Source organism: Lates calcarifer, linkage group LG1 (assembly GCF_001640805.2).
Source record: "Lates calcarifer isolate ASB-BC8 linkage group LG1, TLL_Latcal_v3, whole genome shotgun sequence".
Taxonomy (NCBI): domain Eukaryota; kingdom Metazoa; phylum Chordata; class Actinopteri; family Centropomidae; genus Lates; species Lates calcarifer.
This window is the reverse complement of record NC_066833.1, coordinates 3,630,297-3,774,475: the sequence shown is the minus strand read 5'-3', so window position 1 is coordinate 3,774,475 and position 144,179 is coordinate 3,630,297. Positions and strand designations below refer to the sequence as shown.

The 144,179-nt window shown below is 40.8% G+C and overlaps 3 protein-coding genes across 5 annotated transcripts in view; 2 read left to right on the top strand and 1 right to left on the bottom strand.

The window, feature by feature from the left end:
• Positions 1-8,891, top strand: part of LOC108902508 (MOB-like protein phocein) — a 10,768-nt gene extending 1,877 nt beyond the window's left edge. Inside the window, exons 2-9 of one of the 3 annotated variants that reach the window (XM_018704392.2) lie at positions 1,126-1,281; positions 4,635-4,697; positions 4,944-5,044; positions 5,392-5,434; positions 5,637-5,723; positions 5,879-5,958; positions 7,253-7,364; positions 7,622-8,891. In XM_018704392.2, the coding sequence (XP_018559908.1) occupies positions 1,126-1,281; positions 4,635-4,697; positions 4,944-5,044; positions 5,392-5,434; positions 5,637-5,723; positions 5,879-5,958; positions 7,253-7,364; positions 7,622-7,756 (777 nt within the window). In that variant the 3' untranslated portion in view covers positions 7,757-8,891. Of the gene's footprint in view, positions 1-1,125; positions 1,282-1,829; positions 1,920-2,016; positions 2,214-3,485; positions 3,653-4,634; positions 4,698-4,943; positions 5,045-5,391; positions 5,435-5,636; positions 5,724-5,878; positions 5,959-7,252; positions 7,365-7,621 lie in introns of those variants that run through there. The other 2 variants (XM_018704389.2, XM_018704390.2) reach the window with 2 other exon arrangements.
• Positions 8,892-9,102: 211 nt separating this feature from the next.
• On the bottom strand, positions 9,103-27,930 carry rftn2 (raftlin family member 2). Its single transcript, XM_018704388.2, has 9 exons — positions 27,477-27,930; positions 15,452-15,632; positions 14,547-14,655; positions 13,990-14,164; positions 13,648-13,866; positions 12,427-12,533; positions 12,012-12,115; positions 11,836-11,917; positions 9,103-11,389 (listed from the first exon to the last, which is right to left on the bottom strand). Exons 1-9 carry the CDS (start codon positions 27,613-27,615, stop codon positions 11,186-11,188), a joined length of 1,320 nt encoding a protein of 439 aa, XP_018559904.1. The 5' UTR covers positions 27,616-27,930; the 3' UTR covers positions 9,103-11,185.
• Positions 27,931-39,392: 11,462 nt separating this feature from the next.
• plcl1 (phospholipase C like 1) lies at positions 39,393-128,315 on the top strand. Its single transcript, XM_018704401.2, is given in 13 exon segments — positions 39,393-40,359; positions 99,606-99,680; positions 99,772-100,059; positions 100,218-100,502; positions 102,286-102,677; positions 104,150-104,462; positions 104,464-105,267; positions 105,443-105,619; positions 115,003-115,365; positions 118,022-118,225; positions 121,277-121,352; positions 122,152-122,261; positions 122,896-128,315. Coding segments are annotated over 13 exon segments (3,474 nt in total). The 5' UTR covers positions 39,393-40,179; the 3' UTR covers positions 123,103-128,315.
• The last annotated feature ends 15,864 nt before the right edge of the window (positions 128,316-144,179 follow it).

Sequence of the window (144,179 nt, the reverse complement as noted above, 5' to 3'; positions counted from 1 at the left end):
GAGATGCCTCCTCTGCATTTATCATCAAAGTGTGTTATCAGTGAAGGGAGCAGGCCTCGTCCTCCACCCTGTTTCAGGGGTAGAAGGTCACCTCATCTCCCCAGTCAACAAACTGGGATACCACTCCCATAAACCCTTCCCCTCCACCCCCACCTTCTCTTCCCCAGACAACCTTCACCCAAGGTCACTGCTACATCTGCTGTTATTAAACTGTTGTCAGCTGCTGTTTTAAATCTTGTCCTGCTTCAAACTTTACACTGAAAAATTTGACATAATGAAGAAATGGTGACTTCACAAACACAGCTTCTCGTTTATTCTTTAGACGGTCTTTATATAATCTGTCTGTAGCCTTATCCCTGTCGTCCTCCTTTCCTTTCTTCCCCTTTCCCAACAGAACAACCACAATTGCTGATTAATCATTCCTCTGTTTTAACCAGATTTGTGTACTTAATTACATTTTAACTAAACACTAAGCCTGTGTACTTTTTTTTTTTTTACTATAGTTGAGTAACTTTTGTCAGTGGTGGAAAAAGTATTCAGAAGTAGCAACACTATGGTGTAAATATGTTTTACAAGTAAAAGCACTGTATTCAAATATTACTCAAGTAAAAGTGCATATATATTGGCCGAAAAATGTATATAAAAGTAGGTAGTAATCTGTAACAACCTACAGCATACCTCCACACAACTTTCAACAGTTTCATCTGCAAAGTAGTAGTTATATTTATGAAATAGATGTGGTGGAGTAGAATGTTCCTTCTGAAATTTAGTAAAGTTACTTAACACAGATGTACAAGCACCTAAAAATTGTACTTTAGTACTGTATGTGTAAATATACTTATTTTCCTGCAGCAACAGTTGTTACACTATACACAGAGATTCATCTTAATCAGTTTGTGCTTGAAGATATTGCAAAACCTGCTACAGAGGCTGTGGGGTTGGGGATCCACTGTCCTTGGGTTTCATGTAACACAAAGCCAGTACTCAGCTCAAGACAACCCCTAGTGGTACTCTTGAGTTATTACAGCAAATCTCAGGGCTTTATTCTGTGGTGTTACACAAGTAAAATCTCACTTAATTCTGATATTCTTGGCCCATTCTTTCTCTTTGTTTGGTCATTTACAGGCCTTCAGAAGATTCCTGCCCTTGTTTGACCGGGTGCTGGTGGAGCGCCTCACAGCAGAGACGGTAACAAAGGGGGGCATCATGCTGCCGGAGAAGTCTCAAGGCAAAGTGCTGCAAGCCACTGTGATGGCAGTAGGACCTGGCTCTGTCAACCAGGTGATTCCCAGCCTGCTACTTGTGTATATTTCTGTGAAAAAAACATGAGTGATACTTAGTGCTTTACAGTTTCTATTTGGCTCTGAGCAGTGGTGGCGGTCAGGCCAGTGCCAAAACTCATGACCTGTGCAACCACTGTGTATGTCAGACGTGTCGGACAGAAAGCTCTATCACCAACTATTTTGATTGAAATTTTTTGAGTTATTTATGAAGGTAAAATGCTTTAAAAATAGTTTGTTCCTGTTCCTCTAATGTAAAGTATTTCAGATTTTCCTCGTTTTGTGTCATTACAAATGGCATATTTTGGAGTTTTGGACTTTTTATCAGAAAAAAACCCACATTTAAAGTGAAGGCTTCATCTTGGGGAAACCATGATTGTTTTTTCTTTCCTGACATTTTATAATCCAGTGGTTCCATCAAGTAATCAAGAAAATCTTTGGCAGATTAATTGATAATGAAAATCATCATAAATTGCAGCCCAAAACCATCAATAATTATAATCAAATAATATTTTGGAATCTTTCTTTTTTTTTTCTTTTTCTCCATAGAAAGGGAACTTGCAGCCGGTCAGCGTGAAGGTTGGAGAGAAAGTACTCCTACCAGAGTATGGTGGAACTAAAGTTGTACTGGATGACAAGGTGCAGTAAAGCTGGCTTTTCAGCTAAATCACTTCAGATTTGTTTCCTTTTGTGCCTTCCTTGGTTTAACTTCTTTGTTTCTTATTCCGTCCTTTAGGACTACTACCTGTTCCGTGACGCAGACATTCTCGGTAAATACACCGAATGAGTCTTCGTTGTTTGATGTAAAGTCCCCGTCATCCCTAGAGAGAAGAAATTAAGTTGCCTCATTCGTGTCTGTTTTTTTCTATGTTATTCCAATTGTAAATAATTCTAATCACATTTTGTTACAATAATAAAGGTGAACTGAAATTATTGTATTTTTTGTCATGATTCCACACTGCTCCTGAAAACGGCTAATATGCATCACAGATGTAATAAAATATTCCTTTTATAAGCTTTCTTTGTAGCTTTTGACTGCATCTCATGACCTTTCTCAGTGGGTGGAACATACTTAATTCTTCTATACTACTAAACAGAAATGGTCATGACTTTCCATGAACAAGTTAAATCTCATTTTAAACTCCAAGCTAAATGTGTCAGTACCACTTTCTGGTAAGGAACCATTTAAAGTGTTCATAATCTACAATTAATGCATCTATTCATTTATAGATTAGTTCAAAGAACAACTTTTGGGTTGTGGAAAATCTTCCTCCAGGATAACACATAACACACATAACACATTATCCTCACATCTCTCTCAGTCATAAAGGAGACCTTTCCAATGGACTGACCACTTCAGGAAAAGAGCTGTGGGATATCTGGACCAAAACCCATCTATAACCTGCTTAATAATAACTGCAGACTTGATGCATTGTAGAACCTTTTATTAATGAATATTTAACATTCAGAATTACAGTGAACTCACCAACCTTTGGTTCATTATGGTTCATTACAAACTAAGAAACCAAACACCCTTTAATACTGTCATACTAACATGTATAACTGAAACCCTGATTCCTTAGGAGCGTGAAGTTCTTCTTAATGGTCTACCAACATTTATTACTGAATAGATAAACACAGTACGTGTCCCTATGTAGCCTATTTGCGTCTCATATGAATCGTTTTGCATCTCTGGTTGCCTTGTATCCCCATTGTTTTCTGTCTGTTTGGAGTTGTTAGTCATTTTGTGTCTGTGGCCAGTTAATCTGTCTTTTTTCTGTCTTCTGACTTTGGGATTGTTCTGTCTCTCTTTGCAGTCGATATCTCTTTGTAGCCTATTTGTGATCCTTTGTGACTGTTCTGTGCCTCTTTGTAGTCAATTTCACTGTTTGTAGCCACAAGCAGGGTCTTACTAGTTGTTTTGCGTCTATTTGTGGTTGATTGGAGTCGTTTTGTGTGTTTATTTGCACCCCTATATGATCAGTTCAAATCTTTGTAGTTATTTCGAGATTTTTCAATTGAATTTGGGTATTTGTAGTCCTTGTGCCTGCCTCCGTAGTTAGGTTACTTACTCCAAACCGAGGCTCTGGCCCTGACCCTGGGCCCTTTTGTGCTGCTCCATACCACAAGTTCAAATGATCTTAAATGGAAACACTCCGGTAAAGTAAAAGTACCTCAGATTAAGTACACTACAGAAGTATGAGAGGGTGCGGACTGAGGTCAACATGAAGTGAATCTGTGTCGCCGCTCCGTGTTCACTGACTCCGCTGCTACAACGCCGCCGCTGACGAACATCCGGGTATTCTGTCGAGATGGTCATGGCGGAGGGTACTGCAGTTCTCAGGAGGAATCGGCCTGGAACCAAGGCAAAGGTTTGTTTTCACCCCTCAGGACTATATCAGCATTATTGCTAACAAGCACTCACGACTGCGGGAAGCTGGCTCATTTGAGCCGCGTCGTTTTATTACCCGTCTTTTGTCGACAACTTGGTCACAGACAACATATAGGAAGGGCCTGACCTGGAAACGGCTAGCTAAGTTAGCTGCGGTTAGCTGTTCTCCGTCTAGTTCTTGGAGTAACGTTAAACGACACTGGGTGTTGCTTCTTCTGTCGGAGATCTGCGCTATTGTCATCATTGTTTAAATTAGTATAAACTCAAATTGCTGAATATAAATGATCCTCATACACAGAAACGTGAGTTAGTGCTTAGCTCTTAGCTGTGCAGGAAGAAGTCGCATCCCGGTTATCAAATCGACTAGCATTAAGTTAGCTTCACAGCAGTGAGTAATGGAGAATAATTAGGGCTGTTAACTTTTGCGACGTCGTATTTTGTCCGCTATACTTTCCCTGTAAACAAACTTCAAATTGGCCGTCAGTTAGTCCGTTTGTATTACTGTCCTTACTTCATATATGTCGTGTGTCAGATTGTGAAGTAACGCCAGGCTCGACTAATGGTTGAAGTTCCAATTCACAGGTTTCTCAAATCTGAAGTTTGCGTTTTAAACGGTCTTTAAACCTTCCATGTTGATCTAGTCCAGATTAAACCAGTCTAGTTACAATAGGTTTTCATCTGGATCTGATCAAATATGGTCTAGATGGGAAAACAGACTGTACAATCACCGTTTTGTGTTGTTTGTTTTCTTAAATGGGATAAAAGTCTCACAAATCTGAACCTGTGTTTCAAACAGTTTCTCTGAGTTCATCTAGTTCAGATTTTTACAAGTCTAGGTATTGTGAGTTTTCATCTCGACCTGTTTGATGTAGTCTGGGAAACAATCTCAAACACAGTTATGCTACAATGCCAGCTTTGTCCACTCTGAGTGGAGACTAAATTTGTCCTCCCCCCATGTATAGGATTTCTACAACTGGCCGGATGAGTCATTTGAGGAGATGGACAGCACCCTGGCTGTCCAACAGGTGTGTTGTCATTTTGAGTGTTTGTGTGTGTGTCAGTGCAGAAGGGCATGGTGGTACAATCTTGCCCAATAACTCTTTAGTTTTCATGTGGTTTGGTGAGATTTGCATTAAGATAGACTTGAAAAAAATATGAACTACACACCTTACCACTTGCATTATGAATCACCAGTATATTATGGCCATATCACATTGTTGTGGCTGAATGAGGGTGTTTTGTAATGTGTGTGTTTGATGGCTCTGTTTCAGTATATTCAGCAGAACATTAGATCAGATTGCTCCAATATCGACAAAATCCTGGAACCTCCGGAGGGTCAGGATGAGGGGGTGTGGAAGTATGAACACCTCAGGTGAGTTTAAAAAAGTGTGATCCAAAATGCTTTGGGCATATTTTTTGATCGTGGTCTTGGAATATTGAGGGCTTATGGTCATTATTTATTAATTTTTCACAACAAAGCACTTACAAGAAGATAGAAACAATACAATAGAAGTAGACAGTTGCAGATTCTTTATGTGTGTGTGTGTGGGTTCTGTACAGCACGCCCTCAACTTAAGCATAACCCCTTACTAACAATTGTTGAAATCTTATTATAAAAATGATCATAATGTTTGACCAACACCTGGTTGCTGAAGCAGATATCATAGTTGAATCTGACAAAATAACCTAATAATGCTGATGTTTTGTTGCTGTTTGCAGGCAGTTCTGTCTGGAGCTCAATGGACTAGCTGTAAAACTGCAGGTAAGCTCTGCTGTTAGATTCTCCACTGTTAGATTGGCAGCAGAATTTAATTTTATTGGTGATGTTGTCTTTTGAGCTTGTCTTGCCAAGTTATCATGTCTGAGTCCTGCCTACCTGTGGTGGTGGTGGTTTAGAAGTATGTTGATTTTGATAGTGTATCAGTGTAAGGTCAGCTGTAACGATGCCCTCTTTGCTCCTGCAGAGCGAGTGCCATCCAGACACCTGCACCCAGATGACAGCCACGGAGCAGTGGATCTTTTTATGTGCTGCCCACAAGACACCCAAAGAGGTGAGTCAAGACCGTGGTTTAGTCTGAGCCCACTATGAGGCAGCGTACTTTGTATCACCTCTATGATGGTATCTTGTATGAATTCCTAAGCATAATTTATTTGGTTGTGTAATTTAAAATAGTTACTGACAGTTTCATGCGTGTTGCTTCCACAGTGCCCTGCCATTGATTACACCAGGCACACGCTGGACGGAGCTGCCTGTCTTCTCAATAGCAACAAATACTTCCCCAGCAGGTGAGTCATCTTCCATAAAGCAGCTTTAATCATCATAGTATTAAACATGATACTATGATCAAACATGATACTATGAAAGGAGTTGCTCATAGCGATGAACCTACTGACTGTCCAGTCCATATGTGAACATGGCAATAGAGAGGGCGAGCCACTACAAATCATACAAATGAAAATAGTGTTGCACTCTTACAGTCGTTCCTAAAGGGCATTCGTAGTGTTTCACTTGGTTGCACATACTTTCTCACATTCCCACACCTGGTCAGTTGCAGTGGATTATAATTTTTTTAAAAATTGTCAGTCACAGCCCTCCAATGTTCCCTCTGAGCTGCGCGCCTGCGCAATCATGCACTGCTACCGTTTTCTCTGTGCACAGCAAAACTATGTAGCGCATAAAATTACCGTGTGCGACAGTGTGCACGTCTGATGTTGCTCACAGTGGTCCAAGGAATTCTCAGGGAGTTTGTGTGTATGCTCAGACACATGACACATTGCAGCCCTCCCCATTCTGATTTAGGAAATGTGTGTTTTGAGGGTAGTTTCAGAAGCTGTTCAGAGACTGCAGATTATTCAGATTGAATACTGTTAACCCAGTGACCAATCAACTCGGTGGTTTGTGTGTTAAAACCGACGAGCAAAGGCTACAGCCTTCCAAATATAATTCCTTATCACAAACAAATTGATAATCCAACAAAGATTGTTAAACTTCAGATATAGTTATTCTCCATAACTTCTAATATAACAATAATTTAACCATGACTGGATGGAGCTGACTGTACGCAGCTGATGGCATTAATTTATTAGCAGCCTCTGTGGTCTCTGTGCTGTTTACACTTAAACTGAGCCCTATTTCTTTCCATTCTTACTGTTAAGAAGTTCGGACTATCAGCTGGTTCAGGATGCAGATCATCTGTCTGATTTTAATAAAAAGAATTTCTTCTTCCATAGTTTTACAGCATTTTATTTCTACTTCCAGCTATGGCAATGTATCATTTGTCTTTTAGCTTTGTTTATGCTCTCAGCTTCTTCAGGTAATGCACCTCATTTCCCAGCTACAGTTTTCAGTCATTTTGTCTCTCAGCTCTCATTGTCTCAGCAATGTCCTTTAGCTCTCAGCTGGCAGTTTCCTTTGGCTCTCAGCTTCCAAGTTTTGCTTCTATATTTCAGCTTTTTTCCAGCCATTTTCAGCATTGCATCAGCAATTTCCTTCAGCTCTCTGCATTCACACTGCATTTTCTTCAGGGAATGCAATTTCTAGTTTTAAACAGCTACCATTTTGTCCGATTTGTCTTTCCAGGGTGAGCATCAAGGAGTCGTCAGTGGCCAAACTGGGCTCTGTCTGTCGTCGCATCTATAGGATATTCTCTCATGCCTACTTCCATCACCGCCAGATATTTGACAAGTATGAGGTGGGTTCATCAGAAAAGACCTTTATGTTGCAAATATAAATGCGCGGACATGAGTTTGGCAACTATAATTTATATGTGAGTAAATAATAGCCCTATGTACAGTATACAGGCAGTACCATATATGTATTTAACTCGGTTTTCAAACTTGCATGAACTCATTAGCAAAGTTGCTGTTAAAGTGACAATTAAACAGTTGCGCAGAATGGTGAAGAATCAGGACGCAGCGCTTTATAGCTATGATGTGCGTTTGTGTACAGAATGAAACATTCCTGTGTCACCGGTTCACGCGCTTCGTAATGAAGTACAACCTGATGTCCAAGGACAACCTGATCGTGCCCATCCTGGAGGAGGAAGTGCAGAACACCTCGTCAGCCGGGGAGAGCGAGGCCTAAGATGCAGCTGCTGCCATAAGGGAGACATATGTAAACACACAATATTTACACATCAAAGAGGAGACACATTCACACACCTGCATATACAGCACACATACACACATATACACATATACTATATATATACACACTACAGTGTATTAAGGCTCCTGTCTAGTAACACTGTCCATGTCCCTCCTCCCTTGTCACCTGTGTCTATCTCAAAGGAAGTAAGGGTAAAGAAAACTGGGAGCAGAGTTCAGCCATGCCTGCAGGACAAGATGATATTTTCTATTTACACTCTCTGTCCATTCAGATTCACACTGTCTCTGATACAGCCCTGCTCTCACACTACTCCTTTAGGGAAACCTCTTTCTTTAATCTTCTTTAAGCAGCTGGATTTGCAAAAAATATACCTATGTAATCATGGTGACCTGTATTGTTGACAAAGGCACACACTGACAGCCTCCCTTCTGTATATAGCCCCAGCCCCCCGCCCCCTCTCTCTCTTTAATTCACTATCATGTTTTCTGATGGTGCTTCACTTTTTTGTGTCTGCTTCTGTTCTCTGTTTGCTTGTGTTGCCTACCAGCCTGTTTTTTTGGGGGTGTCCCATGAAATGGATCACTAAAGTAGCCTGCTGACTTAATAATGCTATTAAACACAATGTAGGTGTGTGGCTTGTGTGGTAGTGAACAAAGAAAAACGTAATCTCTAGCTTTGTAAGTGTACTAGCAGTCAGATGTTCTTTCTCCTCTGGCCTCTGAAATGACGTTATGGAGTATTCAGAAGGCTTTTCGGCTAACTCTGATCCTGCTTTGTGACATGCCCCCATTTTAATACTGTGTAAAATGTGCCTGATATTCCACTTTCCTTGACATAATAGTAACTGAAACAAGAGACTGTGCTGCTGTAAGCCAGTTTTTACCCACTTAAAACATTTGACAAGTAAATACCACAAGGAAGGATTGAATATCAGCTACATTGAAGTATTGGAGCACAACCTCCCTTCTTTTACCCTCTCCCTCATTAAGTTATTTTGTGGGAGGAGACTTGTCAATCCAACCCACTTTTTTTTTTTTTTAAATGGACTAAAAAAATTTTGTTACTGTTGACATTTTCATGATGTCTGTTAATAAAAAAGACCTATTATTCAGATGGTTGGGATATTTTAGTATTTATGAGCGAAGCAGCAGCATTTCTGTGGTGTCAATCTTAAAGGATAAATGTGGTATTTTTGAACCTGGGCCTTAAGTTCCTCTGTTTTTGGGTGTAATGAAGTTCTCCTTCAAGATGAATTAGGACTAGAATAAATCGATGATAATGAATGCTGTAGAAGATACTATTAATAGGATATGACTCACAAACCATGGGAAGTAAGTGTTTAATACAATAAAAAAAAAAAAACAACAACAATAAAGAAAGCAAAATGTACAACTCTCCCAAAAGGAAAGGCTGGACTATTAATACTGACATTTAGTCAATCCTGATGGGGATGTGGAGCTAAATACATCCATTTAAAACACGTGACTCAAACCTGGGCACTGTACAACTGAACACCTAAACTATTCTTATGGTGCATTTGATTGGAGCTGCAATGGTTACAACAGAAAATAAATAGGCAATTATTCCGATTATCAAATATATTTTTTAATTAAGGGGAAAAAAAGCCAAATTTTTGCTGTTTTCTAGCTTCTCAAATATGAGAAATTGATGGCTTTTTTGGTCACAACAGTAAAGTTAACATCTTTTGGAATTCAGATGAAAATAAGACATTCTAAGATGTCTACTTTCATGGACAAAATTATTCATCAAAAAATAATCTGCAGATTAATCAGAAATGAAAAGAATCATTAGTTGCAGCTCTACATTTGATCCCTTTCCTCACCTCAACAACAAAATAACATGCATCACAATCAGATTTGCAGTTATGAAAGCTAACATCTAAGATATTTACAACAGCACTGTTTCCCTTTCATAGCATTTACTCCACTGTCTTAGCATTTGCATGGACTCATGATGGACAGTTTAAAACATTTTTTACAGGTCCATTATTTCCAAATCATTTCTTTGGATTTTCCTGGAAAGAACCGTGTAATTTGGTTTAAAGAAAATAGAGATGAATTTCAGAGACTGTTAGTTTAGTGAGTTGAAATTTCCAATAAAAAAGCTGCTCCATTTAAACCCCATTAAGCATTTATTACTCCTTTATTTATTATTAGAAACTTTATTCTTCTGAATGAGTTGTGTTTGTCTGAGGACACACTCTGAAGAAAATTCTCATCATTGCACTAGTTTAGAAACAGCTTTAGAAATAACTGGAAGTATACCAACTGATCACTCTATTTTACCTTTAATTGGTACTACATTACATGGTTATTTCCAGGAAACTTCTTAGGAGATTATTTGGAAATACATTTTTTATGAACCTTCCTACTGGACCTTCAGAACAGGGCTAGTCAGTACCATAATATGCTGTAAAGCAATAAGCAGCGATTTGCAGGTTAAGCAGAGGAAAATAACACGTACACCAATACCCACTGCTGACCAGATATTAAATACTTTCAAACCTATGTATGATGAGCAATAACCATTTCCAGAATGATTATGAAATGGCACTAGTCAGACTAAACATTATGATGGTGTGTTAAGGATCCTTTGATTGACATGAAATGTTGCAAATTATTATGTGTCTCCAATAACTCGGCACTTTGCTGCTACTTCACAAACCTCTAAAATCCCAGCACCTTCACTGAGGCCGTACTCTTATCAGATGTCCGCCTGTGTATCGTCAGTACCGGTGTGCACAGGAAAACTGTGACCGTCCGCACAGATAAATATTCACATCCTGCCTCAGTCTTACAAGGAAAGTGAGGATCCAGGTCTGACCTGTGTCACCTTCACACACGAGAGGGTGAGATGATGAAAACGTGTTAAAAACCCCTTGAAGTGTCAAAAAAGCCTCAAGGACAAATGAGGGGGAAAACAACTGTGTTAAGATGTGAAGGAGTTTTTTAAAACTAAGATTGGTGATTGAGGTAAAAAAACATAAAGAAGAGCCAATTTCCCTCATTTTACCACCAGTGGCGTTTCCATAATGTGCAGAAATCTGTGCAGGTGTTTGTGCTTTATACTGTAATGATTCCCCATGGGCACCTGAACTGATTAGAGAATGGATTTAAATATATGTTAAGTGTCTCCCATGGTCTCTCCCCAACAAATAAAAGTTTGGACATTGATCCACTTCTAAATAATACCTCATTATGGCTTCAGTAAAAACGTTTTAAAAAGTGCAGAGTTCTTCTACGTTAAAGTCCTTGTTAAAAAGAAACACGACTATCAATGCAGAGTCTGTGGACTTTGAGAGTTCATGTCTTTCTCCTTGGGTTTCATCTTCAGTATTCCAACACTTAACTCATGGGGAAAGGTTACATCCGACTGTTGCCCCACTCACATGCATGTGACCTCAGCCTTCCCCTCCTCCTGTTCAAAGCCACCTTCCTCCAGGTGGGACATGGCGCTGGGATACCCGCCTCCGAACACCGGGAAGCCCCCGATGCCTCCTGCAGTGGGAGAGAGCTCCTCTGGAGGGACGGGGCTGCTGACGGCACGGCTCACAGAGCGACTGGACACGTCGCTGTGCACAGACAGAGCCTGGAGACAGGGAGGGAAACCCCAAACAGGCATTAAGATCTAGGTCAGATTGTGACTGCGAAGATTCATTTAGGGAAGCTGTGTGTATTCACATTTCATCCATATTTTTTATACTATGAGAATTACATTTTGCTTCTAACAGAAGACTGAGAAAATCATCAGTGCTGCAAACAGATTTTTTCCAGAGTCACAGCAGCGAATATGTGAATATTGTGCAAATCACTAACTCCTCAGATATTGTGTTGTTCTTACTTGGTGAGCCAATCACATCCTCATTTACAACAGCCTATTAGGGCCATCATGTAATAAGATGCACTTCAGCCCCAACAGCTACAGATAGCTGCCCGTGAGGTGCAGTTTTGATTTTGTTCACCAGGGTGCAGTGTGGCCACATAAATATCTTCTTCCTGCAGTCACACCAGTCTGTCACCCAGCTCTCCTCTCACCTGGTTCCTCAGTTGCCCTGCTGTTTGACCTCTGACTGGCCTCTGAAGAAACACAACCTGCTTTGTGGCCAGGTTCCCGTCACTGCAGACATAAACACAGAGGGATGGTGTTGGTATCAATGCAAAGCAGACTGAATCCTGACATTATTATGGATACACAGAGTGTTGTTACCTACCTGTCATGTCGGATGATGGGTGTGGGCAGCACACACGTGAGCAGCCAACCAAACTCAGCCAGAGTGTGAAGGAGGGGGCCATAGTCTGTTTTCACATTGGTCCCCTAGGTATAAACACAATATACGCATATACACTGATTAGCCACAACATTAAAACCCCTTGTACCACCAAAACAGCTCTGGCCCATCAAGACTTGCCCAGTTTCCCGCTTCCAATACACAGACAGTCTGGCTAAGAAAAATGAACTTTCCTGGCTTGTTTTCATTTTTTGATTTTAGTTTTTTGAGAGGCAGTATTTTAAGGTCAAAACACAAACAAGAGGTTGAGATAATGTTTTTAGTAATGTGGGTGAACTGATTCTCTAATCCCCTCTGCTCATTTCTGCAGCTCATTTTTCATCAGTCTGTTACTGACCTCGATAACCGTCCACTGCTCTACGACGATGGTGTCGTTGGCGGGAGGAGAGGTGCTTCTCTCTTCATACACAAACAACCCCTCCAGTGATCTGGGTACCGGTTCGCCTGAAACACACACACACACACGTTGTTATAATTAAAATGTACAGAATCATTATCCAATGTTCACTGTCAGGCAGCAAATAGATAATACACAGCACATCTTTACAGCTCTCAAACTGTATGCTAAGGAAACGCATCAATGAGAGAATGTCATTGGGTTGATAATGACCCAGTTATTAGAAATAGGTTAAACTCTGTGTCTGAGTTCCCATGTGTTCATGTGAGAAAACAGTGTAGTGTGGAGAGCTCCTGTTCCTGCCAGTGTCTGAATTAGGGAAGATTTTTATCAGCTGATTTAAGAGACCTGCAGATAAATCTGTGATGTGAGCTGTAGTCTGTTGACAAACTTGATTTTACATTTATTTGTTCCTGCAACTAAATGAACAATGGCCCTATCATTGTCCCACAGCCGCTATAAAACAGTTTATCTGTGGCTTAATTAGTTAGCCATGAAGCTGGTGTCAGTGAAAGACTACTGAGCCGTCTCACGTGTAGCATTATATTCATTTAATGTCAAAATGACTGACTGACTGGCTGACTGACTGACTGACTGGCTGACTGACTGACTGACTGACTGGCTGACTGACTGACTGACTGACTGAATACCTGCTGATTTAAATCGATAGCAGATTTGTTAAACCCTCAAACACTGAAATCAGCACCTGCCTTAAAATTCCTGTCAGGCTCCAGTATGAATGTCAGAGTGAGTGTATATCATGTATATATGTAAAATTTCCAGGCCTTCAGAGGTTTACACGTGATGTGGATGTCTGCTACTCTACAGAGGAACAGGAAGTGAGGTCGCCAAGGTCGGGAAGACAGCTCCAAATATAGATGCAGTGGGAAAGAGGAGCCAAAACAGGAAGGGACTGATTTTTTGTGTGAATCAGTTTTTAATGAGAAAAGATAATAATTTAGAGTATAGAGGGAAAAAGAGGATGATAAAGGAGGAGAACGTCGCCCTTAACCTTTTCAGCCTAAGGCTGCTTGTTCTTCACTGCCTTTACTTCCAGGCTTATGGCTGTGAAAGATTTAAAATGTAAATAAACACAAATCAAACAAAGAAAAAGAGTGACGGACAAACAGAAGCTTTTTTGCCGTCAAACATCAAACCAACCTTTAGGTGTGTCCCAGTAGACGAAGGAATCCACAAGCGACCAGCCTTTGCGGTAGTAGGCGGCAGTCAGCTCCAGCCAGTCGGCCTCCAGAGCGCTGACAACCTGACCCTTCCTGGAGACGCGCATGGACAGCGCCCCCTGGTGGTACTGACAGGCCAGCGAGTCCAGAGGAGCACAGCCTGGAGCCCAGGAGTGGAAGAAGACCAACAACCTCAAGTCTGGAGGGAGGGAGGAGGAAAAAAGACATGACATGACACAGAATCTGCTCAGCTGGAGACACCGACAGAGGGAGATAAAACAAACGAGTGTGATGAAGAGTGAAGGAGCAGCGAATATCTTACCAGGACTGTAAGTGTTCTCCTCCAGCTCTCTGTCTCCAGGTGGGGTTCGAGGAGGGGTACGTGGAGGGGAGCGACAGCCCCTCTTTGGACTATGCACCCTGCCATTCGTGATCCCGCTCACCTGCTGGAGGACCGAGCCGACGAATCGAACACCCCCTCGGGCACTGCTGTTCACCTGCCAGGAAAACAAACAAACCCAGAGTCAGCTGCACTGAAGCTGTCCAGACATTTTAAGAAGGGAAAACACTGTCCAGCCACAGTAAATGTGCCAGTTTGTGTATTCTACAATAGTCAACCACAAAGATGTGATATATAAATAATTAATTAAATAACAAAACATCATGGATACCAGTTTGCAACTATATCATGGTTCAAATCATCAGGTCTGGGATGCCTGCGTGGCTTAGGGGTTAAAAAATGTACAAAATGAGGATTACCAGGATTATTTAGCCCGCCTCAGTTAAGTCACATCTGAAGAACAAGGCCCAAGTAATATATCCAAGTTTCTGAAATCACCTCAGTTTGTGTGGTACTAAGCTGCAGTAAATATCACTGACCCTGTCGATGAGCGCTCTGACAGTGTCACCCGTCAGTGAGTCTCCAGGTAACGGCCACTCCTCCACCCTCAACACTGGCACGCTGTGACACATGGACGCCGTCTGCTTACTGAAAACACACACGTGTAAAATATTAGACAGCCTGCGTGACAAGTTCAACAGTAACAGTTAGTGGCACCAAAATCTATTGACCCTATCCAGCTGGAGGGATCAGAGTTCACCTGATAATGCCACAGAGCTGCAGACACCAACACATAAATCATTAATAGACTCAGCAGGAGATGACTACCAGCTACTGTCTAAACAATTACACAAAGGGTAAACAACAATTTAAGCAATTTAACCTGCCTTTTTTAGATGGAAGTGAGTTTTTTGTTAAATTTAAATATACAGCCATGTGGAGTATTGGCCGTCTTTAACCACCATTAAGATCACTAATTCACCTCTGCTATCATAATCATCATGTAAAATAAAAAATATCATAGCTACAATATCTCAACCTATTAAAACTACAATGATCAGAGATACTTTGACTCCATTGGCTGCTGTGGGGCCCCTGTTGTTGGGTGGATTTCTAGCCAATAGAAATCATGGTAGACACAAGTCAAACCAAAACATATCCCCCACCCAGTCCCCCAATCCAGGCACAGCCAGTCTGACCTCCTACCAGAGAATACTGCATTAAATATGCAGCTGATTCATCTATCATTCATCTATTTACTCGACAGTGTGATGGAGAAAGTGGAAAGTCTCACACACAGTCACACACAGCTCATGTACAATAATCTTTATTTTACCTCTCTCCCACCTAACATTAACAGGCTGAAAAGAAGAATTAAACAAGTTCCAAAATTAGAGTTTCATTCTAGGTTTCAGATTTTAAAAGAAGATAGGGATTCTTGTACCTGGGTCTGGGACGGGCCAGGATGGCACGGTAGAGCAGGCTGAAGGGCAGCGAGCGTGTCCGACCCACAGACAGGATGATGGGGTGCAGGGCAGCCAGGACGTAGCCTTGCGTGTAGTAGGGTTGCAGGGCCTGAGGCAGCTCGGAGAGGGAAGCCACATACTGGACTGTCGGACGGCTGCCTGCGAGGACAGAGAGAGGATTGATAGGAAAGACTGAAGAATGGAGTGCAAGACTGAAAGTCAATAAAATACATTCAAAGTCATCATGCTTGTTTTTGACACTAACAGGCTCAGATTGTTATTATAAGTGTCTGACAACATTATGGATAGGATTCCTACGGAGATAGACCTTTTTTATTCAAGAGTCAGGTTGTTTTTGTTCAACCAGAAACACTATACATCACTATCAGACTTCTTTGACAAAAACAGGAATTTTACTGAGCAGAACATGGGTTGTTGGTCTACCATTGCCTCAATCTGTTTGTTTGCTGTGTTTGATCTGAATACTTCCTGCACCACTGAAAGTCAAACAACACCACAAACAAACTGACGGAGCAAGGCAGCAGTATTCCAGCAGTTTCTGTGTTCTGCTCGGTAAAATTACCATTGTTGTCAATGGACTCTGGTAGCAATACCTTTTTTGATTTGTGGAAAACACTAGACAGAGATCGTGCCGGTGTAGCGTAGGTGAAAGTCCAGAATTGTGTGGAAAAGATTTCTGTATTAGTGTAAACACGGCTGCAGACATTTCACAAAGGACCCAAAGAAAATTAAACCGTAACAATTATTTTGCAGGCTGTCTGGGAAAGTTTTCCTTTTCCTTCCTGTTTAATGACTTTAACATCACTATTCCCCTGCTACTGGAGAGTGGAACACACACACACACACACACACACACACACACACACACACACAAGGAATGCAGATGATGACGACAGAGCATACCATTTATTTTAATTTCAGTTATGTGTTGTATTTAAGTAGGAGGCTGTCTTTAATGTGTCACATATGTAGTCATTCATTAAAAACCCATCTACATACTTAGGGTATATGGTCATAAGAATTCCTACAGTGTGTTAATCTGAAATGTCACCACCTCCTCCTTCACACCGAGCCTCTTACAACATGAATATGAAGATATTGTTAATCTAGAGGCTAAAAATGTCTCAGTTTGAGTGTTTTAATATCCTGAGTCCGACTGTGTCTGACTGCTTCAAAGACTGATGTCAGGTCTGTCTGCTCAAAAAAAAAAAAAAAACCCAAGTAAAACACACACAACCACCAACCCAGGCATGTTGAGGGAAACACCACATCACCAACTGTTACGTAAAGGTTATATATATAGACACAAACTATATGCATATTTTTAGTGCTAGTGCTCCAGCTGTGGTGTGGCTCTGAGAGTGGTGCTCACACATCCAGTACATACAGTCCAGATGTTAGTGTTTAGACAGTTACACATTTTTTAGACTGGAAATAAAAGAAACAGATTCTACATAGAGTGCCAAGCTTTAATCTGAGCAGGTTTACATCAATATAAAAAGATCTCTGTGTGAGATAAAGCTCTTTAAACACACAATGACCAAATTTCAAGGGTTTATCATATTTAATATTCTGTGGAAAATCCTTTGCAGTCAATAAATAGCCCCTTTTATGCAGCCTTTCAAGATGGAAATTTTGCACCATTCTTCCATTTTGCTTTTCTATATAAACAGTGCAAAGGGCCTTATCGCCCCAACTTTAAGTCAGCAGTGGAGGAAGTCACAGAGGACCTGTTGGACCTTTCTCATTGGCCATCACTCTGTCAAAATGATTTTACGCAAACTGTTTTTATTTCGTCATCAGGGAGTGTAACTCGTTTCTGTTTGCCCTCTCCACTCCAGCTGCATCCCCATCACGGGAATACTCACAACCAAAGTGTACACTACAGGCGAGTTAACACCAGCTGACAACGCTGTCAGCCACCCAGCAGGAGAGACACTCCACAGTCTTGTTACACTGGCTTTTAACTGACTTGTGTGCTTTTATATCTCCTGCATCTCATGTCCTTTGTTAAAATACTTAACTATGTTAAGAGAAGTTCCATACATATAAAAGTTATTATAATTAGCATTATTATTATCTGTTATTTTTATTGCCCTTCCCTCATCAGTTAGAAGTGTACGAAGTAACAGTTGTTAACGAGTTGTTCGTGTGCTGAACGAGTCTTGTGCTGTTTTTCTTGAAACCCTGGCTGGAAATCCCTGTGACCATCACCATACTTCCTGTGTCCACAAAGAGTGGCTGTTCACAGAGAGGCTTGGCTGTGTGCCCCATGCACACAGACACACACATACACGCACACACAAAAAGTCAATTTAAAGTGTTTCAAATACACTAAATTGTGCATTTTGGAGGCAGCAAGATTATGAGAAAGGAAAATCAGGAGGGAGACCTGGAGTGTGTGTGTGTGTGTGTGACAGCATTCCTCACTACAACCCCCCACATTCTCACGAACAAACACCCCAGAGATTGTGGGGGGACTAGCTCACAGCTGAGATCACTGCCCCCTCTGAATGGGCTGTCTGGCTGGCTCCATTATAAGACTAAAGACCACCAGAACCTCAATGAAACCAGTAAACCAGGGGCCGGGCAAACACAGCTACAGTTTACTGGCATTCCTGTGGGTTTAAACCCCACTCCAAATAGCTTGAGGTGAATTTAAAATTAACATGGGCTCACACGTTGCAGCTGGTCAACAAAGCTGATGCTTCACCATGGACGACTCAGGGGTGTAAAAATGAAGGGAATAGTGCAACTAGGCACCCAGGGTGAGAAAGGGGACCTTAGCAGACCTGAAACCATTATTTTCAGGCTTTAAAGGGGAAGGGGACCCCACTCTGTATATAGAGCCAAATCCCCTCCCACACACACACACATATTGAAGGAGATGCTGTAATTGGTATTCATCTTTCTGGTCATTTTCCATCTCCTTTTGATCATTTTGTAGTCTTTTCTTGTCTCTTAATGGTTACTTTGCATCTTTTTGCATCTCTTTATTGTCACTTTGCTTCTTTCTGTAGTCATTGTGCATCTTTCTCTGGTCATTTTGCATCTTTGTGTGTCTCTTAAGTAGTCATTTTGATTTTTTTCTGGAATCATGCATCTCTTTGTACTCGCTTTGTGTCTTGTGGTCAGTTAGTTGTCATTTTTTCCTCTTTATGGTGGTTTTATGTCTTTTTGCGTCTCATTGTTGTTGTTTTGAGTCTCTGGTCATTTTGCATTTCTTTGTAGCCATTTTGCTTCTCTATAGTTTTTATGCATCTTTATGCACTGGTCATTTTTACATCTGTTTATGGTCATCTTGAGCCATTTTGCATCAGTAGTCTTTTTTCCCCTCTGGAATCATACATCTATTTGTAGTCATTTTGTGTCCCTTTGAGGTTGTTCTGTATCTGTTTCTGATCATTTTACATCTCTTCTGAATGGCTGAATCACTTCATACAGAGATTCTGATATCAACAAGCCATCTACCTCCTTCTTACTATGGTAGGGTGGGACACCAGAATTAGCCAATCAGATTCCAGAGAGGAGGGGACCTATTGTAATTCATTTTCATTATAGCTTGCTAAAATGTTGTATGTATTAGTTTCAGTATCTTTATCCTCTGCTCTCGACTGTCAGGGGTTACCTCTGCAGGACAAAACAGAGTCAGCGGAGTTAAACATGGATCATTAGCAGTGTCTGGAGGGTCGGGCAACCACGCCACACTTAATGGCTCCCAGGAGGACCATGATGTCATGCACACCTCTAACCAAAGCTTTTGTTTCAGCCTTTTGCTCTTCTCCTCCCCTGCTTTCAGTCCTCACCCCCTCCCTCCCATCCTGCTGCCACTCGCCCCGTCAGCCGGCACACTGAGGCCTCTGTTCAGAGCTGTGTGGGAGAAAAAAAGAGGAGGAGGAGGAAGAGAGGACCAGCACAGAGGGTAGAAAACAGGGGGGAAAGAAGGAGAGGAATATCTAGAGGTGGGAACTGGCAGGGTGATTGGGGGTGGGGCTTGGGGGGTTCAAGAGGAGTTGAGCAACAACTGAGGGCACAGAGAGGGGTGAAAGAGCTGAGAAAAATGAGGAGGAGGAAGGAGGGTTTAGAGCCAAACAGGGGTTACGAGATGGATTTTATGAGCCTGTGTGTGAATGGGGATCAGAAAGGTGTGAAAAGGAGAAAGCTGCCTGGCAACAAGGAGGAAAAAGAAGCAAGAGTAACAGCATGAGGAAAAACGAGTGGCTCTGTGAGGCCAAGCGTAGACACAGCACCACTCACAATGACAACATGCTGAAGTTCATCACCTATAGAGCCATGTTCACATCATATCTCAGACCTTTACTAGCAAATGAATCAGAAAAGCCATTCACATAAGCCTCTGAGTTATAATTCCAGGTCTGAGAGACTGGGAATATCTGACTTCCACTCGGTGACAATGTATTTATTTGTCTATCGAACAAACTGGAATGAAGGTTGATAGAAGGCAAAACTCACAAAATGCCCGAGGAGAAAGAGAAACAGAAGAAAAGCTAAGCTACTGCTAATATGATTAGAGATGGCATTTAACTCACTAATGTGTCCATCTCAGATCATTAGCTCATCATATATCAGGCACAGACTGGAATCAGTTTGTACTGCGTCTGCACTGCCCTTCAAATCCCCTCTACAATTCAATAAATAAAATACTGACTTTAATCCGGAATAATCCACTGTGGGTCGGTGGATTTCCAGATTAGACAGAGATTACAGAAAACTGCACTCATCTCTGGAAATGATAAAGAGCACAGGCAGGCAGATAGATACCCTTTTACAATCGGGACAGTGGAGCGAGGCCTCTGTAGGTCAAACCACAGCACCACAACAGTCATCTCTCAGCGGTTCGGAAGAAGGTTACAATTCATCCCACATTTTCCTCAGCCATCATTTCATCCATCCCTCCTTCAGTTCATCCAACCAGCGATGAATACACGTCACTTCAGGTTAAGCCATTTATTCATCTAGTCCTGACCTGCAGTAACTGCACACCCTTCACATTATCCTCCACATCATTCCTTGACTTCAAGTCTTTGCATGACATTGCTCCACGTGCAGGGAAATACAGGCTGCGGCTATTTTTCTCTCAAGTTGGTTTCTACCCTTCGGCTATAAAACATGAAGTAAAGAAACTCAGGATTTTGTTGTCTTCACAGGAGCATGCCATTTCTCTACAGCTACGTAATGTGTAAACTGATGGTGACACACTGAGTCAGCTTTTTAAAAGGTATTTATGTTTGGAAATGACATGACGTGTATTTTTCTGGATGTTGTTCTGACCTTTCTTTACCTTATTATTGATTAATGTGCTGATTATTTTCTTGATTAACAAATTAACTGAAAATAATGACATGGAACATTTTACTGCAGAACGAGTACTTTTACTTTGATGCTTAAAGTACATTTTGCTGATAATACCTCTCTTAGGAGAATTTTCAGGTGGGAAAACTTGTTCATGTGGAGAGAAGACTAAAACAAAGACAAAAAAATGATTTGATAAAAAGATGTGATCGAGAGGTTCAAAGTGGCAAATACAAGGAACACGATGGCTGCTTACCAGAGGGAAGCTTAGAAGTAAAATGCAATGAGCAGTTTGTGAAGAAAAGATCAAGTAACAATAAAGATCCTTTCAAAGTCCACATGCTCTCACAGTAACAGACACTCACAGGATATGCACAGCACACAGTATATACTATATATACCTCAGTGGGCTGCAGTAATCAGCACGGGAAAGCATAAAGCCATTAGGTACTTTGATGTGTTGCCTCTGGCTCTAGACCCCACCAGTTCAGTCCAGTCTCCTCTCAGTCGGAGGAAAACGAGGCCAAGCTGACTGGGAGCACTGCTACTGGGCACAGCACCGGGAGATACATGGGCGGGCGGGTGGGTTGGGAGGGAGTGTGGTGTGAGTGAGAGGAAGAGAGGCAGATGAAAGTGAGAGCTGAGTGTGTGACAGTCGCCGTTTGTGTCCCAGAAATGTTTCAAGGAGAGAAGGAAGGCCACAGCAGGGTGGAGTGTGGTGGTGGTGGTGGTGGTGGTGGTGTCTTATGATGGCATTAGAGCTCATTATTTCTATGTCTGATACCGTAGACAAGGGTGGTCAGCACCGTCTTGTGTGGGCACATAAAATTTGTGCAACAGTTTAAAACAATCACCTCCCTTAAAGGATAAGTCTTGTATTTTTGAACCGGGGCCTTATTTTTCCATGTATTTAGGTGTAAATGATTGATAAGGCCAAAAATCATTGGAATCTGTGCAGTATTGAGCAAGAACAGTGTATGTAATGTAACTCAATAGGCAATTGTCCAAAGAAAAGTATGTCCACTAAAGTGCTTGTTTTTGCCACTGATTGTTATTGTGTCTGACAACATTATAGATAGGATTCCTACACAGATAGACCTTTTTATTAAGGATTCACTACTCCATTGATAAAAACAGTAATTTTACTGAGCTGCTGGGATACCGTTGCCTTGACTGGTGCATTTGTTTGTGTTACTGTGTGACTTTCAGTGGTGGTAGAAGTATTCAGACCCTTTAAGTAAAAGTACCACACAACAAAAGAAACAAACACATAGATCGGGGCACCTCGGTAAAATTACTGTTTTCGTCAGTGGAGTCTGGAATGTTTCTGGTTAAATAAAAAGGATCTTACTCTTAAATAAAAAGCTCTGTCTCTGTAGAAATCCTATCCATAATGTTTATAATAACAATCTGAGTCTGTGGACGTACTCTCCATTGGATTACACTGCAGCAGCTGTTCACAAAGGCCAGGTATTTTTTAATGAAAACCTGAACAAATGTATTTGCTGTGTCAGTTTAGCTATGTAGAAACTTAATTTCTAGGAGACAGGGTTGAGCATCGTCGTATGTTTCATGATGAACAAACAACACGAGGACTCATAAAGAGTGCTAATAGGAGTATCCAGTGAATCTGAAAAAGACAGACTGCAGGTGGAGGAACTTGCCTGAACAAAAACTATTACCGAAAAGCAGTTCAACAAGATATGCAACCAGGAGATACACAGACCTCTGCTCACTGTAAGGCATCTGCAGTCCAGGTGCTCGTCAGGAATGTCCTGACAGATGTTATTAATGCTCCAAAAAATACATAAACCTCTGAGCTGCAAACTACAGACTCTCCCTCACACATCCTCCCATTACAAACTCAATCAGCAAATTAAAGCTGGGCAGACAGTGCACAAGTTTACTGACACTGTGTTACCTCACAACAGTTTAATCTGTCTTTCTGAACAGCCAGAAGCTCATAGACATGAAACCTTATCTATCGACATTTCCAATAAAGTTTACGCAGACGGGACAACCGCATTCTCAGCAGAGGAGAGAAAGGCAGCATTAGTTTGTGTAATTCTACAGTGAACAGAAAGTATGAAGAAAAAAACTGTCTGTTCAGTTTTATATCAAAGCAGTCTCAGTCAAGACGACAGTTTGAGCCTCACTATGTAGAATATTACTACAGTGATATTAAAACAAGTTCACTACAGTTTATAATTCATCTTTTGACAGCAGCCATGTTGGAAATGAGACCACAGAATTGCTCACACTGCAGACAAATGATCACACTTCCTGATCTGCCAGAAATCTATCCAACTGCGATGAACATTTCTCATGGTTTTTGAATTTGAATCAGTAGATTAATCCATAATAGAAATGCTCATTAGTATTTTCAGTATTAATGCGGTGTTTGTATAGTCCTGTCTCATCATACTTGAGGCAACTGTTTAACTAATCTTGTAAGGAAGACTGCTTTTTTTAATAGTGTTAATTAAATAATTTCAGGAAGCCTTCTGTATGTGTTAGACTGGTGTTCAGTCGCTGAGAATCTTTCATTTCCCCTGGCTTTGCTCTGTCTGTCTGAGAGGTGAGAACACTTGGAGTTAATCTGGGAGCACTTCAAATATCCTATCATGGAGGAGGTTTCAAACAGTGAAGCCAAACCCTGGCAGAGAGACTCATCTAAAGTGAGAACACAGTCTGGCTTAAATCTGGTTTACAGCCAGGAAAACGCAGTGGCACAGATTGGCTTTTTGTGGACGTCTTCATCTTTCATTTGGCAAGAAGACACTTGCCTGACTTAAAACATTCAGTTGATTACAACTGCTTTCTTTTTTACAAAATCATAAAATGAGATGATTAACGCAGGTCCTCCTGAAGTAATCAATTTATAGTCTTGTAAAAGAAAGAAAGAAATACCCCTGAGGATGCCAGACATCACCAGACTGCACATGACTACTAGAGATTGGAATCACTGCAGTTTATCTTTATTTGTGCCAATTATGGAGCCTTCACACTTGGAGAGAGATGTGTGTAATTCGCACATTTCAGTTTTGTGAAATCACACAAAACCAAGACGACAGAAAACCTGCTCATTAAACTCACATCTCTGCCATTTACTCACATGTTAAAAATGCATTCAGTGTGTGTGGGGGTTTTCTTTTATCCTCTTCATTTGGTCACAAACCTGCAGCTGCACACTGAGGATGTACCAGAGTTCAGTGGCTCCAGACACAGTTTGAGATGGTCAGGGATGGAAATGACCAAATTTAGGGTCGGTTGTAATAATTTTTTCTGTTGAGGAAGTCTCAGATTTATGGTGCATGTTTGGAGCATAACGAATCTCCCAAACACAGCTGGATGTTTATACCCAAGATGAGTTAACCAGCAGCCACCACACTCTTCTTGTGAAGCTGTGTGACTGAGCACATATGTATTTTTTTCCATTAAGCAGCAGTATCACTTTCCCACAGATACAAATCTAACACAAGTGTGGACACAAAATATAACTGCATGTAGAAGCCTTTGAGTTGTATTGTGATTACTGGTGTAAACCGCAGTTTGTTTATAGTGGATCTAGACACAATCTATGACTCACACACACACACACACACACCCTGTCTTGAGTACTGTATTTATAAGTCTGTCTGAGAGCAGAACTTATGACTCCCTGCTGATGACAGGCTCAAAGAAATGAGAGCACTTCAGAGAGACTTTCCAGAACTAAACAAGCATGTTGCACGGGAGCATTCACTGCTGTCATGGGTCATGAACCGTTTGCTGGTGGGCTACAGAGAAAATTATCATTCAACAAGAAAGAAATGTGGTGACACCAAACATGTCATTTGTCAATGGCCTATAGATGCTTCTTTTTCAGGTCAAGGGACCATTCATATACTGAACCACGCACAATTTGGGACAGGTGCCTGGAGTCTCTCCACATCTCCAGCATGCATGGCCCTCTCTTAACCCCAATTTTGAACTGTTTTTTTTCTAGTCCTGATCTTCTGAGAGGTTCTTTTTGGGTTTCGCAAAACTATTCCAAGCGTTTTACACGACGTGCTGGGCTTTTCAAACATCACCAGTCACTTATTCTTTAAAGAAGGCAATGATTACTGTGCCCCTCTAACTTGAATGAATGCTAATACATGGGAAACACAGACTGAGGCTGGGTCAATTGGTTTTGACCGTCAGCTGATAAAATCATAATGTGTGATATGTAAAGACTCAAGAACTTTAGTGATTACTGAGCAGTGGGTCAGTGTTATTTAGTGTATTTACTCAGCTGCAAGGTTTGTGCCACTTCCTGACTGTCAAAGATTTTTTTAAATGTCTGGTAAAGATGGTGAGAACTAAATGTATGTGTGGTTTGTCCACACATAACATTAGGTTTCACCCAGTCTTCAGATTTGTCCCAAGTCTCAGTCTCCTGTTACAGTAAATCAAATATTTTATATATATTTGCACCAATGGGAAAAGTCCAACAGCCACCTGACCAATGATGTAACTTCATCACCTGGGTCACTCCCTCAGTCTCTAGAGCTGGACCCACTGTTGCCCTATGGCAAAAAACAAGAAATCTGAAGGCATCACCCTGGCCTCTAGAGAGAGGCAAAACGTTTAATCATGAAAATAATCGGTGGCGCCTCACTTTGAAGTGAGTCTTTGATGGGACCACATGTGGACACGGCTGGATCTGGAGTGAATGTAATAAAAGTCATTAGAAGGCGGGAAACACACTTAACTTCCCTGACCCACCACCCCACCCCTGCCCTCCAACTTTCCCTCCATGATTCATTATTGTGTCAGCCTGCTGTTTACATGCTAGGCTCCCATTCAGACCTTAATCACCATTTCCTTCCAAATAGGTCACAATCAAAACAGCCAGTAGGAGTGTCATTTGAAAGGATTATCCTTGAAAAATGGCAGCAACCCCTCGGCCATCTGAGATTATCACACACACACTTCAAATTAGATTCCATATCGCAGCAGGTGTTTCTTTTTTCTTTCTCTGGTGGGGTATTATATTTTTGCAGCATGCCCATCACATGAGAAGGGGTGTAGATGTGTGTGTCCATGTGTGTGCAGAGGAAAGAAGGGCTACGAGCGGAGGCAGGAAAAAACCATGTGTGACCTATTTCTAGATAGGCTGAATGAGGAGCCCTGTTGCTAGGAAAAGTCCAGAGTTAGATGCTGTAATGTTATGCACATGCAGAGAGTAACAATTTGAAAGGGCTCTGAAGTAAAACTAGGTGAAATTTAGAAGCATTTACAGTTCAGCCCATATTTCAAACACTGATGTAGATGCTAACTGCACCCTGTCTGGCTATACAATCAATTTTATTGCACCTTTCAAGCAGCATAGGAAAATACAGCTCCTGTGGGAATAATAAAGTGATACTAGGCCATAAATATGTTTTCTGTCTGCTATGTAGGAGCATTTTAAAGCCAAGTAAACAAAGAGGAATGTTTTAGTCAAAAGAAGAAACAAGTAGGGGCACTTTCAGGCCTTTTTAAAATGGTAAATGGAAAATGGAAAATACTATACATAGTATTTGTTGAGAGAAGCCAGCTGAAGCACTGACTCTAGTGTGATTAACTGCATTAAGATTACATTAGTGACAAGAGTTTCCATTTGGACAAACAGAGAGGTAAGTGGGCAATATGTTAAAATTTTCCAACTGGCCGCTGTCAGTCCAAAAACCAGTGATTATTGATATATGATACATGGCAAAAAGCAGCAAATTCACGCATTAGACGAGCTGGAACCAGAGAATGAGCAACACTTTATGTTTGCTTGAAAAATGACAGACAGTTATTCCATTTTCACAAACAGCAGCTGATTATTATTCTGTCAGTCTACTATTCAATCAGCCATTTCAGTGGTGCACCCAAATATATTCCATTTACAACAACAATTATTACTGGATAATGTGTGGGTTTGAATGACCTGATTAATCAAAACAGTTACTAATTAGGGCTGGAACTAAAGGTTATTTTCATTATAGATTAACCATGTGATTATTTTCTTGATTCATTAATTCATTGCTTGTCCAAGCAATGTCACAAGTAATGTTAAAGTAGTAATGTTCACTTTACTCTCATGTAGGATGAAGAGCAGCATCAAATTCTCACTTTTCAGAAGCTGGATCCAGTAAATGTTTATTTGTGGCTACAACAGTTAATCAATTTTTTTTAATAGTTGATTTTTTTCTGTCAATCAACTAATTGATTAATCAACTAGTTGTTGCATTTCTATTGCTGTCAAATTAACTATCAATTAAACAGTAGGGGTTTAGAGCTGGGGCAATTAATCAATCAACAGAAAAGTAATCAGCAACTATTTTGTTGATCAAATGTTCCCTTTATCATTCTTCAAACAAATATGTTAAATGTTTGCTGGTTTCTGTTCCACAAATCTCAGAATTTGTTTTTCCTCAACATATATGAGAATAAACTTAATAACTAGAGGCTGTGGATTGTTGGATAGATAAAACAAGCAATCTGAATACATCATCTTGGGCTGTGAATACTATCACTGCTATTTTTCACATTTTTTAACCGATTAATCAAGAAAATGATCAACAGATTAATTAAAAAAAAAAAAAAAAAGTAATCTTTGGCTGCAGCCATGTGTAATTATGAATAAGATTACTGAGTTGATTATAGCAGCCATACCTTCCAAACTAAAGTCGAGCAGCACGTACTCGTACACAGTATCCGTTTTGGTCTCCACTTGTGGTCTCTTCAAGGTGGAGTAAATCTTCCCGGGGCTGCTGTCCTCCGGGTCTTCCAGTTTCCTCAAGCCGCAGCCCATGGCCTCCGAGGCGGGGACAGTCGCTCGCTCAGCGCGGTGGGAGCACCGGAGGAGCCGCTCTCTCTGCCCGCCTGCTGCCGACAGACAGACTCTGCCACTGATGAGCTTTCAACTTTAACGGGACCGCTCCATCCCTCCTCTGTTCCCGCTGTTAATCCCACCAACAGTCACGGATAATCGGTTCAAAGGTGAAGCAACGGAAACCCACGACTTTATGAAAAGTGGAGCAGCGTGGAGGATTATTTCAATAGGCGGCTGTGTCTTAGAAAAGTGTCCCGCTGGAGCGGCTGCAGGTCTGAAGCGTGGAGAGGAGGAGCGCTCTCCCTGGAGAAAAGTTTCCCCCACAATCAAGGTAACGAGGAAAACACAACTTCCTGTAGAAATTCCAAAATAAAATACTGAAACAAGCTTTACATTGTTAGTGTTTAGTGCACTTTTTCTTATCATTGTGTGTCTCATTGTGGCAGTTTTACAACACTTTGTGGTGATTTACCATAATTGTGCATCTCTGTTAGGTCATTTTGCATTTCTCTTTGGTCATTTAGCATCTCTATGAGGTCATTTTGTATCTTCCTGTAGATGTTGTATGTCTCTTTTTTGGTCATGTTACCTATTTTCAGCATCTCTTTGGGGTCATTTTGTGTCTCTTTTTGTGATATTTTCAGGCTCTCCTGGATCTGGGCCCCTGGGCCTGTGCCCAATAGTTTTTTTTTCAGTGATCCATCCATGATGATGGGTATCAGCACTGGATCTATTTGCGATTTGGTTTAAATGCCTGGGTTTACATTAATGACACAAGTTTCTTTAAGAGCTTAAATGATCAGACAGTTAATCAGTGACTCAACTGATTAATTAATCGCCAACGAGTTTGATATGAAAAGTGATCAGTTTTAGAAGTCTTTTTATTCTTAACAAAAATATCCACTGGGTTTTGGTTTCTATAACTGTATTTCTCCACTAATGTCCTGTTTTTCTTTGTTGTGTCTAGCGACTGCTGATCTGACAATTTCATCACTACTGGACATTACGGTTACGTTACAGAAGATCAATTAAAAAAAGACCAATCAAACTTTTAATCTAAAAATTTACAGATACATGATACAGACAAAAAGACTAATTCTAAGAGGCCAGAGACCAATCACTTAAGAAAGTTATTATTCACTGAAGAGTACATCAATCTAACCACCCTTTAATGATTTTAGACTTTTATTTTGAAGTCTACTTGTTTAACGTCTTGTCTCGTAGTGAGTAATGGCCGTTAAATTGATGTCGCGAAGTTTTTAGTGGAGAAAAAGTTCTTGAGATAAGATTGTATTTCGATAGCAAACTTCCTCATTTAACATGTGTTAATATTATTAATGACAAATTTAACGAACAGAGACCAGTGATGAAAATGAAGCCTGAAAATTTGAATTCAAATTTTGGCAGAGTGACAGAGACGGGAGGAGCACAATGCTGGATAATTTGGAAGCACGTTGCTGCAGCCATGACTCTCTTATCCGTTAATGATTGAGTGTTTCCATCAGTTTGTAGCCATGGCTGGATGGCAATATTGCCCAGTCCACCACTAAATATCCCAACAACTGTGGAATTGATTCACATGAAGTTTTGTACAGACATTCATGGTTTCCAGGCGAATCTTGGTCTAGATGTTGGCTTCATTTAATTAGCAATGAGCAAGGCACATGAACTGAATCGTAACTCAATAGGTGACAACAGAAGTAGCCTGCTAATGAGTATTAAACTGCTGCATCTCACTTATCAATGGAGAAATTATATCATTCAAGGACAATCCTAAAGCAAACTTACTACAAGGCAAGTCGATTTAAATCTAAATTTAAGACAATCTCTATTACAAAGATACTACCAAACTTAGTAGCTCTAACCATGCAGCTGATAAAATACAGATATATTTTGTCAGTTTAACCACATTAGCTCACAGATAAACATTTCAGCGAGTAGTTTTGTTCCAAATCAGACATGGAAATCCTCAATCCACATCATCAGCTTTTCAAACATGTCTATAGCACTATATATTACTCATGCACCCCCACCCCTCTGTTTTACTGTCAGCCATCTGCCCTTTTTATCTTCTCTGACATAATTACCAGTGAGTAATTTAATCAGTGGCCATTTATCAGTGTGGTCATGAACCCTGACTGCTGCCTCTTAATGTTCTTATGTCGACATTCGGAGCAGTGAAGTCGAGCCTGTAACCCCCGCCTGCACACACACCTTAAAACTCCTGACCTCTGACCTCTGTCTCTCACTGATTTCCACTTCAGACCATTAGGAGCATAGAGTTTAAGACTGATGCACATCAGTCTGCCTAGTACTGCATCTGAAGTCCCTCATTAGAGATGGAAGGACGGATATAAAATTGTTCAAGTGTTGCTCCCAACTGATGTGTTTGAAGGAGATTACAGGTTCCTCACACCAGAATTTCTCTCTGGTTTCCTGCCAACTTCTTACCGTTTTCATCAACACATGAACCTGCTGGATTAAAAACTAAATACCTTAACCCTAACTCCAATCTTTACATGCAAACCATGTCCTTGCAAATCAGAAATGTCCTCACTACAGTTGTATAAACATGAAATGAGTCCTTACAAAGATAGCAATGCAAACCCACACACACACACACAGTGATAAGGAAACTGAGGCAAGAGTGGCAGCTGAGGCTTTGAGCCAGTAACGCCAGCTGCATATCTTCATTCAAAAACCACTACTGCCTGTCAAGCACACACTTGGATCCATTTCAGTTCTTCAGTAATTACTCATCAGGCCTCATTGTGGAGGCCTTTAGGAGGATAATTGTTCTTTAACTGTTGCTTTCACCATTCCAGAGAACACAACACTAACCACGTGATACTATTTTATGTAGAAGATGTCAAATAATGTAGATATGCTTTGTGATAAAATGAAAGAAAGCTTTGGTTAGTGACAAACCATTCTGCTGTGGTTCATATAGGTCTCATAATTAAACAGAGCCCTGTGTGTTTTCCTGTGTCATGTTTTCAGCCATGTTAACCATTCTTTTGTCTGAATGAATGAATGAAAGGAAGGAAGGAAGCAGCTGGGTGGATGAGAGGTTTTACTAGAGGAAAGGAAGAAAGCAGTGGAAATCCCTAAAAACTATTTACTATGTACAAACTGTGGGTATATATATCTCTTTGTTACATACAGTATGTCCACCTGGCCAGTTGATCACTGCAAACACCTGCAGTAAGAATTTGTGTTTATTTATGTATGTGTTCAAAACTATAACTCTTCTTGTCAAGTACCCATAAGTGGAGGCACGTGTATTAACAGACCACAAATGACAACATAGTAAAATAAAATAAAACATTTTCATAGGAGCTGAGTGGAAACTCATATGGCATCAGTCATCAGTGCCCCTGTGAGGTTGTGGAAAGACATAAACACCGTCACCAGACACCAGAACCTTCCAGAATCTCATACTGGAGAGACACTCCCAGAGGACCAGTGGAACATCCTGAGTGTCCACTATAATTTCCTAACATCCATCTAAACCCTCTAATGGACCTCTAGAACTTTGCCATTGACCACTAAAACTTCAAAACCCACATCTAAAACTTTCTCAATAACCTCTGGAATCTCCAAAAGACCTCTAGAAACCCCTAGAGGACCGGTAGAACCTCCTCACTGACCACCTCTTAAGGACATCCATAACCTCCTAAAGGACCATTAGAACCTTGTTACCTTGTTAATGACAACTAAAACTCCCTAAAAACCATCTAAACACCTCTTCAGTGACCACTTAAACTTGATAAACAAACCCTCAAACAACCTAAAGAACCTCTAGAACTTTCCCATCGACAACTAAAACATCCTAAATGATCCTGAGAACCTCATTTGTAACCATTAGAGCTTTGTAAAGGACTCCTACTACCTCTATAGATGGTAACTGAAATGAAAGTAAAGCCCAATGTAAAGTGGGTTAACAAGCCTCGAGCCAGGTTTTTCCTTTAATTTGTCACCTGTATGTAGGTGTACCTAATAAACTGCCAACTGAGTGTGTGTTCACTACAACACATCCATCTGAGTCTGGAAGCTAAAACGAGTCGCAAATCTAATAAGTAAAAAAGTACAATTCACCCACCACAGCACAATATTTGATTCAGACAGACCAACAATATTGTCATCAATAGCTCAATCAGCAACAATGCATTGACAGTAAACAGTACATGGCTGTACTTCTAACACTCTCAATGGCCTCTCTGGTTCTGCAATAATTATAGTTGGAGGCTTCACCACTATCATAGATGTTGCACCTGTCTCATTCAAGCTCAACAGATCCTTTCCTGAGAAGCCCTTTGCCAGATGGTGATTCGACACATCTGTGCTTAAAGGCTTTCATAGTTACATCAAAAGAGAGTGGACATCCGTCATGGAAATAAATGACTCTCTGAATACTTCTCCATCACCTCTTAATTTCCATCACTTAATATGTAAAACAGGGGACTAAAGCAAAGTGCTACCCGATCCTGACTTATTCTATACAAAATCAAAATAACTAATAACTTACAGACGACTAACAGATTAATCTATGTGGACAATAATAAACATGAACACACACACACACACACGCATGCTGGCCATGCACCCAGTGTGCTGGGACAAAAAGAATGCTTCAAAAATAACTCCAAATGGTTTAAAATTGACTGAGCCTCCAGCAGGAAGCCATGATCATTCAGGAGCTCCACCCGGCCAAGATGCACTGGGAAGGAAACCCGCTTCCCTCCTTCACTAAACACATACCAGACTACTGAAAGGAACTGGACAGTTTATTCAGCAGTACATTAAACACTTATGATGTCTTCTGATCTAACACTGTCTTCCCCTAAGTTTTTATTTGTAACATCATGATTACATCAGAGAAGAATCTCAGGTAACTTTTATTGTATTGATATTTTTTCATAGTATTACACACACACACACACACACACACACACACACACACACACACATATATATATATATATATATATATATATATATATCAGATCAGAATTTCTTAATGGGCTTATAAGATGGTTTGCTTTAAAAGTTTTGCATCAGTTGCTCTGATATAGTCTCTTCACTCAGGCTGGTTAGATTATTAAATGAATTATGGATATATACAGCATCATGAATGAACAGATAATGATCCACTCTGTGGGTTTGATGGAGGTGTCTGTGTTGATTTGTTTGGTGATGACGCCATCTAGCGTTGACTAGTGTCACTGCTGCGGAAAATCCACTGAAGCTGAAAATACTTAGTATGAAGTCTATGTTTTTATTTGATACAAAGACATTTGATACATTGATACTGATGTCCTCACTGAATTTGTCACGTATCATGCTGAACAATGTATGTTGAACCTGTTTTATTACTGTGACATTTGATAGAAGCAATAAGCACATAATTGAATTAGTGACACCCCATTTCTGCATTATTTGTGGTGTGATTGTTTGACGTCATTCTGATTTTTGGATAGTTTTAGTGTAGTATACAGAAGGGATAGACTGATTATCGGCCGGGCCAATTTTAGCGCCAATATTTGGCATTTTGATGCATATCGGCATCTGCCTTTTTTTTCTTTTCTTTTCTTTTCTTTCTTTCTTTTTTTTTTTTTTTTTTAAATCTGACGGCCTATAAGAGATCAATTTAAAACTGGGTTATTTTGGCTCTGATGCAGCCGCGTCTCTCTGTCTGTAGTCACTACTGTCTCAAGCATTGTCCCGCCCACACAAGCATTGTTACACAGTGCTCACACACACTGAACAACTCTGCTTTTTGCACCACAATCTGGTGCTGCTCAGCTGGGACTACTAATTGATTTGAGACTCACATTTCTGTGCAAATTTTATTGAACTTTGTTTTATTTACTTTATAAAAGAAGGTGTTTATTTATTTAAAATTTCAGTTAACATTATAAGAAATGCTGCTGACCCTGGGAACTCCCTGCACTTATTGTTTTTGTTTGAACTTAAAACAAAGATAAATGAAAGATAAAATAACATTTCAGTTATATTGAAGTTTTGGAAAACTTTATTTACTGTAGAAAACTTCAGGGAGCTATTTCTTTGTTTAAGTTTTCATCTAACTTTATAAGACATGCTGCTGAGCTTGGGAGCTCCCTGCACTTTCTGTTAGAATTGTCTAAGATAAAAAAAAAAACTCTAACATGTTGCAAATCTGAAAAGCTGTTTAATAAACATATGCTTAAAGGCATTTAAATAAAGTTAAGTGTTGGAGTTTGTATTACTCAAAATTTTGACGCCAATATTTTCACTTTTATTGCAAATGAATATCGGCTGAAAATATCAGTTATTGGCCTCCTTGACTACTAAAAATCTGTATCGGCCCTGAAAAAAACCTTATCTGTCTATCTCTAGTATACAGTAGATGTACAAAATGGTACCAGTATGAATGTGTCTGTAAGTCCTTGGTGTTATCCTGACCTTAAAATCAATGTCTATAATAAGCCCTGGACAAAACAATGAAGGATTTGTACATCGTGCTGTTGAAAGATCAGTTTGGTGAACAAGGAGTGTTTTAAAGTGCAGGTGTGAGATGCTGTTATCACTCTGACCTGGGAAAGAGAGAAAGAAATGTACAAAACATAGCAAATATTCCCCGTGGAGCATCCTAAACACTTCAAGACACACACACACACACAGACACACACACACACACACACAGGAACAGCGCATGTGTGCTGATGTGTGGTGGATCTGCATGGAGACGACTGCAAACACTGAGAAAAATATCTCCATTTGGAGAGGCGTTTGCTACAAATGTAAGGGGAAACTGACACAAGAATTTACTCTGAAGAAACAAAAAGTGTGGGGATTGTTGATAATCACTAGAGTGCTGATTTCTAACTATAACAATGTGATGATTGCTTGGCTTAATATTCACTCAGCTGGTGTAAATGTATGAGAAACAAAAGGATAAGAGTTGATTAGCCACCCAGGTAGTGGATTACTGTGGCCTGTTTTACAGCTAAATGTTTTTATAGCTGTCTACATGAGTAATGTTAGAGTAAACAAGGGCAAAGTAGCTACTCCTAATACATTTAATATGGTCCAATAAAGGTACAAAAGTAAACTGAGGGACAAAGGGAGGATGAATGTATCTAAAGACAACGTTTACATGACACAGAAGGAGTTTGTACAATAGGATGACTTGTTCCTCTGCTCCATCGCAGTTTTTTTTCCAAGGTCCTGCAGAGACTAGCAGACCAGCCCAACAGCGAACAGCATGCACCTGTCTACTGACCGCACTGAACATTTTACACATGTGCACACACCCGTGCATGACCACACACACACCAACAGACCTCCAAAAGGATTTTGCTCTGACTTTTTCACACCACAGTGGCAGCGTAGCATGAACGCACGAGTTTCAGCAGAGAGACACTTGAAAATTGAGTCACATTCCTTTTTCATCCCAGGATCAAAACACCATTTGTTTTTTCTCCATGTTTTTTAGGATTTTTTTTTTATCCAACTGTCACCTCATCTCAAAAACTTTTATTACTTTGCAGCAAGGCCGAGTGAACTGGCATTTAAATGTCAATGATAAGTGCAGAATAAAACTCACATTCCCCGTATCTGAATTGAATAGCAACTTTGATTTTGTTATCCTGAGGGACTTGGTTTGCAGACAGGCATTTTATCATATAGTCAAGTACTTAAAAGCAACAAAGAATATATATCCATTTTATTTCTAGCCCAAGGATACCTTGTGTGAATTACAGGTGCAATTTCTGGTTAATTCCTTTCACTGAACATGGGTCTGTGAGATTTAGTGGTATGCTATAGGTGTCTTCCCTTTTCTTAGAGATTACTGGGAAATAAATGATGTGGAAGCACAGGCTATCACATGTTACAGGAAAAGTTTGGGGAAATACGCTAATTAGTTTTTTTGCTGACTGTATGGATTATATGACACTGCCATTCAGCCTAACTTAGCACAGATTGGAAGGGCTAAAGGTAGCAAAATCCTCCTACTGGCACCTCTAAAGCTTTTTAAAAAATGTGTGCCCATAATTCAAGCGATGAATCATGAAAGTTGGAATAAGATGGATGTAAAAAAAATAAATAAAAAATTATATACCCATAAACAGTAAAAGCTACATGCAACAAGTGGTAAAAACTGAGTCTTCACATCCTATTCTTGGCTTGATCTTTGTGAGAAATGACAAATGTGGCAGATTCTTTCTTTCCACGAATGAACACTGGTTTCACGAATACTGACAGTGAGGTGTGACTGGTGAGCCCCACATGTTAATAGGCCTCACAAGCTGACCACATTCCACAGCTGTGTGGCTCAAGGTCCAAACACACACACACACACACACACACACACACACACACACACACACACACACACACACACACACACACACACACACACTCATATCTGCTCAGTCGGGAACACCTCCAGAAAATAATTCAGGGGATTCAGGGGAGTCGGTGAGTTTAAGCCAAGTCTCAACTACCTTCAAAGTGTTTCCACTAAATGAAAATGAGGCTCAAAGTTCATGTGGGATTTAGGACATATGGATGCTTTTCTGCACATGTGCTAACTTCATCCTGGCTTTGAGGGCCAAAAGTATTTTCTTTCAAATGGGGATAAAAATGTAAAGCTAAGCATTCTTTCTAAAGGACTTTGATTTTACACTTCAGTATGTTTTGCATGATACAGTATTTTTTTGTCTGACACACTCTCACAGCTTAATCAGTTGAGCTCAAGCTCTACTTCGTCAGCCACACTCATTATGCTCAGTATGTGTTCATATGAATGGATATTAATGTTATTCATTACATGAAACTGAGTATTATTAGAATGAATTTTAGCCATGCTAGAAGCATTGCTCTGTGGACACCATCGTCAATTTGTTGTTGTTGTTCTGACTTTTCATCTAGAGCCACAAGGTTGACAATTGTGTTTTTTAGTGGAATGTGTCAACAACTGTTGGATGGATTGCTATGAAATTTGGCACATGTAGCCTATTCATGCTCTTCTGAGGATGGATTGTAATAACTTTGGTGAACGCTTAACCTTTCAGTCATCACCAGGACAGTACTGTGTTTATGATCAAATAAAGGCAGAAAATGACCCCAAATGACAGAGCTTATGATGAGATTAACATGAAAAGTTGTTTTTGTGTCCAAAATTGCACAAATCATATCTCAAGAAGAAAATCCTGCTTGGTAACTCAGGGTGCAGAATTGGACCGACAGTCCAGGACTAAATTCTAGTTTTAAGGTCAGACTGCTCACATTGTTTCTGTGTGTTTAAGACTGTTCAATGAATGTTGGTAAGACTGCGTTTAGAGTTAGCCGATAAAGTAAGGGCAGTTCCTCACTGATATATATTCTGGATAAAAAGTGAACAAGGTACATAGTCAGTAACTAGAAATCTTTGAACTGAACTGAATGAAATGATTTGAATCTGAAAAATGAATAATGATTTGTGTTTATTTTCCCTTTAAACACATCCAAACAGGTGACAACAACCTCGCACAACACTTCATATTGGGGTTTACTTATACCTTTTTCACTACATCAGTACATTACTTGCAGAATCTAAAGAAGGCTCTAGGGGTCCTGTATGAGGTTCTGTGGTTATTGAAAAGACTCTGGATCATTTAGGATGTTTTAGTGGTTGATGGGAAGATTCTATTGGTTCTTTAGGTTGTTCAAAGGGTTGTTTAGAGGATTGAAGTGGTCAGTGAAGAGGTTTTTCAGGTGGTTTCAGGAGGTTTTAGTATTCATTAACAAGGTAACAAGGTTCTAGCGGTCCTTTAAGAGGTTGTAGTGGTCAGTTAAGAAGTTCTAGAGGTCCTCTAGGGGTTTCCAGAGGTCTTTTGGAGGTTCTAATGGCCCTTGAGAAGGTGCTACATGTGATTTTGGAAGGTTTAGTGGTCAATGACAAGGTTTTAGAGGTCCATTAGAGAGTTCAGGGGAATTTTAGGAGGTTGTAGTGGACAGTGATGATGTTCCACAGGTCCTCTAGAAGTTTCTAGGCATCTGTTGGAGATTATAATTTTCTTTTATGGTCTTTAAGGAATTTTAGAGGCCCTGTACTTGGCTAAACACCTATGGGAGATCTTGTTGTGATGTGTTAGGCATTCCCAACCACCATTAGCAGAACATCAGATGAGGGAATGTCCTTTGATAGAATACTGTTCATCCCACCAGTAAAGTTCACATCACATTACACACATAACACACTTTGGTTTCCTTTTCTTCAATTTGTCCCCCATCCATGTATATAGATGTGTTCACCAAACACTTTATTAGGAGTGGTATAACCTCCCTCCCACTCTCAAGCAGCTTCAATTCTTTGTTGTATGCATTCCACCTGATGTTGGAAAAAGTCCTTGGAGATTCTGGTCCATGTTAGCATGATTGAATCACATAATTTCTACAGATTTGTCAGCTGCACACTCACGCTGCCAGTCTCCTGTTCTACCACATCCCAAAGGTGTTCTGTTGGATTCAGATTTGGTGAGTTGAGGGGACGCAAAGTGAAAATCAATTCATAATTTCTGTTCTTTTGATGGCCAAGCTTCTCCACTCTCTATCCATTTACCCCCTTGCATGTATCTAGAAGTAGGAATACTAACTGATTGCAAACTCTATAAGTGAGTCTGTCTTGTACATTATCAAGGCAAGCAGGGTTCAAGTGTCTGTGCATACAACAGTCCACCCTGTAGATGTGTCCTTGAGCAAGACACTAAATCCCTGCCAGCCCCAGGGGTGCTGCTGTCTCCCTGACCCTGATCTCTGACCTCTCTGGAAGAGGCCCAGGAGAGAAAAGGCAATTCTACCACAGCTATGAATAATGTATCACACTTTTATTATATACGTCCACACTGCCTACCAATCTTTACTGGTGGGCCTGTCGCTCTGAACCAACTCCAACTGGACAATAATAAAAGGTCAGCTGTGCACCTCAGAAGTCAGCATTCACATGCACCCTGGGGGTATGAAGACAAAACTAAATGGTTTAAAAGCTGATGCTTTGTGTAACTCTCAAAACCAGGGCATTTTGAATGAATGGAGCAGTTTATGTGCTGAATCTGCCAGTAAGTCCAAAGTGCAACACTAAAACCTTTGGTGAGGCAGACATTAGCTCTTACATTCTTGTACAGTCTGAGAGCAGCTGGAAGTGTTGAAATCTTTAATCTTAAGCCCAAAATCTAACCTGGCTTTTGAAATATTGTTTATAGATGTTACTTACTTTATTTTATTTACTCATTTTATTGTACCTACGTTTGCCTTTATTTCTTAATTTTTAATTTATCTCACCAGTTTTTTGTCATGTTGGCATGTTTTTGTTTTGCTTGTTTTTTGGCTTGAAAACACGCCAAAATGATTAACTGATCATCAGAATAGTTCTTCTTTGATTTTCTGTCCACCAACTTATCGATTAATCAACCAATTCAGAATGAAAACGGAAGAACATAACTTAGATTCGTTTATACAAAAAAATCAAACCACGTCTATTCAGTGCCCACCGTCCATGAGGTTTATACTGTACACCCCCACCCGAACTCCCACTGTCTGGTGGATGGTGCTCAAAAGTAATTGGGAGGTTCTCTCGGTACCTGGGAGTGACACTCCACCTATCAGAGGCTTTGACTGACTCCAAATCTCCAATCGGCGGAGAGCATTGGCTGTTTCTCGCGTCAATCATGATTTCGGGCGGAATGTAGGAGGAGCTGGGTGGAGGGTATGAAGGGAGGGGTGGCGGGTTAGAGGCGGTGCGACTGTCAATTGTGTTCCCTCTCCTCGTTAAAACTCGGCTGTTGTTGCTCTGAGTAAAACCAAGACGACCGTAGTGTCTGTGTTTAGTCCGAGCCTGTGCGCTCCGCGGTGACAGGAGAGCAGATCTTCTGTCTACTTGACGGTGACCGCGGCGCAAGTTCGCTCCTCTCTGCACTTTGACATCGATTTGTTTTGGGGAGAGGAGGGAGGGAGTAGGGTTTCGAGTCGTCTTGTAGCCGACGCTGGATTGTTTTAAAACAAAATTCCCACCAACACCACCTCGTTTTCATCATTTCTCGTCACGCACTTTTTGGCTACAGGCGGTGGTTGTTGTCTCGACCGCCTCGAAGATAAGACCAACACGGGGAACGGTGAGGACTTGTTGCGCGTCTCCGGGGAGCGCACCAGTCCGGTTTTCATCCAAGTCGATACTGTACCTGCGTGCGATGCTTTGATTTCAACAGTGATACGTTTCAGTGGAGCGGGAATGGACTGTGGAGATCAGCTCAGACTAAAAGCCTGAAGTCAGCGCGGCTTATTGGTGCTCAGTGACTATGAGAATCTGATCATAATTAACGAAATTGGGCTGATTAGTTTCCCTCAGTGTGACGGAGCTGCTGCTGCTGCTGCTGCACGGCCGATGCTTTAGGAACCAGTTTCTCCTTTAAATGGCACCCACGCACAGACAAGTCAAACTTTATTCGGGTCAGATCCGACGACTTGATTAATTTTCCCTTTTCCACATCCGAATCGAGCCCCTCCCCTCTCATCGACATGTCTGAGCGTGATGGATATGGAGACGGGCTGTGTAGCGACGGAGCGCCGGACTGCATCCCGCCGAGAGCGTCCCGCGGCCGGCGGAGCGGTGTCATCCTCCCCGGTGGCGGCCAGGACACCGACACCATCCTCCTGGAGTCGGTGAAGGCAGCACCTCGCCGGAGCAGTATCATAAAGGTAAGGGAATGTCAACCTGACATGGCTGTTTTTTTTTACTGGCAGTTTTAGCTTCATTTTGCCTGTGAACCCCCCACACACCTCATGGGAATATAAGCCTGTAGAGAGAATACCAAAAGCATACTGGAACTGGAACCATTTTGTTCAAGATGGCCAAATAATGGTGTAAAATAGCTCCTTGGGAGACATACTGCCACAATATTCATTGTGATGTTGTTGGCAAATGTTTCAACAAGTGAAATATCTCCTTAGAAAAAATCACACATAAGTGAAGCGGGGGGAAAATAGAGAAATAATCAGAAATGTTCGCTTTCTCCTGCGCTGACAAGCAACGAGTCTGCTTTTACTTTGCTGTTGCCTGGTCCCTGCGTCTTCCAAGGCCACGCGGGGCTTGTGCGTTTTGCGCACATGTTGACAGCAGCGCATCTTCGCTGATAACCCCTCGTCGCGCGTCCTTTCCAGGCGCATCACATGTGCGTAATTTCAAATGCCACAGCCTCCGGGTTTGTCCTTTGTCAGGGTTTCGAAGTAGCCACTCCACATTGCTCAGATGATAGGATAGATGTGCAAGGTGCCAGGAACTTTTGACGTGTGAGGCTTTAGTTGTGTGTGACAGTAGACTCTGCTACATGGGAGATTCAAACAGCAACACGAGGAAAAACCCAACAAGAATGAGCTTTAATACATTTTATAGGATTTAACAAAACCGTGACTCTCCTGCAGACAAATACCCAACACATACTCGACTCTTTACAATACAACTAGTTTGGGTTTTAGGCAGGAAAGACCCCTCACCTATTGACCGCCCAACCGACGTCATAGTGACATCATGCTTTTCCACCCTCACCTGTGCTCAGGTTGCAGGTCACCGAATCCCATAAAGGAGCAGGAGGGTGGTGAAGCGAGGAGGATCATGTTTTGAGATCATTACCTTTCATGTATAAGATATCCACCTCAGGTTATGTGTCACCTTTCTGACCAGCAGTGGTGGAATGTAGCTGAGTAGATTTACCCAAGTACTCCACTTCAGTGCAGAAAGTGCTCCGACTTTACCTGAGTACTTTTATTTGATGCTACTTGATACTTCCACTCCACAGTAGTTCAGAGCAAAACTCACTGTATGATATTTCACAGCTTCAGTTACTTTTCAGATTGAAGATTTATGTTAAAAACATATGACAAACTCATGAAATACAACACATTGTTTAAGATGAAACCAGACTTGTTGGCTCCTGATCATCATTATTCATAATAAAGCAGTGTGTAGTTGTATCTCCTTGTCATGTTTCAGACGACTTTTGCCATTTCTCCTCTGAACCTCTCACCTTGTCATCTCAATAACTGTTCAAATTATGTAAATATTTCTAAAAAAAAAAAAAAAATCAAAGATTAGAGAAAAGTTTCTCTCTCCCCACCCATTAATCATCTCATGACCCTTTAGATTTATCCTGAGACCATTTGGAGGGTCAGACTCCTAGGTTATGAAACACTGGACTAAATAACCTAACTGCTGCAACAAACAATGATTTTAAATATCAGTTAATTTGCTGGTTATTTTCTCAATTAATTTATTGTTTTTGTCTATAAAATGTCAAAAAACTGTGAAAAATACATTTTCAGAGCACAAGCTGATGCCTACAAATGTTTTATATTGTCTAATCAACAGTCCAAAATTTACTATCATATATAACAAAGAAAAAAAGCTTTAAAATCTCAAATTTGAGAAGCTGCAACCATCCACTGTTTGGCATTTTGGCTTAAAAATGACAAAAAAGATTGATTTATTATAAAAATAGTTGCAGATTAATTTCCTGTTGATTGACAGTTGATAAATCAATTAATTGATGCAGTGCTAAACTGTATGTAAAGTAGTTAAAAATAGCTCTACTCCGAGCAGCTACAACATCAGTCAGTACATCAGTATTAATGATATATTTTTTATATCAGTTTCAGGGGCTGATCTTCTGCAATACAAGTACTTTTAACACTTAAAGTTAATTGTGCTGATAAAACCTCTGTATTTACTCTCTAGGAAGAATTTTAACTTGAACTTAACTTTCACTTGAAGTATTTCTACACTGTGTAGATTAGTATTTATAGTAGTACTTTTACTGAAGGATCTGAGTATTTCTTTCACCAGTGTGCGAGGTCATTTATGTGACATTAAAGACAGCTAGAGGAGAAATAGGCTTTAGTCGCCGCTCAGGGTTATTACCTTCTCAGCCCTGTTTCACATCTGATGCTAATATCAAGCTCCATATTTCATGTCAGCGGTCGCGTCACGGAGGAGGTGATGATTTTTGCCAGGGTGTCGTCCGCACTGTATGTATGGGGCCGTGAGTCAGCCCAGCGAGCCCCATCTGGAAGACCCAGCTGAACAGAGAGTCCTTTGACTGCTGCCGGGGAGGAAGTGGATGAAAGGATGGGCAGATGAGAGGAGTGATGTCGGTGACAGGCACGGTTAGCCGTGACAGCCAGGGCTCGGTATCGAACCTCCACTGCTTCCAGAATCTGCTTAAATGTGCCAGAATATCAGTAACTGTCAAGGATTGAATATCTGGGTCACATTCTCAGTTGGAATTTGCCACAATTTTTATAATCCAAACTTTCTCTGGCTCCAGCTTCCAAAATCTGAGGATATACTGCTTCCTGTTGGTTTATATAATTGCACACAGAATATCTTTGGGTTTTGGGCGGCTGGCTCAATAAAACTAGTCAAAAAGTCTAAAATTTCTGTTTAATCGACAGGAAAAGTAGTCATCAGGAAAATGCGTCATATACCTGATGATAACCTCTGCTGTCTACCTCCACACTGTGCAGTCCTCTCTGTCCTGCTGTTGTTACAGACATGTCAGAGCTAGCTGATGTTTAGCTGACAAATGTCTAGGGCTTATGGGAAATGGTATTTATTATAGGCCGTTATTAAAACAGGTAATTTTCAAAAAGCTACCACCTTTATCTAAACACATGAAACAAGCCACACAACATATCATTAAGAAATTCTCTGATCAGAGGCTGGATTTTTAGTTATTGAGAGTTGTTAAAAATGTCAGTGAGATTTTGAATGAGGTGGTCTTACTGCTGAAACAGAACCAGGACTTTCTGGTTTCTCTCTGTAACACTGGCCTCCAGGCTGGAGAACTGCTTGTGTGTACACTGAAACTGAAGTGATTCAACAGTCTATTTTTTGAGCACACACACACAGAGATATTGCACCAGTCAAATTAAAAACATTGTCAGGTAGAGGCAAAAATTCACCCTCACAGGAGAACACTAGTGTAGGAGGGTGCCATCACTGCAGGAAAATAAACTCAAACTTACATTTCTTCTTTTTAGTAATTAAAAAAATTTGACCTAGTAAATACACAAGTCACAATTAACACCAAATATACACAGTAAACATACTGGTGTTATAGAAATAATACATTCTGGTTTCAGTTTCACTTTATAAATACCAAGCCTACGTGATAACGTGGAAGCAGAGCTGAGGGAGAGATGGTTCAGAGCTTGAGGAGGAAGAGTAAAAAGACACACCGACTCATTTTAGGAGGTATTATTTGAGGTTTCCAGTTAAAATGAAGGGAAAGGGCGAGGTTTGCTCCCGCACAGCTTATGTTACTACGACAACATGCTCACACGTGTCTGAGACGACTACACTTTCTGCACACAAATGCACACACACACACCCCTCTTTCTTCAGTTACCCCGACAAAACACACACACGCAGGCAATTGAGGCAGTCCTTGTTCAGTCTGCAAGCTCTGAACTGTTTCATGGATGCGATAAGAGCCTGTATGTACAGTAGGTACTTGTTAAGATCATATCACCCTCATCTTCAGTGTTTTATGTTTCCTCAGTAGTATCATATCTATTCTGGGGCTTTTCACACATCTATGGGCCTCCACTGACCCCACACCTACTGCCCTCTAAATATGCACCCTGTTTCCATTAAATCCTGGACCTCCTGTGCTCAAATAACACTTAAAATGTCCCAATTACCTCTGCCAAGGAGGCTGTGTTCTCACCCGTGAATGTTTGTTTCTTTGTTTCTTTGTCAGGATTACACAAGAAACACAGAACTGATTTGCACTAAACCTGGTAGAGGGATGGGGCATTGTCCAGAGAAGAACCCAGTAAATTTGGGGGCTGATCCAGCTAAAGGGGAAGATGTGACAAATAAATCATTTATGTTATCAGACTACTTCCCTTTTCCTTTCATTTTTTTGTTACAAGAGCCAGACAGAATGTGTAAGATTGTTTGACCTTGATGGAGGTATGCACTCTACTGAGTACCATTCTAGTTTTTAGTGTTGTGATTAAACACAACTTTATCTGGGAAAATACTCCACAGGAGGACAACATAAACTAAAATGGTAAAGGCACAGGGACCATCCACAAGATAAGTAGCTAGTATGCAAAACAACCACTAAGTTAATATTGTGTTGATGGATGAACCTGTGGCCTTTGGGGCCCAGGGGCAGTTCCCCACTTTGCCTGGTTGGTGTTCCAGCCTCAGGTAAATGGTGGTAAATACAAGAGTATGACCATGGGTCACAGTGGCGATGCAGATGAAGCCAGACAGCGGCAAACTATAAAATGCGTAGTTGTTGTAATGTGGGACATAAGAACGGACCTAGGATCTGATTGGGTTTAAACCACTGAGTGCATTAAATGGGGCTTTCATGCCTTCTAGTTCCATCCTTCTTACCACAGTATCAAAAACTTTTTTTTAATGAAAGAACCAAACTTTTCCAGTGAAGTTGATCATTCTTTTGTAGTGATGATTCGTCTGGGAGAGTTTCATGTCCATCCAAGCCTTGAAAATGCTCCAGCAGCCAGTTGACCTCATGACCCATTATGCCAGAAATAACTCTTCCTTCTTCTCTAGTTTAATAAGAAAACAATTACATGTGCTTTGGCTTCAGAGAAAGGCCTTCTGGTAATCTTTAAGGAGAAGTTGAACCACAGCAGAGTAAAGCAAAGCAGAGTGGTGTGCATTGAAATGCAAAGACTGGCTTATCAGAACATCAGACTTTTTTTTTCTCTAGCTAATACAGATTAAGTTGTGAAACTGGATGACACCTAGAGTATCCTCCTGATAGAATATTGTATATGCTGTTGTATTATATATGCAGAAAGATTTTCTCCCGATAACCCCCAGAAATTCCACCAAAACTAAATAAAAAATCTGTAACTCCCCCATCAATCAGGACCATTTTGCTCACTGAGTATTGTTATTCAGGCCACTTCTGTATGGATGAACTGGAGCGGCTGCCAGAGTGCTGCTTCATCACGTATTAAGAGTGAGTTAAAGGGACATTAATCTCAATCAAGTTAAACACATTAAGCTCAGGCTGTTATATTAATTTTCCCCAGTAAACCATCAGCAATTAGCTTACAGCATTACTGAGTAACAGGCCAGAAGGCATACACTCCACTTCGTGGTAGACACGCCAGTCAGGCCCCGGAGGGTGGGTGGGGGTGATGGTGTGGGATTAACAGTCGCAAGCCTGCACATAAGTGAATGAAAACACACACACGGACAGACACACAGGTTTTCCAGGATGAGGCTCAGGGGAAGGCATGGTTGGACGTCTCTCTGACAGGCCTGCGTGTTGCCTGACTGCTCGCTGTTCCAATGCTGAAGGACACTGTCTCTCTCCATCTCTCCTGCTGTTGTATTTGGAGCGTGGAGCCTTGACGTGTCAGAGTTTGACCGCCTGATGTGCTTAGTACCACTGCAGGGGTTTCCACCGGTCATTCTGGTCGTTTAATATTATAGATTTTTTGTCAGGTGAAATGGGAATCAGTGCATTATCTGAGGTTATTTGAATCCTTTTCATGAGTTACTTGCAGCACTGTGATAAGGATGCACAGGGCTGTGTTGGTGGTGGCATGTTGTTGCAGGTACTGGTGGGACAATGAAACATATTCCAGTCCAGTTAGACTCACAGATTAATGCTTAACAGACACAAAACAGGTATCACAGCAGCAACTGCTTTATCTTTGATCACAGTGATCGCAGAAATACAGCGCTCATGTCACAAGTTCATCAGGAATGTGTGCTTGTGAGAAATGCAGCGCTGTGCTGAGTGGTGATGTGTTGCAGTAGAGGTTGAGTCAACCTTTTTGCTGGACAACCCTGTGTTGGCACTCCTGGACTGGTTCCATTCAAATCAACACAGCAGGGCTGAATGCAGCCTCACAACGTATCTTCAGAGAAAATGTCTGTCTCATATACGCCAGGTGGATGAGTGAAAACCTTCACATGCTAATGGTGCTAAATGGAAAAAATTGGCGGATCACCAAAATCATCAGGATTCATCCTCTGGGGACCAAGAATGTGTGTACAAAACCTCATGGCAATTAATGCAGTATTTGTTGAGATATTTCCCTCTTGACCAAAGTGCTGGACCAACCTACTGTTGTGCTGGTAATTTGGCTAAAAAGTATTTTGCAGCTGCTGGTGGTTTTCAGGTGTATTGTAAAACAGGCTAGTTATCCCTTTCTAAATCATAATGAGCAGAGAAGCAGCTTAACAAACCATAAAAGTTTTAAGATTGAAAGTGCACAGATGTGCCTCCATTCTATTATTGAAAGTCATGGAAAAGTCATGGAATTTCGTATGAAGGCCACAGTGGGAGCCCTGTTTATGTTTGATATGAGTGGCTGAGTTTATTTTTGTTCCTTCTCAGACAGTGCCATGTGGGTTTCTTATCCCTCTCTGCCTCCTTCTCCTCTCCCATCTGCACTCCTTGCTCTGCGTCTGAAACTCTGGATTGTGTTTTCTTCTTGTCAATCCCTGATTTTCCCATTTTCTTTCATTCAACACCACTTTGATGTTTTCCGTCGTGTTCCTTGGCGTCATTGTTCTCACTTTGTTCCATTTGCTCTAATTCTCTGCCCCCCTCCCGCTGTGCCAAGAAGTGAACAATGATTTGTTCACAACGTACTCCTGGAAACTGGTCAAAAGTAATGACAATGTATCCCCCTGTGATTGTGTGCATGTGTTTGTGGTTGTGTGTGTGTGTGTGTGTGTGCATGCAAAGCAATTAGGGTCACTGAGGGCCCTCTGTCTCCCAGTATCATTCGGCTACTGGTGCCACATCTCTCCGGGAACACACACCACCTCATCACAGCTGCTGGTCAGGAGTTTATGTATGTGACTTCAAGAGAGACGAAGCACATGTTCATTTGTTATTCTTTATCATTTTTCAACATGTTAGTCTCTTGGCCTGGAAGAGCTTCACAAATAGACAATAGTATAGAAACACCTTGAGATATAATCCAGCCCTAGAAATGACTAAAACATTGACACACTGACGCTTTCCAGACAACACTTCAACACAGGAAGCTTTACAAGGGCAGCATTCACTGGGCTACGTAGTGCATTGCATCAGTGTCAACAGTGCACAAAGTAAGCCCCTTTCAGACATGTGCCTCATTACGTAAATGTGCTGGAAGTTTTACATGTTGTTCTCATGTTTGAGTCATTTTTCCATAAAAGTTGAACTCTCCAGATCCAGTTTAATATAAACTGGGTAAAGAGTGTAAATGTTCCTGAACCTTATTTCCCCATGTGTTTAGGTGTGAGGGACAAATTGTTGCAGTGTCAAGCAATGGTGCACCTGGCTGCTGCAGTGTAATCCAGTGGGCAGTTGTTCACTGTAAAGTGCTTGTTTTTCCTCTGACAGGCTCAGATTGTTATTTTAAGTGTCTGACAACATTATAGAAAGAGTTAGATCCTTTTTGTTTAAGCAGAAACATCACTATATATTACTACCAGACCCCATTGACAAAAACAGGGGTTTTACAGAGCAGAAGTTGCCAGTCATCTACTTTGATCAGTTACCTTGTTTGTGTATTGCGTTTTTTAATCTGTATATTCTAAAAGTCCATGACAGGATCTGAAAACTGTGCTGCTCCACCTGGCACTTGCCAGAAACTAATTACCTTGAAATGCTTGTTAAGCGTCATAAATTTGTAAACGTATTTTTGACTGAACTACCATCGTTTTTTGTTATTATTTTGTTTTAACCTGCAGGAGTTTCTGAAGGCCTGTGCGACGAGTGAAAACGAGCGTCTCCTGACGCCTTTACTGCAGAATTGAATCAGGGAGAAAATCTGTCAAACAGCTAAGAGTTACAGCTGTCACAGATGATGAGCTTGAAAAGACTGAAGTTTGAGAAATACTAACTGTCAGAGAAAAATGATTCTGACAAGTGTGAGGCTGTGACTGATACACAGACAGATACGCAAATGTGGGTTTCACATATTATGTAATTCATGTTTCACTCTTTCTCTTCATGAGACAAAAGGCTTCACTTTCAACTTTCCCAACAAGAGTGTTTCCGATCCTCAAACTGTTATATTTGGACCAGTGTGCTAATTGACAAAGCAGAAAAAAGACATGCACTGTAATCTTAGTTGGCCTTTGACAGTTTTACTGGATGAGTAGCGTGCCATTTGTGTAAAACCTTTAAGTATTTCTAGGAGGTACAAAATAAGTAGAAGAGCTAGAAAGAGAGAGACTCATTTAACACGTGTGAGAGAGTGTTCATGTCTGTTATTAGAGTTAATGCGAATGATGTGGGATTTAGACTGTGACCTTCACTCTGGAGGCAGCAAGGTCTCCAGTGCTGGAATTAAAACACCAGAGCATAAAGAGGATTTTAGATTTGAATAACTGAAAACACAAACTAGTTTAAAGTTGAACGGCTGCCAGGGCGACTGTGGCAAGGACGGAGGAGAGAATGAGAGAGGAGGAGCGCAAGCCGTTTATATCTACAAATCACTTCCTGTTTAAACCCCTCTCCCCTCCCCTATCACCCTGCACGCACACATATAAACATGTCTCTCAGTTGCACAGCTGTCATTCCTTTCTATCACTGTTGGTCCTTTTGAGTTTTCTCTGTGAAAAAGAGAAAGAAAGGGAAAAAAGTGAGAAACAAGGAAGCTGAAAGCGGGGAGGGAGCATCTCCAGAGCAGAGGGGAACGCAGACAGATAAGGAGAAACGTAGAATGTATTTCGACAGGTTGAGGGAAGTGAAGTGCAGAGGACTAAATGTGAGGGGAAATACTGAAAAAGGAGGAGGGAGAAAGAGGAGGGGAAAAGTGAGAGTCATGCAGGCAGATGCAGTTTGCGATTGTTTGTGTGTGAGCTCAGCAGTGCGTGACGTTAACCACAGGGTGGATAGATCGGAGAAAACTCTAGAGACTGCATGTTGGGATGTTTTGCTGTTTTGGGCCTCAGCCTAGAGGGCAACACACACACACACACACACACATAGATCCTGAATGATTTAACAGAAGATGTTTTCACACAGGTTTTGCTTGTTTGAATCCCCCTCCTCCGCACCCTCATGGTCTGCTCTCACACCTCCTTGGTATGTTTTTGTATAGAGAGTTGAAATGAAACCATAACTTCCAAGAGGTAATGGTGCCTTCATGTGGAGTTGGAATAATCATAAAAAGTAGTTCCTAACTGGGAAAATTCATATGTATGCCCTCTACTGTTGAAACAATAACTTGGAAAAGTTGCCAAAAAGTTTGGTGTACGACTTGCCGAGTTGACGTCAGCAGAAACACTGAACGTGGATTTGAATTTGTCCAATACCTCAGACTACACCTCTTCCCCAAGATGAACATGGAGCTCAGTGGTTGCCATTTTGACAGTGATGATGACATCGTTGCTGCTGTGGAACAATTTCTCAAACAGTGCTGACTGGTAGTTTTTAATTACCTAAAACAGACCCCCCCCAGAGTTGAACCGTTTAACTCCTCTCCTTCTTCCTTAGGCCGCCAACTTGTCAGTCCTCCCTTATAGCGTTGAGTGACAGCCATTCTGCTGCCTGTTCAGCATAACTTTGTATTTGTTACATTCCAGCCTTTGCTCAGTTTAAGGTGGCTTGCTGTTGTTCAATCATGTGAACTTGACACAGAAAATTCTTACACCCATGAATGAGTCCACTGAGCACAGCTGTTTCAATTATTATTGTCATTATACATTTATGTGCCAATTATTTTCTTGATTGATTGATTGGTTAGTTGTTTAGTCTATAAAACCAAGTCTTAAACCCCAAATATATCCAGTTTACTTTAATGTAAAATTAACTGCTTTTATTGTGAAATTTTGCCAGTTTAAATACTGCTGTGACTGGGTTAGTGTTATGTCTTCCTCGATCCCACTAGAGAGAGAAATGTTGTGCGTTGTGTGGGCAGTGAGGCATTTTATCTCTCCTGTTTTATTTTGCCAGCAGAGCAGGAATGTCACTAATGATGTTATCATGACGTGCAGACATGAATTTTCTTCTTATGGCTGATCTCAGACCTGAACCTTTAGGTTGACTCATATGAGGTAATTTAAATTCAGAATGAACTACTAGTTTCAACAAGTTTTTCTTAAAGCTTTTTCTTGCTCTTATCTTTGTTTTCTGCAGCAGTGCTACATCATTACACAATTATGAGTGTGTCCACTCCAGCTGACATGTTGGTTTATGAAGCCACTGGGTGTGTCCTGATTTACCAGAAAGTTGAGCCTGGTTATGTGTGTGTCTCTGTGCGTGTGTGTCTGCACTTTCACTGTTCACATCTAAATGCTTGTTGCTACGGTCTACTAGAGTAAACAGGTTAAAGGTAGTTACAAGCTTGTGTGTGTGTGTCTGTCACTGTGTGTACATGAGTTTGAGTGGGTTTCCTCTTGTTGTTGAGTCACTACACATGTGCATGAGTGTATGTTTGTTAGACAGTTGTGTGTGTGTGTGCGCGCACAAAGGGCATGTTTCAGCTCTTTCAGGCAGCAGGAATGCTGTGTGGCTGCCAGAGTCCACTGCTGTGACTTCACTGGGACCAGCGGAGATCCCTGGCACTGGCACACACCCGTTGCCATGGCAACCACGTACAGGACACTCCATGACAGAATTTTTCATATTTTTTTCAAACCCTAAGCCCAACCCAACCCAAATCCTCCACCCACCCACCTCGATCCAGTATGGGTGACTGCAGAGAAGTGGTGGAAGAAGTTCTCAGATCCTTCACTGAAGCTAGAGTAGCAGATTAATTACCATATGAAAAATACTCTCATATCGCCAGGACACAAGCAGCAACGCAGCTCTGTTTTAACCCCTTTTCATTGTTTGTTGATGAAGCCTCTCACTCTTGTGCTGACGCTCACGTGTGTTTCCATGGTTACCAAATGATCATGCATCATTATACAGTAGATTGTGTGGGAGATTGCCTCCTTGACAGCTGCTGCAATCAACACATGGGTTGTAGAAAATTATAGAATTGGTTCAGCATTTTGGGAAATATGCTGATTTGCTTTGTTGCTGAAGAGTTTGATGTGAGGACCAAAAACCCTCTCCCGTGCTACATATGGAGCTGAAGCCTTCAGCAGATTAGCTTATTTTAGCAGAACGACTTGGGGGATTGGACACTGCAAGTAACACCCCCATAAAAACACAGCTTTGTGTTTTTTAAAGGTCCTCAGCTCTAACATTTAACTCTTCAAAAAAAAAAAAAAAATTGAACTATTCCTTTAACAGCCGTGGTAGTTTTAGTGCTTTTAGTAATTATAAGAACTGCTGAAGTGATGCTGAAATCTACCATCACAAAATACTAATACACCATTTGTTCTCCAAACACTCAGTAAAGACAGATGATGTAAAGGTTTGAATATTAAGGTGTTAATCAATCATCAGTTAATCTGCTGGTTATTTTACCCCATAAAATGTTTGAAAATAGTGAAAAACACTCATCATAACTTTCCAAAGCCTGAGCTGGGGTAGGCAGTAATCTTCTGGCGAAACTGGGCAATCACCTTCCAACATATTGTAATCCAAGTGGTCTGAGAGCAAACTAGACTTCACCACCACCACCTCTTCGCTCTGAGCATTCTTATTGGCTGTTCTTCAAATACAGATGCATGTACACGTCCATTCAGATGGACATGTCAGTATCTCCTGGAGGGGCACCAGGCTGCTACCTTCATCATGTGTTGTAGTGGTTGGTTGATTTGGTTATGAAGGTAGATTTACCATGAAACCAGACAATGAGTAACAACGTTGAATGTTGCTAATCTGCTAACCGTAACCAAAGGCTCACGGCTGTGGCTGTGTTGTTTGTGTTGCTTGTGTTGAGTGCATTTGCCCGTGCTTGTCTGCTCGTCACTCATTGCCTTTACTAAATCTCTGCAGCTTTGTTTTGTCTGACCAACAGTTCAAAACCCAAATATACTCATTTGACAGGAGACTAAGACAGCCTTCCAAAAATCACTTTTTGAGAGGCTCCATCAAGAGAATTTGGGGCTTTTTCTGCTTAAAAAAGGAGCAAAATCTCACCGGTGTAAAAAGAAAATCACAACTTCACAAATTTATATGTAAAATCATGAGTATCAGTACAGGGCTAATAGCACTTTTATATGTTTTTGGCAACAGTCTCAAACATAGTCCACCTACGCAACTGATCTGTTCCTCTGCCTGTCACTCACTCACACACACACACACACACACACACACACACACGGCCAGGTGAGGGACGTGTTGAGTGTTTGGTTGTGATTCTCGGAAGCAGCCATCAGTGGTCGCTAACAGGATTACTGCACTAATCATCTTTCTCTATGTCCTTTAGGGACAAACCACTTTTACCTCCGTCCAGCATCTGCCCCTCCTCTGTGTGCTTCTGTCTCTCAGAGAGTGGAATCATACTGTAGAGCTTCTTTAAGTCAGGTCAGCTCAAAGGCCCTTTAGTGGCAGGTTTACAGCAGATTCCCTAAATATTTTAGGGTCTCAGCCTTTTCATTTCTCTTTATTTCTAGTTAGCTAACCTAACCTAACCCTTTCCTCATAAAACAGCTGCATTGTTTACATCCATTTGAGGACAAGCAATGGCTTATAAATAAAGTCATTGCTATGCAACTTAGAAACAAAACATGAAGGCAGTGGCATATTTTATCAAATACACAGCACTGTGCAAAACCTTTATGCACTTTAGATGTTATCTTCTCCATGATTGCCAGATTAATTCTGCAGCAGGTGCCATAAATGATCTCACACAGTCCTTTTTTTTTGCCATTTTTCGGGAATCAAATATACAGTAAATGTGCTGTGGAGAGTTATTTTAAGATTACATTTAATTATTAATCCAACAGTGTCACAATGTCTTAAAGAGGCCACACAGCAGGAATTTTGCTTTTGGTATTCTTCATGATCACTTATAGTCTGTTAAAACACATAATTTATTTCAAAAAATACTAATAAAATACTATAAAATGCTATAAATAACAGCAGTTACGCAAATATTATACCTGTGGATAAAGACGCACTCAAAACCACAGAGCCTCCTTAAATACATAAGTCAATATATTTTGACAGATAATGTCCTTGTGGAGGTTTCCATATCTTCCTGTTGGTGTCAGTTGATTGACAGTAAGCAGAACTGAAATGAAAACATTCAGCTCCAGATGGTGAAATAACAGAACAAGAGGAATGTTTATCAAAACAAATGAAGGCTTCATATCTGCAGTGTATGTGGACTGTTTTACTGTGTGGAGGTTTTATAATGAGCAATGGCAGTAAATGTCTCCTTGTGAGTGAAAACAAGTTCTGATATCTTCATGTGTGCAGAGCATGTAGAGACACTATTGAGAGGCAATATAAAGCAAAAAAAAAAAAAAAAAAAAGATTTTTCAACCACATTTTCTGCAAGTTTCCAACATTTTATCCCTGGCTGGACTGCAACAGTGGGGTCAGTCCTATAAACACAGATGTCTTTTGTGACTGACTGAGTAAGTGACTGTTGGAGTTTCTCCATTGGTCCTTGCTCTTTCAAAATGATGTGGTGTTTTGGGGGGTGTTCACACGCAGCATTGCCAACATAGCACCCTTGTCTCTAGATTTACTGACTTTTCAGACTTTTAGCACCTAGTGACAAATCTAGCAACTTTTTGGACGAACCTTTGCTGCTTTTCATAGAAAAGAGTCACCAGCGTTGGCTGCAAGTGTGAAATCGGGTTTCCCCTCAGCCGGCACACCTCTGTAAATGTCACCTCTGTAAGCATCTCATTTAATTGACCACACCACATCTGACAGAGACATGTATGAGCTTCTAACTCCCTCTCTGAGTGATCATTTTACAAGAGAGTATATTTGGAATCACAGAGCAGCAGCTTGGAATTGACTGCTGGTCAACATGTAGTCTTAATGGGCTGTTTTTCAGTCACCAGAATGCAAATACGACTGGTTCAAGTTCTATACAAGGTTTTCACCTAGTCTTGTTTCTTGGTTGTGGTCTTAGTTTTCAGTTCCTGACACATTTGGATAGAGGAATTGTTTCAGACCACTGTTGTCTCTCTCTCTTGCTCTCTCTCTTTTTTCACCCTCAGTCTCTCTGTCACCAGCTTTATTCAGTCTTGCAGAACGAATTGTTGGAGGGCGAGCGAAGAGAGGAAGAATGATAATGAAATGGAGGGTGGCGGATTGTGCGAGACACAAGTGGAGAAGGACAGTCAGGTGCTTCTGAAGGCACGAATCGCTGTGAATCATCATGTGAAGAAAGCAAATCTAAAAAGGCAAGAGCGGAAGAAATGGAGCAAAATAAGCAAAGCAGCGCTTGTGCATCCTCCCACAACAATATATTGGCACTATATTGCTATTTTGCAATATAAAATGATATTGTGCTCTTTGTTAGGAGCTGTTTTTACCCAAAATAATAACATTTTATCTTCCCTGTCTTTCTTTTTTCTGGAGTTGATGTTTCTCAGAGTTGATCCACCTTGTTTTTCCCTCTCTACAGTCCATTATACAGCTTATTAACTCCTCATCTCTCTGTGTTGTTCTACTTTTTAGCTGTGGTTGAAATCATTTCCCTGTTTGCCAACTGCTATACTGTACTTACTTTCACTGTTTCATTTGAAAGTCTGAATAATACACTATACTGTATATTGCACTCAAAAGTGACCACAGCAACAGGTCTGTTTCCAGCCCAGCCCTTCAAGTCTTGTTTGTAGTGTCAGGAGCTAATCAGAGATCAGGAGTGAGATCGACTTGAGAAGCGGGGTCTTGGTCTAGTTCATTGTAAGTGAACCAAATAGGTTTGGGGTGAAAGCACCCTGAAACTCTAATTGGACCTCTCAAAGAGTTAGACAACATTCCCCCAGCACACTAGTTTTTATCACTTGTACTGACCTCCCTGAAGGCTACGTAACTGAACTGAACCCTTACCTTCACATTGACCTAAGCCTGATTAACAATTATATTGTTTTAAAATGTTTACATCTTCAGTAGGAGCCTCTAGACTTAGGGTGGAGTGCCACAGACAAGGTAAGGAAGTTGGAAAGTATTAAGAGACAGCTGGTTTTGATCTTTGCTGACAATCTGAAAAATACAGAACCACACTGACCTCATCCTTTAAGCCTTAAAGTAAAGCTTAAGCCTGTGGGGACCAGCTTTTTGTCCCTAGATGGAAGGTATTTATTTTTTTGATACAGTGGGTTGTGTTCGATAGATAACATGTGATAAGAGTAATGAGCTGGAGGTCAGCGCTCAGCCTGAGGAGGCTGTGGGATGTTCTGCTGTTCTCTGTCTTCCTTAATCCACCTCTTATGACATTGCGTACAAGAATTCATCATTTCCGCCCAAGCTTATGTTGCATGATTTATCATTTCTATATAAAACCTCTGACCAAAACCTCAGCTGAAGTCCTTATAAAACCATTCCACATGGTATGCAGCTGGGTGACATCATGTACAGTATGTGGAAAATCCACACACAGCTGAGACACTGCTTTTTTTTTGTAACATATGGAGTGGGCTGCAACAGAGAGGTAACAGTGAGTTTGAGGATTTTAGCTTCTGTATCACAAACAAGTCAAATGCTCATTTTACATGTAAATTTTACCCACAATGCTCCTGTGTTGTGGGCCATGTGAACAGATGTAATACTTGTTATTGTGTCAGAGTTCCTCCTCTAATGAAATTCCTGAGATTTTTCCTTTGTGAAAGTTTAAACAAGATCAACAAGAGTAGCTGCTCAGACACTCTGAGGAGGTCTTATTCATTTATCAGCTATTCATACATTTGAGTGAGAGAGATTTAAGTTGGAAAAGATGCAAGGTAATAGATGGTTGCCTTTTTCTTATTGCCTGAATTCATCAAGACAAGAACAAAAAGGGAGCAAATATCCATCCCACTGGAGGACGAGATGAATGAACATGTTAAAAATAGTGGAGAAAACAAGAGTCCCCACCTGCTTCTACTCTTCAATCGTGCCAAAATTTCAGGGTGAGTTTGAAGTCAGAGGCCAGTTACACAAACCACAAAAGGCAAGGCACAATTCATACACAAGGCGGTTTCATAGTGTTTTACATTCACTTGAACTTGTAATAACTGATTTTTTTTGGCCACTTCGGGGGAGCAGAAACAGGTAGAGTACACCACATTGACATTAAAGATGATAAAAGTTGCTTATTTCTACATCCAGCAGTGACAGAGCAACATTATCATTCATGTGGAGTGATGTTTGTGTCCACCTGATGACAAAGTCCAGTATTCCCTCTCTTTTAGCTCTGTTTTTGGTCTCTACCAAACAGCTGATAAATGCTTCACTATGTTCACCAGCTAGCATCTAATTGATTACCCAGTTTGCTTATCGCAGTTTCCCACAATTTATTTTCTTCCTTATGTTTTGAATTATCTGTGAAATCAGCCACCACCTTAAGAAATCTCATCAGCAACATCTCTTTTTAAAAACACTGCCTCAGTTGTCCAGGACAATCCACTGATGTATCATGAAGACTTCATTAGAACTGTTTCTCTGGTGGAAACTGGTTTTAATGAGGCTGGTGCACACTGAGGTAACTTTGGGATACTGCTTGTGAAGGCGGACTTTGGTGTTGGTGGAATTTTTCAAATGATGCTCTGGCATCAAAAACCCACACATTTCCAATTATCTTTGTAAAGCTGAAACTAACGATCACCTGTTCACTCATTATTTATTAGTCAGTTATTTTTGTGATTAATAGATTAGTCCATGAAAGGCCAACAAAATTGTGTAAAGAAGGCCATTGCAGTTTCCCAGAGTCTGAGTTGATATCTTTACGTCTTATTTTGCTCAAAAGTCCAAAGACCAAAGATTTTCAGTTTATAAAGATATAAAAGCAGGAAATCCTCACACTGTAGAAGCTGGAACAGTTAAACTCAAGGACAGATTATGACATGTGGTCATTTTGTATCTTACCTGAGCTCTGTGACTTTGAAACAAGAAACATTAACTGTTCCTTCTTAACTTCCTGATGAAGGGACAGTCAATGAGTCTGTGCCCTGCAGGCTTGTTCAATGATCCATACATGAGTGAGTGTATGGAGTGATTTTTGCTTGATAAATGACTCGATTAACAGTTAATAAATGATCAGAATAATTACAGATTAACTTTCTGGGCACTGATTCTTTCAACTCTAGACCTCCATTGAATTCATAATATATAAAATGAAAACTATGACTCAATAACAGAGGGAGTTCATTTTATTTTTTATCTGTGTGATTTGGGTAAATTGACCTTTTACAGCTGAGTCTGATCTGGATCCAAAGCTTGGATTAAAGAGACATATTAGGGCAGTTTGTCTGAGCAGTGTGACCAGTTCAGTCCAGCTGCAGTGAGCAGACCACTGTCTTCACTGCTGCAAATATCGTTCTGTGGATTTAGATGGTGAGGTCATTTTGCTCCCAGGCATGCTGTGTGGAGTGGACACATCTCACATAAGCCATAAAAACCTCCTCATTAAGACCGTTCAGTCACTCCTCTTTGTCTCTGTCACACTCTTGTATTACTTGTGCTTAAATAGTAAAGTCAAACCTCTCTCTCCATCAGCTTCTTTCTCCTCCAGCAGCCATTTCCCGAACGTCACCCGTGACCTGTAACCTTGAATGAGGACATCTTTGGTTGGTTTCCTTGGCTACCGAGAAGGAAAAAAAAATCCTGGCTTCTCTGACTTCTCCATCTGGCTCTCTTTTTCATGCACACACCCATTTTAAACTCTTGGCAGATTTTGGAGGGTCTCAGCTGAGTATACAGCTCTCTGGGTGTAAGCTGTTGGATGTAGGAAGCTGAGGCTTGCACTGGAAATCACACTAAGTGCGTTGCCATCCACCTGTTTTCATGCGCATTTTATTTTTTGTGGATTAAAAAAAAAAACTTGACTGGAAACACTGGAAATTTTTATGCTTGGCTGAGGTGGAAAAATTGGTGTATAGATAAAAGCAAAAGTGATGGAAACAAAGTCAGGAATACATGTTAGTTTATTGCTAAATAGAAAAGATAGACATCCACTGAAAAGATATTTCCATTTCCATTTCATGTTTTCCACATCCTTTTCCACTGTTTTAGGTTTGACTGGAGCTTTTTTAATTACGTTATTTGGTACTTTCTGCAACTATTTTGATAAAAGTTTAATTTTTGAAAAAGAAATTCTCTGCTTTTCTCTGTTTTATATAATTATAACCTGAATATCTTTGGATTCAGGTCTGTTTTTTGGACTCTGAGAAACAGAGATGGATATTTTTCCTCTAAATGATAAATCAGTAAATCAAGAAAATGATTGATAATGAAAATAAATTAGTTGCAGCCATGATTTAAAAACAAAATTTACAATAACACACACAGTTTTAAAATGATTATAATTGTGATACAACACATATGGCACACTTGCACACACAGCCATCATAACAGCCATACTGTATACAGGTAAGCTGAAACACATGACGAAAAGGAAAAATACACAAAAACAAGCAAACAAGACCAACGACAATAATAAAGGAAAACCCTCCCTCCCCCTCAAAGAGGCAGTGGTATTAGCCCAATCCTACATTCAGAGCTCCTGCTGTCCTCCTTTCTTACCTTATTTTTTTTTTATCACCTGTGACATTTTTGCAGTGATGGACAGAGCCGCGCCCGATAAGCAGGCGTGTTTGTTAACGAGCAGGCAGGGAGCCCGGCTGGTGCACACACAGCCAGGCGTAACCAAATTTTTGCAAAGCAGTGATTCCACTTGAGGATAGTAAGACACATGGGATACATCCATAGCTGACACACACACACACACAAATGTGAGGATCCCATGTTTGTGCTGCAAACTCCAGCTTTGGGCCTCTATTCAGATTTAAACAAGGGCTAATTAAAATAATTACCACTTTTCCAGCATGAAAAGATGTTCTCTCCCCCGTTTTCCCCCTCTGCTGTTTTTCGTTAACTGCTGCAGGAATGGAGGCATCATTAGGAGTCTGTTCGCTCCCGAAATAGTACGAACATCTCTTCCTTTCTTTTTCTCTCTCCTTCATCTGTCAGCTTTTCATTTCTCCCATTGAGTCATTATTGCTTAACATCGCCTTTATGGTCACTTCTTGTCAGACAAATTGACTGTCATTATTTTTTTCAAGGTGTCAAAATTGGATTTTTCTTGAGACCCTGAGGAAAAGCTTCATTCAAATAAATATTTTGTTTTGTAACATCTCTGACAACCAGAGTCTTGATACAAGTCAGAGATACACTTGAAGGATAATCTACACACAAATCTTATCTACATGAATTAATGTAGGTGTAGTTTCAGTTAAGTCTGGATGGATGTAACTCATCTTATGACTTCATGTGCAGAGATATCATCGTTTGAATGTTTAATGAATGAAAGAGATAACATACATATTTAAAGACGGCTCTTGGACTCCACTCTAGTAAAATGTTATTAGATTTTGTATGTTTTTGTAAATAATGTAATGCACTGTCAGGATAATGTAATCATTTTGTTCATGTCACACTCCTCTAGATTCAATATTTAAAGAGCTGAAGTTATAAATCCCCAAGTATCCTTCTGGTAACATTTTACTCTAAATTCACTCAGTGCTTCAAAAAAATATTAAGCAAAAATACTAAACATTTTCAAGCTCCTGCCTCTCAAATGTGAGTGAAATGTGAGATTTAAGTCTTTTCTCTTTTTATGATAAATGGTACAAAGATGATTGTATTGTATCTTTGGGGTTTGGACAAATGAAGTCACCTTACAGCTCTTTTTACAGCTCTTTTATCTTTTTTGGCAAAAACATTTTCAGGCATTTTAAAGACCAAATGATTAACTGAAAAAAAGTGTACAGTCATGCTAGCATGTGTCATCTTGTTGTACCCTCTTCTTCTGCAGTGGTTTAATGGCACCTCAGTGGAGAATTAGTGCCATCAGCTCTTCAAGAATCAACAGTGATGGATTGAATGTTCTTTTGCAGATTATCTCAAATTCCAAAATCCAAATTTTGCACTAGATTTGGAGGGAAGCTAATGTTTTCATAAATAGTAAATCCATTTGATAGTTGTTGAGACATTTCACCTAAAGTCACACTTGTTAACCTCGTGGTGCCATTGGGATTCTTTGTCGGGGGACTGTGAATGACTCAAAACAATCTATGCAATGGTTGTGGACCAACCAGAACCACATCGCTAGGGTGAACCTTCAGACTAATCTATAAGGGAATGATTATAGGCCAGTAGCTATTTAATAAGAGAAGGGCTCTAGATCACATGTGACTTGATGAAGTGCATTTCCAGGTTCATTTTGCAGTGTCTTGTATGTGACAGGGGCAGCATGGTGATGCAGTGGTTAGCACTGTCGCCTCAGAGCAAGAAGGTTCCGGGTTCAAGCCCTGGTTTGAGGCTTTTCCATGTGGAATTTGCATATTCTCCCTTGTGCCTGCGTGGGCTCTCTCTGGGTACTCCAGCTTGCTCTCACTGCACGTTGGGTTAATTGAAAACTCTAAATTGGCTGTAGGTGTGAATGTGAGTGTGAATAGTTGTTTGTCTATATGTGTTGGCCCTGCGATGGACTGGCTGATCTGTACAGGGTGTACCCTGCCTCTCACAGCTGGGATAGGCTCCAGCCCCCCCGCAAACGGATAAGCAGTATAGATAATGGATGGATGAATGTGACAGGATGGCCACATTACAGCGTGATCCAGCTCCCAGGCTTCGTAGCAGGCAGCAGATCCATGTTGTTTGACGGTGTGTAGACTGTATTTCCAGTCTCCTCATCACTCCATGGTGTGTGTTGTTCAGGTCAGCTGGTAATTGATGACCGTGGGAGATGGCACCTAAACCAACAAAAAGATGGAACATTGTTATTGTTGCTGACTGTACCTTATATATATATATATGTGTGTGCGCGCGCCTGTGTGACAGATTGATAGACGTATGGATTCATCCATCAGTGAAATCCACCTGACGTCAGATCAGACAGAACAGGAAATATGGCTGTGGGAATGTGGAATGATTTCAGATACAAACTGGTCTTGCTACACACCACCTCATTGTAATGGGCTCTGTCATTAAGAGCTTCTGTATTAGTGAGCCTTCATGCTATGTTGGTCTTTCGCTGTGACAGTGGGCTAAACAAGGTAGCAGTCCATGACTTTTCAATCCTATTAACGCTCCTTCCCCCTCTGACACCTGAGGAATAGTGAGCTCTTCATTGATGATTTGTCATGGCCATGCAGAGATAATCTGCTGCAGCTAACTCTGACAGGATTAAGACTAAGAGACCGGGTCAGGTCGACCGTCCATTTGTTTGTATACCTGCTGATCCCTTCAGGGAATCACTTCTATTTGAGGAATGCAAACGTGGTGAGAGGTCTCCACTTTCTCCCACTGTACAAAATGAAGCCAAAATAGTGTTGCCATTTTGTGCTGGTGACATCATTCATCATCATCATGAGCCAGCCATAATATTGAATAGAGTGGTGCAGGGATGACGTATTTTTGTAGGCCAGCCCGGAAGTTAGTATTAACCTGTTTTCCTTGACAAAAGCCATTGGGATTTCTTCATTGGTTTTTGGATTATTACAGAAAATAAGTTCCATGACCAACAAAAGTTTGTGATAGTTTCTTCTTACCCAGTTAGTGATAGTGTGAAAGAGTGTGAGTATAAACACAATGAGGCTGTAAAGGTGGACTGGTGAGTAGATCGGTTTTCGTTTGCTGTGTTATGACGTCGACAACCTCTGTAGTTTTGTTTAGCCACTTGTTAGCAACTGTCACTTTTAAGACACGTAAAACCTTGAAAAATCACAAGTGGGGTATTTTCTGAAGTATTTTATGTTGTAGAATAAAACGTGACAATCTCTTGAGTTTGTGTTAAAACCACAGAGCTTATTTTGGGCATTTAACAAAAAATCCATTCAAAAATCCATTGAATTTGGGACAAGGGAATCAGGAGTGCCAAAATGCTAACTTACTTCTGGGTTTTAGGACTCATTCCACTGCAATATTCCTGTCTGTACATTTGCCCCTTGAAACACGAATCAATCACAGCTGTTAATCATAATATCACACTGTTTTTATGGCATCAAATAAACATGAACACACACACACACACACACACACACACACATATATATATATATATATATACATGTATTGCCTAAAAACAGAAACCATCTTTGGGGAAAATGTATGTTTTAGTTTGGCTCATTCACTAACATGGAGTGGGCGGGGTTTATGACACTAGGGGGCTTTTGGGGAGCTGTCATGTCGTCCATCTTTTCAGTCATTGGTTTCTACACATTAATGAGATCCTCTTGTTGTAGGCTCAGCAAATGCGTTTTCTTTTTCTGTGCAGAATAAACACACATATACATATAAAATGGATTTAATAGCTCAGCACAAACAGAAACAAACACCTAACAAAGTTTTTGCAGAGAGAGAGAGATGTCAATGTTAAAAAATACCTGGAAGAAAGTTAGTTCAATTTTGGCCTGTTGATTTAGCCCACTCACCAACACAGTCAGCAGCAGCAGCACACAATACATATTTTTAGGGTCATTACAATGTCTCTGTCTGTTGTGAATAAACGTCCATAAATCTGCTCAGAAAAAAAATGTTCCTTATAACACCAGAACTTGCCTGAGCCATTAATTTTTTTTTTTACATACAGTAATTTAAGTAATTTTTAAAGGCAAAGATTCACTGACTCCAGCTTCACAAATGGGAATTTTTGATGCTTTCTTTTGTCTTTTACAATAGTAAACTGAATATCTTTTGTTGGTCAAAATAATACATTTATTTCCGGATGTTATCTTGGACTTCTTGGAGATGTTTCACGATTTTCTGGGTGAATATCTGAGAGACAAATAACCAGATTAATTGATATTTTAAAAAGTGGTTAGTTGCAGACTGTTTATAATGTCACCAGTGTTTTCTAATCTTGCACTACAGTGGATGTGGCCTGAGACAAGCTCGTTCAACTCTGTTTGAAACTTGGCAAACAGTCATGTTGAAAATAGCAGAGTCTATATACAGGCACTAAAAGCCTCATGAACTCAGAGACATGAATTTAAGCAGATCATGTGTGTAAATCCAAGCCAATTTTGAGCTTCTGCCTTTGAGCTCTTCCCTGTACGATCCTGATATACTTTGTTTCTTTGACTGATTGGGGACATGAGATGCTAATTAGGATTCATTTTAAACTGTTGATGACATACAGAGTTAAGGTCAAAATTCATTGATTAAACTGAATAGTTAGTGACATGTCCCCAATTAGTAGTAATTACCGTCTCGTGTGTGACTGTTACATCTTCATGCTTATGGGAATGCTGCATCACATCTTGTCATTTGCCATGGATGTTTGGATGTTGAGAAATAGTGCAAACTGACCGTTAGCTAAGCCACCCCCTCAGCTGATGTTACTAAACCTGTCAAGTTCTTGCACAACACATATGCAGCCCACAGTCACAACAGTGGCAGTTATACCACTCAAAATCCAGACAGAGGTAGCCAAGGTAGGCTTCTTATTTCAGCTGGCAACCATTGATGTCTCTGATATTTTTATTAGATGTTTTTTTTTGCATGTACTGGGCTGTAGAGCTGGACCTGAATGTTTGACTGTTCAGATATTCATTCGTTGGGTAGTTCTTTAAGTAGCAGGCATCATTTGACAGTGTAAACTTAGCAAACTTAGCTTGAGATCAGGGTTCTGTGGGGGCCAGACCATCTGTCGCAGAACTCCTCGTTCTTCTTGTGTCTTAGGATAGTTCTTTATGGCTCTGGCTGTGTGCTTGGGCTTGTTGCTGCTGCAGAATGAATTTGGCACAGATCAGGTGCCTCCCTGATGGGACTGTGTGATGGATAAGAATCTAAACATCTAAAGTGCCTAAAACTTTTGTACAGTGTTGTGTATATACAGACAGGGCTGCTTCTATGGCTACTGGGATGGGGGTGGGGTTCCACACAGTTTGATTGTGTTGCTTTTTGCTGGTCAAATCTGGCAACACCAATTCACAGAGCTGCAAGACTCTGAAGGTCTGTGCGCCTGCTCATGTCAGAGCTGCCCAAAATTTGAGACTGTTCAATATCTACATACATGTAAGTGAGTTTTTCTGGGGTCACAGGTCTGTGGCATATCACTGTTGATGTCTCTACAGCCTTGTTGTATGGGCTTATATAGAAAATGATAAGCGTGGGCTTTTAAATGAGCACCTTTTAGACTCACAGGCACTTAACTCAGCTTGTTCTTTTGTCTGCCTTACCCATTAAAGATCCACCTACACTCTCTTCTTTCTTTCTTTAATTCTTTTTCTCTCTCTCTGGGATGACAGGCAGGCGGACTTCCCCTCTCTTGCCCTCTCTCTCCCTCTATCTCCCTCCCTTGCCCCTTCTGTCTCTCCATTATGCTGGCGTATCAGCAAACATTTCAGTCACACTTAGTCGCAGGCGCTGGCTGATTTATTTAGCGCTGCTCCATGTCTGCCAGCACACAAAGCTGTCCTCTCCATCTCTGTCTCTGCCTGTCAGTCCTGCTCGCTTAGAGCGCCGTCCAGCCCGAATGTACACACACACACACACACACACACACACACACACACACATACACACACACTTGGCTGTCTCTTCTCTTCCATCTTCACTCCATCTTTCTTCCTGTCCCGTTACCATTGTGTCCCATCTCTCTCTTTCAGCCTCTGTGCTTTATCTTATCAGGAGCTTCTGTTTAATTCCACCTCTCCCTGTTCTTCCTCCTGTTTCCCTCTGTCTATCATACTTTCCACTCAGCTCTTCAGACTCAGAGTGTTGAATGGTTTGCTTTTTAGTTTTAAATGATGTATTAATCAGTGATGCTTACAATCAAGTTGCAAAGTTGGAGGAAGTACTCGAGGCATCCAGGGTTCTAGAGGTGAAAGTTCAAAAGAAAATTACACAATTTTCCATCTTTCCTGTTTGTATGTGCTGTCAGTTTGGGTTTCTGTGCAGAGGAAGTCCAGTTTCACCATGTTGTCTTTGACCCCTGCTGCTTTCATGTCTGCTAATTCTCTCGGAAAGATGCTCGTGGTTATCTATTTTTTCCTGGAGAACCACTCCACATTAAATCTAAATCTTATTTTTCCCAGTGGTTTGGTCTATAACAATATCCCGCTGCTAGTGGGCAGCGAGGCGTTTAATCCACCTTGTCCATGGTGACCACAGCTTCTCTCTTCGTTTAAAGAAATACTAACTTCTGCAAACAATGAGCAAATGGCCCAAAACAGTACTTAACAAACATAATCAATGCAGCGTGGTAACAGACAGTCCAGCTTCACCTTGCATCAGATTTGGTGAGACCAGGGTTGGGTCTGATAGCTGGTTCCACTTTGGATCTGGTTCCTTGTTGGCAAAATCCCTGGACTCATTAAGCTCTGATGCTAACTGATCTGCTATCTCTCATCATTAAGACCAAACACGCAGGTGACGTCAGCAGCTTCTATTTCCAGTTGGTGCTGACCATTTCTCTGTGGTTCAGATGAGTGACATCAGCAGTGGTGGATTATTATCTGTTGGCTAATGTGCTCTCTCCAGGCAGCTGACTGGACTCTGCCAAAGACCGTTTGTGAGTGAAAAATTCAACAGAGCAGAGACTCTCCTCAAGAGAAATGATCAAGTGATCACAGCACATTAAAAACAGGGGAGTCCCACTTCAGTTTCTCTATGCAGATCAAATCAACATCTTGAGCTCATTAAGCTCAGAGCTGTGATCAGGATTCATTATTTGGATCAAGTAGTTAGTGAAGAATGAGGTGGAAAGGTCACTGTGTACAGCTGTTATTTCAGGGGTCACAGCAATCAATATCAATCAGTAATCAACATCTTCTGCTGCTCATTTCATTTTCAGGTTGGAGCTACAGGTTGTGAACGTTAATTAAGTTTGGTTGCTTGCACATGATAAAAGGTAACCTTAATGAGATTTCATAAGGGATTTAAAAGGATTTAGAGTTAATAAATGGATTTGACTAAAAGTTAGTGAACTCCAACCCCAGGCGAGGGGTTTTGGGGTTATTGATGTTGGTATTTATGGCTGTTTGCCATCCTATACTGATCAAATAACTACAAAAAACTGATGGTAGGGGGTGATATGGCCAGAAATGTCATCACAATAAAGAATTTCACATCAGTAGAAAAGGATAATTATCCTGATAAATATCAAATCATTATTTTTTCCAAGTTTAAAAACTGATTTTTGCTCCAAATGACTTTTTTAATTGTCAGAACATTTCACAAATCTGAGGTAGAAAAACAATTACAATGATCAAATATAAAACTATAAAGTTATCACCATAATTCTTATTATCGTTTTATTGCCCAGCCATAACTGATGGTATCAGTAAATTGTGGAAGTTTACACTTTAATGTCCTAATAATCACCAGACATGCAGTCTGCTCTCTGTAATAGTAATATTAATGGTGCAATATTTTGTTTATTTTCATGCGTGCAATATCTTGTGTCATATTCTGTAATTTTCTGTATATTTTGTTTTTCTTTCTTCTTGATTTCACTTTTCCCTTTTGAATTTCATTTTAATTTATGTTTGCTGTTGGTTGGTGTGTAGTAAGTAAGTAATTTCCTGTCGAGGATCAATAAAGTACTATTCTATTCTATTCTTCTTCTACTTATTACACTTTGAGACCAGCAGCTCCTCTATGTGGCGAAAAGTATGGAAATTCACAAAAACTTCTTTCATACAGCAGAAATTATATTTAAAAGTTGTTGCTTCCCTTGCTTGCTTGAAGTTGGTTACTAATGCTCGTGACAAATTAAGCTTTAAATCTTTACAGTGGCTGTGAAGCAGAGTGGATGAGAAAACAGTGAGTCAGAAGAATGACTGTTTCCATGTCCTTTGCCTTGTCTCTCTGACATCTCATTCTTTTCTATCCTGTCTCCCTGTCACCATATTTTCCCTCTTTTCCTTGCTTGAGGATGTCTCGTCTAGACGTCTTATTAAAGTCAATAACACGGAGCAACCAGGAGAGACTGTGTAACAGAGATGGCTCCAGGCAACTGTTCCCTCTGAGAGCCCATTTCCTTTGTGTCTGTGCTCATGGAAATGTGTGAATTTGTGGGTTTTCATTCATGCATGTGTTAATTTATGAAGAAGTGTGCGTGTGTGTGTGTGTGTGTGTGTGTGTGTGTGTGTGTTTTAAAATTTGTTTTGAGCAATTATCTTTCCTGACGGAGAGAAGTCAGGTCTTATCTGAGTTCTGTATTAAAGAGCTACTTTGGTCTTCAGCATGTCACTGAGGTGTGAAGCTGGGGTGAATGCAAATACTCTTATTGCACACCTGAGAGCCACATGAGGCTGATGGTGTGTGTGTGTGTTAGTGCTCAAATGTGTTCTCACCTGATGTAATTGAAATTCGTAACGGCATGACCCATAGTGTCGCCGTGCTAAAACATTAGCTGTGCAGCGGTGCACATCAGCCTCATACCCTCTTCACCGACTGCACTTTTCCTCTGCCAAATAGAAACTCCAACTTTCAATAAACTGCAAGAACAGGTCTTCAATTTCCCCTTCTTCCTTTCACCTCAAAATGAGCTCCAACTGACTTTGCAGTCCAAACTTCAAGCTTCAGCACCTAGGAAATGGGGAAACAGGAAATGGTGAGAGAATGTGAAAAGGGATCATGTGTGATTTAGTGAAGTGGGGACTTCATCCTGTTTAAGGAATGCATGAGAGTTGAGAGGGGAGAACTTTGTAACTCTATGGACACATTATGGTGAAATCAAGAACAATATGTAACAACTTCACTCTTACACCACAGGTAGGCCATATGGAGTAGATGATCTGATTAGATTTTATTGTGCCTTGTGGCATAGATTTGCATATAAATAAGGTGAAACTCATTTTTTAAAACTTCTGTTAGCATTCTTGATGATAAACTACTAGCACCATGAGCATACGTGTTCTTTTTGTTGTGGAGATGATGGCAGGACTGAAGGCAATCCAGGAGCCTCTTGTTTTGGATCTCTGACAATTGAGGGATGGTTGAAAGTGGGGAAGATAGAGAGAGCAGGAAAGACATGCAACAAAGGTCTTTTACCAGATGCAAATAATCAATGTTATGGTTGTCAGTCACCCTGTGAAATGACGTCTGTGTCTCCATAGACATGAACGTGTTCTTGGGGGACCAAGCTGCTCCTGTGGAGTCGTGTGGTGACAAACCGTTCAGAGTAAAGATTTCTCTGAATGAATGCATTTGGTGTCTTGAGGAGTCAAGAGCACCATATCTCTCTGTGTGTGTGTGTGTGTATGTGTGTCACCACAGTACTACTTATTTCCATGGTTACGGTGATCCAGGATGGCCTATGAAAGTGTGCCTCCTGCAGACATCGTGGTGTGCTCTCATTACTGCCCTGTGTGTGTCCTATCCAGCTGGGGGTGGGGGGTGGGGGGAGACACAGACCACAGAGAGCGAGATGACAGTGCAGCGCTTGTGGGAGGAAAGATGCACGTATGAGAGTAAAGAAAATACAGTGAAAAGTAGAGCACAAGAGATTGAAGAAAGCAGGAGAGAGACTGCTGGAGGGCCTCTCATGAGAGACACTCAACACGACAATGGAGACACTCTGATGAAACGACAGCAGAGACACAGTTTGATGCTGGGAAATGAAGAGAGACAAAATGTAACAGCTTAGCTATGATACTCAGAGTAGTGATGGGAACAGGCTCAGAACTCTTGACACTTTATTGATTTTTAATGCATCAGTTTGAAATTATTTAAGTGATTTCTCAGCACTTTTTTCACAGCCACATTATCCAGAGCTACTGATTGACATTATCAGAGATATTCGAGTATATCAGAGGTGGAAATCTTTCAAATCTTTTTTAGGATTTTATCTTTTATATTATATAGATATTGAGGGGTCTTTTAATTTATAGTTTTTCACAGCCAAATAGAAAACAGATACTTCCGCACACTTTCCTCTGCCTTATCTGTTACTGTGTCAGACTGTGTTTGGTCAACAGCTTAACTGACATTTGTTTGATGTTGTGGTGGGATAAAAACATCTAAATCCTTCCTGTCATTAGTGTTCATCATGCTGAAGTAAGAGCCTGAGAATAATGCCACTAAAAGCTGCATGTTGTATGAGTCATGTCAACCTCCCAGCAGGTTATTAAATCCTACATTCACCCAAACCTCCACTGAAGATCTGGTCTGGTTGAATTTATCCTCTTCAGTGACGGTGAAATTAGCAGCTTCACATGACTGCACTGCTTGCTCATGGCTAAGACTTATGTCTTTTCTGTTTGATTTTCATGGTGTATCTAGGGAAGACTAGCACATTATTACTGCTTATATTTTCAGGTTTGTATGTGATAAGCAGGCTAATAATGTCCCAGACATCAGGAGCTTGCAGGACAGTGTTTTTGGTAGGTAAGGCAACAGGTCTTGGTTGAAGGTTTTCCTGTGATTTCAGATCGAATTAAATAATCACCTCATTCTCAACTATGGACATGAGCTCCGAGTAGAGACGGAAAGAATGAGATTGTGGATACAAGCGGCTGAAATGAGTTTGTGTGTTTGGGCTTAGCCTTGGAGATGGGGTTAGAACAGTAGTCCAACAAATAAATACAAAGAAAGGGGACGCCATTATGGAATCAAAAAACATTTGGCGACACAGTTGCGTCATGAAACTGCTGTAGGTGAAAAGTTGATCCAGTTGTATTGCTGTGATGATGGCAGTTTGAAGAAGACATCTTTGTTTCCTGCAGATATTTATCATGGGAAACAACAAATTTGCTGATAGAGCTTAAGTCCAGGTGTTCAAACAGGTCGCCTCCATTCTTCTTTGCCTTTCAAACTTGCATCCAAGATATGTTAAGAACTTTGTAACCAGAATTAGGAGATGATCGATCGGCCATTTTTATTCTTGCTTTCCATTTCATCTGTGCACCTTCAAATACAAATTAAATCAGTCGTCCAGGCTCTGTGCTTTCAGACCCTACAAACAATTACATTCAAATATAAAGACTAAAGATATCGACTATTAAGTCATTAAAAGCAGTGACATAAAAGATGTCAAATAGGGACTCATGTTGTCTCCATGGAGATAGTTATGTGAACACTTCTAACCCCTTGACACACACACACACACACACACAGATGCATGCTGTTCGATAATGACACCTGGCAGTGATGCTGGGCTATGTTCCTGACATTAAGTCAGCTTCTTATGGAGGCTGTTTCTCTAAATATTCATGCATGTGTGTCTATATCTATTCAACACATTCTGAGTGTGTGGAGGAGGCAGCGAGATGGAGAAGGCCATATAGGATTTCCTGTGAGACCAGGCTGTGTTAAAGGAGAGGGAACATTATGGTCTATATATAGCATTATCTGTAGCTGTGTATGAGAGAGCAGAGATGAATGTCAGTACATAAAAAATGAAAGTATGTGTTGCATATGGATGGAAGTGTGTGTGTTGAGACAAATTATGCGATACATGCTGCTAATGAGTTTGAGGCTGATAGCAGGTCATTGCAGTGACAAATAGCTGGCTTATATGTAGGACACCATGAAAAGTAGTCTGTTCCTTTAGACTAGTGCTGCCTTCAAGTGCCTCTGTGTGTGTTTGTCCTTACATGTTTGTGTTATTAGCTGTAATAGCACCCTAGATTGTGAGAACAGGAAGCTTTGGTAATTTGTCTCAGAGTATAAATTGTTTGGCCTCTATGTGTGTGTGTGTGTGTAATAGTGGATGTTGTGGTGTTTTTCTGTGGAAGTAACCCAACCCCTGTACCCCAAACTTTAACTCTACCAGTGACCAGGTGGGTGCTAAGAGGCACAGACAGGTAAAAGACCCCTGCACCCTCTATATTGGACTGTGTTGTTTGTAGTTTGTAGTTGTGTTGCATCTTTGTGCTCAGTTTGTCTGTGGTCATTTTATGTCTCTTGGTGTTTGTTTTGTTTGTGGTTCTGTGTATGTCTTTGTCTTTTTTATAGACATTTTACATTTCTCTGTGTTCATTTTCCACCTCTGTTTTGCATCTCTGTGGTTGTTTTTCATTAATTTGTGTTTGTTTTGTGTCTGTTTGTTTTTGTTTGTTTTGCACCTCTTTGTGTTTGTTTAGCATCTCTTTCTGGTCGTTTTGCGTCTCTGTGTTTGTTGTACATCTCTTTGTGGTCTTTGCATGGCTCTCTGTAGTCATTTTACATTCCCGTGGTCATTTTATGTCTTTTAATGAAACTTTTTGACTTTCAAAGAAAAAATACAGTCACTTCATACAAAGGCCTCGATCCTGTACCCCAGTAGGCCCGTTCAGTGATCCATCCATCCATGCTGCAATCTGCAAGTCAAAATTTGAGAATGTTACTAGAGGAAGCTGTGAGTTAAATTGACTTTTTTTGAGTCTGAAAGGGATTGTGTCACCAGATTCTTCCTTTGTTTCTGTTTCCAGAATTCCCTTGCATGCAAACTACAACTAAAAGCAGAGTGGACTCCATTGGATTTTACACATAGAATAGAATAGAATAGAATAGAATAGATCTTTATTGTCACTGTTTTTTCAAAACAATGAAACACCGTTTAGCAACACTTAGGATGACAGCATGGATAAATATGAAATGTCAAAAAGAATAAAATTAAGTTAAATAAGAACAATGAATATAAAAATAGAGATGAGATAAAAGTAAAGTACAACAGACCTTAACACAACACAATGAGGCAGTGTGTATACAGTGGTTGTAGCATGATCCTGTTACCCCCTGGTGAAGTCCACCGGCTCTCTCCTTACTTATTTGACTGAAACATGGAGTTAGACTCCTCTCGTCTCTGTACGAATCAAAGTTTTTTTTCATTTGTGTTTCTCAACAGCAGAAACATGTTTTTTGACCAAGTTTGTTAGTTTTTGATTTGAGCATTCAACAGTTTTTGTGTCGAGTGTGAATGAAGTTCCCAGAAGACATGTTTCATATATCCGTGTATCCAAAATACTTAAATCCAGTCTGACAAAAAACTGAAGATACAGATATATTAGCATCAACATGTTTAGTATAGTTTATTTGTAAACTGCTGTTAAATCACAGTTAGGAAAAGGCTGGAGTGGGCTCATTGTTGCCCTTTGAAAAAACACTGCAGCTGTGGTTCTCAGCATTTTTCCACAGCGAATGAGCCTATTCCGAATTTGTACATCAGGATTAGGTGAAGAAGATGCTGAATGCAAAAACATGGGATGGAAGAAACGCCATGAAAAATGAACTTGTTATGTATGAAGCTGATCAGATTTCTTTACTTATTAATTTAAGGTGAGATTTAGGCTTCTCTTGTATTTTCAAACATGTTTTACCTTTACAACAGAAAATGCTGTAAGGATGAGGACAAACTGACATACGCATCGCTTTAACCTCTCAGCTTCTAATAAAGAGCAGCACTCAGCTGCTTCTCTAAGCTCCCCTAAGCCATTGTCTTCCACAGAAATGATAAGACAGTCCCAAAGGGAGCCAGTGGAACAGAGGTAAGCGAGGAGAAGGGGCAGAGTTTCGACTGTAAACATAAACATAACCCTTTTTGATGTGTCCTCGTGAGGAATTTTAACCAGAAATTGTTTGCAAATGATGTCTTATCTTGATGACTCAGAAACTCTGTTTTTTACTGAACATGCTCAAAATCAAGATTTAATTTAGTTTTGCAGTTATGAGTCTGTCCCTCAATGAGCAGACTGCATTTTTATTTAGGTTCATGCTTACTAAATACTTTGTCATTAATCAACCTCCATAGTCTGTGTGTGGGAATTAGACTAACCAAACAATGTTCCCATGTTGCTCTCCAAAGCACACACACACACATCCGGTGGGCTGATGCTGAACTGATGGGGTCATAGCACTGCATGTATGTGTCTGTACAGCGTGTGTGCGTGTGTGTGTGTGCATAGGCCTGTTGCTTGCTGTATTGTGTAAATTACATAAATGACTGAATACGGGTAAAGTCAATGTTTAGAGAGGCTGTTTGCAGAGCAACTGTTTATTTTTAATGCTCCTGCATTTTGCTCCCTGTTTTTATGCATTAGTGCATGTTTGTGTGTTTACATCTGCTTTACACAGGTCTGACCTTGTATCCTGCATTTGTCTCTCATGTGTATTTGTTTCAACAAGTGTGTGTGTGTGTGTGTGTGTGTGCATGGATAATATGTGTAGTGACTTCACTTTGTTACATAAGAAGATTATATTATGTAACGTTTTTGTTTTTTTCTTTTTTTCAAGGAGAAGAATCAAGCAGTAATGTTTCATATTGTGAGTGTGTGTGTGTGTGTGTGTGTGTGTGTGTGTTCGTTCATATGGCATTGACTCTGTAGTTAGCAAACCCCCGGCATCCACCTACAACCCCTGGGTGTTTTTTTCCATTGCTACACGCACACACACACACACACACACACACACACACACACACACGTTAGAATTTCTATAGTTGTCAGGACCCTCTATAAAGCCTTACCCTAACCTTAAACCATCATTACCAAATCCCTAATACCAGTCATTACCAGTAACCTTACTTCTATTCATGATCCTGAAACTCTCAGCCAACAGACAAAATGTCCTCACCAACTAAAATTTGTTCACACAATCATATGAAGACATGCACACACACACACACTGCAGCAGCACATGCTGCGAGCAGGGTGAGACACTCACAGCTGGACATTACTTCTGTCTTCCTCTGCTCTTCTCACTCTTATTTTCACTCCTCTCTGTCTATTTTTATCACACACAGACACACACACCCCTGTGTGAATAAGCATACATACTTGTTCCTCTTTTCATTCATATTTGCATCTCTGCTCACTGAACTGAAGGATACATTAAGGTCGTCTGCAAAAACAGATACCTATATATATATATATATATATATATATATATATATATATATATATATATATATATATATATATAAATTTATGTCAACGAGTCCTTCAACCTAAACAACCATACAGGTCACCTGTTCCTGTCCCTGAGTTTGCCAGTCATAGGAACATGCCAGCAGCAGGCTTCGTTGTCGTGCTAACAATAATGAACATGTGGTTGACATTATGGAACGATCTCTGTTTGGTTGGGTTTAGGCCTAAAAACTACCTGGATAGGTTTGGGAAACTGTTATGGTTTTGGCTAAAATTGTTTATGAAAGAAAAACAATGGAGTTTAAGCTGGAACTCAAGTCTCTTGTGTGAAAGTCTCGTGTTTGACTAACCTGCCAACCATCCCAGCCTCCTTGTGTCATGGACTTTTTGCTCTTTATATTACATCTACTTAATAGATGTCATAATTACTATAACCACTAGATGTCACTTAACAAGAAGATGTAACTGGGGGGCGTATGTGGCCTTTTTTTAACAGGTGGACAGTCAGAGTTATGTAAGATGACTTGTTAACTTCTTAAACCCAAATTTATGGTGGAAGGTGTCTGTTGTTTGCAGCAGCATCGTGTCAGGCTGAATGTAGTATAGTATGTTATTATGATTTGCTGATCCAGACAGCAGAGCAGTAATGAATCCATTTTATGTGACCTGCTGAGATGACACAACATGCTGTGTCCACTGCTGACCGACCTGTCTGCATCACGCAAGGACAACAGCCTCTCTGGCCGAGTGTGTGTCTGTGTGTCGCTGTGTGTGCTTCAGTATTTCATTGACACACTTCTTCACGTACCGTTCTACTAACCTCCAGCCCTCCTCTTGCCTAAGCCACTCTGTGTTTCTCTCAGACCCCCCCCCCCCGTCCTATATTCTATTCAGGCAATAATAGACTTGACATTTATCATAATCTGTTTCTTGCTGGCTGCATTGCTCCCTCCTGCTCTCTTGTCTTGGTTTTTACCTCCCATCTATTCTCTGCCGTCACTTTGTCCATCACCACCTCCTCACCTGCTTCCCCACTGCTCTCTGTCCCTTTTCTCATCCCTTCATCTATCCATCTGTCCCTCCGTGCATCACTGCAACTCTTCACTTGTCAGACACTGTGGTGGTTTGAGGTACAGATCCCTGCAGCATCTATCTGGGGAGATTAACTGAAAAGATGATTAACTCAAATCTGCTTGATTAGCATTGCCTCTCTTTAATGAAATCCAGTTTGAGCACAAATTGCACTGTCATGCTTTAAGTCCTGAGACGAAAGGCCTACACTGTGTTATAACTCCCGGATAAGGGTGTTAAATAACTGTGAAACCCAGTAAACCTTTTGTCCCTGAATTCCTCACATTCTAACTGTACTTTAAAGTTGGGTCGATTTTGGGTTTTTCTGGTCCGGTCCAATGTAGGAGCTTAAACTGGTTTCATTTTATGTATTTGTCATTATGGCAGGTTCTGACAAACTAAAAAGTAATTTACATTAGCAACCTGCGCTTTGTTCAAGGGCACTTCAGTTGTGGATGTTGAGGGCAGAGAAAGCTCTGTTTATTCACTCCTCAAACCAGCGACTTTTGGGTCCCAGATCTGCTTTTCCAACGTTTAGGCCAAAACAAAATGCTGCAATGTACCTCAATAAGTTTTATTTTCCTAAAGTAATTCCAGTAAGACAATAGAAAACCAAACATATTCACTGTACATGCATAGGATAGCTGCAGTTAGAAATACCACATCAATACAACCCTGTCTTCTACCATTGGCCACAAGTTCTTAACCACATCACACTTCATGTCCCTGATCCATTGTTGCACTCTGCAGATATGTCTAGACATCCTGTGTTCACTACATCCAGGAGAGGCATCTGATCGCAAGCTCTCCATCCTTATGACAAACAGAACTCCTCTACAGAGTCTCTCTGCATTTGTCTGGATCCATGTTTTACTGAGCAAAACCTGTTCCAAACATGTTGTACAGAGCGTACATTCCATGAATCCAAAAAGCATCATCACCTGGGCAGGTGCTCTGCCAAAATGGGGAGTCAGCTGGTTTGGTCTGTATTCTCTGTTTTCATTTTTTTTTTCAGATGTCATTCACATTTAACAGGTTTTACAACTGTAAACTGTAAACCCAACCGGTCGAGGCAGATGGCCGCCTCTGGTTCTACTCGAAGTTTCTGCCTCTTAAAAGGAAGTTTTTCATTGCCACTGTTACCTAGTGCTGCTCATGGTTTGTCTCTCTCTGTAAACACCATATTTTAAAAAGTATGGTCCAGACCTGCTCTACATGAAAAGTACCTTGAGATGACTTTTGTTGTGATGTGGCGCTGTATAAATAAAATTGAATTAAGTGTGAAAATGCACAAAGGTTTGGTTGTGGTCGCGTTTCATTGGGAAAACAGTTCAAGGATTGAACACATTTTGTGTTAATAAACTCAGTGAACCCAGTGTTGAGAAATGTTTGTTACTGACTGTAAAACAGATTTTTTCTGCTCCTTAAAAACCTTTAAAGATATATTTGACAGGACTGCATAACTCAGCAAGGAACTGTTCTCACTGACAATGAGTTCTTTTACTTTAAAGTGCAGTTCACATTGCAGTTTATTGCATTTTTATTTGATTAGTTTCCAGTGATACTTTACTCAAACAGTTTTTCAATACCTCCCACTGTTCTGTGTGTGGTGTTTGTGTGCGTTAGGTTCATGGTCACCCGGGTGAAACCTTTTAGAAGAAATAAAGGGAGTATGAGCACCAATCCAGGCTGTAATTTGCCTGTGGTTCATTGTGTTCTCTTGTGTTTTCCAAGCATGAGGAAAGATATCAACATCTGACTTGTTTTACCCATAAAACCTTGTGTTTTACTGCCAGGTTGTGTCCTTTTTCTTGGTTGGTTCAGATTATATTCTCCTTAGTTATTAACCACAGCAAAGTTTCAATTCTATAGTTTCTTTGTGGCTTTTTTAATTAATGGAAAAAAACTAAATACTGCTGCTTAGTGTCAGAGTGCTCTTACACTTCATCAACAGAGAAATTGAAGCAGATGTCAGTGTTTAATCCCTATGTAACTGAACAAAGAAAACTGCTCACAGTTTAGAAAGTAGCAAAATCAAACGTCATTAAGCTGTATAATGATGTGCCATACTCCCTTTTATATTGAATTTGAATTGAACTTATCCTGAATTAAAACAAATGAAGAACATTGTTATTTATGTCTAATTATTTTGTTATTTAGCTTTGAAAACAAAGTGATGAGGTTGTCCAGCTCAGATAAATCTTCCATATCTTTACTGTGTGCTCACTTTTACTGTATGTAGTTTTGTAACAGTACATGTCACTTGTTCTGGTGAGAGACACAGTATTATTTTAGAAACTGGACTAATTATACATTCTCTTTAGTCAGTGTTAGAAGTGTAGGAGTGTGAATGATCGTGGGAGTGTGATTTTTGAGATTCACAATTGTGGCTTGAGTTTTTGTTGACAGCTGGCAGATGTGACCTTATAAATCATTATGAATATACAAAACACTCCAACTGACTTATATAACAACCTGAAACTACAGCCATTTACAGCACACACACCTCCACTATCACTGACTTAAGTTTCAACTGAAACTTTATTTCCTCTTGCTGCTCTTACAGTTCAGCTGTAATACTGAATTATACTGGTTAATTCTTGCTTTTATTTTTATTTTTTCTTTATTTTTTTGTTTAGCATGTTTTAAACCGTATTTTACCTCACATTCGTTGTCTCATTTTTTCAACTCAAACTCCGTTATAAATATGACTTCTCATTTTATCAGTTTAACAAGCTGCCAAAAACCCAAAATACAAGAAAAAATGACTCAGTCGCCTTTAAGAACATACTCCAAAATATTATAGAACAGTTTGAGGTTAAAAGAACAATTGTTTCACTTTTCATAGACATAAATACATCAGGAAAATGTAACAAATTAGACTATAACATGCTATAAATCTATATTGCTATACAAAAGTACAAACCTAGCACATGGCTTGACTGTGTTAACTCACCATAACACAGGTAATTTCTAGTAGCTGTCTGTATTTCCACTTGTTTTCTGTGTTTGCACCTGGTGAAAAGCACTGAAATTCATTTCACTCAGCTTGTCTGCTGCTCAATTCTGAAACTACTTTCAAACACATATATATATATCGTAAGAATGAAATTTCAGTTTGGTTTTACTTTGTTTCCTCCTCAGCCATCTCAGTCTAACTGTTGTTACTTCTGTTTATCAGCCCAGCTGCTCTGTGTTTGTGCATTTCGTCTATCTCAAGGCCATTTCCTTTTTTACCCCTTGTTGTTTAAACACTGTTTTGTTCCTAGAAGCTGGTCTTTGGAGATGTTTCAACAATAATCATTTTAATTGATATGGCTGTACACGAGCGTTTTTAGACTACAGTGGCCCTTATGTTATGACATCCTCTCATTTAATGTTAGCTTCTCTGACTTCATACAACATTTCTCTCTCTCTCTCTGTCTGTCTCACTTCATTTTAAACCCTCACAGGCGTCTGTCTCACTCAGGCTTTGATATGAAAAATAAAAACCCAGCAGCTACAGTTTCTTCACAGCTGCCTCCTTTGCAAAAACATGACACTCTTGGCTTGTGGGATGCCTTAAGTTTTGGTTGTTTTTTTTTCACGTCAGCATTTTGTGTCTAAAGGTGCTCCCATGTTAATAAATACACGTACTGATTGCAACTAACAATTTATTTTCATTATTGACTAATTTGCTGATTATTTTCTTGATTAATTGTCTGGTCTATAAAATGTTAGAAACTAGTGAAGAATGTGCTAGAGTGATGCTATAGAGCTCCTCTTTAGTGGTCTGTATGGATCCATAAAATTGACTCAAAACAGTATTCAGCTCAGTCCTCTTAACAGAATACAATCAATAGTCATATGTTGGAGTGATGATGGCATAGTGGGTCCGGACCAAAGGACCGAAATCTGGCCTGACCAAAAGAGGTAGTCTTGGTCCAGATCCAGTCATGGTTTGGTCTGTTTGCAGTGTGAAAACACTTTTTTGGATGGTTTGGACTTTTGGACCAGTTACAGGATGTTGAGGCAGGCTTGTCACTTATTAAACAATAGAAGAAGAATTTGATAGTAATGCTATAATAATAATAATAATGATAATAATAACAACAGTATAGTGGCAATGAAATGAATCTGTTCTTTCATTTTTCTACATCCAAAAGAAAAAGGCTACCCTCCGAGGAGACGACACATCAACATCAGATGTATGTCTGTCTATAAACTAATTAGTGTCATGTGTATGGAGACACAACACCATCCAATCACATTACTTGGTTGGAACTAAGTGCTCTATATTGTACTAAATCACATGCATGTATAATAATTGTCCTTATAGGAGGAACACACACACACACACAAACACACACACACACACACACACACACACACACACACACACACAGCTTATCTCCAGTATAATGCGCTTAGGTCAAAAGCCATGCACAACTATATGTGCCTATGTTGAGACATGACTAAGGCAGGTTTATACTACAGACTGAGTTTAAAAGCTCATGGGAGTGTTTTATCAGAAGCTGTGTATTTTTAAATGAAATACACACATAGCTGCATGTGGCTGTGACGTTCTGAACTGTGGGAACCCACGTGAAAACTGATGTAAGACCACAACTGGACAGAGAGCAGACGGGGGTGAAGAAATGTCAGGGGGCAGGAGTGAAATGCTGTTTTTTTTGCTGCAGTATCAAGTGATTTCTTTTGCACAAATTAGCGGAGTTTAAATACATGCTTGTTTGCGGAAATCCTCTCAGGCTCAGGCACTCACACAGGAAATGGGTGTGACGTTGGGGGACAGAGACACACACACATTTAGAGTAGCACACACATACACACACACACACACACACACACACACACACACACAAATGAGTTTTCTTTTCTTCTCTCTTGTTTTCATTTAATTTCCTTTGCTTTCTTTTCCTTTTCTTTCCTTTCCTCTCCTCTCTCTGTTCAGGATTAAAAAAAGACAATTGAGACTATTATGTTTTCATCCCATCTAGTGTCCTTCACCCAGGGTTGCTAGGCAGCAGCAAAAATCATATTGAAAACAGGAGCATAAGAGCAACAGTGTGCATATAGACCTTTTTTTTTGTGTGTGTGTGTCTGTGTGTGAAGGCCAGTCACTGCTCAGATGTGTCTCTGTGGGTACAGTGGCTTCAGTATTCTGACCCCTTCACTTAACTCAATTATACACAATCACAAAGTAAAAGCATGTTTTTAGATTTTTTTGCAATTTTATTACAAAAATCAGTCTCTCATTTACATTTGAGTATTCAGACCCTTTGTTGTGTCAATCTAGACTGCATCCTCTTTAGTTTAACTGTCCTTGAGGTTAGTCAAGAACTTGATTAGAGTCCACCTGTGATGATGAGATGAGATGAGAGAACCTGATGGAAGAATGACCATCTAAACAGCCTCCATCAATCACACCTTTATGGCAGAGTGGCTAGACAGAAACCAATTTAATAGAAGCATTTGACAGCCTGTTTGGAGTTTGACAAGTGCCATTTAAAGGATTCTCTGATGAGACAAAAACGTAACCATTTGGACAGAACTCCAAGTACCATAACTGTAAGCACCAGGCACTGCTCATCAACTGGCTCGTACTGTCCCTACAGTGAAGCATGGTGAAGGCAGCACCGTGCTGTGGAGGGGCTTCTCAGTGGCAGGGGCAGAGAGACTGGTCAGAACTGAGGGAAGGGTGGAAGCAGCCAAATACAGAGAAGTCCATGAAGGAAACCTGCTCCAGAGTTAGAGCACAACAATGACCCAAAGCACAAAGCCAAGACAGCCCTGGTGTGGCTTCAAGAGCATCTGTGGAGAGACCTGAAGACGGCAGTTCACAGATGTTTCTGCCTGGAAGAATCGGGATGAACTGCCCAAATCCAGGTGTGTAAAGCTTGTGGAGACTTAAACAAGAAGACTTGAAGCTGTAGCTTTTACAAAGTACTAAATTCAGGGTCTGAATACTTTTTATCCTTTTGAAATTAAATCTACAACAAAGTAGTGTGCAGGAAGTGAAGATGTCTGAATAATTTCTGAAGCCACTGTATGTTTTTGGACAGGGGGTTACATAACTGCTGTCTCAGCTGGTGCTGGGTTTGTTTGACAACCTGCTGTTTGACTGTTTGACTGTCTGCTCCAGAGCCTCCTGGAGACATTTATGCTGCTTTAGGAGAATACACACACACACACACACACACACACACACACACACACACACACACACACACACACACTGTAACTGCACATATCTTCATTATGCATCAAGATAAACCACCTGAGATGCACTGTCTTGGTTTAATAGCCTTTATAGTCAATTATTCAGAATGAGCTTTTCCTTCTTCCTCCTCCTCTTCCTCCTCCTCTTCTTCCTCTTTATCATTTTCCTCCTCCTGCTCCCCCCCTCCACCCTCATCTCTGAAAGATTCATCAAGCCATTTACCAAACATCTCCTTTTCAGATGCATACAGGGCTGCCATCCAGCTGTCTCCTCTGCCCTCCCTCTCTTCCTCCCTCTCCTCCTCATCTTTGTTTTCACGTCTCTTTCCCACAGTCAGAGCAGGAATAGAGCACTCAGATGTCAGCCTGTTTTATTTTATTATTATTATTTTTTTGTGGGAGATGACTCGGCCTCTGTGTTTTTGTTAGATACCTACACCTGACCTTCTCTCTGCTCCTGCTCTCTTCCCCCTCCCCCTCCTTTTAATACCCCCTCTCCCCCCATAAGGCTCAGCTTTATTTCTCTGCCAATTTCTTCCACCAGCATTCTTTTTTGCCTTCCTCTCCTCTTCTTCCATCTTCTCTCTTTTCCATCCCTGCCTGTCTTTCCCTCATATCTTGCTCCGTTGTCCTTTTGTAATCTCTCGTCACTTTGTCCTCTCTCTCTCTCCCCCTTCTTCCCTTCCTTCCTTCTGTTGCTTCTCCCACTTTCTCTTCCTCCTCTTGATCTCAGTTGAAGCTTAAGCTCCCCCCTCCTCCCTCTCTCTGTCTTCCTGAGTGTGTGCGTGTTTGTCTGTTTGTGTTTATCTGTGCATGTGTGCATATCAGCCGAGTCAGAGGCCCACCAGAGAAGCCGGGAAGCTTTAAGCTGTTACATAACAAATGTCCTCTTGACTTGGAAGTGTGTCATTGCTTTGGATAAGGGCCCCTTGTGGCCACTGCCTAAAGACCCCTCCAGGCCTCCCCTGATAGCAGTAATGCTTGAATGGAGGGATGGAGGAGGAGAAAAGGAGGGTGGGGATAAAGGGCAGACAATAGCAAGGAATGAAAGTGATAGAAAAGGGCAAGAAAGAAGGACAGAGAGGCAAAGAGAAAAGAGGTGATCAACAAGGAGAGGGAGATAAAAGTCATAGAAGAGGCAGAGAAGGGGAGATGCACCGTTTAGAGGGTCAGAGGAGACGACGAGCGGTGGGATTCAGGAGGAGTAAAGAGAAATATGAAGCTGCACAGAGGGAGATTTAGAGGTTAAAGAGGTTGAAACTGGGAAATTGTCTAGACATGAAAGAGAGGTTGCTGGCCTGTCCTGTCTGTCTGGGTGGGTTTGGTTTGTCCTCTGGTGTCACAGTTGTTTAATTTACGTGCAGCATTTTGCAGAAGGCAGTGAGCATTAGCAGCTGCTGAAGAGATGGCCAAATGTTTCGGCACAAGCCACTGGATTGGACAGAAAACAGTGCATATACACACATAAGCCCTGTAAGAAATGCATCTTTTGATTCAACATGTTGGTGTTGTGTGTAAATAAGTGTGCGAGTCACCAAGACACTTTTGACAAAATCAGCAAAAGAAAATTAAAGTCTAGTTTAGCTTTTACTGGTACATTTGTTTCTACCACAGCCAAACTTTTTTTTGCAGTATTTCAAAAAACAGTTTTAGCTTTATCATGTTAAATACTTCTTCAGTAGAATTAAAGGAAGCTCACTACAGTTTATAACAACAGCCAACCAAAATTTCTGACCTGCCAGCAATCCACCTGATTGTTTACGAGCCAGATCATTGATTGTTCAGGTGATTAAATCAGCAGTTGATGTGGCAGAAATTGAAAAATTAGTCATGGACAACTAAGTCAGGGCTAAAATCAGGCTTAATGTGGACTTTAAGGAACCTTAATGTAAAAGTCACCTCTGTCTGAATGACAAAACACAATCACTTTAGCAGGTCCAGCAATGTAGTGTATTCCAGAGCACATCTTTTAACCAGGGCCATTGTTTTTTTTGTTGTGTGTGTGTGGGTGTGTGGGTGTGTGTGTGAGCAAGAGAGAGCTTGTTTGTATGTGTGCAGTGAATCACCAAAGGTGAAGCAGAAAGCCTTGTTGAAATCCATCAGTGATTCTCTTCATTATATGAGGGCAGACGGGCAGAGAGCCAGAGAGTAGCCTGTTAATACTGTGGGAGCATGCGTGTGTATGTGTGTGTGTGTGTGAGTGTGTGTGTGCAAGTCTGTGGTGCAGAAGGGCTTTGACTGAACCGTCCCCATCAACTCTGTCCTTCACAATCATATACACAGCATGAGGCTGGAGCTTCACCAACAAGAGTCCAGATTAGTGCGAGGAACCAGGTTGGTAACTGTAAACCTGCAATCACATGCAACCGCTGTAATTTCATCCCCCCATCCCAGTCATTTATTCTCATATTTACACAGATGCAAAGAGGCTGTTGTGGACCACCTCAGTGGCTCCAGCATCAAAATATCAGTAGTTTCACCATGTTTTGTTTTCTGTTAATCATCAGAACCAAAACACAGTTTCATATGTCAAAAATTAATTGTTAATTCTTGTGGTTACATGTAAAAGGAATTTCAATTCAACAATTATTTGTTCCAGGCATTTTTCGTGCAAAAATATAAACCGTTCTCTGATTCCAGTGTGGTTATTCCCTGCTTCTCTTTCTGTTTTACTTTGCTGTAAACCGGTTGTCTCTGGGTTTTGGTCTGTTGGTTGAACAAAATAAGACATTTGAAGAGGTCGCCTTGGGTTCTCAATAACTATGATGGACAATTTTCCCAATCTTTTCAATCACTGAAAAAATAACTGGCAGATAAAGAGAGAGTGAAAACAACCATCACTTGCAGATAATTTGTGTTTATTACAATTAGTAATCTTTTAGGGAAATTCATTCTTGAAGTTGGGGTCAGCATGTGTGACAGAATTATCTCCAGTTACTTGTTCTTTGTTTCAGCTGTGAACATATCTACATTATGCAGATTAAATTTGTAAACAACATGTTTCAGCCCTCCATCCAAACTAAAATGGCATTTTTCTCGCCCCAAATGCCTCCAGAGTGTACATCTGAAATACAATCCTGTTTCAGTGAAACTGACATGTAAATAAGCTTTTCCAAAATTATGATGTAGGCTAGTGAAGACAACATTTAGCCATCTCTGACTTTCTCTGTGATCATTCATTTTAAATCCTGGTAGAGCTTGAACTCAGAGCACAGCTGTTGTCATTTCTGTTTTATTTGAATAATTTTATCATGGCAGCAAAGCAACTAGAGAATGACTGCTGGTTTACATGTAATGTTTATGCACAGCAATAAAATCACAATTTCATCCTCGTTCAGTTATCTGACAATAGAAAGAGACAGATTTGTAAATGAGAACAAATGTACAGTGAATCTGGCTGCATTATAACACAGCGAAGGTGACCGCAGAGAGCAGGACGAGGCTGAGCAGAGGTGTAAAGGGCTGAAACTTTCAACTGTGTAATGTAGATGGAAACTATGAGATATGGTTGAAAGTTCCAAAAAGCTTGTAATGACATTATTTTGTCTCACGTTCTTATTTTAATAGCATCAGCCATCATTTCCATCAATTTAGATACTGTCATACTCACTAAGATAATAGCTGAGGTCTTTGACTCGTGTGGATTACTGAATGGGAGATCTGGGCTTCACCTGCAAAATGTCACTGAAAAAGGCAACAACAAAAACTCAATACGACCACAATGAAACTCAAACTGACTGCATATGTTTGATGTCATTTGGTCTTGCTCCAGTATATCTCTGTTGACTGCATGCACAGTCTAGAATTTAAATCCCAAAGACACAAATAGAAAACAGAAAAAAGCTTTTTTTCTAGTTTTGGTGTTCTTGTTTACAGAATGACCCACCTCACCATCACAACATGTTCACAAACCATTTGAGGTTCAGGTCACTGCAGAGGTGTGAGGCTTTGTAAAAGGCCACAGGCCTGAATGTTATGGCCTATTGGACTTGGTGTGACTAATTTGTTGTAAGATAATTGTTGATCATTTATAATGGTTAGAATTGAGCTGACTGTGTTGGCTGCAGCAGTTCACTCTACAGTGCAGAATCCATACTGTGCAGGAAGCAACAAACAAAACCACACAGAGGTGCTGCAGGAATCAGAGTTATTACACCTTTTATTGGATGACTCACCCAAATACAATCAGTGGGCATGCACTGAAATATCAGTGCACACACACACACTCCCACTCACAGACACTTCTGGTCACGGATATCAATTAATCATTCTGGTTTCGCACGACTCCCTCAAAGTGTTTATTAGATTTTTATCTTTTCTGCTCCTTCACACTGACTCTATTTCTTTCTCAGCACACTCTGTCCATCCCATCTTTCAGTAAGCTCCGTCAGCGCACAGTGTCTGTGTGCAATTTAGCATAAGAGAAGGTAAATCAGGCTGAAAGAGACTCTCACACACACACAGACAAAAGGGCTGCACTCTCTTCTAACTGTTTTGATGGGCTTTTAGTAGTTTTATGACTCTGCGGTGACGCTGGAATCGCTACTGTTGTGTACCTTGTTTCATCTTAAAGTCTAAACGCACAGTAAATACAGATCCAATGACCACACCTCTACTGTGTGATCAACTTTATTGACACACAAACAGAGAATTTGAAGCAAAAGTTGGCTCGTGTCATAATGTGGATTAGCTTTGTTCTCCCCGTTGACGCTAGAGAAGTGAGACCTGCATTTTCAGATTCACTCATTCTGGAGACTATTTTTGAGAAGCACTGCTTTTGAAGATGAAAAATGCCTGTTCAGTGTGAATGGGAGGCTGAAATCAAGAGAGAGAAATATGTTTTTTTGGTGGCTTGTGTAGAAAAATGAAACTGAAAACTTAAAACGTAGATTCAAATGAAAGAAGTTAAAATCCTTTTTTCCACTTTTATACCAGTTTCAAAGGTTTTCGTATCTAGTATCTACCCTACTCAAAACGAGTAGATACTGAACCGATACTGAACTGAAAAAGTTACAGAGACACAAACATTTTATTGGCTTAAAAATAGAATGAATGTCCTGTAACAGTAACTTTACACGTTGGAGTCACAAATATGAATCAGTTCTGTGTCAACAGCTGGTACAGTGATATGGATCCTAAAATGTTTTGCACAGATAGAATCAGGAGACTTAAAGCTTTCAAAAAATGTACAATCTGTTCAGGTTGTGTGAAGACTGAGTGTGGTACAGACCAGGACACACCTTGAAAAGCTCTGCTGTATTTTAAAAGGACTGTTTCCTGTATCAGTTATTATTCACACTAAATGAAATGAATTTTTGATGAAACGTGATTAGATATGTTCCTAAAGTGGCAATAGACTGCTTTTCAACTTTTCTCTCCTTAGCATTTCCAAGTTATATTAATGTTGGCGCAAACTCTGATCTCAGTGCAGTGATAAAGGCAGAGTAGATCATCTGGCTGGATTAATAAGTAGGCAGGTTTTGTTACATACAACTGACTCAAGTCCCACAGTCCTCTCCACAGTCAGACTGGCCACTGGGGCTACAGATAACCAGTCAGTCCCAGAGGGTCCTCTGTCCTCTTTCTGTTGTGGTTGAGCAGCAGCCCCACCTTTGGAAGTTCTTCTTCTTTCATGTTTGCCCTTCAGATTCTCGCTGTGGCTGCAGCTGGATATACTTGTGCACAATGGCAGATACACTTCCTTTGTGCTGTAAATCAAACTTTCATTTTCCCTGGAGATTTGTACCTGGTGGCTGACAGAGTGGCATAATGAAAGTGAGGCTTATAGGGAATCAGTCTAAACTATGATGGTGTCATTACTCTACAGTCATTACATTGTGAAATCAACATTTACTTCATAGTGATAAGTTAAAACAAAAAAGTGTCCATCACCACTTTTTTAAATAGAATGTACAAATACAATATTACAGAAATGATAATCTTAGTTGCATAATTAAAATGAAGTGTGACTGTCAACCATCTGTGTCTGTGTGTGTGTGTGTGTCATACACAGTGGCCCGTCCTTTGCGGTGGATTAGCGGCTGTAAAACTGAGGGTGCCGACGGCAGCGCGGTAATCTATTGTGGTAATCTACTGCCAATGTGCTGAGGGATCATTAGCCAGATCATGGGATCGGAATGGGAGTGGATTTATGCAACTGCCAGGTGTTGGCCTGGTGTATTCAGCAGTCTGTGTGTGTGTGTGTGTGTGTGTGTGTTAGGTTAACAAGTTGTATCATCAAGTTGGTCAATGGATGGAAACACTGAGGCAGGGCACAGACGCAGTATGGGACTGATGAATGAGTGTGTGTGTAGTACATGTGTTTGAGTATTGTCACAGTTTTAAATGGATTTTTACAGTAATGTTCCCATTGACTCTGTCAGTTCATTTAAGCTTAACCAGTGTCCAGTGTGCTACAGCTGTTGAAGGTCACTGTGCAGGACATGTTGACACAGCTAAAGCTCCTGTGTGTTGTGCTGGTTTGTAGCACACATCAAAGTGGTGATGCTCCAGGATTGAATACAACCAGTTTCTCTGTTTTAGTATTAAAAATACACTGAGTGCTACGCTGTGGCTCCTCCCCCTCCATCTTTGTATTGTTTTGTATAATTTTTCAAAAACACAAACACGAAGATGCTATAACGCTGCAGTAAACTGGGCTCTATGTTTGGACCCACACTTGTGGTAATGAGCTCAGGGTAAAGACCGAAATAATGAGATTGCAGATACAAGTGGCTGGAATGAGTTTCCTCCGTAGGATGTAGGCTTGGCCTTAGATATAGGGTAAGGAACTCTGATATCCGGAGGGAGCTCAGAATAGAGCTGCTGCTCCTTCACATCAAAAGAAGCCAGTTGAGTGGCTGATTAGAGGAGCATCTGATTAGGATGCCCCCTGGGTGTCTTCCATTGGACCTCTACCGGGTATGTCCAGCTGTTAGAAGACCCCAGGGCAGACCCAGAACACGCTGGAGAGATTATATATAACTCATCTGGTCTGAGGATGCCTCAGGATCCCCCAGGAGGAACTGGGATTGCTGGGGGAGGGATGTCTGGGCTGCCTTGTGTGCCGCAGAAGATGGATGAATGGATGAATGGAAAACATATAGAAATGGGTACATGAATATTTTAGCTAAAAAAGAATGTTATCAAGATATTGTTAAAGGTTCTGCTTTCAAATTAATTTAATGCATTATCTCAGTCAGAGTTTTCTTTGAGACTATTTGCATTTATGCAAAGAAGAATTTTATTTAAAAAATGTTTTGTTGTTGGTAAATGATTGTCCCAAACTTGAATCAGCTTGTGGGGAGTGATATGTTTATTGTTATTCGTATGCAGTGTGTATATAGTCAGAGGTATATGTTCAGCCGGTCCCTTTCTTGTTTCAAAATGGCAGTGCCTCTGTGCACAAAGCCAGCTCCATAAAGACCTGGTTTTCCTACTTTGGTGTGGCTTGCGCCGTGCCCTGACCTCAGCCTCATCCAGACACCTTTGAGATGAACTGAAAAACTTCCAGCATCAGTGTTACACCTCGCTAATGCTCTTGTGACTGAATGGGAGCAAATCCCTGCAGCCAGGATCCAAAATCTTGTGGAAAGCTTTCCCCAAAGAGTGCAGGCTGTTACAGCAGCAGATTAATGCCCATGGCGTGTTGACAGACTGCATTTTCGAGGCAGGTGTGGCAATGACACATCACTAAACTAAATTTTGAGATGTGCTGTCTGATGATGACCTCCGTGAATAACCGATGAATGCAAATTTTTTAGCCATGCTCATATCAAGCTTGAAATGCATAATCAAGCCTTAATCACAGCTCATCAGTTCATTTTCAGGCGCTTAAGAAATCTGCGTAAGGAGATGGAAAAATGGAGATAAAATCTCCCAGACTATGAGCCTGCTATCACACAGTAAGGTCATGGTGCTCATGTCTTTCTTCCTCTACTCGGCTGCTGAATGTTTTCCAGAACCCTCTCTCTTGAGTCTGTCTACAGTCAACCTCCACAGCCTTTTTAAAATGCCTCCCACACCTGGGTTCAGTTTGTCCAACTCAAACAGCTGCAGTCTGTCGAGCCTGATGGTGAGACAGCTGAGTCTGGAGATGTGTTGTGCCAACCAGACCCAGAACCAGCACCACATCTTTGTTAGCCTCTCAGCTGCTGCTGCTGCTGCTGCTGTGCCTGGGCTTCTGTGTTGTTGGGATCACCAACATCTGGCTACAAAACCTTTTCCACTAAGGTTTTGAACAGGGTCTGTTTTTTGTTTTATATTCTTTTCTCTGTGTTGTGGTAGAAGACTCTGCCTTGATGCCTTGCTGCTCATATTTTACCATTCTTAACCCGATAAATGCACAGGTGTTTTTTCAAATGCATACTTCAGTTTTGATTTGGCCAGGAAATCCACTTTCTCATTCATAGCACCAAGGTCGAGGCAGCTGAGGTGACTATATGAGATTCCCTCATCATTCCTTACTTCTCTGGAGACTGCTGATACCTCGTCTGTTGAGAGTTCATATCGCCTTCGCTAGCTTTGTTATTCACATCTGTTCCTGCTTTTAAAGGACCAGTGTGTAAGATTTAGGAGGCTCTATTAGCAGAAATTGTACTAAACCTGACACCATCATGTTACTGTGACAATATGAGCAGGCATATCCATCACTGTCTGTATTTATTCATACAGTGGGGCAACAGTGCCATCACAAGGTCAAACTGGAAAAAAAAAAACCAACATTACACACTACCACTAACATCCAGCATACAGAAGATGACACAGTCCTCCATACCATGGGTCTGTAGCGTTAGAAAAACAATGCTTTTCATTGTCACCACAGCACTGTTGAAAACAAATAGTTTGATGAATACCAGGGAGCTGAGGACTTGAAGTTCATGAATGAACCAGACAGAGTGTATTGTAGTCCACTGTCACTAAAGACCGGCTGTATGGATTAAAGGGTTAAATGATAAAGCCCTGTCTTTCTCTGTGGTCATACATGTAACATTACAGTTCTGCTGTATTGTTTGGCTAATTTAAGTCTCTGTGGTACAGGCTGAATAGTTTATTTTGAGTGAAGAGCCAGCTGCTGTGACCACTTCATCTGTTGTCCATGGCTGTTCAGTACAATGACTTATTGTTCTGTGTCCATTTATTCTGCTGTTGCTCCTTTATCCTCCTGCTCTCTGCCTCCCCACTTGTTGCATCTCAATCCAATTTTCATCTATCATCTATTCTTTCATTCAATTTGCCTCTTTGCCTTGTGTTGTTTTTGATTTCTGTGTATTGTTTGTTTTTTCCCATCTTCACAAAGAACATCCTTTCATTTTTAACCCATTCTCTTAATTTACTTGTCTGACCTTTCTAGCATCTCCTCTCTTTTCCCTCCAGCTTTTGGTCCCATTTCTCTTTACCATCTCTCCATCTGTGCTGAGATTTTCTTTTTTTTCCCCCTGGCAGCGAGTCAGTGATGGAGAGAATGATCAAATCTGAGCTAAAGAGAGCACAGAAGTAAAACAAACCAGAGAGAGGGAGATGGAGCTTAATGCAGGCTGTGGATTATAACTGATAGATGCCCTTTTCAGCCAAACAGAGCGCTGCATTAAAGGCTTTAGGAGGATGTGGCCATAGTTTCCTGGATGGCGTCGTGTACTGAGTTGTCACAGCGACGGTAGAAACATGCAACATGCACACATGCACACAGTGGAACATTAATGACAGCCTCAACAACATCAGTGTTCCCAAATGTCCTCGCTGCCTCATGGCATCACTAACACAGCCAGAGAGACAGACACATGAGTTCATGGCCACTCCTGCCCCCTGCCCCCCACTTCTGTCCACCTAAATACCCGCTGACCTGCTTTCTCTAAGCTCGTCTGACCGGCCGCCTCGCTGACCAACTTAATAAAAAAGACATTTTGTGGGACAGTTACGTGAACAAAGTGAAACAAGCAAACAGCCTTTATCGGAAACTCTGACCTCTCTGCCTCCCTGTTTGTTTCCGTGTGCTGGGAGGTGTGGGAATATTGAAATTGGAAATCAATACATGTTTGTTTCATGAATGGGATGAGGCAATGATTTTCAGCCCCCCTGCGTTCTACCTCATTCCCTCTCTTTTCATTCTCTAAGGTAATTGTTGTTGTGTTTGTTCTGTCCTCATTGTTTGTAATTTTCACCATTCTTCCCTCCAAAGAAAATACGCTGGGTTTTTGAATTAGAACAGGACATGGTTCCGAGGCTTTCAACAACAGAGTAAGAAGTATTCAGATACCAGCACTACAATGTCAAAATATTCTATTACAAGTAAAAGTCCTGTGTAGGCAGAATTGCTGGAGCTGGTTTTAACTGCTTTCTACTTTCTTAGTGGAATAAAAAGTTCAATATTTCCACCTGAAATAAAGTAGAAATGACTATTACTAAAACTGTATCTGAGTAAATGGTCTTAGTTACATTCCACCTCTGGCTTTCAACCACATCTCATCATTTCCTCTGTGATTTTCAAGTTGAATGGACACTCAGTTATTTTCCACCTGGATTCTATGTCCCCCACATAGTTTTCTGCTGCAAAAACACTTCATTCAATAGTATATATTAGACATAGTGAACATATGGTCAGTTAGGTCACTGAGCAACAGATGTCGCTCAGAAAATGCATCTAAATTTAGAAAGTGAGGAAGAAAATGGAGAGAAATGGCTGATGGGTTGAAGGTTATGTGCCTGAGTGCATCTAAATAGTAAAATAATATAGAGAATATTGAGGTTTATAACATTTATGAAATTAATACTTGCCTTATGACTTATATTGTATGTACTGACAGTAAGAATGTTTATTCATCCACAAGGTCCATTTTGTAGATGTTCTGGAGCTTTCAGTCATACCACATGATCTGCATCAGCAGTGGGGATTGTAGATGTTCAAATTTCTATTTCTTTCTGAGCACTGAAATGGCTTTCTATTGTGTGTTTTGCCGTAAAGGTGAGAGGTCCAAAATATTCTTGAGTCAAAAGGTCCAGAGCAGCTACTAAATGGACCTCGTGGTGAGACTGCTGTTTTCAAGGTCAAGGATGAACATGTAGTCAGAGGTTCTTCAAAATGAAATAAACTGAAGAAACGTAAAAATGTGAATATATAAATACTTACTCCCAACATTTTTATCAACTCCTTTCTCCTCTCCTCTGGATTTTAGCAGATGAACGGTCAAAGACTGTGTTTAAGGAGATTTTAGTGAGTAAATGAAATTTAATATTTAAGCACGAGTGAGACAAAAATAGAATTTAGAAAACATCCCGAGTGGAAAATGACGACCTTGTCCACCTGCTCTGCTTCCTTCTATACCTGCTGAGCCCAGCCCCAGTGTAGCTGCTGCCCTCTTTTTCTGCTCCATTGATGCTCGGTCCCGCCCACTTCATTTACCCTGAACAAGAGCTCATTCAAATGCTCCACATACAGTGTCTTTAGAGGAGCTAATCTAGGAGTCTGAATGAGACCCTCTGTGGCTTCCTGTGCAGTGGATGACTGCCTAAAGTGTCTGATGAACTTTTTCCACTTCGCTCATGTGTAACAACAAGAGCTCCCTGGACATATGTGTGTGTGTGTGTGTGTGTCTGAAGAAGACGTTGAGCTGTAGATTCAGCACAGTTCACTGATGTCTTTGCTGCTGTCATTTAGGCACTGTTAAAGGATAACAAGTATTTTTGAACCTGGGCCTTGTTTTCCCACTCTGTTACTTTTTTACATTTGTCTTATTGTGGTATTTATGTAAAGGATCTGAATACTTACATCACTGAAAGTCACACAATAACACAAACAAAGTAACAGATTGAGGCAGCAGTATTCCAGCAGCTCCTGTGTTCTGCAAGGTAAAATTATTGTTTTTATCAATGGAGTCTGGTAGTGATATTCTTTAATGAGAAGCTCTGTCTCTGTAGGAATTGTCTCCATAATGTTGTCAGACACTTATAATAACAACCAGAGCCTGTCAGTGGAAAAAACAAGCACTTTAGTGGATGTATCTTCACATTCACATTGTGTGTTTACATTGCAGTAGGTGTTATTGGTAGCCAGGTACACCTAGATACACTCAATATTGCACTGATTCCAAAGATTTCTTTGTCCCTATCAATCATTTACAGCCAAAAAATACCAGTTATCCTTTAAGCTAAGACAGAGAGATCAGTTGAAGATTCAAATCCTCCCCAAAACCATTAATTTCAGTGTTGATTCTTGAGTTTTCTAAGCTTAGCCCACATCAACATACAGCATACAGTAATTTTGACCCTTTCTCAGTTATTTTTAAATGGCATTTGAGTGGTAGAGCTGGACTGAGAGATGGCAGTGCTCATTCTGGTCTGGAGTGAAATATCATTAGACATCCCTTTGCTTTTCATGTAACACACTGCACACTGCAGAAATTCCACTTGCCCAACTTCAGTTCATGACAGGAAACCTAAATTCAGTCACTGAATTCCTGTCATATGTAGGCAACTGAAGAAGGCATAGACTTGTTGTTTTTGTTTGTTGGCAAGTTGGTCACTGAAATATCTCAGGCACAAAGTTGTTGTTTCCATCATGTTTTCTACATTTTTAATAAAATCACTTGAGGTTTATACTGGATCCTTTATTCAGCTCTTGTTGTGTCTTCCTCTTCTGCAGTGGTTTAATGGCACCAGCTGTTTATCTTGACAAACCAACTGCAACTGCTATTTGTTTTACAGTTGTGGATAGAAACGCGTGTTAATTTTCATTTCCATCCATTATTCATTCATTATCTATACTGCTTGTCCTTAAGGATCATGGGGGGCTAGAGCCAATCCCAGAGGTGGGGTACATCCTGTACTGATCGTCAGTCCATTGCAGGGCCAACATATACAGACAAACAACTATTCACACTCACATTCACACCTTCAGGCAATTTAGATTTTTGTCAGTTTTCTTGAAGTTTGGTTTAAATTCAGATGGAAACTGACTCAGAGACAGAAACTTTCCTTTCCTCTAGGACAGGTACAGGTATCCACTGTATACAGTACCTCACCTGAGGCTCCAGACCTACCAGAGTCCTGTAGGCTGTCTCAGGTGTCCCCCAACTCCTTATCTGCAGCCCAGATTTGTCAGAGCCTCAGAGCTCAGGAAGCAGAACTGAGCCCTGCAAGGCTTCAAATCCACAAATCCACCAAGAATGTTTACATGACTCTGTGACAACAATTTCAGGCCTGAAATGTAGTTCCTTCATAATCAGTTAATCACTGGACACACGTGTGTGTTCCAGTGAAAACACTGTACGCTTTGATTTCTGAGAGTTAAAAAGACGGCTTTAAAAACACATTCAGGTGCACGAGATATACAACTGTTAAGATGTTGATTTGATTACATTAGTGCGACGCACTGAACTGTGTGTGTGTGTGTGTGTGTGTGTGTGTGTATGGGCTGTCCGTATTAGGGAAGTAAAGTTGTCAGATTTAAACAAAGGACAGAGTCTGGCCTTGTTAATTCATACTCTGTGGACAATAGATCAGCTGTGAGCGACAGGAGGTTTTCACATAGATCTCCTGGGAGCCAGCAGGCTGCCACAGCTTGTTTAACTATGAATCACTGTGTACATTTGCCTGTCACATAAAAATGATATTAACAATAGATAAAATGTTCATTATACAACAACATTGCTATTGGTTGTGAAGCTGAGTGAGTGAGGCTGTAAAACAGATCCACCGAGAGTCTGTCAACCTGGATTTCCAGTCCAAGCTCAGGCTGATACCTTCATGTTCATCTATGGATGATGATGTCAGGTTACTGCTATGTGTGTTTGTCGCACAGCTCTTCACACACTCAGAGAAAGCAGAGATACACAATATTTAGTTTCTCACAAGAGCAGACATTCATTGCAGTTTTATCTGATTTCAGTTTGAAATCAGGTTGGAAATTATTTTTGACCTTTTTTGTAGCCAACAGAAAAAGTGTTTACACAGTGCAGACATTACGACATTTACTCGAGCTACGGGAAATATACTACACTCACTGAGCACTTGATTGAGAACACCTTACTATCACCGGGTAGGGCCTTCCTTTGCTCTCAGAACAGCCTCAGTGTTTTGTGGCATGGATTCCACCAGATGTTGGAAACATTTCTTTGAGATTGTGCTCTATGTGATTGACTCACATCATCTCTGCAGGTTTGTCAGCGTCACATTCATGCTGCCAATCTCCTGTTGTCCCACATCCCAAAGGTGTACTGGATTCTGATCTGGTGACTGGGGAGGTCACTGAAGTTCACTGATTGTCATGTTCATGAAACCAATTTTAGACAGCTTTTGCTTTGTGACATGGAGCATTATCCTGCTGGAAGTAGCCATTAGAAGATGGTAAACTAAGGGGCCAAAAGTGAACAGCCAAGAAACCATTCCCCACACCATTACACCACCACTGGACTGTTGATACAAGACAGATTGGGTCCACTGATTGATGCTGTTGAAGCCAAATTCTGACCCTATAATCTGCTGCCTCATAAGACCAGGCTACATTTTTTCCAGCCTTCAACTGTCCAGTTTTGGTGAGCCTGCAGCTACCCACAGCTACCCAACCTCAGATTTTAGTAGTCCATCAGCCACAAGATTTGTTGCTCATTCTGAGATGCTTCTCTGCTCAGCACAGATGTAAAGAGTGGTTATCTGAGTTACGGTAGCCTTTCTGTCAGCTCCAACCAGTCTGATCATTCTCCTCTGACCTCTCTCATCTGTCCACAGAACTGCTGCCCAGTGCAGATACATTGTTTCAGAAATACTTAAACTGGCCTGTGTGGTACCCATCCTGATGTTAGATGTAAACCTTGTGACGGCAGGATCTTATGTACTGCACTGCTGCCACATGTTTGGCTAATGGATAAAGGCATGAATAAGCAGGTGTTCAGGTGTTCCTAATCAAGTGCTCAATGAGTGTAGTGCAGTTTGCGTTTGGGAGAAAGTGTTTTTCCTTCATTCAGAAATGATGTCAGATGTGTTTTTACTATGCTGCACAATAAAGTGTTCTCGGTATTAAGCTGAAAAAAACACAGACGTTTAAAAATCTGGACACATTTTCATCACATATCAGCTCAATCTGTCTGTCTGTGATTGGTGGTGGAGATTTAGCGTGGGCAGATCCTCTTTGTACCTCAGAGGATGTGGATGGTTGTGAAACCTGCAGTCACAGAGCAGCAGAATACAAGTATGTAGGTGTTTAATCTTAATTTTCTGACCCCTGGTCCTCTTTAACAAGACAAAAGACCACAGTTGTTGTTTTATCAGCTTGATAATTAACAATTTTTTCTATTTTCACATTTTTTGGAGCATTTCTTGTAAATAACAGGTTTTAGATGTGTGGTGTGGTTAAATGTAGTGGATTTTAACATGCTGTATGTCTGTGGTTGATGTTGACAGCTCCCAAATTCTAGATAAGTGTGTGCACACATTTATTAATGTAATTTTTAAAAGCAAAAATAGCAAACATTAATTGGTTCCGGCTTCTCAGATATGTACATTTAATGGTTAGGATTCTTCCGCAGTAAAGTCAATATCTATCTTCTTGGGGTCTGTGGAAACTGTGATGGGAATTTTTCTAAACTTTCTGACAAATTATATAGACCAAATAATTAATTGGGAAAAGAATGAATGATTGGACCATTGTTCATTTACTCACTGCAACTGTTGTCCTGACTGTTTTCACAAAAAAGTAATGAAGCAGGTAATAAAGTAGCTCAAGCTCCACCTTTGGGTCTCCATTACTTCAGTTTTTTGTGGGTTTGGTGATATGTTACAATTGTCCAATAATATTTGAAGAAGAGTTAGATGGTGTCTGATGAAGGAGTTAAAGTTTAAAGGTTGTATGTCCATTCAACCACCCCTTCCTATGTTTTACTCTGTAGAGCGTGGTTTTTCCTTACAGTGCATACACACACACGCATGTACATGGTACACACCTGTTTTGTTACCCTGCTAAGATCTCTGCCTCTGGCTATCTCCAGCTAGTGACAGATTGATTGGCAGCTTCATCTCTGCTTGGTGAGCAAATGTCATTGTAAAGTTAGCTTTCATTAGCGCTGCAGCATGGGATTTTCACAGAAGGCCCCGATAATAGCTCTTCACTGATTTTGTAATGAGCTGCGATGGTCTGAGCTGAAATGACAGCAGTAATTACATGTGGCGCTGAGTTGGCCACGTCTCCCGCGAACAGTCCTTTCCCCAGCTACTGCGATCAGCCAGCACTGTTTCGTTTGTGCAGATTTGCTGTACTGATAAATTCAGTGAGATGTATTTGCAGTAAAAGGCTGTTTCCCTTCAGTATCTGAAATGGCTTCAGAGTTAAATGGCCTTGAAAGTGGAAAGAAAAACACTGAAGATAAAGTAGAGGTGATAAAAACACCCACATAACACAACATACCAGCCACAGACATCCACTCACAGTTCTTTCTTGTCCTTCATACATGTTGTGAATGCTGCAACAAAACGGGATGTTGTTAATATTTTAATTTTAGCCAATTTTTTTTATTTCAGATTTTTTTATTCACTTCTGACCTTATTAAAACCCAAAATTCTGTAGTCTCTTTCCAATAATGTAAGCTGGACATTTGATGACAGTGACGATACAGAATTGACCATAAAATCTTGTTATTACACCAAATATGGAAATATTTCATGTTGTTTAGACAGTACATGAGCAAATAGTCCTGTTGTTCAGCAGAAAGTCATCCATAAACAAAGAAATGTCTCAGTCTGTTCCCTACATTTGAAACATCCTTAAATGCTAAAATTACAAGCTTGACCTTCACAAGTAAAATATATATATGTATGTTTATATATATATATAGTGTGTGTGTGTGTGTGTGTGTGTGTGTGTCTTAGCCTCTGTTCTTCTCTGTGCACCAAACCCACAGATAAAAAGACACTTCTGCATGCACAGAGCTTCTATTCCTGCTCATGAAAACCCTTCCTGCAAAACCAAATTTAGAGAAGGAGATTACACGGTGGGTCGTCTCCTCTGTACTAAAAAAGCCAAAGAGGAAGAAAAAGGCTATGAAAACACCAACAAGCCCAAAAATGTCCAAATTCAAGCCAGAAGTTAATAAGTTTTTACCCTCAAGACCAAGAATGTTAAGTATGTGATATTAAAATATTTGCATAGTTTGCAGAATGATCCTTTTGTTGTACATTTAAAGAACAACCCAGTGCTAACCTTAAGTGTGGAAACTTCCAGTGCATCAGCAATGTCAAAACTTTTAATCATCCTATAAAACATGAGACGTTTTTTAGTGTCCATGTGCTGAAATATTAAGTGGAAACAATATACACGTTTTACCGTGTGGTAGTTGTACTTATTTAAAGGGTCTACTTCTTCCACCACTGAAAGTCACATAACACAGACAAACAGATGGAGGCAGTGGTATTCCAGCAGTCAGTCATTTAAACCCCAAAACATGGGAAAATATACCAAAATGATCTTTTAACAACTGTAGCAACTAACCTTTCATTTATTTCCCATATAATTAGTACCAAATTGTGTTGGCCTTTCTAGGAAATATCTGATTAACAGCTAAATACCAGAAAATCTTTAGGAAACAGGAAACAATCAGAAAATATGGGACCCATAAAATAAAGTGTTACTGATATACTTAGCCTATAGTTTTTTTTAATGACGGGAGAATAATAGCTTTGAATTACTATCTATAGAGACCAAGTGGGTGTCGAGTGTGTTTAAGTCTGATTCTATAGCTGTTCCTCTCCACATGTAGAAACATTTCTTCCTCTCATTTTGACCTCTTGGCCATCTGTGTTTGTCTTTTCCCAGGATCCCTCAGTACAAAAGGTGGGCGGAGGCAGGAAGAAGACTGTGTCCTTCAGCAGCATGCCCTCTGAGAAGAAGGTAGACCGGAAATGCCTAATCAAAAAATTCAACAAACTTACTTTTGTATTTGAATATAGATCACAATGTTGTTGCTGGTTTTCCATCCCAGGTGAGCAGCGCAGCCGACTGCTTGGCGTTCATGCAGGGCGGGTGTGAGCTGAAGAAGATCCGGCCCAACTCCAGGGTTTACTGTCGTTTCTACACCCTGGACCAAGACCTGAGCTCCTTACGCTGGGAGCCCTCTAAGAAGGATGGGGAACGGGCTCGGCTGGACGTCTCCAGCATCCGGGAGGTCCGCACCGGGAAGAGCACAGAGACCTTCCTCCATAACGGCCCTGTCTCTGAACACCTGGCCGAGGAGGCAGCCTTCTCTATCATACATGGGGACGACTACCAGGTAAGGAGGGAAGAAGAAGAAATGGATGCATGGAATAAAGTTACACGGTCCTTGTTTAGATGCAGTTTCTGTCTCCTCTTCCACAATATACAGTAAATAATCTTACCCTCCATTCATCCATCCATCCAGTAGTCTTGATTATCTGTCCCTCCCTGCAGTCTCTGGACTTGGTTGCATTGTCTGCTGATGTGGCCAACATCTGGGTGACAGGCCTTCGCTACCTGTTGGCCCACCCCTCTGTGATTGGCGGGGCTGGGGGAGGTGGCGGAGGGCTGGGTGAAGGAGGGGGTGTGGCTGTGGAGGGCAGCCTGGGGAGCAAGATGAGGAGCGAGTGGCTGGCAGCGGAGTTCGCCCAGGTGGATGAAGACGGCTACGGCATCGTGTCGGAGGATGTAGCAGTCGCTACCATCTGTAAACTGTGCCCCGGCATCAAGGAAGCCAAGGTGAGGGGCAATTTAAAATCTTCATGCTGCTGCATCATGTGGACAAAAATGCTGCACATGAGCATTTGTCAAACTCAAGATCAGATACTCTGACATTTGCACAAATTTTAATAGAAAAATGTAAAACATGTTTTGAGAAGGGACAGATCAGTCCAAACCTTGATATTCATCTTGATGTTATGTCCTAATGCCCCCAAATGTTTGTTGGGAGACTTGATGCAGGAAGACGCTGATTTCAGCAATTTACATAAAGACTCTTTTGTGATGACCCCAGCTAAGGAAATGCTTCCGGTAAAAAATACTGAAGAGCAAATTGGAAATTGAATGCAAATGAGCTGCTGATCATGCACCACAATCCATAAAAAAAGCCATTACGCTGCAGTGTTTGTCTTGCACTTAAATCAGATTTTGACTCTTCTGTTTCAAGCAACTTTTAAAACTAGTAAACACAGAACAATAAAACTGAAAATAATGAGCCCTGCTAGTATTTTCAGGTTCTCATGGGTCATAAATGAGAAATTCAACGACAGGAATGTATTTGTAGAGGAGGACTGTCATACAGAGGCTCCTCACACAGAACTGCAATGAACAGAGTTCTGTCCTGAAGTTAAAACACAGCTACCAGGTGCCTTGCAAAGAAATGCACCGCCATGTCCTGTAATAACTTCTTTGTAATCATGACTATATGTCAGAGCTGCAGCTGATAGCAGCCCCGGCAGAAGTCAGTGTTGCTGCCTGATCCTGTATCTGAAGCAGCAGAACATTTAATCCCTCATGAAAAGAGATTTGTTGCTTTTCTGCTTTTGTTAGTATGGATTTCTGATGTGCCGTTTCCCACTCTGCTCCTCCTGTATCACCTGCTGACTGGCACAGCAGCACAGACAGGATTAGCCTGGAAACATAGAAAGCACAGAGGTCTGTATGGGGGTCAGACAGGTGAGACGACTGCTGACAACCTGCGAGAACTCATATCTCAGAGGGAAGATTTTTGCAAGCTTGGGCTGAGAAGGAGGGATGGGATCGGAAAGTATTTTGTTGAATCTGAATCCTTTCAAGTTCCTTATCAAATCTTTTTAAGTAGTTTGTTTGGTGGAGAATGAAAACTTGCTTTATTTAACCCATACACAGAATACAGTTTAAAACCAGCGGTGGGTAATTCTCACTTGTTCTCAGGTTATCAAAAATAACACGTTCTTAATTTAACATATTGGATGGCAGATATTTAAGCAAATAACACCTTCATTGTGAGGACCTTCCTGCAGGCAGATGTTGCATTTTGTTGACTTTGGAACATTTACCATGCCTGATGCCTGCAGTGTGAGAGAGAGAGGCAAAAGAGATCCAAACCCAGAATGTGAATACAATATTTGATAAGAGATGTGTTGGCTGTGGAGCTCAACCAATGTGGGTATTTTACTAACATGCATCCAAAACTGAACTATCAGAACCCGTCCCTACTGAGAGCAAATGAAAAAAACAAGAAGAGGAAAAAAGAGGAAGCAGACCAAAAGAAAAAGATGAAGGAAAGAGATGGAGGGAGGGCAGAGACTTGGTTAGAGGGAAGATATTATTATTATTACATTGTGTTGTTTAATGTGGGTCAGTTTAATATCCTTATTGAGGCAAGATAACTGAGGTTTAATCAAATTTGCCTGCTTCACTGAATGAATGAGGGTTAATGCTGGCTGACTAATTAATTCACTTCATCTCTCGCTCAATAAACTGTCTGCCTTTCATCCTACGTGACTCTCTCTCATCCAGTTTTTCTTTTGTTTTTCTGCAGGTGCGTCTGCGTTTTAAGGAGATCCAGCGTAGTAAGGAGAAGCTGACCTCCCATGTGACTCGTGAGGAGTTTCAGGAGGCCTACTGCGAGCTCTGCACCCGGCCCGATGTTTACTTCTTATTGGTGCAGCTGTCCAAGGACCGGGAGTGTCTGGACCCTCAGGACCTCCGCCTCTTCTTGGAAACGGAGCAGGGTTTGTCTCTGGCAACAACCGAGGGCTGCTGGGAGCTCCTGAGGCGCTATGAGCCGTCGGCCCAGGGCAGGGAGAGGGGGCTGCTGGGTCTAGACGGATTTGCACGCTACCTGCAATCCCCTGAGTGCCAGCTGCTCGACCCAGAGCACCTGGGGGTTTGTCAGGACATGAACATGCCTCTGTCCCACTACTACGTCAGGTGTGTTTGGTGGTTCAGTCTAATTAAAGTTATTTTAAAGTTGCCATTTGGCTATGGGGGCACCCAGGTTCAGTCTAAGTAGAGCAACAGTTCACCTCAAAATAAAAATTCTGCAACTCAAAACAAAACAAAACCCACCATATAAAATAGGATTATTACAAGTGTGTACAGCAGTGTAAAAATACAGGTTATAGGCCTGCATTCAAAATCTTGAATAAAAGTATTGACAGATTATTCCACTTAAAGTATCAAAGTAAAAATGTTTGTTCTGAAGAAAATGTCTATTTTTGCATGAAATCCAGCTTCTACAGATTCAACAGTTACTAAGAATTTCAAGAGGTGAATCTCCCAAATCAAAGATTCTGTACCATCTAATAGTCCGCATGTCAGCAAGATGTCCACTGACATTCATACAACCGCCACGTAAGTACAGTTTTTAGCCAAATGAATGAAGTTACAGAGTGTCTGTACACAGCCCACTGCCTCCCAATTAATTCACTCAGCAGTTTGTTTATTAAGAGCGACCATGTGCACTCATCTGCACATGGTTCTGCTTACTCACTGTGCTGTGTATACCACCACCACCAAAACAAACATCTGAGAAAAGGCATACACATCGAAATGGGCATATTGTGCCAGTATTAAACTACCGTAATTTCCGGACTATTGAGCGCACCTGAATATAAGCCGCACCCACTAAAGTAAAAAAAAAAAAAAAAAAAAAAAAAAAAAAATTATATAAAATTATAAAAATACATATATAGGCCGCACTTGTCTATAAGCCGCAGGTGTCTACGTTGTAACATGAGATATTTACACATTCACGCTGCCGTCTCCAACGTCTCACCATCGATTCATTAGATGCCAAGCTTACATGCAGCAGCTCTATTTCCTTTTTCGACAGCCAGATCGATTGGCTTTAACTTAAAAGCTGCATCATATGCATTTCTTAGTGTGTTTTCCATGATGAGGGTATGTGCATTAAGCGCAAAATGACTGTTCTGAAAAATTTAGTGTGAGTGCGTTTGATCTAATTCGAACAGTTTCATTGGTCCACTGTGACCTGTTCGGTAATTTCATTGGTCTGATGTGACGAGGCTAAATGTTTTGCCGGCATGAAGTTCGTCAGCCCGTAAAAATCTATAAATTAGCCGCATCATTGTTTAACCCGCAAGGTTCAAAGCAGTGAGACCCCCCCCCCCCCCCCAAATCTGCTTCCAGCATTGACAGCTAAGGTGCTCTGCTGCCTTAACATGTGTTAAGCAACATGGGATGAAGTAGACAGTGTTAAGATTTTCATTTTGGGTTGAAATGTGTCTTTAATTTGTTATTAGATAAGTTCATTTGTGCATATTTTGTCTCCATATTTTCATTTTTCATTAAATGTTATTGATGCTGTTTAGATGTAATAAAAAGCAGGTTGATATTTGTATCTGTGGCGTATGAGTAATGTTGTTTATTTTTTTCCTCAGCACTTCGTACCGCTCCTACCTGCTGGATGACCAGGTCCATGGCAGAGCAGACCTTGGAGGGCTGATCAAGGCCCTGCAGTCCGGCTGTCGATGCCTGGAGCTGGGAGTGACTGATGGCCCAGAGGGGGAGCCTCTTCTTGGAGTCGACTACGGTCCGGACATCCCCCGCCACCATCATCACCACCACCATCACCACGCGCCAGTTACCATCCGCTCTGCTCTGGAGGTGGTCAATAAGTATGCCTTCCTGACCTCTCAGTACCCGCTCTTGGTGTATTTGTGTCAGCGCTGCTCTCCTGCCCAGCAGCGTATCGATGGCGCAGCACCTGAAGAAGGTGTTTGGCACCCGTCTTTACACCCCAGAGGCCCTGCCTGTCAGCCTGGGAGGGCGAGCAACAACCTTGCCCTCCCCTGAGCAGCTGAAGGGTCGTATCCTAATAGTGGGGAAGAAGCTCCCAGTGGAGCAGGATGGCTCTGATGGGGAGGTATCTGAGGAGGATGAGGAGATAGGAGGAGGAGGGCCTTTGGCAGGACGGCGAATGACCATCCCTGGTGAGGAGGAACTGGGTGTGGTCTTAGTGGTGCCTCCACCCTCTCAACCCAGGAAGCTCCGTCTCCACAAAGAGCTGTCAGACCTGGTGGCGATCGCTCGGACCGGGAGCCGCAGCTTCTACGCCCAGAGAGCCAGTCACAAACAGGCTCAGCAGCAGTCACCCCCCAGCAGCCCCTCCTCTCCCAGCACACCGATGCCTCCCGAGCCGCCTTATTGGACACTGTGCTCCCTGGGTGAAGGAGAGGCCGGGCGTCTGACCAGCGAGAGCCCAGAGGACCTTGTTATGTTCACCAAGCGCACTCTAACCAGGGTACGACCCAGCTCTGTGCGTCTGGACTCCAGTAACCCTAATCCACAAGGATACTGGAAAGGAGGGGTCCAGCTCGTGGCCTTGAACCAGCAGACCCCCGGTGCCATGCTGGACCTTCACCGAGGACGCTTCTCACAGAACGGAGGGTGTGGTTACGTTCTCCGACCTGCTGTGATGAGGGATGAGGTGTCGTATTTCAGTGCTCACACGCAGGGATGTGTGCCAGGAGTGCCACCTCAGACGCTGCGCATTAAGGTGAAAATGTAGATTGTGTTGTGAAGTTATTTTCAAGGACAGGTTCATATTTTCACAGTCAGACTGCTGAGGCCTCATATTCATTTTATGCCCTAGAAAATATTGTGAGAGTTGTATTTGTCTCTTAAACAAAGTGATGAATTTAGCATCAGTTGCTTTGTGTTTTACTGTGCAGGTTATCAGTGCCCATAACCTCCCCAAGCCTCAGGGATCAGGGGCTAAGGGAGAGGTCATTGATCCTTACGTGGTCCTGGAGCTGCATGGTGTACCGGCTGACTGTGCTGAACAGCGGACACGCACTGCCGCTCAGAACCTGGATGACCCACTGTTCGATGAAACCTTTGAGTTTCAAGTAAGGCATTTTGCTCTGTATACTATCATGACAGGTGCTGGTTTGTCTGTTTCTATCTCTTGTTTATTTGTTTGGCTTTCTTGATGGCACTGCACAGTGCAGTCATGAGTGGAGCATGACGCAGCCTGAATACATTGTCATTAGGAGGAATTCATGATTGATAGGTGGCAGGGGTGGGCTGATCGATCTCCTAACTATCAAATATCCAGTAGGTGGATTTGGGTTAGGTTTCAGGAGTGATGAATTACATCTGTTCCTCTCATACTATTATATGTAGTCTCTAGACAAGTTTTTGGGATGAGCGGTTCTCAAGAGAGCGTCAGACTCTGGCTTTTCTACATGTTACTTAATGTTATGGCAAAAGGAGGAAGTACACTACAAGGACAGTGCAACATTCAGACAGTTTTGTGTTGTGTTGTATTTGCTGTGCTTTGAGCGCATGGATCCAAGGGCACAGTCTACAAATCAGAGGGAAATGACTATTTTTTAAACCCAGAGGCTCCGTACCTTTGCTATTTTGCATGATAAGACTTGAATGAAACAGTCCAAACATTCAGCTTCTCCTGACAGGCACATTTTGAACAAGCACTGCACACCACATTTTCCAAGTGGCCCAGGAGAAGACTTCAGGCCAAATCCTCCTCAGATGTCACTGTTCATGTCCGGGAGGTGCAGAGTCACAAAGCACAAACATACAGCTCCTCTAAATGATATTATACACTCTATAACCTAAAATATACTAACACAGCCCTCTAAATACACTGAAAAGGACTAAAAACAAGATCTTGTTTAATTAATTAATGTCATGTGAAACACTGAAATCCCATCCATCATAGTGTGCACAAAATAAAATAGATTAAATGTTTAAAGGGTTGTATTTACTTTGCTGTACTTGGGTATGTTTACTGTGCACATATAGCAAATACTGAGGAAAGCAAAAGCCTGTTTAAGCCATTTACATAACTGCATGACAGAACCTCATAATAATCCTGTTTACAGACTGAATATTGTTTTAATTTTCTTTTTCAATTTAGATTTTTTGTTTGGTGTTTGGTGCAATAGAAAAACAAGTCCTGAGAAGTCAGGATGCACTCTGAGGTCTCCTCCTTTGTCTCTGATAATTTGACTAAAAAAAGAAATTATCAGAGATATTGGTGGTTGATGCACTTATTTTGCTACAGCCTGGTGTTGTCATATTTTGGATGATGTTATTGTTAAGAATGATCCATTAATCTTCTTCAGCACAGACTTAAAATTGTATTTTAATGTGCATTTAAAAGTGTGATTAAACATTTATGGAAAAACGAGAAGAGGAAAATGTCTGTCAACATAAAAGAGGCTTATGCGATTTTGTGCGACTGCGCCTCTGTCGGCTTTGCACCTACCATCAAGATTTAAATCAGGTGGTCCCCTGAATAGACTTGCATATGCAGTGAATTTATCATGTGAGACAGGATTTGATGACTGTGGTGTTGCTGATTTGGCTTGAGTCCTGAATTAGTGTGGCTGAGCCGTAATGACAAGCTGTCACAACTGATATGTTCTCTGTGGTCACATCACATCATATGTCTGTGTGTGTGTGTGTGTGTGTGTGTGTGTGTGTGTGTTCAGCTTCCTGACATAATGTATCTTCACAAACACTGTGAAAGACTTGTGTAATACCTGCAATCATATGAATATTTTTTACTGTAATTACACTGGCCCTTTGCAGGAAACAGACTGTAAAATTTAAACGCATCATTAGGCTGTCTGACACAATGCTTGCAAAATGTGAACACTGCCAATGTGCAATATGTGAGTCACTGATGTAACTTTTATTTTATAGTATACACTACCAGTCAAAAGTTTCAATGTTGATGTTTCAGTGACTTGTAACAGGGAGAATGGAGCCTCTGTCATTCCCACTCTGCTCCCTGAACACCTGTTGTTGCTCTGTGTAACTGAGGTAAAAGAGGTACGATCACCCTCTAACTGAGTGAGCAGCTTAAACTGCTGGAATCAGACCCAGAGAGTTCAGAGTGATGCTGAAACTGCAGATCAGTTAGAAGTCATTAAAAAAACAGCCTTCATCTCTGATATCCAGCAAGGAAACTGACGGAAATATCAAGAATTAGAAACAGAGTTGGAACTCCAGGCAAACAGTTCAAAAGCTTTGTTCTCTGTACATGAAAACCACTTAACTGCTCAGACACAGAGCAAGACAAAATTCGTGGCTGCAGAGTAAAGCTACACAGTGTCGCTTTAATCTGATAGCAATGGTGGATGGGATGGTGTCAGGTCATACAAACTGAAGAGAAATGTTTACTAGTCTGTGTTTACTGTAGCCACCAACAGCAAGAGGAAGTAAAGAAACAAAGCCAGAGGTGGAACAAATAAAAAACAAAAAAATGTCAGTAGAGATGATTTCTTTGACAGACACCATGAGCAGCAGATAAAAATGAAGCCTGTTGTTCCCTTGTTGGTTTTTTTTTTTTTTTTTTTTTGCAAACGTAGGCCAAGTTCTATGATTTCATGTGACCTCGGTTGTTGTTTGGACCAGACTGTGGTTCAAATGACAGCGGTCGCACCTGCCTGAACAAACTGAACTAAACAGATAAACACACCAGAGTTTGTTTGAAACACACTGAACTGAACTGGTTGGATGTGAAATCACCCTTAAACCCTCACCTGGGCCAGTGTTGTGATGATAACCCTCACCCCATGACTAATTTTAGAGTCTGGCTTAGTTTCTACCAGATCATTCGACCTGCAGCTAGAGGTGGGTGATACCTGATTAACTGTCATTGGATGGATTTCTGATTTTGGTCAGCTGTCTGCAGTTTGATCAGTTCCATGGTTTGAATTTCCTCATCACTGCTGTCAGAAGAGCCATTAAAACTGTAGTGAGCTTGCTGTAGTGTTACTGGGGTTGTATTTTATATATTGTAGTTAATTGTAGTTTTTACTGAGACTGTGCCATGACATAAAACTGAACTTTGCAGCAGAACAGACACCACACTGTCTGCATCTGGTTCCATTTTTTTTTCCTCTTAATTTTTATTCATAGTAGAATTGCACAAAATAACGCTGCCTTTCTCTCTTTTTTCATCATTCTTTACGACTTTTATTAGAAGAATAAACTCTTCTGGAATTACTACTTGATAAAACTGACAGGGTTTCCAGCTTATATTTCAGTGTGCACTTAACAGCTGCAGGTTCTAGTCTTGCACGGTGGAAAACCCATGCTGGGTGTAAATGACACCCAGAGCATGTTAGGGACAAAAATCTTTGGAATAAGTGCAGTATTTAGCAAGAATGGTGTACCATCAAGAACAGCTGCTGCAATGTAATCCAGTGGGCAATTATCCATGTCAAAGTATGTCCACTAAAGTGCTTGTTTTTGCCACAGATAGGCAGTGGAATTCCAGCAACTCCTGTGTTCAGCTCAACAAAATTCCTTTTTTTGTCACTGGAGTCTAGTAGCAATATAGAGTGGTGTTTTTGGTTAAACAAAAAGCATTTTACTCTTTAATAAAAAATACCTGAAGATTATTTTTTAACACAGCATACAAGATTAATAAAAACAGGACACACGCATTAAAAAGAAACACACACTCAGTAATAAACAGGTGTGTAAACACAGTGGTGCACAGTCAGACACACTGGCACAGTTGAGGTCATGCTGTTTGGTTAAGTGTGCGTATCAGCCTGTTGAGGCATGCGCTCATATGTCTTAATCATTTGTCCTCTGGGCTCTGACACAGTGACCAAAGTCAAACACTGGGCAGCCACATCAGCACACACTTCCTCAACACACACACAGTGCACACTAAATGTAGTTACCTTCCTACATCCTGATGAAGACTGCTGTCTCAGCTGTTTGTACTCAACACATTAAGTGTCTTCACAGTAATGTGAGATACATTGGATCATGCTGGATTAACTATTTCTTTTCTCTATTGTTTTGATTTATGTACAGTTAATGTACTGTATTATGATTATTGTGGTACATTTACTTATGTAGGATCTGAATACATCTTCCAAAACTGAAAGTCACACAATAACATAAACAAACTAACAGATAGAGGCAGCAGTATTCCAGCAGCTCCTGTGTTCTGCCTGGTAAAATTACACCAGAGTTTGTTTGAAACACACTGAACTGAACTGGTTGGATGTGAAATCCAATGGAGTCTGGCAGTGATATATAATGATGTTTCTTCAATAAATAGCTGTATTTCTGCAGGAATCCTATCAGACACTTATAATAACAATCTGAGCCTGTCAGTGGCTAAAGCAAGCACTTCACTGGACATACTTTGATGTGGACCATTGCCCACTGGATTACACTGTAGCAGCTGTTCATGGTTCCCTGGCACACTGTACTTGCTCAATACTACACCAGTTCCAAAGATTTTTGTCCCTTTCCTCTTTACTGGTATTGGGGAGTTCTGTATGAAAAAAGTGGAGAAACAATGCCTTTTGTGGCTCCAGAGGGAGCTGTGTGAAGTCAGAGCGTTGGTTGGGATTGAAGACTACAAGTTTGAAAATCTAAGGGAAAAAAGAAGTGATCTTAGCAGACATCTGTACCCCGCTCCTTATCTCTGCTTGAGGTTAGAAATGCCAGGTTATAGCTGAAGCTTGACTGAACTGTCAGTGGTCAAGTTGCATGGTGGGTGGTGTTGGCAACAGTGTTGGTGAAGAAGCAGGAGTGTATGGATGATATCTCTGGTTCTGTTGCTTTGATTTGGATCCTTTTTTCATTATGAGTACGGCCACTGTTATTGGACTTCAGTGATAAATTAGTGAAGTAGTCTTTTCATGGTGGATTTAACATTAATATTTTGTCATTGGTTCCAACTTCTGCCTTTTAAAAAAAGTTAAGTTTTCTCTTTTTCCTCAAGGCAGAGGTATGAAATCAGTTGAATTGTTTTTAATGGTCAGCTTAGGTTTCTTGGAGAAGCGGTACTTAAACCCAGTCCAGACATTCACTCTTTGTCTTAATGGGTCTATTATGTAATAATTGATTTCATTTCATTCATTCAGTTCATTGAAGAGATAATGTTATTTGCATTTTGCATCAAGCTCTTTTATATAAACTGTTTGATTACTTTTGAATGAATGCAAAAGAAGAGTGAAATGAGATGAACACAGTATCATCTATCACACTGAACCATGACTTGACTGGAGCATGACAATGGCAGATGTAAGGATGTAAGAATAGATAGAATAGATATTCAGTCTGAGATAGTGTCCCGTTCCTTCTTGTCTGTCTTATCAGAAAAACATTTCTGTTCGAAACTGATTGAATTAACTGTCAGAGAACTGCTCTGCTCCGCCACGGGCTTGTTGCAGAAAAATTGAGAGGGAGAGCAGAAAGACGAAGAAGATTGGAGTCATCATGTGGTACACACACACACACACACACACATAGCCTGCTGGAGGTGTCTGTCTAGCTTGCCCATGCATGAAACCTCAGCTTTTCTCCCCAGCATTCAGCCCTCACTCACATCTTATGGGAGTGGAGACACATTAACACACACACGCAGACCCACTCAGACTCACACACACGGGGTGTATATTCTTTGTAACAGTGCAGTCTGCACCTAAGGGCTTAGACCAGCCCTCGTTCAGTCAGAGTGACATGTTCTCTGCTCCTCCATCCATCACCAGCCTCTCCTTCAAACTACAATACACATTCACATATTTGTAAAACACTGACATTAACGTGGGCATGTATGTCGCTGAAGGTGTGCATGTGTGTGTTGAAGGATAAGGCTGGCATTATTATGTTTTTCCTCCAGTCACTGATAACTGGGTCACCAATATATAGCTTCACATATAGTTTCAAAAAAGCTAAGTAATCTGCCAAAACAGCAGGGCATGGTTGTTTTTATGAGTACAGATGTGGAGACTGCTTTCAGCTGTCACATTTGGAGTACTGGTGAGTATTTACAGCAGCAGACTGTGTATGTGGGATTAACTCAAAATAAACTATGGGGCCCATGTTAGTTGTAATAAAGGAACATGTCACATCAGTTAGTCACAGTGTGATTTATTGACGTGTTCTTGATAATTCTTGAACATCAGACTTCAGCTTTAATGGACAGTTCTTGCTAGTCAGATACTTTTTAAAATTATGTAATTTGTTGATAATTAGAAAATGGTAATGGTAGTCATTGGACAGAGATGTTTTTTTTTATTCTGTGTCCGTGTTATTTCATTTCTTTCTCTTCAATGCCATTTCCACCTCAGCTTCAGACACTCAGTCCCTCTGGCTGTGTCCCAGTTCAGGAGCTGCTTTCTTTGAAGTTTTCATTTCAGGACCAAATACCTCTTTACAGGTCGACAAGGCCTGTCTCATTCCAGAGACTTTGTCTGAAAACTGAGAAAGGCAGCCGTCCTTAGCCTAGATTTCTGAGGATGTATTGGAGGTAGTCTTTGCGGCCCCCGAATGTGAGTGGTCAGTTGTTTAATGGTGCGTTCAGGCACAAAGGTGGAAGAAGCATTACATCCTTCACTGTAGAAGAAGCAGCTGTGCAATGATTAAAAAAATGCACCATTACAAGGAAAAGTTCCTCCTTCAAAACTGTACTTTATGCAGCAGAATGGATCCTCTCAGCGTTATATTTTTATATATAGTATCACTGAACTCCTGATGCATTAAGTCAAGTCAATTTTTACTTATATAGCACCAAATCATAAGTTATGTGTTTGTCATACAGAGCAGATCTAAAGGGACATGTTTAAATATTATTCACAGAGATCCAAAAGCATTTGGCAACAGGTGCAGCTCTGTTAGTCCTCCTTACTCATGGGAATTATGACATCTGCCCTCAGAAACAATACTGAAATAGTTTTGCACCTGTAACTAATTTCTGGCCCCTGATGTACAAAAGCTTCAAATCATAATGTGGAGTGGGTTTGGGTGGTGGAGGGAGCTGAGGTAGCAAACAGCATGGGCATGCAGGCATGAGCATTGTAATAGTGACACCTGTTTGGTTTTGAGGTCTGCTCTGTTCCTGCATGAATACGATTGGATGTTAGGAGTCAGCTGGTAGCTGCTAATCAGCTAATTCTGAAGTAGAGTCGCAGAATCGTTGAGACACCCTCAGTGCTCTGCCTGAGCGAATGTAATGCTGCATTAGTTTGAGCTTTATTGAGGCGAGACAGTCTCATTTTAGGAGAAGGCTAAGGCTCTGTTCTCCGAAAGGCTGCACCTTTGACAGACATGTCCTTCGAGTGCACTGGTCCCTGAACTGGGATACAGCTACTGAGTTTGATGAATATAAATCCTGAACTTAATGAACAACCGTCCTGCTGTTTTTGTTGTAGGACTCGACAAGCGAGCTTTTACCAAAGGGAGGAACAAAAGAGTTTCTTTGCTGCTGTGTTCCCCTCGTTTCTTCCAGAACATTCAAAACAACAGACTTTTGAATAAAACAGATGTGACAGAACTCACACACAGATACAAATTCAGACATCTGTAAACTGTAATCTTAATATTTGTGAGGGAATCGATGTCTCAACTGTGCTGCTTGAGTTTATTTCCTTCTGAGCCTGAAGACTTTATATGGTTTTATTGTTGTGGATGCATAGGCACACACACACATACACACATACACACACACAACACATACACATACACACACAGGCTTGGGGTACGTTTATTTATATTCTCTGTTGGAAATGATAGATTGGTGATGCTTTCTGCTATAAACACGACACAGATATCAATCCATCGTGCGTGTATGTGCATCCATTTGTGTGTGTGTATGTGTGTTTGTGTGTGTGTGTCTGCACCAGGCTTTGTGAAGACAAAAACAGAGACATTAGCTGATAATGTTTTATTGTGAAATTTGTTTACCCTCTGTTCATCTGCACAGAATGAATATGCAGAGTCACACACCCAGCTTCATTTGGCCTCCCACTCACTCTGTGTCTGTGTGTGCATGTGTGCATGCTTTTGTGTGTGTGTAACTCTTGGTGCTTACATGTACAGGTGTTTATAGTCTTTATTAGCCGAGGGGAAGGTAAAGTCCTCTGAAGGTGTAACAATTCAACCAGCGTACCCTCTCTGCAGCAGCGCCTTTCATTGTACCGTGTAATTAACATTAATGCTGAGCCTGAATAGCTCCATGAGTGACACTTAATAACAGGAAATGGTGTTTGAACTTCTCAGCTGAATATTGTGACTAATTGATCATCTTTCGCTGCTGTAAACATTTAATGAAGTGCATCTTTTCCTCCTAATAAGAGCTGACTTAATGATTCTAAATCAAGAGCAGATGAATAATGTACAGATGCTTTTAAACGCTGTCTGAGCGTGGGTCGCCTCCTCAGGTGACAAAACATTAAACTTTCAAAAGCTTGGATAATCAGATGGAGAGGTGTGTTCATTCTGGTGAATTCCATTTTAGCACTGTGTGTTCTCAGATGTAAATAACAGGCTTGATTTTTTAAGGAATAAGTAATTAGGACGGAAAGGAGCTTGTTTTTAGCAGCACAGTGTTGTGCTGCTGAGCTGTGAACAAATTGGTGTATTCTGTATAGATAATTGAACTGTTAACATAAAGAGAATTTAAATGTGCACTGAGAAATATCTTTATCTCAACAACAAATTACTGTATACAGTGTGAAAGTGGTCGCTCATACTGAATTATGACCACACTCTACAGAGAGTTTATCATCTTCTAGCTCATTGCTTTGCTTTAACTGTCTCTCTCACTGCTATCATTCTTCAGTTTTTGGCCACAAAGCTCAGGTAAACTGACTGTATGCTACCTACGCAGCACCAAACAGCAGACAGACTCAGTTAGTGACTAGCAGGTGAACATAGTGGAGCCTTTTGAAGCATATTTTTCTTAGCATTTGGTGAGGACCAAACGAGAGCTAAAAGTAGAGAGAATATTTGACCTGCATTCATCAGGTGGCCAGAAATACAACTGAACACAGATGTATAAATAAACAAGTTTTTGCAAACACATTCACCACAACAACTTTCCACTATAGTGTATGTCAGTGTTGTGTTTATAGCTTGTTGCAGTGACCCAAACTGCCTGTGTAGTTGCTTTCCAGGGAGGTTTGATCATAATACATGATGGTAAAAACTCCAAAAACTGCTACTAAATGGTTCTTGATGTGCAGTTGCTTTTTTCACTTACTTCACTTTCACATAACAATTTTCAATTCATTTTTAAATCAAAAAGAGCCACGGATTAGCACTAGGTTTTGATAAGAAACAGACTAAGTCATCAGAGTCAGATTCAGTAAATTACAAATGGTACAAAATCCCAGTCCTGGGAGGCAGCTGAGCACATTGTGCTTGTTGGCCATGGTTTTATTTTTGTACTGGTGCACAGCAGCATGACTGGAATTCAGCTGCATTGTTTGTTTCTTGTTTCCAGGTAAACATGCCGGAGCTGGCCTTGCTGCGCTTCGTGGTATTAGATGACGACTACATTGGAGATGATTTCATCGGCCAGTACAGCGTTGCCTTTGAGTGCCTTCAGCCCGGCTACCGCAATGTGCCCCTGCTGGGCCTGGCGGGAGACCCCTTACCCCACACCAGCCTGTTTGTCCATGTGGCGGTCACCAACCGGAGAGGAGGCGGGAAGGCCCAGCGACGAGGTCTGTCAGTGAGGAGGGTGGGGAGGCGGGGACGGGAGTACGTCACTCTGAGGCACACTGGCATCAAGGTGGTGGACGAGACCTTCAAACCAGCTAGTGCCCCCCTCAAGGAGGCGACAGACCTGCGGGAGGATGCACAGGTGAGATGGGAAATGGGTTGCAGCTGACTGTCCCAGGAAGAAAGACTTACTTCACTTTACTTCACTCAGGGTCAGTTTGCCCAAAGCGTATGCCCAAATATTTTTACTTTTAATATTTTAGTTACATTTTCTTGATTATACTTACATACTTTTATTTAAATAATATTCTGAATGTAGGACTGTGAATTTACAGTCCATCAGTCAAATTCACATGAATCATCCAAAAATGTGCTTCAGAGAAAGAACAAAACAAAACACAAAGTACAAAAATGAATCCCTCCCTTTCTCCCCATGCAGCTGCTGGATAATCCACAGACCACCTTTAAAACACTTTTCATTTTGATTTTTTTTTTTTTTTTTTTTGAAGAAATCAAATGAAAACTGTTCACAGTGAGGATTTTGGATTATCCAGAGTAACCCGGACAGCGTTCCTGGAAAGGAGATGTTTAGTTCCATTTACTTTTCCATTCAACCAACCTGGACACATGCAACCACAACTATCTGCACTGGATACCCCCAGAGAGAGGGGAGAACAGGGGAGGGGTGAACTGACCCTTTAACCAAAACCAAACACTTTCTCTGGCACTTGATATTTAATTGCCCCCCTCTGCCTCTGACAGGTTTAAAGAAACACTCACAGTTGAACCTTATCAGATCAGGTGTCACTCAGCTTTTGTATTTTTAGGCTGTAGTGATAAGATGTCTGGTTATGAGGGTGAACTGGAGTAGCTTACATCACGGTGCTGAAATCAGACTCTACCCAAGACATCTCTGTAGGAAGAATAAGAGAGAGAGAGAAGGAGGAGGTGGAGGAAGAGGAGGAGAGGCAGCGACAAAAGAAGAGTCAGTAGGAAGAGTGGAGGAGGATTATAGAGCATCTATTATAAACACCAGCAAAAATAGAACCTGGTCGGAAAGCACCCACCAGCTTATCACTGAATACAAACAGCTCTGGGTGGGCGATATGAATAGAATCCAATTTAGCAGAATATTTGTTTTTAGAGATATATATCATGACATAAATATACATTCTGTAGCCAAAAGTATGTGGACACCCACGCCCTTTTCTGTCTCAAGATGACAATGCCATTGTGTGCAAGGCCCATATATAAATGGTTTCCCAGACCTCCACCTCATCCAGCACCGACTGTGAGTCAGTCCTTATCACCCAACATCAGTGCACAAACTCACTGATGCTCTTGTGGCTGAAGCCAGGTTGCCCTCCCAGAGGAGTGGACGCTGTTATGGCTGCAGATTAAATTAATAGTTGGATATTTTTGAAAATGTATGTTTTCACTTTCTTTTCATGTCTGTGTGTTAGGTACAGAGCTGCCATCTGGTTGTGGTTAGCTTAGCTTTGTGTAAAGACTGGAGGCAGAGGGAAACAGTTAACCTGACTCTCTCCCAGCAGGTTATTGCAGGTTAGAACTATCTATTAATAAGATTGGTACGGTTTCGTAGGAAGATGTTCAACATCTGCAGTGGGTTTAATGTTTGGGCATCCATGTAGTTATGGCCATATAGTGTAGATTTATGGATTAAATTGGTGATTCCTAACCTGGGGTCGGGATCCAGAGTCATGACACACATTGCTCTGTATCAGGAGTTCATACAGAAGAAGGGTTGGGAACCACTGGATTAAGCAATGAAAAATACTCCTGTTCATTCATCTGTAAAAATTTCCTACAATGGTTGAACAGCCTCCTCAGTGTAAACTCTAAAACAAAATCTCTGTCAGAAAATAAATCCTTGTCGTCACATGTATCACCCAACCCTGAAACAATCCCCCCAATCCACACACACACACACACACACACACACACACACACACAGACACCACACATGTACACCCTCTCTCTCTCAGCCCTACACAGAAAAACTGTTTGTCCATTCACAAACAGCTTTTAATCTGCCTGCTTCAATCTCATTGTCCTTTCTCTCCGACACAAACTCTCTCCTTCCCTCTGTCTCTGCCATGAGTCCAGCTGTGGGCTCATCTGCCACTATTGCTGTATGTCTGTCACACACACACACACACACACACACACACACATACACACACACAGAGGCAGACACACTCACACTTCCACACAGGTGGGGCGTGATAATCGTTAGTCCAGTTGGGGCTCTGCCAGGTGGTAAATAGCATTCAGTTAGACAGCAGAGGTTTTCTATTCTGTTTTTGTATGTGCAAAAATAAATCTTTTACCTTCATTACAAAGTGACCCAAAATGGCATTTCAGCAGATTAAACCATGGCTCTTATTTTTTGTCCCTGTCAGATCTGCTAGCCAACCCAGTTTTGAATCCCGACACACCTGCTGCAGCTGAAAAACACTCTAAATGCTATGATTTTTTCGTTCCAGCTTTATGCCATATTGTCTTCTCTTTTGCCAAATGCGCTTAAGCTAAGGCTGATTTCACTGGATTAAAGGCGGCAATGACTGCCATATTGATTTAATTCACAAGAGAGACGGCAGATGACAGGGGAAAGGAGGGGAAAGTGTGTGTGTGAGTGTGAAGGGTGTGTCACCCTTCCTGACCTTTCCCAGCTTAGTTTTACAGCCGGAACTGTACATCTGATCTAGTTCTATTTTCCCTCTCCTCTTCTTTCTCTTCATCTCTATCTCTGTCTTTTGCTTTCACACTGTTTCCAGAGCACCACCACCAGCTTCAAAGAGCAGTGTGGGCTCCCCACGGTGGCCAAACTGAAGCAGTGCATCCAGAGCCTGGCCACAAGGCTGCAGAGCCCTGAGGGCGCCATGGGGGCCACCATGGTGTTGAAGGAGGGCTACCCATGTCTGGAGCCTCAGGTCAACCTGTCAGAGCCGACACGCAAACTGCTGACTGCCTACGACACGGTCAGTAACACAAATGAGGATGGTGGCATGCATAAACCTTCTGCAGCCTCTTTTCTCACTTTTTGTTTGCATAGTAGAATTTAAGAGGATAACCACTATTTTCAGTTCAAAATAAGCACCAACCTTATACAGTCTCTCTTGTATTAAAAGTAAAAAATCTTCCACAAATAAATTCATTTTTGCCTTATCCTTATCACTAATTGAAAAGCATAGTTCCTCAGAACAGAGCAACAAGCTCTGCAAGACCAAAACCAACAATGCTTTTAATCCTACTAATGGATTTGTCTGTATATTCTCAAAACCTGAAAATCTTATTCCTCTGTACCACAGAGTTTCACTGTCGTCTGAAAACAGAGAAGTAAGCCACACCAGGCTAACAGAATACAATTACCCAAGTACTTTACATAAGTAAAGTTTTGATTATATGCTACTATATACTTCGCTCCACCATAGGTTCACCATACATCTAGTTGCTGTCAAACCAAATCATTGCTGGCTGACGTAAAATGCATCAGTATCTGTGTGCCAGCACAGAAATCTCGCCACAGCCACCAAATTTAAAACTCTGTTGCTGATAGGCTTAATCAGCATTGTGTGAACTGGTCTGGCAGCGAGGGCTTGAATGTATGGACATTCATTTAAATGTAAAAGTCCTGCACTGTAGCTTTAACAGCTATAGTTACTAGTTACTTATAGATTAGATTTTAAATTACAAAACATGATCAACTTCAGTAAATTAAACTACCCAACAGTACATTAAGTTGTTCAAATTAGCGCCAAGGGATGTAACAATATTAAAATCTCACAATATGATAATACCTTGGTAACAAGCCTACGATATTTATTGTGATTTTTTTTTTAAATGAAAAAAGAAGACTTGGAAAAAAAATCTCTTCATTGAACTATGAACAAGGCATTAATTTAGTCAGCTGGATAAGAAAGTGCAAAAAATATTGAAATTGACAATGCCATTACATATCTATTAGCTCCATCTTGACCAACTGTAACATTACAGTAACAATAATAATGACCAATTATTGTAATTATATAACACTGACAGAAGCCACTCTGCATAATAAATATTTTTACTTGTTGCAAAATCTTCTATACTTTCACTGAATGCAGGACTGTTACCTGCAATTGCATGTTTTTGTGGTGGTATTGCTACTTAAATAAATAATTTGAATACTTCTTCCAGTAGTTTCTCATAAGCTTGATTCTTTCCCTCAAGCTTGAGTTTTTGATTTATCACAAATGTTTTGCATCATTAAGTTTTTCAAAGTTTTGAATTTTGTTTTCAGATATTGAATACTGCATCACTGAGTGTGCGCACACACACATACCCACATGCAATTGGTGTCAGTGTCCTGCGGCATTATACTATATACAGAAAGACACTCTAAGGGGACACATGTGAAAACAGTCACCCACACACCTCCTCGAGCATAAATATACACACACACACAAAAACACACCCTGACTGCCAGCTCCGTCTCCTCCTACTCGATCTTCCTTTTGCATCAGATCAGGATGAATCTCTCCCACCTGTCTCGGTGCTCAGTTGCTCAGTGTGCCCTACACACACCTCAGTACTGAGAGAGTGCATTTTTCCTGCCTCTAACCATTACTTCGTGTTTGTGCTTGTCAGTGGAGTTAATGATGTTTGAGTGTGAACCCAGCAAATGTGAGTCCAGCAGGTCAGTATCATGAAACCACAGTTGGTGTGATCTCCAGTCATACATCACAACTCTTCAGGCTTTTTGGACACAAGCACAAACTCACAAGGCTTAGTCATCATCTCGTAGCCAGTGTTCTGTCCTTCTCCTTCCTCCTAGACAAGACAGTTGATATCTGAACAAATACACCCTGTCCCTTTAGTGTTCATTCAGAAGCCCCCCCACCCCCCAAATTCACAGATGTGCATTGCCATGGCAACAATACTAATTGCTGGGTGAGGTGACCAAAAGAGAAATATGGTCTTCATGGCTATAAAACCCTTCACGTGTTGTATGGGCAAATACCATTATATAGAGCAAATGATGAGACAGCAAACTGCTGCTACAGTTGCTACCGCAAAGCTAACAAGCATGTGAGTGATATTCAAACTCTCCTGCTGCTAGAGCCAACATCACACCGACAACAAGAAAGTGAGCTGACTGTGTGTGGGCAAGTAATTTAAACCTGCAGTGCAAAACCTTTGTCTCCTCCATCTGGCAGTGAGAATAATGCGCACAAACACTGTTGACGTGCACTTAGGACATAACGGTAGTCCATGTCTGTCTTCCTTGCCATTGATAACTTTCTTCTACTTTGATCCCTCCACTGAATACTGAGTTTCTTTTTTAACTGCAGCATCAGAAACTTTTCTTGGATGCTCCCCAAGTTTTTACACCACAGTCTCCACCAGACTCCTGGTTGCTGTAGTCCATTCCATCTCTGTTTCTTTCCTCTTCAGATTCTGGCAAACCAGTCATTGCTGGTTGATGTAAAAGGTATTAGCTGGCGCTAATAGGTTTTATCAGTGTTGTGTGAACTCATTTGGCAGCGAGGGCTTGAATGTAAAAGCCCTGCTGTGTCTAGTAACGCAACTGTGTGTTATGGGACATACAAATATGACACCGGTACCTGCTTGCTAACTAGCCATTTGGGATTAGCCACATCACAAACATTAGCGAATGGAACAGAAAAAGAGCAGCCTCTGCATCTGTCTTCACGCCTCTCAACTCTTGGATTTCTCTCTGCCATTTACAGAGCTAAGGCTGTGTAGGAACATCTAATTTCAGTGAACACACAAAACGGACAGCTAACGGACCGTGAGGAGAAATTCGCTGAATTTAACAAAAAGTGTATTGCACTAGAATTGCTGACTATACCTTTAATTGTGTTTCAGCTGATGTTTCAGCCAATGTATTTTATGGATGCACCATTATATGAAATAAATCATTCTATGCACATTTCTCACAGTTCTGTGAGTTTTAACAGTGGTTGGCATCACAGCACTGATATGCAATGAGCTGTGTAACACAAACTTCCCTCCTGTCTGTTTGACAGATGATTGCTGCCCAGAAACAGCTGATAGAGAATGCAGATGCTGTTCAGGAGAGGATCGCCCAGGTGCAAAGAGACGGTAAATATAGTGTGCAGGCCAGTGAGACATGGATGAATAGCTGGATGGTTGCTGACATGAACTGAGTGAAAACAGTTTTGATGAGTGCTCAAGAATAAAACTACTACAGTATAGGATCTGCCCAAATCCTAAAAATCTACCAAATGAGGGAGTCTGACTTGAACATCAAACAGCTCAACTTAATGAGGGTGACTCCTTAGAGAATGAGTCTCAGTAAACAACATTACAAGTGGAGATAACAGTACTTGCTGGTGATTCTGACACTTGCAGATGTTTGTTAGGATGGATTTCTAATTAGGAAATACCAAAGGCACTCTCATTTTGGTACTTTTTGAAATGAGGATCCTTTGAGACATTTATTTTCAAAAAAGTCTCTTACCAAATATATCTGCTTGAAATGTTGTTCTGCACTGGTCTGTCTGACATTAATAATTTAGATTTTCTAAACTGTGTCAGGTGTAATGCACCAGTATGACAGCTGCGCAGCAAGCATTTACTGTGAAAAGACAGGCTTCTACACAACCAAACCAGTGTATTTTTAGTCCCTTTCACTGCCTTAGGTAATTCCTGATCTTTAACTGACAATGCAGATGTCATGATGGATGGAACTTTAGTTTTGTGTAAAAATGTAAATCCAGTATCTGACAACGTAGCCATCAAAATATGTGGCTGACATTTGCCCCTAGACGTTTTGTGTTAGTTGTAAAAATAATTGACAGTTATATTTCTCCTGAATTTGAATTGTTGATGCCCACCCACAGCTGTAAACTGATGCACAGTTCCTGTTTGTGTTTTGCAGGCATGGACTTCCATGAGGAGCTTTCTCGGCTTGGGGAAAAAGAGGGACTGAAGGGACGCAAGCTCAACAAAGCTGTGGAGAGTTTCACCTGGAACATCACCGTCCTCAAGGTAGTGGAAGGCAAAAAAAAAAAAAAAAAAAGATACTATAAAATAGTAGTTATGACACATCTGAGACTCACTTGGCAAGTTCAACCTTTTGTAACTCCAGCTTTTCTTGCAAAGTTGAATGCAATAAAGATGAGCAAACTTGCTCCACGGTTTTGTTGTAGTAACCTGAAAATGGATGAATTGGAGAGATGAACCGTGCCTGTAACTTATTCAGCAGGGAGTATTACATTTCTTATGCATTAAAATAAATTTGGCTAGCAAATTTGGCTAGCATTGGCAAGCTGACATGAAACACGTGAGGGCCTCATTGTTGGGCTTATTGTTTTGGTTTTCCAGCTCTCATCTACCTCATTTCCAACCACAGCGGGCAGCTGTTTTTGGCGAGCACAAAACAATGGACAGACAAAGAGTAAAAAGTGAATTTAGTGGAGTAGCTAAAGAACCAGTTATTTCCCTCACAAAGTGGTCAAAGCCTAAAGCAGAGCTGGAAGAGTGAATATTGCATTTGTCAAGGCATCTCAGCTAATAATAGGCTGTAAAACAGAATTAAATGCTACATTTCCATCCTCAGTTTTACTTTAAGTTTATTGCTATGAACGTGAATCCCAGTAATGTATCTCCCTATGTGCCGCAGGGTCAGAGTGATTTGTTACGGGGAGCTAAGATGGATTCCCTGGATGCCCTGAGGCAGCTGGCTCTGGCCTGTGAAGCCTGTGGACTCACCTCCTCCTCCTCTTCCACCAACTCCTCATCCTCCACCTTCTCCACAGCTGAGCTGCACTACTCCTCCCACCCCCTGTCTGGCCGCCGCAGCAGCACACATGGCAACGGACGCATTTGACATCCCCCTCTCTCCCCCTGGATCCAGCACACTGCCAAAGATGAAAAGGGAGTAGACAGAGTAATTACAGAGGGTAACAGAGATGAGGCGATATGAGAGTGAGAAAGAGAATAAATGAAAAGTGCTGGTGTAAAAGGCACCAGAGGAGGCAGTGTTAGTGTGTTAGTGTTCAGTGCAGTAAGTGTCTAGATTAACCTAGACCAGAGCAGTATATCTCTTAAAGCCTTACAGAGAGTTCATCAATTTATCACAGAAGGTCCAACATGCAGGAGAAGCTTTTCATGAATGTCTTTGGTGGAAAAGTGAGGAGTGACACTCCATATGGGTCCTTGAACTTTCGGCAGCTCCTGCTTAATTTTCTGAAAGAAATGTTTGTGACTCAACATTGTAACTCAGTGGGTTTCCCTCATTAGAGAAGAAATCATAGACACCTGAATAATTTGTGACAATGGGGCTGTCGTGGAGCTGATGTTTACAGTCCTGCTGGTGTTTTAGATGTAGGGGATGCAGAATGGAGGATATGTAGAGCTGATGGGACAATTATTATTCTGCCTCACTATTTCAGCTTGTCCCTTGGGAAGATAACAAGACTTGTGTGTGTTTGCAATGTCGCAAATGGTGGAAAAGGAAAGGTGTTACAAGAGATTGATTGACAGAGTGTGACCCACAAAAACACCAAGATAGAAATGAAGTAATTCCAGTAGTGTAGATTTATAGTGTAATACTACTTTTTTAAACTCTGAAGCATTTTTTATTTTTTAGATTTAACTACAGTTACTGCAACTGAACTTTTTACTGTAGTTTAATGTACAAAAACACAGTCCTCCTGCATCTGCTTAATTAACAAGAATGACTTGTCTTAAGACAGATGTGATGTAAAGTAGGCTATACAGTAAATGATTGACAGTTCTGGACATCAGCTGAATTAGCTGAATGCACCTCTCGGTAAGCTGTCTCTGGTCTTCAAACTTGAAAAACACGATGGCTGTTACTGTGACTTGAAATTTCTCATAGTTCCTCAATGAATCTGAGGCAATTGACCTTATCTAAAATATCAACAATCATTAATGAGGTTTGGGGGTTTGGAGAGGTGGAAAGTCAAATTGATCTAGATATTTGTCTGATTTATCTAATTAACTGTATCACTTCTCTTGCTGGATATTTCCAGATTTCAATTTCAATTCAAAAAAATTAAATAAAATAGCTCCCAAGTTTTTTCTGCTTGTTTGAGTCTAGCGCCCTCAAATAACTTTGTATATTAAATGCTACAAAAAAACACAAGGAGTGCATAAAGATCCCCTTGCTACTCTGAACACACTCCTGTTATCTCCCCTGTGATAGCCTTTGAGTCTGTCACGTTCACTCGGAGAGGGGACGGCTGAAACACGAGGAATGAGGTGTAGTGGAGAAGAGACATGGTAATTGGAGAAGTTGTGGATGTGTGTTGATACTGTAGTACTACATGTCTGCTGTAGTACATGTGTGGATCACATAACCTCCTCACTATACCGGGGGTACTGGATGCTCAGAGTCTGTACGTGTGGGTGTGTTTTTGTGTAGGAGGAACAGATTCCTGCAGTGTTGATGATGAAGTACACAGTGTTGATGTAGCAATAATAACAGTGGTGATGTTACAAGAAAGTCAATGAGGCTGTATAACTCAATATGGATTGAAAACAACAACTAACTTTATAACTCAGTGATGCTTATAAACGTGTTTGAAAGCAACTACAAAAATGGTGTCCAGCAGGTGCTACTGATCATGGCTCATAGTTGTGCTTACCTGGTGTTCTTCTAAGCCTTCGAGTGTAACTGTGTTTCTTCTTAACGCAGGAAAACACCTGACTCTTGTTCTTCTAACTGAGCTTTTGTACTCCTATTCTTGTATCTTGTAATGCTGCGTTTGAACCAAACTCGACGAAAAGTGATGCTAAGCAACACACAGGACTAAGCTAACCAGATTAGAAATACCTCCTTGAATAGTGAACCACATTTTATCTCCAGTGTTGGTGATTTTCATGCTTTAGTTAAAGGACTACACGTCTTGAAACCTTTTGGAAAATGCCAAAAACATTTTGGAGCTACAAGGTTTGATGTGATTAAAAAGACCAAGTAAGGCAGGTGTGTTTGAAAATGTTCAGATGGATTCACTAGTTTTAATAATCTACTGCACCACAGGAACTCTTTAATATGGTTGATTTGGACATATTTATTTCCATTTAATCTGCTGCAGGTGACAATGCAGTTTTTGAACAAAGCAAGTTGGGCAACTTGAGGGAACTTTCTGAAAAGAAGATCTTGTGAATGTTTATTCTGCCCTTTTTAAGGAAGCAGGAGGGTGAACCTGATCAGAGACGAGGATCACAGCTAAACATTCTAACAGCTCAGCGACCCATCAACGCAGCTGGTGGCATTTTGCAGTAGACAGGGTGTAATGGGAAACGCTGAAACAGGGGGATGACACTGAGGTTTACTGACTTCTTTAGCCCCTCTGAAGTGCTTGTGCAGGACTACTGTTTGTTCTGAATGATGTCCTATATTTTTTATACACTGTTTTGTTGCCTTTCATTCATCTACACATTCCTTTCCTTTTGTAATACCATTAACTTCTTTCATACCTTCGCTTTTATCCATCCTGTTGTTCCTGCTGCACTTCTGGAGACTCCTGGTGGGGAGTGACAGAGCTGATGCACTGAGTCACAGCCACAGGAGGAGGTTGACCTAATAACATTTCCATGTGAGCGTTTTGTGTGTGTGTGTATGTGTGTGTGTGTCTGAGAAAAGGTATATTCTTCTAAAAGTAGAAAACATATATTGGAGAGAGAGCAAAAGTTGAAGGATAGAAGAAGATGAAGAAGAAGAAGGGACTGATATTGGATTAACTTTTGGTTGCATGTGTGGCTGGGTGAGCACACCTGCAGAGCTTCATAATTGGCTGTGAGCAATAGACGGAGTGACAGCACCTGCTGTTTTGGTCTATTAATAACATTGTGACTCACTGGAGGCTTTGGGATGTGTGTATATGCTGGTGTGCTTATGTTTGTCATGATACCATGGTGCCCTAATTCCTGGCCCGATGATGCAAAGCAATTCTCCTGCTAACACAGTCATTGCCAAACTACCTGCCAGCTGGCTCAGGGCGCTTTTTGGTAGAGCGCCACTGCCCCTGACAGGCACACACAAGTAAATACTACAGATTTCATAGGATCATAAGAGGCATCCTCACTCAGAGATCTGCTTACCTGTAGGGAGGATCTCTCTGCATTAATGATGCATCAGCTCCAGTAAAACAAACCACAGTATTAGCTTTCTGTGTTCTGGTTTACATGCCTGCTGACATGGGGAATACAACTGGGTCAAAGAGGGAACAGGCGATGGCATTTACTTTACCTGAGGAGACGTGCAAAGACGAAGGTCACAGGGTTTACTTCTGTAGGTGAACATAGAGGTAGAGGGGTCAGGTTTCAGTAATTAGGTCTTCTTTACTTAAGTTAAACCTCATTCTCAGAATAATTCATCAGGCATACACTGTATTTACAAAGGTAGACAGCAATGACTGTGCTGCTGCATAAAACAAAGGCAACATGTAAGAATGATGGCAGCTTGTTATTTCAGCAGAGACTGACCTTTGCAGTGTGTCAGGAAGATACAACACCTGAGCCACTAATTTGTAGCTGGATGATCCAAAAGGACCACACCTGTGTTTTTGCACGATTTAACCCACTTACTTCAAATCATTTACTGTATACTTGCAACAGCAGAAAATCTACAATTGTATTTGAAATGTGTAGATTGAATGTGCTTTTATATCTTCCAGGCAGCTATTGGTTTCAGTTCATGTCAGTATGATATGGAGTCAGCTTGCAGACTTGCTTTTGGTACATCCATTTCAGTGAACATCCTGCATGGTTTTTGATGCAAGAAGCTACTCAACCGACACCATCCTTCTCACTGTGTGTGCTCCTGCTTATTATTTGTTGTTTGGTTTTGAATTTCTGACAGTAGAGCTCATCAATGCAACACTGTAAAGTGACCAACTCTATCTGTGCTTCTCAGCAGCTCATGATTTCCTCACTGCAGCAGATTCATTTCAAATTATCCCATGTTTTCTGTTGCATTAGTGTATAATATAACTTAAATTTGAATAAAACTAAGCTTGATGTTTGCAGTGATCGATCACCTATCTCAAGCAAATTTTAAGTCCCTAAATGTTGCAAAGTTTTGAAAAACAGTCAGCAGTGATTTGTAGTGAATGAACTAAACTTGCAGAAACACTAGTATGATCCTTTAGACATTCAAAAATGAGGTTTTAGGTACAAAGCATTTTCTTATCCTCTCCATGCCTCCTTCACAGTCTGCTTTGTATCTCACTGCACTTTGCTTTTTCAGGACACTTTACCTGAAGATATGTTCATCTTGCAGTATTGATGAATGAGTGTGTACCTCTGCTAAAGGCACTGCAGTCAGCCACTCACTACAGTGCTTTACTATGACGTTCAGTATATTGTATCTCATTTGTAACCCAATGCTGCACCCTGATAGCTGAGGTGTGGACTTAGCTACTTCCCTTTATGCCCTTTAAAGTGGATAAGGTCTACGCTGAGCTTTGTTTCTCACTGTGATTGCATTTTAAGTTTGGAGTTTGAAGGATGAGAGTGGAGGACTGATCCATGTGTCAGAGCAAGGTGCTGCATTGGGATGCATTGTTTCTCTGTTACCCATGTCTTAACCTAGAGCTGTATCTCTGTGTGCTCTTCAGTGTGTGATGCTACCTATCTTTGCAGACCAGTGATCAAATAGCGCTTATCGTTTATTTGAATAATTGAAGAGTTGTTTATACCTGCCATAGTGATGTGGACAAAGTTGTGTCTTGGAAACGTGTAAAGGTATTTAGGTTTAGGTTCTATATTACCCGTGGCATCTGCAGTGTCTGTGTTGGCCTGTGTTTACACCGCTGACCTTTAATCCAGTGTTGTTTCCTCAACTGTTCTGACGGTCACTGTATGTTTTTGTAAAATAGAAAAGAAACAAAAAAAGACAAGAGGAAGAAAAATATTTATTGAAGTGTGTTTTAAAAACCATAAATAAATATAATTAATTAAATGGACCTTGCTTTTATTTTGAAAAGCTACTGTGTTTTCTATCTTACAAGTAATCAAATATAATAAGAGTATGTATCCCAGACTAAATAAAGTTATCTTTTCCTGACCAAATTCTCTTGTTGTCTCTACTTTATCCTACACCGACTCTCCATCCTGAGGCTGGTATGTGTACTATATATATATCTATATTATCAGTATCAGAGTCCTGGTACTATGCATGCCATGGCATACTAACACCTGTAGCCTATTTACGTTCACACAAGCTGGAACATTTTGATATTGTAGCAACACAGTTGCCAGTTTATTAGGTACACCTATCTACTGTTGAAGTGTTATGCTGACACAATACACACTTACTGCTTAAACTCTATCACAATTGCATCCATCCATCCATTATCTATACCACTTATCTGTTAAGGGTCGCAGGGGGCTGGAGCCCACCCAGATGTCACTGGGCAAGAGGCGGGGTACACCTTGTACAGATCGCCAGTCCATCGCAGGGCCAACATATACAGACAAACAACCCGTCACACTCACATTCACACTTACAGCCAATTTAGAACCTAATTAATCTAATGTGCATGTCTTTGGACTGTGGGAGGAAGCCAGAGAGAACCCACGCAGACACAGGGAGAACATGCCCCAGGGTCAAACCGGGGCTCGAACCCAGAGCCCACTTCTTGCTGTGAGGCAACAGTGCAGTGCAGTGCTGCATCACCGTGCCACCCCCATCACAATTCCCTTAAGCCCAAAGTAATGACTTCAAATAGCCTAATTTGCTGTTCAGTTTAGTGTCATGTATGACAAGGAAAAGCATCAAATGCATATTTGAGAGGCTGAAAAAAGGGAGTAAGTGGCTCTTATTTTAAAAGATGTTATTTATAAAATATTTATAAAAGATGATTAATTGATTATCAAAATACTTGCAGAGACATTTTCTGTTAATGGCGATGTAAGTATTTATCTCCATCTTTACCTACTGCAACATCACTGATGTTTGGTCCATTCTTCATAGTGAGTACTTTTGATGCTAATATAGAGTATTTTTATAATGTGGTAGTGCTAGTTTTACAAAAGTAAAAAAAAAAGTACTTCTTCCAAAAATTAACTGGGAGATTCTCCTTTTTTCCTTTAGAAAAGAATGGCCACTCTGTTGGTCTTGTTGAACTACACGGTCCACTCGCGGTCCAATAGTGCTGTTACAGAGTGGTGATTCTTGGATCTTACCAACGATCTTTGGCTGAGTACAAACTGAGGCCTACAGAGTGCGCTGTGAAAATACAAGCGACGGCTGAAGTAACGCTAGTTAGTGTTCGTTTACAAAGTGAACTGCCGGTGACATTTCCTATTTTGATCATGCTTTTTGCGTTGCTCTTTTACTTAAAAATAAAGTGCGCGGAGAGAAAAGACTGAAACTTTAAGAGATACGTTATCGTTGAGCTTCATCCGGGTACTGTGTCGAGCGGGAACCAAGGATTCAAAATGGACGAGCAGGTGGAACATCCTACACGGCGAAGAGATGATAGGAAGAAAATTAAAGAACATAATAGAGTCAGGAGCAAGTAAACAAGGCGGAGGGTGCTTAATCAACTTCTTGCTGGAAACAGGACTGATGGAAAAAGTTTTGTAGTCGGCACAATGTAGGGACTAACGGACTCCAGAAGATGGCAGTAATGCAACTACTTGGATGCTAGCTCCCTATAAACATCACCCAAGAAGACGAAGATCCGCCGCCATGTTTTAAATCCCCAGGTTAGTCAAAATTATTTAGCTGGAGACCAAAATGAATGGTATGTTCAAAACAGACTTCATTGTACAACTTGACCTACATGTATTGCTTTGACATGAATAATTTCATAGAATTTTGAATGAAGAATTGGTTTTAGGTTTCTGTTCTTCTTAAACAGTCCCATTTTATTTACCTACAATGCTCTCATACAAACGTCTAACTCTTACTATTGACTCACACAGATTAGCTTATGTTGTCGGACTTAACGTTAAGATATCTAATGCAATGGCATTGTGCACAACCATTCTTGGACTCACTGTAGCTGTATCTTGTGAACTTAACACTATTAACAGCAAAAACACAGATTCTTACATGATGTTGACTTTATGTTTTGGGTTGCATAGTTGTGTAGGGAAACTGTAAGGTGGCCCTATTAAATACCATTCCTTTGGTTGAGGTGATACCATACCATGATGACCAAAGCCAGAAAAATAACATCACAAATTGTAATAAGTAATACTTTTCCTTTAAACTATCAGTGCTTATTAGCCCTTTGCTCCTTGCTTTTTCATATACAAGGCATCTCTGCCGTAAAGTTGCTAATGATGTAATAATAATTATGGGTAAGCTTGCCTGCTAACAGGTCCAATTATGTGGCCTTGGGTCGGCTTTAGTAAGAGACCCTGTTTGTGCCTTCTTCCCTGCTGCTGCTGCTGGTATTTGGGACTCATTATTTGTTGTCATATCAGCTGTGGGCCAGCGTTGGCAGCTTGGGACCAGAGTGACCCACCCAAAAGGATTTAATAAGGGGAAATATCTGGAAAGTTTTGTCATATTACTAAACCAACACTGCTGGCTGTCTTCTGCAGACCTCTTGGCTTGTTCTGGCTGCTATCTCTACCTTGCTGTTGCCATCCAGCTATAGTATGTGGTGTATTTACATTGATATGAATTGGAGATTGATTTCTTCTTGTGGCTGAGCTTAACTTCTCTAGGCTGTTGTCTGGTATGTGCATTTTGTTGCCGTAATGCTACTTTAAGTACTGTGAGTGTTTGACATAGGTCGTTATAATTACTTTGGGGTGTTCCCACTGACTCACTGTATCCATGACCCTGTTACTCTAATGTCACCTAAATAATTGAAGCCAACATGCAGATATCAAGATAAAATAATCCTGTGTCGTCTCATCTAGTTAATTTTGCTCTTTTAAACATAGTTTGAGGATTAATTTGATAATCTTGGTTGAAGTTATCTTGAATAACAGTGTGCCCTTATTTTTAAATAAATTCAGAATTCATATTCAAGATCCACCAAGGTGAGTGGTCACTGTGGCAGGACCAGTTTTTCAGTGGAGTGTCTGAGGAGGTTCATATATTCTACATAATGTTGATCATTTTTGTCAGGAGAGGGAGCCAAACATCAAGCTATTTTCTTTTTGGGTCAGGCTCAAAATCATCTCATGCTGTAGGTTAACCAGGTAGTTCAGTGAAAATAATTAATTTTCTTCATAATCCTTGATGTTAAATGCTAATTTGCCTGAGTAGTGAGTTTATTCTATTATCAGTTTATTCTATTATCAGTTTACATTTTGCAACTTTTAAAAACAAAAAATGTTTTTCCCTTGTCTTTTAATTTCTGTAAATATGTTACTTTTTTAATATCGGGTTTTAAATGTGATTTGTGGAATCATAGACTGTCACATGTGCTGGAAGCTGCATATCTTAACAGTTTTTATTTGAGCTGCAGTTAATAATTATTTTAAATAACTGTTAATTAATAATAAAAAGTCTTTTATTTAATGTTAGAATGTGAATAAAAGCCTCTTTCAAGTTCCAAGAGTCCAAGCTGAGATAAGCAAACATTTGTGAAAAAAATGGCTCGCTAATTGAGTTTCTGAGACTAATTTTTTTGTCAATAAACTAATTGGTCAATAAAATAATCATTTCAGCTCTAGATCATATAATGGCTTGTGAGCAGAATTCCTTTATGGATTTTGGGCATGTCTCTTCACAGTCACGACTGATCAACAATATCATCTGTACTGGATTATAGATTGACATGTTAATGGACTGTCTCTGCCTGTAGATGGAGATATTTCATTATTAGTGGCACACAGTAGCCAAGTGTATTTACTCAAGTACTGTACACAAGTACAATTTTTAGTACTTGGGTATCCCTGTTTTCTGCTACTACCCCACTACAATTCAGAGGGAGATTTCATACTCTCTACTCTACTACGTTTATTTGACGTAGTTACTTTGCAGATTTAGATTAATGATATGAAGTGTGATCAACATCATAATGTTTTATCAAGATAAGACTTTATAGATTCCCAGAGGGAAATTCTCAAGCAAACCAGCAGTATATTAAACAGTTAAAACTAGTCCCACTTTTACCAGCTGTGACATAATCAGTCATATCAACATCTATCCAATGATATAATGTACACTGTTGTGAAATAGGTCATTGTGGCTAATGAGCATATGTACTTTTAGTGCTTTAAGCATATCTTGATGCTAAAACTTTTGTACTTTTCTTAAGTAGATAATCTCATTGCTTCTCCTACAACTGTCCATAAAATGGTTTGTAATGTATGTGTTCACATGACAGATCAGTCAGTGTACTGTCTCTTATCTGCGATGAAGGGCAGTACAGTGTCATAGTTGCTGCCCCCCCCCACCCCCAGGAGGTGTTGGGCAGCAGATGGGAGGTGATGGAACTGTGTGGTAGTGTAGGCAGTGACATGACAAGCTGTCAGGCCCTAATGCAGGCTAACATCTGGAGGTTGTTGGCCACGTCACTTCATGCCTGCTGGCAGGGTCCTCTAGCCCGGGGCCAGAAGCCACCCTGAGGGACACTCACCCAGGGCCAAACCTGGGCCTCTGAGACAGTAAGCAGCAGCAATAATGGTGTACGTACGGCAGGAGTCACTTTGCCTTCTGTTGTGAAGTGAAAGCAAAGAACATCAAGCTTGTGTCAGGGTAATATTGACTGAGATTCAGTATATAGTGTCAGAGTAGACACTTGTCAAAGTGGGTTATTAATGTGCGTGCACGGTATGGAGCTCAAACACTAGCAGGTAAATACATTTAGTCTGAAAATAACTACATGGCTCTGCAGCTTTGGAAGACATCATGCACAGTGTTTCTCAGTGTATTTATCACAGTTAACAGCTGCAGCAAACTACAAATAGACCATCATAAGATGTCCTCAGTGAGTGGGTCCTGTAGACGCAACTGCATGCACAGCAGGATAATACAGGGCCTGTTAAAACTGTTAGCGCCTTTGAGGCACTGTGCTATTAGCGCTTCATGCTCGCCTTGAGCATCCAAGAAGCAAGTGCCTCTTCTATTTTAATGACAGCCCTCACCCAGCGGTAATTTCACTGTGATTAAGGCAGGAGGAAAAAAAATCATCTCTTAAAAGTCTCTAAATTGCATCTTATTTATCCACCTTTTAACTAACTACAAAAGGCAGACAGACAATGGCGCTGCATGTTTCTACCTCTCCTGGTGAACAATTACACCTGAGACATTATCTGGTCCATCGTTATATATGGGTATTAAATATGGCACTCAGGAGATGACACAGAGTGAAGCTTTGATGGAAAAGTTTAGATTGGAGAAATTAAATTTTTTTTTAACTTTCTTTTATTTATTTATTTTTTTCACAGATCACCTCTGACCTGCCTGTGGGCAGAACATTTTTCACAGCTACTTTTTTCCAAATGCATGTTCCCCTTAGGGTAAACTGCGATAACTTTGGTGATCTCCTCACCCATGACGTTTCATCTTATGTGCCATGATCTGCTTCAGTTTTCATGTTGTTGTTGTTTATGACCAGATACTTACAAAGCAAATGATGTTCCCATCAGCCTCAGCTGTAGTTTAAGTTTTTAAGCTTCTCAAAATGTGAGGGTTTGTTTATTATCTTTGTCATATATGACATTAAATTGCATATCTTTAGATTCTGGATTATTGTTTGGGCTAAATAAGTACTTTAAAGATAAGGAAATGGTAACATGCCAATATGGTAAACATTGCACCTTAACTCAAAGCACTGCTGTGTCTGCAGTTGTGCTTGTATACCTTTGTTTTCTTTATTTCTTTCAGTGTGCTTCCTCTGCTGGGTTCAGCTGTTCTCTGTCTTTTGAATGATGGAGGTTGAATGCATTGCTGTCATCAAAACCACAGAACAACTTATTTTGAAAGAGACAATTGTCTAATTTAACAAAGACTTAATAAGTATTATAACTAAAGAGCTCAACTCAATCCATCCTCTTATACACAAGTGCTAAATTCAAATCACATAGTCAGTGGAAAGTGGTTCTTATTGGACGAATCCCAAAAATCAGTTTCATGAACCCAGGTCGTGATGAGCGATGTCCCATCACAGTGGCTCATCTGTATTAAATCACACTCTATTGTGTGAAGTGGAGAGGAGTTGTACGTGGATAATTACACTTGCCAGAATTGCTGTTGCACCTTTCTGAGCCCTCCCGTTTCTGTAGACCTGAGAAGTCCCACCTCCCCTACCTGAGCAATCACACACCATCTTCAGAGACATTGTATTATAATCACAGCCATTCACAACTTGCTAAAGTTGGAATTTACCTCTCTCTGTCCTCCTCAATCATCCCTCTTACTCTGTTCTTTTCATTTATTTTCTCACTTGATTGCACGCTCATGGACTCATCAATCAACAGTTACTCTATGAGTTAGTCACATAGCCCTCCTCCTTTAGTCAGTCAGTGCTTTGCAAATGACTGAAACACTTCTATATTTAATTGTAGTGCTTCCTCTTTCCACACATACACACACTCCTCTAGCTAATGTTGCTAATGTTAATAGCCTGTGCTGCTTTAATTGGTTCCTAAACGCTGTAAGCAGGGTTCCCACTGTGTGTTTAATGAACAGGTAGCACTCCATGATTACAGCAATCTCAACCCACCACCCCGCTGCTACAGACTCCCGTCTCACACACACACACACACACACACACACACACACACACACACACACACACACACACAAACAGACACTGCACACACTGTCCCTGGCCAATGTACGCAAATGGACAAAGGCAATTTGAGAGGCTCCTGAGCACTGCAGGATGCTAGGTAAATTAGGGACTAGGATGAGAGGGAGAGAGGGACCAGGCGAGGGAGACAACAAAAGAAAATGAGGGGAGATGAGCGTGAGAAATGATTACTGGTTTATGAAGGGAAGAAGAGGTGGAATCATTTCATAGCACATGGTCGTGTGTGAACAGTAGGTGATTGCGAGCTTGAATGCGTGTGTGCGAAGAGGAAGCTTTGCTGATTATAAAATGTGTGTCTTCCTTGTCTTGTTTTGTTGTAATTGTGTGTGATATCCATAGAGCATCCTTGTGTTACTCTTTTTTTTTACTGTTAATTTTCACTGCGATTCATCAGGTTATTCAAACAGTTTTCAAGAGTCAATTCAGAGACAAACTTGTCTTGGACTCCATTCCAATGCTCCCCTTTTCCTTTTCTTCCTTTCAGTTCCTTTCCTCTCCTTTCCTTGTCTTTCTTTTCCTTCCCTGTCTTCTCTTGTTTCCTTCCTTCCTTTGTTTCCTTTCCTTTCCATCTTTTGTTTCCTTTGCTTTCTTGTTTCCTCCTCTCCTCTCCTCTCCTCTCTTCATCTTTCCTTTCCTTCCTTGTCTTGTTTCCTCCTTATCTTTGCTTCCCTTTTCTTATCTTCCCATTCCTCCCTCCATCTGTTATACCTTGTCTGTCCGGAGGCACAGAGTCAGAAGCTCGTCTTCTCAGTCATCTGATGAAGATGTGAGATGACAGCCACTTCTCTTTCTTTTTTTTCGGCAGACCCATTCTCACAGAATGAGTAGAAACAGAGGTGGGTCTCGTTGGAGGCCTGTATGGCTGGGTGGCAAACCTCATGTTGTATACATATTTGTTCAAACATGTGCAAGTTGCTCAGTAATCCTCCCCACTCTGTTCCCCCTCCCACACGTGTATATAAACAGGCAGGCCTCTGCCCATCTCAGCTACCATGGGGGAGATGCGATGGGTGAGGTTAGTGAGAAGGGGGATGGGTTAAAGGAAGGGTGCATGCACAGCCTCAGCCAGATGCCCTTTGTAAATAAGCATGGAGTCCTTAGAGGGTCACCGTCGGGTGTTCTGCCTCACCCGTCCCGAAGGACGCAATCAGGGTGCCCCCCCCCTACCTTGTATACGGGGTAAGGAGGGGTGAGGAAAGGAGAGGGTCTGGTCTGTATGTGCCTGGTGCTGACACAGAGGAGCTGTGGGTCTAATTCATTAAACCAGCCTTCTAATATAAACAGCCATTCATTTCGCTGCCTGACACTGGGCCGTCTGGACAATGTGAAGAGCCCCAATAGAACTGCCATACGCTGCTGTTTGTGTGTGTGTGCGTGAGTGGTGGAGCCTGGCTGTTTGTGTGTATGAAGTCTCAGAGAGCCTGTTGGTCTCAAGCAGGTACAGTGAGGATAACCAGAGGCTTTCAGGAGCGTCGACACGGTTCACAGAGCAGCTGAAATGCACATTTTATTTTTTAAAAATTCCAGATAAATGCAAATCCAGTTAAATAATGTGGTCTGTATTTTATAATAAAGTGAGGACATTAAGATGTTGCTGACTTACGTCAATAGAACTAGTAGTGATTTGCAACCGGCAACTGTCCAGGTGGTGAGACCAAGTACATTTAAGGTCGACTTGAGCTCAGGCTGCCTCACAAAAACAGATAAATTAAAAATGTAAATGCAGTGTACAGGAAAGAAAATAAATAACATCAATAAATAATTCACATAATATTGATATAAGAGCCAAAAAAATATGAAATATTTAGACAATTAAAAATGATTGCTTGTTACAGCTGTTACTACCTACTAATTATGATTGATGCAAACAAATTTAGTGCACTGGTTGCAAGCTCAGATTTAGTTGATATCTGAAGCAAACAATATAGATCAGAAAGTGAAAGTAAACTGAGTACTTTTAGGATTACTTTTAAAGTTTTCAACTAGCAGTAAATAATAATTTGCAAGTTTTAAATTGCCTTTTGCAAGCATGAAAGACAGACAGGAAAACATTCTCTGGTTAACCTGCAAATAAAAACTAATGCAAACACACACACACACACACACACACACACACACACACACACACACACACACACACACACACAACACTTTCCAGTCTCCTGCAGGGCCAAATTGTTCAGATCAGACCCCCCATTGTACACTCTTAGCTCTATGTCTTTTCGTTCTTTTGCGGTAAAATGAAGTGTCCTCCTTTGTTACATTGGAGAGAAAAGAACGGCAGTAGACCTGGAGTATTGAAAGCGTAAAAAATAGGATAGTGGATGAATGTATTTCGAGGTAATGACGTACAGCGATGAATAATCATGAAGAATAAGAAGCTTTTTCCTCTGGACTTTATATCTTGTGAAATCATCTGAAGATTGTGTTGAGTTTGAAATCACCCAGAACATTGCAGCTTTGCTTAAATGGGGTTTGACAGTTTTAACATGAAGACATTTTTACCAGAAACATCAAAAATGTGTCAGATTATTTGACCACATTATGTTTTAGCTTTACATAGGTGGCAGATAGATTTCCACTGACCAACAGTCTGGCCAGCTGTTATTTAGGGACACGTTGACAGTACACAGTCAACAGACAGACAGACAGGCAGTACACACCCACTGATACTGAATGTGGAATGTGGGTTTTATGGGCTTACAAATGCGCACACACACACACACACACACACACACACACACACACACTGTGCACTCATGTATGTGCATGCACATGCACACATACACACACATAAACGCCTATCCATTCAAGCATGCAAGCATCCACCCACCCACACATGCAAACACACACAAACACACACGCACCTAGGTATCTGTGACCACTAATTGTGTCTGGCCAGTGCCGTCCCCAGCAGCCAGGGTCATGAGAGTGCTGCGGTGCAGGACAGGGTAGCCATTGCGGTAGTCTCTTAAACATAGCTTATCCTGAGGCCTGTTATTACCCTGAGAAACTATCATCCTTTTCTCCTCAAAACCGTCCCGCTCAGTCGATTTAATGAAGCGGGCATTCCAATGGAGGGAAATGAGCAACAACTCCCACAGTCCCACGCAGCACCAGCAATTAATGGTTATAGACAACAACCTCCGGGAAGGAGACAGGGATTTACTTACGGCAAATACGTTTATCCTAACAATGCTGTTGTCACTTTGTCTCTCTGTTGTTTGTCTTTTTCAGTTCTTCAAGTAGACACTCAGCTAGTATCAGCTAGAATCTTTTTTTCAAGGAAAACATTTCTGGCGATTAACTCACAGATCTGTTATGACAAATACTGTATATGTGCTGAGGCTGGATATTTTTCAGGGAAATGATACATTTTACTTTCAAAGAAGACAATAACAGCAACAAAACTGATTTTTATTTTTATAAAATAAAAATCAAAATACAACAACCTTCTGTACTGTCAAAATACTACAAATGTAAAAAAAAGTGTCAAAAATAAATAAAATGGTAACCCATTAAACACACATACAGCAATATTTATTTGTAAATCTGCCAACATGAATTAGAGCTGAAACTAATGGTTAATCAGTTAGTCAGCCAGCACTATTGTGATAATTGACTTAATCACTTCAGTAATTTTGCAAGCAAAAATAATGACAAAATCAGCCTCTCAAAATATTTTTTGCTTCTCTTTGTCATGTATCATTGTTAACTGAATATTTTTCGATTGTTGGAATAAAACAATACATTTTGAGATGTCAGATTTAGCTCTGTGAAGTTGTGATGGGCATATTTGGATAATTTTGTTTCTTGGATAAATGATTAATCCAGAGAATAATGGGCAGTTTAGTTGATAATGAAAATAACTATAAGTTAGTTGGAGCCCGGCTGGTATGACAGTATTGGTCCATCATATTGGTCACCACCTGTCGCAGGTTTCTCTGTTTCTCTGCTGTGAAAACTTTTGTCTCTGTAAAGTTATCTGTATATGTACCTGGTGATAGTAATTGATTAGATGGCTTTGACTCTTTAAAAGAGTAAAGGAGCATTGCATGTTGACTTATAGAAATACAGAGAATTCAGAAATGGTAGAGATACCAAAAAACCAGCAGGAACTTTTCATGCTCCCACTTCAAATGATGGCTTCTATTTCATATTTGTCCCGTTGGAATGAATTTCCTGTTTCACTCTCAGTATATTATCAGCAGTTTAAAGAGGGCAGAGCTGTGAGCTGAGTGGCAGCACAGCCTTTAACTTTTCTTCTCCTCCCAAGGACTCCCCTTCAACTGTTGACTTGAATTAGTCTCCTGCTGCCTTTATTAGCCGCAGCGGTGGAATCAGAGAAGGCTGTCTGCGTGGATCGTGGAGGAAGGAAGGGAGGGGGGCAGCGACCGCTAAGTGCTTCACTTCTGATCTCTGATGGGGGTCATGGGGTCGCCGCTCAGCCTCACCCTGATGACTTCTGACACTGCATGAGCGACCAAAACCACACGCGGGCACACACACGCGCGCACATGTGCACACACACACACACACACACACACGATTTGAATTCAAGAACACAAAAAGCCACATCCTTAGGGAACGTTGAAGCACTGATACAATTAACTCAGTGCAACTACTCTTGCACAAGTATCGCTCAAATATTTATTCAAAGTAAAAGAGCAGCTTCTAAACAAAGCACTCACTGCATGTTCTCACATTATGAACTAAACCCTGCGAAGACCTGTGAAACTTTCTGCAAACTCCGAACTGATAAGAAGCTGTTTTTGAGTAGCTGTGGCAAACAATTAATGGGTCAACATCAGGCTCGTGGTTGATGTTTACGGGAAGGTTGCTCTCTAATCACGTCACCAAATTAGCAGTAATTTGGGGTTCTGAATAAGACTGGTCTCAACTTACTCACTAGTTATGTCTAAACGTACCAGTCTCAGACAAGTTGTAATTAAAAATGAAATGTAATCACGTATAATGCATGTTTTTAACGGTGCTCCAGACTTTCTGAGTGGCAAACAAAATAAGCAACGTAGTTAAAGTTGCTCTCCAACTTCAGGGACTTCAGCAACTTACCTAGGAACTGATTTCTGAGGAGTGACAAAATGAGAACTGTTACCCTCTAAATTTGAATTGTTTCAAAGGCTAACTGGCTAAGAAAATGGGTGTTGTTCTAAATTATCTTCTCTATCAGCTTGTCCAACTCATTGAAGCTATATGATGTTTAAATTCATTCAAACCTGAGACTGCACGTTTTCATGGCTTCACCAGTCCACCAAATATAAATATCATAGATGTTTTGTGCATCATTTTGTACACATTTTACCAAAAGTTGACCTAAATTTGTGGTTGCATGTTAGGCAACAAAAGCAACTTGGTTAAGGTGGATTTGGTTAAATGTTAATAAACATTTGTTCTTCAACTTGGTGCTTTGTGTATTAAATCCAAACACTATCTTTCCCTAAACTCAGCTGAGAGCTGCCAGTGCCTAAACATAACTGCAAACAACATTGATAATGCTGTAGTTGTAGTGTTGTATCGTAATAGTTTATATTTTGGCAGAAAATAAATGAAACGGTGAATATTTTATTGATGGGTTGGCCAGTTGAGGTCAGCGTAGCAAGTTGTAAACACAGGATTGATAATGATAACATTATCAAGTTGATGAATGCAACAGACAAGGAGCAACATTATCATCCATTTAGAGTTGTTTAATGATGTATCTAGGTTCAGTAGTCCCTCTTTTTTAGCTCTGTTTTTGGTCTCTACAAATATCTGAGGGAAATGTCTGGCCCTGTTGTTGCTAAATGCTCCACTATGTCCACCAGCTGGTCTCTAACTGTGTCTGTCTGCTGTTTGCTGCTGAGCAAGGGCAGAGGGTGTCATGGGTGTCATGGTAAAAGTGGTGAGGCTGAACCAAAACAGTAAAGGTACAGGTCGTCCAAGCAAAACAGCTAGAAAGATGCTGCATAGATCTGAGGGGAACTGTAAAGTTGGGTGATGATTTTCTGTGGATTCATCATTTTGTGAGCAACCTCTTTCACACTACATTAAATCATTAGATTATTACTAATTTGAAAATATTAAGTAGTTGAGCAGTTTTAAATGTATAAATCTTGAGGGTTGATAATGAAAACAGACTACTTTAAATCACTAATTGGGGCTTGGGCTTCAGCAGGTATTTTTTCACTACTTTTCACTACTCTGACATTTTATAGACCAAAAAGTTAACGTGATTAATCAAGAAAATAATCATCTGATTAATTGATAACGAAACAAATCCTTAGCTGTAGTCCTAGTCTATCATTTTTGAAAGTTATTTTGGGAATGAAATAATCTAAAGTCTATACCTTCACGCCTTCCTCTTTCAGCTCCTCACTACTGCTTATTTATTGCTGGAACAAAGTGGATGATAAAAGCTCAAAATCCCTCTCTCCTTCCCACCTCCCTCTCTCCTTCCCTCCCTCCTCCTGCCCAGACTGTCTCCTGTGTGTTTATCTTCTCATCAGGGCTCTTTATTGGTAAATAAGGGTGGCCCGCCCAGCCTGGCCTCCTTCTTTTTCTCCTTTTTCTCTCACTGCTTATGCTCCTACATCTCTCCTTTACTCCATCTACCCATCCCTTCTGCCCCTCCTCTGCAGCACCTCCCTCCTCGTCTCTGTGTGTGGAGTCTAAGTGCTGCCGATATGTGTGTCTGTGTATGTGTATATGTGTGCGAGTGTAACTATAGCGGCCAGTGTTTAGGCTATTAGAGCCGTCTATTTACAATCTGGAGTTTCCTATTGATTATGTCTGCCTGCTCTCTCTGTTTACATGGGGGAAATAAATAACACATGTCACCAACTCGCTCTGACTCGACATCTTCTTTCTCCTCTAGCTCTGTCTCTCTCCTTTTCTTTCTTTTTTGCCGCTCTCTTGTTCTCCCTCCCCCCTCTCTCTTTTTTTTAAACTGTCAATTTCAACTGCGTCTTTCTTTTCCTTTCATGGTTCACAACTTCCTGCTGTTAATGTGGCTTTGACTTCAAATACAGATTTTAGCTCAGTCTTAGCAATTTGTAAGCAGAGACACAAAAAGCAAGTGACCCACAAACAACAACAACATACATTTTTGGACACCCAGAGGCAATAATATATCAATCAAGACAGTCGGAGTCATATGTACATTTATGTAGATCTACATATAAAGCATGCAAATAGACACTTCAGTGAGTCAGGCACAAACCAAAAAGAGACACTGACGAAAAGTGGTGAAGACTTATTCAAATCCTTAACTGTGCAGGAGATCCTGCACAGTTGGCGGATACACACACACCACACACACGCACACACACACACACACACACACACACAAGCGTACACACATAGCCTGCACTTCCATGCTCTCCTGCCACCACCATTGTGCTTTTTCTTCATGCCTCTCTCATTGGTAACAGGAGCTGGGTGTCTGGGCTTCAGACCAGGCAGTGTGTCATACCTTCCATCTCACCCCCACTCCCCTCCCTGCCTCTTCTCCTGGGCACGCAGCACTCAGATAGCCCCCTCTGATAAGACTGGAGCTCCATGTGAACAAGAGGCAGCAGCAAAATCACACACTGAATTTGACTCTCGCTAACGGTGGAAGACTTATTCAGACCCATAACTGAAGAAAATGTACTGCAAAAATACAACATTAGAAGTAAATGTCTTGTTGAAAGTAAAAGTGCAGCTAAAATCCATCATTCAAGTAAAGCACAAGAGTTAGTAGCAAAATGTACATAAAGTACATGCAAAAAGTGAGCAGAGTGGCTCCTATAGGATATTAAAGGAGATTAAAAAAAGGTTTAACTCCTCTTCTGTCTTTGAAAATCCAAAATCTATAAATATTCTAATAGTGTTCATTATAAAAGCAGTGGTAGAAAGTAAGTAAAGTACATTTACTCAAGTACTTTGCTTAAGTATATTTTTGAGGTGCTTTACTTGAGTAATTCTGTTTTCTACCACTTTGTACTTGCACTCTGACATTTCAGATGGAAATATTTTACTTTTTACTTCATTAGGTTTATTTAATAAATTTATTCACTTGCAGATTCAGATTAATGATACAAAATATAACCAACAAATAAGTTATGAGGTGAACATAAAGCTTTATTGACTCCTGCAGGAAATTCACAAGCTATCCAGTAATATTAAAAATGTATATGTACTCCATGATATAATGTACATTACTCTGAAATGGGTCAATTTACTTTTACTTATGATACTTTAATTACATTTTGCCTATTATACTCTCTGAATACTTTGATCACCACTGTTTGAAAGTCAAGCTACTGTACCATGATTTCTCCTGCTACATTGAAAAGTCTATTCTCAGTGTATTTGCACAGGAGATTTCACATTTTCAGATTGCACTTGGATAAATCACATGCTGGGCCACGATTGGCTTCGTAACTACAATAGTTGTGATGTCACAAAATCCTTGTGCATGTCTTAAACTCAGATTTATAGTGAGCACAAAGAAACTTTCCAACTTGAGTAAATGGATGTGTAGTGTCAAATTCTGCACATAACATCAGGCTGCTCAAACATCAAGTGAAATAGCATGCAAAGTATCCCTGAACCCTGATTGAGTGGTCGATATGACTAGAAAAGTGCAATGTAAGTGAAGTCCATTTTCCATTTAAGTTGAGTGATATGACTATGCAATGTAAGTGAAGTCCATTTTCCATTTAAGTTGTGATATGTATTATTGTCAACAAATTGTAAAATCTTAATCTGCAAAGTAACTATACTAATTCTGAATACAAGATAAAAAGAGTGGAATATAAAGTAGAAATGGAGTTGAATTATAAAGTAATATACCCTGAATATACTCAAGTGGAAAAAAAAAAACCTGAAATATATTCAGATGCTTTGATAAAGTAAATGTGGCAGTACCATATAATGTGAAAATACTCCATTACAAGGAAACGTCTTATAAAAGTACACAAGTATTATCAGCAAAATTAACTCCAGCAGTAAAAGATCACACATTATTCAGAGTGTTATGTTATATATATTGTATAGATCTAATTGGATTATCAGATCTAATGAATCAGCTGTGTTTCAGTGTAACTGCTTTATGTATTTTTTGTACTTTAATCTATAACAATACATCATAAGAGGATCATAGGTTTTATGTGTAAAATGGCAGTGGAGTAGAAAGTCCAAATATATACACCTGGAATATAGC

What these genes read in the sequence shown, in the direction of transcription:
- rftn2 (XM_018704388.2), bottom strand. Translation starts at nt 27,615, where the DNA reads ATGGGCTGCGGCTTGAGGAAACTGGAAGACCCGGAGGACAGCAGCCCC. An exon ending in CTGGCCCGTCCCAGACCCAG is followed by an intron (nt 14,656 to 15,451) that starts GTACAAGAATCC and finishes GTGTGTTTTCAG; the next exon opens with TAAGCAGACGGCGTCCATGT. An exon ending in TCAGAGCGCTCATCGACAGG is followed by an intron (nt 14,165 to 14,546) that starts GTCAGTGATATT and finishes TTTTCCTGGCAG; the next exon opens with GTGAACAGCAGTGCCCGAGG.